The sequence below is a fragment of the Sinohyriopsis cumingii genome, chromosome 14, assembly GCF_028554795.1.
Source record: "Sinohyriopsis cumingii isolate HCF-2022 chromosome 14, ASM2855479v2, whole genome shotgun sequence".
In the NCBI taxonomy this organism is placed as follows: domain Eukaryota; kingdom Metazoa; phylum Mollusca; class Bivalvia; order Unionida; family Unionidae; genus Sinohyriopsis; species Sinohyriopsis cumingii.
In genome coordinates this window covers 46,070,569-46,208,413 of record NC_142974.1, presented here as the reverse complement: position 1 = coordinate 46,208,413, position 137,845 = coordinate 46,070,569, and the positions used below count along the sequence as shown (strand labels likewise).

Genomic DNA, 137,845 nt, shown 5'->3' with positions numbered 1-137,845 from the left:
TGTGGGTTTATTGTACTAGCAGCTGCCTCGCTTAGCGCTCAGCAGTAAGAGGTTAGTGTTAGGACTGGTCGGCCTGGTGTCAGGATAATGTGACTGGGTGGGACATCATGTTACATGTCTGCAGCATGATGCCCCAGTCCTAGACTTCACTATAAAACTGTCACACTGCAGACATCGTAGTGATATGACTGAAAAATTGTTAAAGCTACGTTAAAAATCCAAAACACACATACACACATTATTATTATTATTATTATTATTATTATTATTATTATTTATATAGTATGAGAGATCATGTAAATATAGCAATTTGAAGAGTAAAACATGTTGAAGTTTGATGGAGGTTTAAACATACCTTGCTCGTTAAAATCTTAAGACCTACACAAGGTGATTTAAGGTGTTATTCTAAAGATTAATTTATTTCTTGAACTACCTTTCCTCATTGTTGCAGAATGACACTTCAAATTATACTAACGGATATAGTCTGTTTGATGCGCCTTGACTGCCCATAACAAAATTTAAAAATGAGAAAAATGCTTTATATATCTACAAATAATTATGTGAATTCAACGATTTTAAAACTGCATTTATGGCTTTGTTCTGTGATACATGGTGGCATATTTTTTTTACAGCAACTACGTACCATTTATACATTTAAGTAATCCCACTAATTCTCTTATATTTACCGACATAAGTACATATAAGTGTGATGAGAAACAATTCGATAAAATTAACAATTTACTCATGAAGGTAATTTTATATGCCATGATGATATCCGCCTTAACTACTTTGGTGTATTAGTTTTTACTACACCACCACCGCATTTAATTGTTACCATTTTCACAAGATATATTTCAGCCCAATACGTATTTAAATGCATTCATTTCTTCTGGTATTTTTATATAACCTTAAATATATAATTACTCTGGGATTTAAATAGTTCTCGTGAGACAATTATTCATTACATGAGATTTATAAATAAACATGTGTTGCTCTATTTACACTTTAATGCATGATATTAATCTTGCGCACAACCTATGACTTACGTGTTGGGAAACCAGCTAATAATAGAAACAGTCCATCGCCAAAGTCCAACAAGAGCAAAAAAGATAAAGATCACACTAGATAGTTTGGGTCACGGATGGATTAACATGTCTTTTCTCTTGACTGTTCTTTGTGCTAATCCATTATGCCCCACACTTTTCATTCGTGGAAAATGTTGAACTCATGGCAAGAAGTGTATATAGCCCATAAAAACGATAAAACCCCATTTCATAATCTTATTTATTTATCATTTGACTCGTATAACATGTAACACCCTTCGACTCTTCATTTATTTCTTAATTTCTTTCTCACAGTAGTCATCTTTATAATGCTAACGAAACAATAAAAATAAATATAAAATGAAGTGTAAAATTTCAACCGCACATGTGAATGAAACAGTTGTGCAGTGGATGATATTCTTTAATTTGTTCTTTTAATTTTCCAAATTATTTTCCAGCATACATTGGATCGAAAGGAAATGTATGAATAGCATACATTATAATACTGAATGTAGTAATTGTTTTGTCTGCTTTAGTAGTTATTTCTTGTTGTTAATTATAAATGCAATCTTTGAAAACAAGGAAACAAGCGTCAAAATATAACGATCTTCACCTAATCACAAATTTCAATGAACGTAAAATCACTGAAATAAGTGGGGCCCCGAGTGGTCGAGTGGTCTAAAGCGCTCTCCGTTACGGAACGCTGCCAGCTCACCTCTGTCTGCGTGCTTTCGAGTCCAAGGCTCGGCTAGCGTGGGTATGTGGGAAAGCCTGCCAGTAGCTTCTCGTGGGTCGGTGGTTCTTGCCTGGGTTTTCCAGGGTTCTTCCTCCACCAGTTATACTGGCCGCCATATATAACCTATCTTGTGCTGAAAAATGGTCTTAAACCCTAGAACAACAACAACAACTGAAATAAGTATCCATCAGATCATTTAGAAGCAAAAAGAGACGCAATGGTACCATTACTTGAGAAGGTACAAATGAATGAGGGACCTGGTTATTGGATTCTAATATGGATTACCGAAATAAATTATTTTCCTTTCAGTAAATAGTTATTTTGCGCCATCTAATAAGGATTGGAGGGTATACTTGTAACAAAATATGTGACTGAAATTCATTGAAATAGGTTCACTAAAACCATAATATAGTAAACGTAATTTCATCTGTTCCGTTAAATGTGAGGGTTCCGTTTGCGGTATGGGCGACATAACGCTTTTCGTTATAAACATAACAAACAAGATGTCAACGATATAAAATACCAAGGGTAATATACACATTTCAAATATATTGCTTTATTGTCAATTTAGATGGTTTATCCAGATTGCAAATATGCAACTTTGAACAGCCTTTAATCGTTCTTATAGCAGTGCTTCTTCGTGCCAGTAACTCCATTATCTTTTTAAAGAATGTTGGCACGGTTTTAAATTTTTTCCTGGAACAATAAAACTAAATAATCACGCGGCAGGACACGGGGACAGGTAAAATACATTTCTACATAACTCAGTAGTTCGTCTTTCTGCAACAAAATTGGCAATTTCAAATCTAAAGAAGTAATTCTGCTCATTCGTATCATTTTGTTCCACTGAAGCAGATCACAACAGAGAGAATCAAGTACTTGCTAGAGCCAAGCATGTTGTCCATCGCGTTCCTTATTTCCATAAACAATTAAGCCAACAGTCGTTGTGAACTGAAGGCTATTAGCACCCGCAAATACTGCAAATTATTTTCTTCTAATAATATATTATTTTTATTGATGTTTTCTTTGAGATTGTCATTAATTAATTTATATGATCCCAACATTGTTCTATCTGACCCTTAACTCCGTTACGGATCACTGCCATCTCACCTCTGTCTGCGTCGGTTCGAGTCTCGGATTCGGCTAATGTGGTTATGTGAGAAAGCTTGCCAGTAGCTTCTCGTGGGTTGGTGGTTCTTTCCGGGGGTTTTCCGGGTTCTTCCTCCACCATTAATACTGGCCGCCATGTATGGCCTATCTTGTGCTGAAAAATGGCGTTAAGCCCTACAACAACAACAACAACAACTGACCCTTAACGACATTCTATTTCAGTGCATACGATTGTCCTTTAATGCGATAATTTTGAAGCGTTCCTTAGAGACATCCAATCTGGTTTGGTCCGTTGCCAGAGGATATTACAGCTATTTCGGCATGGAGTGATCTGTGGTATTCAACAGATGTAAATCACTACCTCGTAGAAGAGACAACTGTCTGCCGTACTGGCTTCAAGCTTCCAGGACATGTGGACCACGCATTAACAGTTTCCGGACAGGACATGGTCATTGTGCGGTCAACCTTGTCAGATGGGGCAAGGCCACTGACTCTTCCCGTAGCTGCGGTGTTTTACAGACCATGTCAAACATTGTGAACAACTGTCCACTGACAATGTTCCCTGATGTACTGCAGGCTATGCACATTGCTGATGATGACGCTGTTAAATGGCTGGGCATGCACTTCACACGATAAATAATAACATATTGACAACACGCCATGCAACACTAGTTTCACGCTTGAATGGCTTTTCTTGCTATATATTTGTATGACCGATTCAAACGACTTTTTAAGCCTTAGAGTAGTATTTAGCACCATACCCCACAAACCACTACCCAAACAACTAATACAAAGAATCCGTCCTTTCTTAATTTGCTAAATATTCATATTCTGGAATATCCCAAGAGTCTCATAAGTTAGGAACTTAGTAGGGGTCCATTTAACGAAACTAACCAATGCAACATAAAGTCTACATCTGTTGTATTTAATTATGCTGCTTCAAGCCCTGCTGTATGTGCCAATATGTGACATCTTGTTAAAGCTTTGCATGTACTCGCGGAAAACCGAACCCTTAAGTACTTATTGAGGATACCTTATCACATGGAAAGTACACTGAATAGTATCCAGAATGAAAATTATTAGCGTTACGGAAGTTAATCTGCCAGAAGCTGCGCTGATGTGAATATGGGTATATTTACCACCAAGGTGGTATTTATCTGAGGTATTGTCACTGAGTTTACCAGAGTGATTGTTGTTGACGTCGGCCCGGGCGAGCTTGTGTTTTTCCAAATCAAACTGGAAATCTTGAATCATCCAACCTGGACATTCAAATTGTTGTTTTGAGAGACGCTATCGCACAGAAATAAACGAAAACGGGGAAACAGAGATGCTGGTGTGTCGGAAGTCGCTATCAAAGATTATGTCAACGTATATTCGAAATCATAATGTAAGAAATGGTGATGAAATTAGTAGAGGCATTATGAATGGAAACCGAATTCAAATGATACAGAAGCCAATCAATGGTGATAGGGATGTAAGGAAGCAATACGTAGACATAAAACTTAATGATACCAATGTCCTGGTTGTAACGCTAAATTATTTTTTTAAAAATCATCTATCAGCGAGTGAGTCACCAAACCTAGGAGTTAACACATCTATTTTTTCAGATGAAATTAGGAATGAGTCTTATCCGGTCGGGTTTTCTTCGACACGCTATTGATAGATGCAGATATTCTTGCTGTATAGTGTACACGTCTGCTGTCATCTGAGGGTCTATTGGTATGAAATTAGTAGCAAAACGACTCTAATTGGAAGAAGAACTTAATAATCTTGAATTTAAAGTATTAAAATCTTTGGATTCTTTATTCAGCTCAAATCCTAATGACAAATCACTTAAACCATATTTGGTTGCATGCTCGTTTAACATCAATATGTACGAAAAAAAATGGAGATACATGGGTTTACTAGGGTGGATGAAGCGGGATTTAACCGTCTTGGCTCTTTGTTTTAAGATTAGGTATTATCATACATATAAGTGATGTATTCTGACCACGGTGATGAAATTTAGCAGCGTGTTGTTTAACTACGTGACCACTGATGCAAACTTTGATGGCAATTTCATTTAATATCTTGACGAATATTTGCTTCAAAATTATCGCATTAAAGGACAATCGTATGCACTGAAATAGAATGTCGTTAAGGGTCAGATAGAACAATGATGGGATCATATAAATTAATTAATGATAATCTCAAAGCCAGCTTTGTATCACTGAATTAGCACGCGGAAAGGCTCCACCTTTGACTGAACAGCCAGACATAAAATGCCCGTGAATAGTTGCTACAACCATGATGTGGAGTTTACGGACAAATCGATCCAGGTTGCATTTTCAGTTAATTATGTTAATCAAATACTGACTAAACGAAGAAGACAAAGAAACTTCGCAGCTGATATTCAAGAATGACACACTTGTCCGTGAAGCTATTCTTGTGCAAAAACGAGTATATCTCTCGAGAAATGGAAACCTTCAGCTCAATCGAACTCGTCCCAGAATACACAATTGCCAGAGACTTAGATATTCTTCAAGTATATATCTTATATCATTTATTTGACAGGTATAGAAGTTAAAAGTGGTCATTGGGTGAGTGCATGTGCGTTTTACAAGTGAACAAGGCAAGCGTGTCGAGCAATTATACTTCACAATCATATAATTAATATTAGAGTTATGATAGAGTTACCAACCTGAGAAAATAATCGAAGTGGACCGACAAATGAAAAATGAAATGACCAAAAGAACTGTGATACTCATGAAATACATGTGTAAGTTGAACGTGGTAAATCTATTTGTGGACTTGTTTCCACAATAGGATCAGTGCGATTAATAAACTCTACTCGATGACTACTGGAGATAAAATAATTATGGCGGAGTTTAAGACTGTATTGGTGAAAATGAAACACCATCAACGTCTCCGCGCACAGATACGAAACCTAAGCTTCATTGATGACAAAGGGTAGTCGATTTATAGACATTATAATAGAGTAATTGCTTTCTTGCATATTTTACTAAGCAAAATTGTTCACGCATCTAATGGCAAAAATCAAATCGCTATAAAAAATGGTACTGTGCAAAAATAGTTCAAGCGAGCGTATATGGTCCAGAGTGATTGCAAAGAGTATCTTTTAAAAATATAAACTGGAGAAACATTACACGGTATATGTCGTTTTCGCCGTTTATGCGACCAAAAAGTGTCGTAATTTTATTTCTAGAATATTTTCTATCTCCAAGTTATAAATAGCAGTTGCATTGTTATAGCGTTAGAACTATTTGTTTGCCCAAAGACGCGTAAACTCGTGCGTGACGATCGGGATTTAAGTAGTAATATCATATGATAAAATGTGTTGGTCTATTGTGGCTAACACAGTCTAAACTACGTGTTATGTTTCCACAACCTAGCACTGTTGCCGGAAGTACTAATCCTACTGCTCGCACCGCAGAGCTACATGTAGGGTACAGTGTGTTTGTGGTGTCGAAAGTAGCAGTCAGGTAAACTGGAACAAAGTAAATAATACCATGCCCTTGAGCCTGGACATGTAGCCTACCGGCAGTGGTTTCTGTCTAAACGTTGGCGGCTTGGAAAAGAGAACCATGTTGTGGCTCATCAAAGACAACCTAGTTGATGACGCGTTGTCCATGCAAACTGCCAGCGACGACCAGCTTCTGACCGAATGTGCAACAATTTAGAGTAAAATTCTTACAAACTAACATTAAAAGAGCGCTGCAGAGTTTGACAAAGACAGAGCGAGTACGACTGCCTGAATGCCTCTCTGGACGATGACAAGGAAATGAAAGGAAGTTGTACAGTCCGCAGGATTTTAAGGCCAAATTTTTGTGCCAACTTTGCGAAAAGAATCAGAAGAGAAAGGAGTCAGAAGTTGAAACCACCGCCCATTCTCACCTACAGGAGCAAATAGACAGGTGTAAGTTTATTCAACACCTGCTTTAGACCACTAAAGGCCGGCGCTTTGCTTGGCCAAAAAGTCACTTTTGACGAGTATGATTTTACACACTGCATATCGGTGTTCTTTTCTGCGCAGCCAAACTGGTATTGTAAATTGTTGGCGGTGGCCTAAATGATCAGACACATGAGTATTATTTTGCTTCGTCGTACTTGACTCTTGCTCTTAGTAACGGCCGTGTCACAAGCACGAGAAACAATAGGTGCAGTGTCCCGCTTGGTACCGCCGAACGCGACGTTAGCTTTTAAGATCTGGTGCTATCACAATAGATGTTTCAGTATTCAGAAGCTAATACAGATCAACACAGTCTATATCCCACTCCTACTTTTATATCGTTCCTTAAACACTAATGTCTGCGCTATAGGGCACAAAAAATAATTATAACACTAGCGTGAATTATTTTCACTGTTATTAATTTTTGGAAATACACACCTTAAATTTTGGAAATACAATTTGTGGCATAAAAGTCTAATAAATGGAAACAGAGTCTAAACAACCAAAACCGTTGACAATGGAGAGTCAAACGATTCCGTCTTTTATGTTTACGGGGTCATTGATATCGGCGCTTATATTTCTAAAACGATACTCTTGCAAACACACTGAAAACTAATCGGTAGTATAAATATTTGCTCGGTACAAATCAGCTGGGGATTGGATTGTACCCATTAGTCACGTGTAAGTTATCACGAAGCATAGTCTACTTCCCAACAATTGGCTGACTAACAATTACTCGATTTTCACTGTATTCACATCCATTATTTGGTTTGGGTCACGAAAACTTTGGTTCCCTAATTGTTGGTTACTTTATCCTCGTTCTGGAACAATTGTGTGCTGCCTAAGAAGTTCCAACTAAACGCGCATTTATTAAAGCAATTGAAAACGAATATGGTTCCTATTGATACACATCTAACAACAAAATATGATTGGCCTACAGATGATAGTAGCTGCAGCTGCAATTGCAGCAACATAATGGCGATCAGTGAGTACGGCCGCAAGTTCACAAATAGCATAAACAATATTACATATACGCTTGTATTTTACGAGTAGTACAGTTTTTATTTTGCAGCTGCGGCTCCGCTGCAATTATATTCGCAGGTCGGTGAAAATTATGGTCTGTCATAGTTGTTTTATTAATAGTGTTAGCGCAAAGTATAATTGCTCGGCAGAAAATATGTACATGGAGAATGTTTAAGTCTCCGGCAATTGTGCGTTCTGTGCACCACGTTCACCTTGAATGATATTAATTGCGTCCCTGGCTTTTGTGTCTGAAACGACTGTCTCGATCTCGCCCAATAACTGCTACACGAAAGAGCGCGTCTTGTTGAATAACAATTGTGATCTTTCTTTTCTCGGCTGAGTAAACATTCATTTAACATAATGAATGGGGAACCACCTGGGTGGCTTTGTTTATCAACCCCACCTCATCGTTTAGAAAGAAACCTTGAAAGCTTATGCATATTTATGCAGACAACGATTGAGCCATTTCGCGTGGTTTTGCTGGCCGTCGCAAGTTGGCATTTACATTACGTTGTTCCCTAATCTTATATTTAATTGTATACGACGGAATTTCAATGGCAACATTTTGAAGCAAATATTCGTCAAAAAGTGGAATCTTAATGCTTGCAACAATAGTCACACGATTCATCACCTCGTCGGCTATTCTCAAACTTCATCACCGCAGTCCGAATCCAATCCATTTATGCAAGTGCCAAAGACGGCTAATACTCCTTCATCCACAATATTAAACGCATATATGTATTGTTTCGTATATATTGATCTTAAACGAGGCAACAACCAATAAAGGTTTAAGTGACTTGTCATTGGAATTTGATCTGAATATAAAGAATCCTTACCTAATAATATTTTCCTTATTATAATATGCTTCCAATGATTGACTTTGCGCTACTAATCCAATATCAACAGACCCCATGTAATAGAAGACACGTACACTATCACAAAATAATATTTAGATCTATAAGTAGCAAGTCAAAGGAGACCAATTAAATAAAGCCCATTCATATTTATATCAGACAAACTAAATATGTTAACTACTGGGTTTGATTACCCAATTGTCGTTATATGGCTCGTGAAATTTATGGTTACCAACCACGACCTCAATTCTACTGACTTTTATATTAACATGTTGCTTCGTTGAAGCATCAATACCGTTGGTTGACTCCGCTAGGAATTGATATAGTATCTCGCTTTTGCGTCACAAATGACTTTGGCAATTTTAATGTCACAGAGGAATCCAAGGAAAAGTAATAAATTGGGTACAACGTACAAAAATCATACTGTAAAATATGTTCACCTGTGTTAACCTTTATGAACCCGGACCACAGTTTACGGTATACGTGTTCAAAAATAATTGTTTATAATGTCCGGGGGGGGGGATCTAGGGCGTGTTCTTGAGAGCTATTAATTACAAAAAAACTTCAAAAATTACTAGCCGGTCGAAAATAATTTACGTAATAATATGTCTACCGCACCCGATCTACAGTCTAAACGCCTCGAACACTTGGTTCGCTGATACCTTTTCGGGTAGTTATTTGCTATGATACTTGCTAAACGTTTCCGTAATGAACGTCTGTGGTAAGCGTATGAAATGATTGCTGCGATGGGCTTCTAAACTCATCAACGCAAGCAAAGATAATTTTGTTACCACGGAGGTGATTATCCAAGCCATCCACAATACTAATTTCAACAATAAAACGTGCCATTAAAACCTCCAATACGCCAGATTTCAGTTTTTAATATAATGTTATCCCGTGTTTGGCTTCAAAAATATTTGCAAACCTAGAATATGTGACCTAGACATTGCTTACAATAACGACAATAAGGTTCCGTGAAGTCGTTATAGACGCTAAACTAAATGGTCTTAAATTATGTAATAGAAAGAAAATGAAACCATCGATTTAAGTAAGAAAGGGAAAATTTTAAAGACACTTACAGTGATGTAACACACTGATATAATCCAGAATGACATGTAATTAGTTCTCAATTCCCACAAGAAGTGTTGTAGCTCAGAAAGTCAACTAGCACTTTGTAATTCCGCTGAATAATTTCAATACGTAATTCATTTCAAATTATATCTTAACACAACTATAAGCGATTCCATAAATAGGTCATAAACAATGAATGAATATTTGTTTCCCCTGGCTTATGATATACAAACCACACATAACTCAAGACGCATTAGATTTCCCAAGGAAAAACGTTAAATCATGCACAAGGTCACGTCCTGAATCCAGCTGCAAGTACTGGGACCATTTATACACATGGCCAAGATCAAGTATGCATCACCCTCACTCGCGGACAAACGTTAGCACACATATAGATATACATAACTCCTTCCGTCCTAAAAGGGAAGGATTTATACAATAAAGCTTTCTTTTACATATTAGTCAAATGTATATATGATACAATAATAAGTGCAATGACATAGGAAGAGTGTGTGTGATTTGGACTTTTTAACGTAGCTTTAACAATTTTTCAGTCATATCGCTACGATGTCTGCAGTGTGGCAGTTTATAGTGATGCCTAGCACCGGGGCATCATGCCGCAGACATGTAGCACGATGTCCCACCCAGTCAAATTATCCTGACACCAGGCCGAACAGTCCTAACACTAACCACTTAATGCTGAGCGCCAAGCGAGGCAGCTGTTAGTGCCATTTGTGTAAGTCTTTGGTATGACTCGGCCGGGGATCGAACCCACGACCTCCCGCATCCGAGGCGGACGCTCTATCCTCTAGGCCACCGGAGCGGTAGGAAGATGTCTTCTGAATGATTCAAAATATGCTAAAAAAAATAATATGATATTTCTATTGTGAGGGCATCTGATATCACGTTACCGTTTCTTAGGATGTACTTGATATCCATCCTCCATCTATCCATCCATCTATCCATCCAACCATGTATCCATCCAACCATACATCCATCCAAACATACATACATACATACATACATACATACATACATACATACATACAGTACGAAGGTAAATGATTAATAGGTTATTTTACATAGATGATTTACGGTTTTGTTAAATGATACATTAAGTTTAAATGCTATTTTCTAAACCAAACTCGTATACTAACTAGCCTTTACGCACAATTTAGGAAAATGATAAAATATAGGAGGATCGCAGTTTTAAGAACCTATGTGTGACAAGAAAATACTTTTGTTCATATTTCTTAGCAGCTCGGCTAACAATATAATAAAGAATTTAAAACAATACCAGGGTTGAGCAAGTTAAATATATCTCACGTTACAACCCGAATTTTTCTTCCCTATGTAACAATAGCGAGCCTGCAATAAGAGGACTTCACTTTGAATTAATGGTGTCTTTATTTGAACAGAAAATGTAATATATACTCAACGACTTACATTTGCGCCAGGCTACATTATTGTATTCATTGTATGCACGTACGTGTTCCAGCGAGGCTTTTGTCAGGGTTTCGCATTTATGTTTTTCCAGGATACACATATGGTACTTTACTTTAATTCCTCCGCTTTCCTTGTGTCTTAGTCGACCTGTCTAAATAGTTTAGATGGCTCTATCGATGATTTTGTTATATTATCTTTCGTAATTTTTTCTTTCTTTCTTACATGATTTTGTTATTTTCTCTATTCTACCCCACCTTCTTTCCTTGTTTGCATATATATATATATATATATATATATATATATATATATATATATATATATATATATATATATATAGCGATATTTGGGAATATATATCGATATTTGAAAGTATACATGAATACATACCGTGTTATAACAACATAGATTATTCTCTCCACCAGAGGGCCCTGAGAGGCCGAATGGTCTTAAAGCGCTCACCGTTACGGATCGCTGCCATCTCACCTCTTTCTGCGTGGCTTCCAGTCTCGGATTCGGCTAACGTGGTTATGCGAAAAAGCGTGCTAATAGCTTCTCGTGAGTCGGTGGTTCTTTCCTAGGTTTTCCCGTGTTCTTCCTCCACCATTTATTCTGGCCGCCATGTACATCCTATCTTGTGCTGAACAATGGTGTTAAACCCTATAACAACAACAACAAACATCTCTCCACTAGAACATACATGCAAATGTATTTTCATAACATTCAGAGAGAATATAATTTTGACTACATGCAACTCGTGCAATTTCAGGCAGGACGGTAAATTATTCGTGACACAGTTTAAACAAACGTGTACTTCTTTATAGCAAACTATTATCTCCTCTGAACGAACTATAACCACAAAAAAATGATTGCACTATCCCGTTACTATAGCTAGCTGGTACGTTAACTATAAAACTCGCCTTGATTTAAAACTACAAATTGCATGCAAACATTTAATTCAGCTGTCAGCAGCCGCCATTAGCACATCCGCTTCAGCCCCTTGTAGACATGGTCGAGATATAAACCCTGTTGTAAAATTTGTTTTCAACTCCAATGGGTTACCTTTAAGGACTGTTTAGGACCCCTCTGTCCTGGATAGTAAATCTACATTCACTGCTGCATTAATTTCTACCATTAGTTTATGAAGGAGACGTCCATATAAACCCGTAAAGAAAGGATAATGTAATAACTAAAAGATATGTCACACCTGAGAATTTTTAAAGTACGTATTAATTAGTCTGATAATGACCCTAAGATTCTTATAAACGTAATTCACTTACCATTAAAGGTATCTTCCATATCACAAGCTAACTTATCAATCCATTATCAAAAATAGCTAACTTTATTTAGGTCATTGATGTATGGAGGTTCAGTCTCGTGGATAATAGTACGATTCTGATATTATTTTGTACGAGACCAGAATACAACTACATAAAAAACAATTAATATAGTACAAGTATTACTTCATATAACCTTTAGGGAAAATATTATCATTCTGCTAAGGTTTAGACCGTAATGAAGAAAAGAACGTTTATGTTTTGCTCGCTTCGATTTGGGAAATAGGTAGTGATCATGCCTATTTATCAAGCACTTTAGGTACAGACGTTGCATGGCAAGTATCGGTAATACTACTTTTGGCGGATCAAACATTGATACGACGTGTTAAAGCAATTCATGACTAAAACGCTGGAGATGGTCCAGTAATAACAGAGTGACCATGGAGCTTCAAGACTGCCCCCTGGCGTATCCATCTTATGATGGTATTCTTCACTTTGGGTTGAATCAACTTTACTGACTAATTATCCATAACATTCTGCCAGAGTGTGTTTCACACCTTTTAAAAATCATTTGTCCCTAATTTAGGAACCGCTAAATCACGCGCTAACAGAATAAACTAACAGTCTTTAGTAGAAGCAAAACATACCTGTTTTAAATGAGATACTAATTTGATTTAGTTTTTGTTGTGCATGCTTCTTTAAATATGTAGCTTTTGAGAATATATTGCTATTCTGAATGTCCTACTTCAATAAATTGCTATTGTGAATGTCCTACTTCAATAAATTGCTATTGTGAATGTCCTACTTCAATAAATTGCTATTGTGAATGTCCTACTTCAATAAATTGCTATTGTGAATGTCCTACTTCAATATATTGCTATTGTGAATGTCCTACTTCAATATATTGCTATTGTGAATGTGTGAATGTCCTACTCCAATAAATTGCTATTGTGAATGTGCTACTTCAATAAATTGCTATTGTGAATGTGCTACTTCAATAAATTGCTATTGTGAATGTCCTACTTCAATAAATTGCTATTGTGAATGTCCTACTTCAGTAAATTGCTATTGTGAATGTCCTACTTCAATAAATTGCTAAACGTTCTGTTAATTTTATTTGAAGAAAGAAAATATATATTTCGTAAAGTGTTGTGCCATTTTTATCATTTTAGTTACTATCGTACTGAACAGAAAACAGTGTATCGTTTCCGAAATCTCTGTATCTACTTCAAAACAAAGGATTAAATGAATTACTCCAAAAGTTATATCTTCCATGCCTCGATGTGCATAATATAGTTTTACCTCTAGTCAGTGAGTATTTTCACATATATCAATTGAAATACCAAAAGACAATAGCAAAAGCAAAACAAACAAAATAGCAGAATGTCTGTGATAGTGACAAAAGAATTAAGGCGCTTCTTAAGAATATCAATTACACTCCGACCCCTGTATTGATAGTTATCTCACTTGACAGATTCTCATATCTAAAATAGATGTTGATTTACGAATGGCTCCATCTATAAACAATGTGCAAATGTTATATCTTTCATTTTTGAAATGGACTTGAACACATCATTTTTTCTATTCTAGCAGGCATGGGTTACCGGTTTGAAACCAGACAATGGTTTTACTCAGAGTTTTGATTGATCCCAAAACCTCTTGTCTGTTCTCCACCAAATCTTTCGGAAAGCTATCTTGGTCTTTCTTTGCAAAACAAATATATAACTAGACAAATTTGGGATAGATCCCAAAAATATCATTAGGAAAACTTGTCATCGATCCCTAAAATCTCCTGAGAGACAGGCTTGCAATTCATCCCAAATGTATCTTACCAAAAAGGGTTGGGTTTGATTAGAAAACGTTGGCTGAATCCCCACAAAAATGTTACTAAACTAGGGGTCGATTCCAAAGCTCTTTTATATGGCAAACATGGAATCAGTTCCAAAGATCGCGTTCATGCTGACTGAGATCGATCCTAAATACCTCACTGAAGTAAACTCTGGATCAATCCAGTTTAATCAACCCTGTACCTGGTATAGTTCCAAATATTAGCTTCAGGCGAACTACATTTATAAAAGCAAACTTTGGATAGATTCCAAACTTCTCTACGCATGCAAAGTTATAATAAATTCAACAAACGATTTCGGGAAAATTTGGGATTGAACTTACTGGCAAAAGTTGGGATTGATCAGTTATTTTTGAACACGCTTATTATTGTGAGAAATAGCAAAACGTGAGTGCAGATGGCTCGTATATTTTTCAAAAGCCGCAAACTTGTATCGCCAAATTTGATTAAACACTGGAATTTTTCTGGGAAGTGTTCATTCAAAAGAGGAATTACCAATTTCTTCCCCAAATGATATAGTGTGGGATAATAATAATAATAGTAATAATAATAATTAGTAGTAGTAGTAGTAGTAGTAGTCCACACTAATTATTATTATATTCATTATTATTATTATTATTATCATTATTATTATTTTCAGTGTTGAATGAAATATTTGATTTAATTGGTTAGAAAATTGTATGCGTTGCCATCAAAGCATCAGAATTAAATCCGCCTTTATTCTCATGAAGCGTTTAAATATCCGTCAGTCAGATATTCTTAAATAAGCAAGGAGAGAGAGACAGAGAGAATTGTTCATTATCGACACGAGTAGACATACAATATACACTTTCAAAGTCTTAAAATTTATAAAATACATGATTTAAACGAAAGGCGTTGTTACTTTAATGCTAATTTCAATTCATTATTCTGGTATTGGAACAAGTAGCAATATATAAAGAAAGACTGAGAAATATCAAACTCGTAAAATGTTAATACAGTACACAGTGCATGGTAATGAAAAGGCTTTCAATAGATGGATAATCAGAAATATAGAAACATATCGCTACTGTCTACTATATGTATGCATATATATATATATATATATATATATATATATATATATATATATATATATATATATATATATATATATATATATACACGGAAGGTCGTGTGTTCGATCTCCGGCCGAGTCATACCAAAAACTTATAAAAATGGTACTAACAGCTGCCTCGCTTGGCGCTCAGCATTAAGAGGTTATTGTTAGGACTGTTCGGCCTGGTGTCAGGATAATGTGACTGGGTCGGACATCATGCTACATACTCTTAAGTCTTAAACATATCTTTGAACAGTGAGGATGCTCGTTTAGCTCGAGGAGATATTCCTAATTACAGAGCCATTGCGGTTATACTGTCGGACAAAACAATGCTTCTTGAAGGGGTTGGTGGACGAATGAGAGTCATTGATGCCCAAGTGGAAACCATGAAATTGGATCGCAAACTATTCAGAGTGTAAACACTCCATCTTCAGCGAAATCCGATCATTTTATGATCAGTATTTAATTCGACTTTGCTATTTATAATGTCATATCATCCCGTGAATGTTACTCTGACTCCTGGTCAGATTAAAAAGATACAATCGGCAACCCCCAAAAAATTCTGGAATAAAAATAACGTTGAACTCATCGGCGTTACACGGCCCAAATAAATTTTTACTGACCGAATGTCAACTCAAACACTTTAATGATGCCAAATGATCAGCGACTGGTGTACGACTCGATCTTTCTGCGTCGGCTATTAAAGACTCGGAACGAACTTGGGCACATTTCCATTTCTTGCAGCTTTACCAGCAATAATATTCATCGATGTGATACCTGAAGATTTCCCAAACAATTATTAAGTTTATTCGAAACAATATGATCAACCACCAACTATCACTGATCACGCCATTGTAACATTCATAAATAAATCTGTGGAAGTGATATTTATTTATTTCCTGAACCGAGCATAAGATAAACAGTATTAATAACAAAACTGACCGGGGTTTTTTATTCGACAATTTCCAATCACACCTTCTCGTAATGTTTCATAATTGCGAATGACAGGATGCGATCAGTACGTTTGAGTTCCAAATGTATAGTCATCGTTTCCTTGCTCCATTTGTATAGTAAATATCATGTGTAGAAATTATAATCGATCGAAGAAAATAAATAACAAACAAGCTTTTTTGTGGCGCTGGATCCGCTATAGCCGTTCGGACATAAGTGGTCTGCCAACCCTACGCAGGGTCCGTGATGTCTAATATCAATGATGCTGGGGTCCATGACACAATCATCATCGAAGATGCTGTTATCAATGCAGGTCGCAGTGTATGATCCCGAAAATCTAGCAAGATTGTCACTAGCATCCCCGATTGGAGTTTGTATTGTTGGAGTCATTAATGACTCGTCCATCATTTTTCCAATCGTAATTCGGTTTTAACGCTCTGTAATTTTTTACCTCTACAATCCACGCAAAACATCGTCGCACCCCGGACCCCCTTGTTACATTTCAAACACGGTTTTGGTCCTACACGCCCCTGTCGCACACCTATCAAATGATACGCACAATAGGTATCGTAACACGCCTTTGCACACGAGGATGTGGATCTATTCGACAACTATTTGCAACTATTATTTGCTCGAGCCGTTTGTATATTAATTAAATAAGGTTGCATTTAAAGATACATATTTTCCTTAATTATATAATGGCATAATTTATAATTATATGCGATCTCGGAACGGGCGATTCGGTCTTGACATACTGACGACGACACCCCCAACAGCGGGTCCAGAAGACGTTGACCGTAGCTAGCTATCACGCCAAGTTCTAGCAGCTGAAAGCCATCGAAAATTACTTGATCGTAACCGCGAGGCCAAGAGTGAATCTAGACGTGATGGGGCAGCGCATATCTGGTCAACGTTGAGAGCCAGACCCATGTCGTGGGACAAGGACAATATTTATGGTACTAATCACCAGATTGATGCTACCAGGAATGATCTACGTGTACCAAAAATCGTGGATTATTTACAGGAAGGACAAATATATTTTTCAGAATAATATTTTTCGTTGCTGTGGATGACACCTTGTCCAAGGACGAGGACAATGTAACTTGGATTGTCCGTAAAAACATGACCCCGTTCGTGTATCACGGTTTCTTTCGGGTAAATATTCAATTTAACAACAAAACGGGTAAAATTCAATATATTTACACAAACAGCTGAACAAATCTGGATATTATTCTTCCCTTACTTTTAATAACTTTTTTCTTTGTTTTTAAAAAACGGATTTTTAACAAGACAAATTTACACCCGTATTCAGGTCTAATATACCGGAAATACAGAAACAATGGGACACTTGGCAGCCATAAAAACATTACATCCATATTTATTTTTTTTGGGGGGGGGGGGGTAATTAGCTAACTCTCTCTCTCTCTCTCTCTATATATATATATATATATATATATATATATATATATGAACTCTTCTATTGTATCGGGAGCTTTACAAGAATTCATACACCATGTACATATTAATAATTTTGTAAAATTCCGACACAAATGTCATGGATAACTATAGCACCTTAAATAACGAGGAATACATTTCACTATAATTAGGTAGATCAATAACATTCAAATTCTACTGATACCAAAAATGAATCAATTTGATTTCTCAGGTACATTTTATGGAAAAAATGTACAGACAGCAAGCCAATTAAAATACAAATTTCATTTCCTTTTTACTTTTGACCCTTTGTAAATTTCCCTTTTTTTCATGTAGACAAAGAAATAAATCTTATACAGAGTACAAAAATAATACAACATAACTTTAATTCAGCTTGATTTAAATATTGTATTGATATTTTTAAATATGAAAGAGGAGACAAGTAACGGAAGTAATGAGTATTGAAAGATTTACCCATGTGGAGAACCAGCGAGCTGCTTTAGACTCAACAATACTTATTTTAGTAAGATTTCTCACATCGCACCTGGAAAAGAAATGTTCCAAAGAGCAGCTGATCATGCTATTGATAAGTGTTTGGTGAAATAACCGACATGCTTTGCAATTTGATATAATTTACATCTGTTTACAAATCATTTTGTAAAGAAAATAATCTGTAACTATATTCATGCTGTTTCGACGTCTTGTGTTATCATTTCTTCTGTCAACCCTTATTCCATGCACTGTAAAGAAAAAAAAAAGAAAAAAAATATGAACTATCATGACAGTCAGTTTAAGCACGGATATTAATCTATATTATTAGCTTTCACACACAGTACAAAATAAAATTTAAGTATTAGAACGGATGCAAAAAGATTAGGCAGTAATTCATATATTAGCATATATATATATATATATATTCACACACACACACACACACTGTGACACCGCTATAGCACAGCCTGTTATGACAAGAATTCGGATATAACGCGGTCTTGGTGTGGCTCCTGAAATTTCATACTCATGCATTATTCTTGTACCAAAAAAATTCTTTCTTAAATGTACGAAGAAAAATATAAAAGATTTATTATCATTTTGGGGGAGAAATCCCGTATGTATTAAACAAGATGATCGTGGAGTGCCACCTGAAATGTTTTATGTATTTTTCTCGTACACAACAAGATAGTTTTGTATTCTTAAAAGTATCCAAAAAAAACGTGAAAAGTTTATCCAGGTCTCACGCAGGGATTCACCAATGTCGCAAACTGCCATTTCGTTTTCCTTATAGGCGGCAAAACATACCATCTGGCGATTTTATTTTATTTCTGGCGACATTGTTGGCTATTTAAACTTGCATTTACAACTATTGGTTTGGAGTGTCGAAATTCAGAGGCCCCATAAGAGGAAACCACAAATTTGATATAAATTGTACTGAAATGTATCTATTGTTACATAAACAAATTCTTTCTCCATATAAACAAACTATCTTAACAGGGCATTGTTACATCATAATCCGCTTATGTTGACATCTAGCATGAGTATTGTATGTTGTGAGATATCTGCTTTACTTTTGTATTGACATTTCTGGTAGTGGAGATCAACCAGACGAGGCATTATCTCATAAACTATCTTTGCTCAGATTGTCGATAGCTCGATAGTAATAAATATATTTACAAAGACTGACATTTGTATGTGAATGGTAAGTAAAATTCATCTTCTTTTCATTCAGAATTAAATCCTTCAGAACACTAACATTTTGTTTAGTAATCCCTCTCATCAGACATGAACACCTGCATCTATATCATCTGTTGAACAATTTATGATGCATGCGCGGAAGGCAGCATCACTCCACTATCACAATTGTTAAAAACAAACAAGATCTTGTTGAACTATTTAATAGGCAGAGAGAAATAGTTACTACAACTGACCAAACAACGGCCAATTCCTGTTTAAAAAATGTACCTAGACAGACATGAAGACATGATTCAGCACACACAAAAAATGTGTATAATTTTCATCCCTAGAACTTCGTCAATATTCTATGATGGAATATACACATCAATTTTTAATATTGTAAATTAGTATTAACATTGTCAATTAGTGATGTAGTAGTAACATTAGTAAATTGTTATTATTTATGCATGTTTCACAAGAAACATTTTAATAAAAAGATAATTCGAGAAGGTATGGCAATGATATAAGTATTGATATGCCGAGCGTACAGAAACTCCTCATGCTCTCTTTTTTAACTTAGAAAAGATGAAGTTTCAACCTAGCTTAAGTGGGAATATGTGGCTTGCTTGAAAAGTTACCTGAAACAGATTCCTTTACCTTTCATTTTATATGTCATTTTATAAACTGTTACATATTTATCTTTCATCCTGGAGGATTAAATGTTACCATTATTATTAGAGAGTTTATCTTCAAATATTTTGTTCCAATACATCTTTACTTTTTAAATACAATTATATCTTTACATTTTGAACACTGAACATTTGATCTATCCTATTTAATGTTGAGTTTGTTTGAAAAGTCAAAAGCATGTTTTCACGTGTGTGTTTTAAAAATTGAATTGCATGAAAAGCAATTGCATTATTTTAATAAGTGGTCCAAATCTTTGAAACAAATATTTTGCTAAAAAGCTACTAAAACAGTTTTATATCAGTAATACTAGGATATATTTGAAGCTTAAGGAAGTCAAATGATAATGAGCATATGAATGACATACAGTAGTGTTTATTCAATGCTTTCTGAAACTGGGCCTTACTGTAATCCATTTATGACAGTAAGCGATTTTGTAGCAGACTGGTCAAATAAAAATTAGACAATAAAAAACAAACTATAAATAATCCTAACATATTATGAATGGCTAGCTTCAGAGATGCTGTGCATGTTTAAATGAAGTAATATTCTTCTATAAATTACAAAATTTTAGTGGAGTTAAATAAAGATTATAATGGCAGTCCACTCTACTATAATGTGTTTTTATCAGTGGATGCTTGAAATGTATGCACTCTATTTTAAGTTAACTTTAGGAGAAGTGAATCATTGAGGCATGTGCATGCTGCCTGTGAAGGACATCACATTTCTTAACGGGCGGCAATAGCTCAGTTGGTAATGCATCGGACTTAGTGTGTCCTTGAAAAAGTATCAAATAGCAAATAATGTGCTAAAAGTGTCAGTTGTCTCTGCCATTTGTTCTCCATTATTAAATATGTCAATGTTCAATTTAGGTTTGATGTTCCATATCCATTTTGTAAAGTTTTCATCTCATATAATTTGCCAAGTATACAGAAGGTGCTTAGTTATATAATTATTTTAAACAGGCTTTGAACAATGCTGGAAACATGGCATAGTCAAAGGTTAATGTTGGTTAAAATCTAATTGCAAATATGGCAAATGTTGATTTGTTTCACTTCAGAGATATTCAAAGTTCTGAGATTGTCATGCATATCGGTATCACTGCAGCCGCCTCTATCCTTATATCACACAACACTACCAAAGATGTTAAAAGACTTGTGTGGAGATACCTTGATAGGTATCTCCACAAACGGTGCACTTATGATATCACAAATGACAAGAGTTTAATCAGCTTCTAACTCTCATCAGTTGAATCAGCAATGACAAATCAAGATGAATTTCCTTGCCTGGAAGCAGTTGTCTCTCCCAATGCACTCTTGAATTATTTCTGATCCTTTGGATACAGGTCTCTTTCTCTTAATTGTTGCTTTTCTGAATTGTTTTCCAAAATGAAACACGCTTTCGTAGTCACTCTCGTTTCCCACCCATCTTGGAGTGCAGTAAGACAACAGATATAACACTGATAATTTTCTCATTTTAATATTAACCAGTGCAGTATAATCCTTGATTGACTAATTTTGTGGCCCTTTGAATATGTCCTGTTATGGATCAGATCAAGAATAGTTTGGAGAATTGCTAAATAGACAGCAGATTTACATCGCAACTTTTTGGTTTAATCCTTCTCATTTATACATCGTTCTTTTTGCACACACCTCACCCCCTAATCACAAGGAAGCTCTCTAACGATAAAAAACTATAAATTTCCAACATAAAAATATGCTAGTTTAAAGTGCAAGGAAGTGTATTAGCCTTGTTAACTGAATTACAAGGGTTATCTCCCTTATAATATCCATAGTGCTTGGACATTAATGACCTATAATCATAACAACCAATGCCCTAAATCAGTAAATTGATATATGACCTCGTAATAAGTGACAAATGTGGGAAATGACATAAAAATGAAGTAATTATTTATAGTGAAACTGAAAACAGTAGACTTACATTATTTTATATAAAGGTGCCAATATTGCCAACCGACACAAAGGACAGAACAAAACACGGACTCTTTCAATAAGAATGGAAAGTATGACATGAGGTTTGTTTAAATTCACCATATATGTGTCAGACCCAGAGATTATACAAAATTGTGTACACAGTTTTCTCAACTTTTGAAGCAAGTGTAAGGCATTTGCCATTCAGGAAGGAAATCATGAAAATATTAGCAAATATCGGCTGAAAGCATATCGCTGCCAAAGAAATATATAAAATGCATATAATACCAAATGAACTAATACGTGTACAGAAAACACAAAAAACAATTCTTTCAAAAAGCAAGAGATGAAGCAAATAAGAAAACATATCTACATGAAGGATCTAAACGTATCTGCAAGGTATGAAAACTTGTTTCATCCTGAGCAATTTAAAGTATACATACCATAACATCAATCCGGCTCAGTCTGCACTGATAGATGATGACTACCACTGCCACGAGTATTAAGGCTGATGTCGCAATTATGTCCTGAAGTTTAGAAGTATTCTGACTGTCACTGGAGTTTGAGAGTCTGAAGAAAGGACATTCATTTGAGGCCAAACAGCTATACCACATAAACTATTCATTCAATGGCCTGCTATGCCAGTTACAATGAAAATTACCCCGTTCTAAACAGAGAGTGAATAAACGGACTACAACAGTTATGAACCCAATTTTAAATGTGTTCAAAACAAAAACATATGACTAATAACAAACAAAAACATGTCTACTATCTCGAAAGGCAGTTTTCATTCTAAACATTGAAATACGTGCAAGCCAATTTATTTTGTTTTTACATTTCATATGCACTTTGTGCTTTTATCTTTAATATGTTTAAGCATGTTTTATTATTATTATTATTATTATTAGTAGTAGTAGTAGTAGTAATATTCTCTTATTTTCATTTTCTTCTCTTTCTCTCACCTGTATTTGCAATAGTTTATTCATCATGAGGGCCTCAAAGGAGAAGGTAGTATTATTATCATTATTATTATTATTATTATTATTATTGTATATGAACATTTAAATATTCAGTTTACACTTTTCAGTTCCAACTTTCATATAAAACAAAATCAGATAGACTCTTTCTACTATTTAAGTTTTGACCCTGCACCCGCTGTACCTGCTTTTCTTTTAATTTATAAAATTCTTATTTGTTTATATAATTCTGGAGATAATTAATAATAATGATGATCATTATCATGATAATAACCATGTCTTTTTGAAAAAAGGATTCATTCAAATGAAAGTCGGCCAAAATTATTCACCAAGGTTGTTTTTTCTTTAATGTTAATGAATTTGTCTTCCACATAATAGATACAAAGTTTGATTACCATAACTTGCTTTATATTTAGAAACCCCAAAATAATGCATATTAACTATATAAGCATGACATCCTTAAACAGAGGTTCCTATGCTAAATGGGAAATGATTATGCAATTAACCAATCAGATTCTAAAGACGTTTAAGTACAATTCTTTATCCTGCTCAGTTGATTCCAGTTACTGAGTTGTTTAACATATTTTCAGCCGGAATGTGAAAATCCTTTACACATGTTATTCTAAATGCCAAATTATTATATCAGTTTCTTGGGATAAAAAAACGACGTTCTAAATGAAGCATTCAATGTCACTTAATTTAAAACTGAACAGTCCTGAAATTTAACAACACTAATTCTTATCTCAAATGAAACGTACTAAAATGTAAACACATCTCATAAAATTTAAACTGTAGACATACGAGACATTCCTTTTCTCAGTTATGATAGAGAAGACATTCCTTTTATCAGTTGTGATAGAGAAGACCAGTTGTGATAGAGAAGACATTCCTTTTATCAGTTGTGATAGAGAAGACATTCCTTTTATCAGTTGTGATAGAGAACGTTTAGATCAGTTGATATAGCTCATCAATATATTCTGGATGCGTGATTTTATACCAAGTAAAATAAAATTATGATTCCAGCCTAACAAATTGACAGCACGACAGCTTTAGTCCAGGTAGTAAGTCTATTTTTTGTATCAAGAATCCAAGTCTCTCTTGTTCTTTTTACCATCTGAATATCCTCTCCTTAAAATCAAATTATCGATCTTTCTTTATATCATTAGAATTGGGCACAGTCATAGAAATACTACAATGTTGGGTCCCGTCTTTCCTTTTTTGTGATCAAGAAAAGTGTTTCTTTACATACTTGTAAATTTAAAAGAGTAAGCCTGATAGACAAAAGTTTTGCCATTAAATCATGGATCCAAACTATAACTTTCAAAACGATGATTGCATTCAGTGTTGACACTCAAATTTAAAAGTTTGACATACATTACATCAATTTGAATTTGTCCAGAAAAATTAAAGATAATATACAAAATATTTGTTAACTGAACAAAATTTCTGAAATGTCATGCAATATTCACAAGTGAACAAATAAGATCTGACACACTGATGATCCGCAACATGCAGTATAGGTGACATACCAAAGTTCAGTAGTGAACAAATGCCATTTGAGTCCGATCATAAAATGATGAAATACTTGGTGATAAAAGAAAGAACCAATAAACATACATGCCCTTGCAGCATACTTCATTACGACTACTGTTCTTTCCTCCACAGCATCCGTTTTGACAATACTGACTCCTGTTGAAATCATAGTCACAGCGATTTCCATTTTCCACTACCACAACTGAAAAACACAGAAAATCAAACAAGGTCTAAATAATAAACAAGAGGACAATTTAAACATGTGCATACAAAAAGTCTCCAATTATACCCATATATGGTTCTTCGGGGGGGGGGGGGCTTTACTGCAGTAGTTGTTCTGTATCATCCTCCTGCCAGTACATTCAACAAATCAATACAGGAAAAAATATTTGCCCTCTTTGATTGTTCCAAATTACTGAGACAGTTCAAGGAATTTTAAATATGTTAATAAAGTGGAATAAATACAAAAGTGACAGTTTCAGATCGAGGATTGACTTTTACCATTTCCAGATTCCATGAGGGGAGTAACACCAAGTCGAACCTAGCAAAGTAACAGCTGGAGAAACATATCTCAATTAGCAAGTAATTTTGAGATGTTACTATAAAAATAAATATGACTAATGTGTGCTAACAAGATATTTCTAAACTAGAAAGTCCATCAGTTCAAAAGTGTCAAGCAAAGGTTGTGAAAATCGCCCTAAAATCCCGAAATCAAATTTAGATGATATACATATTAATACTAATAACGTTTGCCTGTTTATTTGACAATCCTTAGTGATTTAGTTCTTAATGATCTTTACAAGGTCTTGTCAAGTCCAGAAAGTTAAAAAACATGTTCATAAATAAATAACGTGGTACAGATTAAAAGAAACTAGACATCAGAGACTTGAGGCTTATTGGTCCACAGTGCAAAGACTTTGCTGGTCTGCGCAGCCTTTGAACAACCAATTTCTGCAAGCCTTCTTTACCACCATAAGAACAATAACGAACACAAACTGGTAGCCTTGTTATATTGATCGAGTGCTTGATTTCTGAAATAGAGCCAGGATACCAAACAAGCAGCGTTCTTATATCAAGTATCTGCTGAGAATTAACTTTTTGACAAATACAAGAAGCTGGAAAATAATAAAGGTCGTATATTGCAAACACAGATAAACAATGAAGGTCCATTTGCCAAAAAAACTGAAGAGCTTTATGTTATCGTTCATGAGGATACTATGACATTAATGACCATTTCAGATGACAAGGATCTGAGGGAATTTCAAAGGTGTGTTGAGAGAAGATAAAGAACTTGCTGAGAAGACGAATATCAGGCCAAAAGGAAGCCGTCACAAAACAAATGGCCAGACGTGAAAATGTCAGATGAAACAAAAATTGCATCTGCAGAATACCTTTCTTCATCAGATGATTCTAGCTTTGCTGATGATGAGGGGATCAATGAGGACACAGACATGTTGACACCAGACAAAAAAATCTAAAGTTATAGAAGTAGATGGTAAATAAAGCAGTAATTACTCCTGCAGTTTGTTCAGCTTTTTATCTGATAAAGGTTCCTAATTGTTCTGGCTCCCTTTTATTGTGTACCATGGCCCAGTGGGTTTCTTTTGATGTTGAACAGAGCTCTATTTTTACAAACATCTCTCAAAATTGTATTGAAAATCGAAATAAAGTTGCTAGAATCATTGTGACAATTTTCACACCGTGTGTACTGCTCACTGGATACTGGGATGGGAAATTACTCTCAGATTTCACTGGTTGAGATGAAATGGATCATCAAAGTAGCTCGCTGTTTACAAAGAGTATCAAGCAACATTGGTATAAATTATGAAGCATGCACTTTACTAGAAAATCGGCTAAACATATGATTCCGGGTACCATATCCATGACGTGATTGTGTCCCATGTGTGTACAAAATAGGGATTACAATGTTTCAGCGCTACCATGATCAATGGAGCAAAATCTGGCAAGTTTCTTGGCTTGACAAGATATCGACTAGACAGTATGCATCAAAATGATAACTGCAGCTGCAAAGATCTTGGCTGAAAAGACACGAAAGAGCAGACCAACCATGAGACCACAGAGAAGTTCATCAGCTCGCTTTCGTCTCTAATTGGAGAAGTGCCATCTGGAAGAGTTACAGTTTATGCTTTAGCGTTACGCCATAATGCCATCTGGATGGCAATGGCTCTCTCTGTCATAATTCACAGATTTCACCATCAGTCTCAATTGATGCTACACAAACATAATAATCTTTAACGTTTTGCATTCTCTGCAGTTTGATTTACATGAAACGCTATTCCAGATTACAATGTTCTTAATCTGCACTTCCTCAAGATATGGGATTAATCAAGAATCTTGAAACGTTCAGCAAAATTGATACCAAAATTGTGGGTTCTGCTCTGAAGACCACTGCAGGATGCCTGTAATACCTCACAGACGATCTTGCCAGTCTATACTTTTCAACAGTGTATAACACTTGACAGAAAGCAAAGTGATGCCACTTCAAAGACCAGCCAAGGCGTAAGCTCTGAAGACACTTAACTCATTCGGCCCTGGAGACTTTTGTCACTTTCACATGAAATGGGGGTAGGAAACACAATATTTGAAGGCAAATTCTGAATATATCCAAATGCATCTGCTTCCAAGAGTTTTTCGTTTAGAGAGATGCCTAGTTGTGCTACAAACATTGTTTTCCATTGGCTATTTGCTCGTTCATGTGCAGAAGGGTAAAAGTTGGAGTTCTCTTTTTTGTGCTTATTGTACCCATCATTTTCGATTCCTGGCCACATCTTACGCCCAATGCCCAACTTATCCTATCGTTTGCATAGGTTCACCTGTCTGTGTACAGTTCAGACTGGTCTGCTTTAGATCACGGGTCAAAAGGTTTAAAACCAGACACAAAATCCGAGTCGAACAACAGGCACATTTCTGTAGTAGAAAAATAATTGGATCTCAAGATATACGTTTTCCCCTCTGCTATTTGTAATGCGAGTAGAAAGTCAAGATTTTTTTTTTTTGGTGTCATTGTAGAGTTTCACCTGTCTGCTTTATTGTAAACCACCAAATTTGGTGTAAATTAAATGACCTTGACGCTACAGAGTTCGAACGTAGGGTACACGATAACATGGGGGATTGGGGCCGAATGAGTTAATAAAAAAGTAATCTAGGTTAAAATTGTTGAGATGGAGCTTCATAATCTGGTGAGTGAGAGGTCATGGGGCTTCTCAGTATGCTTTAAATGGATGTAAGTTTTGTGCAAGAGGATGGGAGTGGACTGACGTGCAGAACAGAAAACTGCTTTTTGGGGGTTGCAAATAACACAGCTGAAAGAAGAGTAAAATGAGACTCTACTTCAGTTTATGTTGCAAACTGAAGAGTGCACTTCAGAGCACTTCCAGATGCGTAGAAAAGTTCTTCTTAAGGGGATTCTGTCAAGTGGTTCTAGAGAACAATGACATAAAGGTATTACTTTTGAGACAGTTGTATGATCTAGTAAGCAGAAACAATTTAAAATAGATTTCATTTTCATCATGAAAAGGTTTTAGCCAAGCAAATAGCATTACACCTTACTATACACTGTTTGCCTACATTTATACACTTGGTGTTCATTCAGCACCAACTAAATCTTAAATAATCTGGACGCAGATGATGTCTTTAACCTTTATCCAAAAGGAATGCAACAAGAGGTTGAGAGTATATCTCTAACAACTTTTACTTTTTGCATCACCCTTGTATATATATATATATATATATATATATATATATATATATATATATATATATATATATATATATATATATATATATATATATATATATATATATAACACCACAGCAGAAATTATAGGTGTGTAATGTGCATAATTAATTAATTATATCATTGAAAAGTGGTAGCTGTAAACAAACGATTTTATTTGCGTGTGGTTGTCCTTTTGGAGTCTTGTTGGTTTAAGCTGCCTGGTTGCAGTGTCCTAAGGTGGTGTTTTCCAGTAAGATTCCTTTTTTTCCCCTGGTTTTGGAATTCCATTTGGCGTTATGTGCAACTGCCATTAGTGTTTTATCAATCAAAGTTGTTGTTGTTGTTGTAGGGTTTAACGCATTTTTCAGCACACGATAGGCTATAAATGACGGCCAGTATTAGTTGTTGAGGAAGAACCCGGGGAAACCCCGGAAAGAACCACTAACCCACGAGAAGCTACTGGCAAGCTTTCTCACATACCCACATTATCCGAATCCGAGACTAGAACCCATGCAGAAAGAGGTGAGATGGCAGTGATCCGTAACGAAGAGCGCTTTAGACAACTCGGCCACTCGGGCCCCTTATCAATGAAAGTGTGGTCAGGGAAATAGAAGTGTTCTGCAACTGGATCTCTGTTGATCATCCAGTCAAGTCTTTGAAGACTGTCATTTTGTGAGATCCCCAGTATTTCCTGCATACAAGATCCCCAGTATTTCCTACATACATAAGGCCCAAGGTTTCATACATTATTGTGATGAGATAATTTCTCTGTTTTGCAAGCTTTGTTTTGACCATGCTTGTTGAATTTGCGCTCATCGCACTGCCAGTCTCTATCATATGTCAAGAGATGTTGCACCTTTCATCACCTCAGGGACCAGATTAGCTCAAATTGCTGGGATTTACACCCCTGAGAGAACAAATTCACGCCTTCATGAACATTCATGAACTGTTCATCATTAGAGTTCATGAACAAATGTTGACGAAAGTCCCACAAATAAATTTATGAAGACTTCATGAATTTTGATGCATCATACGTGAAGTTCATGAACACGCTGATCAACTTTTATGAACCTTTATAATATCTTAAAAGTTTCTGAAATTTCATGAACTTATTTCATGAACAGTTCAAGCACTTTGTTGCATCAGTGAGATATTTATTGAAAATGTTTTTTACATTTCTATACCATTATATTCATAAATGTTTCGTGAAAATACATTATACAAACCTACCTCTCATATTTGTGAAATAAATAAAAGGTGAATGAATTTTTGTAAATGATATGAATACTGTATAAATGTTCATATAGATCTTTTATTCAATAATTGTGTACTTAACCTGAGTAGGTTTTGATTAATATAGTGAAATAATTTCTGGCCAGCATGATTAAAATGTAATTGCCATAAAAGTTTTGTTCTAATGTTTTCGTCCATTACTGTCATAAACTACCAATCTGGTGGCCACGTGGTTAGAGCATCCGCCTCAGATGAGGGAGGTAGAGGGTTCGAACCGCAGCTGACTCATACCAAACACTATAGAAATGGTACTAAAACCTGCCTCGCTAGCCTCTCAGTATTAAGAGGCTAGTGTTAGGACTGGTCTGCCTGGTGTGGAGATAATGTGCTGGGTGGGACATGATGCTACATGTCTGCGGCATGATGCCTCAATGCTAGACATCGCTATAAACTGCCATACTGCAGACATCGTAACGATATGACTGAAATATTGTTCAAGTAAAATCCAGATCTCACACACAGTCGAAGACCACATACTCTGTCGAATTTTAACAATCACCGGTTGCCAATTAGCCAATTAAACCAAAATATGTATTGAATTATCCTGACTGGATCATAATGAAAAAAGACATAACATGATTGGTTAACATAAGCGTGCGATTTCAGCAGCTGAGCCTCCTTTTACCCTCAGATAAAAGAGCACGCAAAAGGCTCTGCAACGAGTGAATACCTCGAACAAAACACGTGGAATCCCGTGGAATGGACAGATGAGAATAGTTTCAATCTCATTTCTCTTAAGTCAGTAGTAGTGCTGGGAAGATATTATGAAGGATCTGAAGGAAATGATTTGGTGAGAGAAACATTAGGAGGAAAAGCGTACCCAGCCAGGATCATCAAAATTCTGGTCAGTATTCTGGTCATTCCTGATGATTTCAGTGGGAGTTATATAAATATTTTATTAGTTTTTATGTCATCATATTAGTTTAACCAAACTAATGAGTGATTTGTTTCAGACCCAATTTATAGTTGCTCTTCGACTTTTTGAAAATTGTTAAACACTACTCCGCTTCATTATTCCAAATCATACCCTCCCTTTTTATCTCAATATATGATGCTGTACTGAATCTACTATAGGAATTTAGATGTTTGATATCGTTTCTCTGTTTTGGAAACATCACTATTTCTATGGTAAATTTAAAAATAAATAAACTAGTTAATGTGTTAAATTGTACACATGAATAGAGATGCAAATAGCAACGCGATGAAACCGGACGCGATGTGCAATATGCGGAGTCAGAGTAGATGCATTAGCGACATTGGGACCAATACTTTTTACAAATCCTCTTAAAAGGTGCTTATTATTAATGTCATTTGGAAAAAGTGCTTAAAAAGTGCTTGAAAAAGATAAAAATTTCTTAAAAGTTCTTAAATTCCTAAGAAAATAAAAGAAAACACTTTCGGTGGAAAAACTGAAAAAAGTGTCAGATCGATATGACTTAAACTTCTGTGGCTTGGCCATGGCTGAAGAATGGGATATTTGTCCATATTTCCTTGTAGCAGCTTTGTGGGAATGGTAGATTTCTCTTGCTTATCTCACATCTCGTTACCTTATTTTTAAGACAAGCATATGAAGGAACGGAATGGTGACTGATTTCTACACAAAAATGTTGCCAGGTAAGTGTTTTTAATCATGAATGGATAGGCTGCCATAAATGGATTAAGGAGATCCAGGACTAGAGATGCCAAAATGTAAAAAACATCTATTTGGTACCCGTCGATCCTAAAGATCAGTTACCGGGGTACCCGATCAAATGGAAATCGTATTAAATGTGCATCTGAATTGTTTTGTTGTAGGTTCACGCAAGTAACCCCCAAGAGAGGTTTAAGTGTAATTATTACAAATATAAGTGGCAAAAAACCGTAATCTTGGCATACAAGGAGCAATCTATACATTTCATGCCATAATTACAGAAAACTGTGGGGCCCCGAGTGGCCAAGTGGTCTAAAGCGCTCACGGTTATGGATCACTGCCATCTCACCTCTGTCTGCGTGAGTTCAAGTCTTGGGTTCGGCCAGTGTGGGTATGTGAGAAAGCTTGCCAGTAGCTTCTCGTCGGTCGGTGGTTCTTTCTGGAGTTTTCACGGGTTCTTCCTCCACCATTTATACTAGCCGCCATGTATAGCATATCTTGTGCTGAAAAATAGCGTAAAACCATACAACAACAGATCTGTGTGAACCCTGTTTAATCAAGATTGCAGACTCAACAGGAAACTGCCATTCCCCAAGTGTAATATAACCATAAAGTCATTACAAATGAGGTGAGAGAAACATGAGAAAAGTGGCTTTAACATATGGAACCCAAAAAGGACATGTTCAGCTCAATTACCTTCGACCATTCAACTCAGGTAGGTACCTTAATCGATGTATCGACAACCCATTAAGTTTGATCAAAATGAGATCCAGGAAGGATGAATTGTCTAATGAAACTAACAAAGGAACAATGTCAACTCCACTGAACAGATCGTGTGCGGACAAATAGATACTCTTCGCATCATAGTCGAGCGGAATACTTCGCTCTACTGCAACTTTGTCGATTATGAGAAGGCATTCCAGAGCGTGGACCGAAAGACACTCTGGAAACTTCTTTGCTACTACGGCATCCCAATCAAGCTGGTGAACCTGATCCAGAACGCTTATTACGGAATGTCCTGCAGAGTCATTCATGCAGGACAACACACATACGGATTCCTAGTGCGGACTGGCGTGAGGCAATGCTGCTTTATCTTGCTTTTTCTCTTCCTTCTCGCCATCAACTGGATTATGAAGACGTCCACCAATGGGCGGAGAAATTGGATCCAGTGGAAATTTTGGAGTCAACTTGAGGACCTGGACTTTGATGATGACCTAGAACTCTTGTCTCAGTCAGCAGCAAATGCAGGACAAGACCGACGGCAGTAAGTCAACCATATCACCACAGGATGGCCTCAACATCCACAAAGAGCAGACCAAGATCCTCAAGATCAATTATGTAAGTAACAACCCAGTCACACTGCAGGGAAGTTCCCTGGAAGAGGTGAAGTCCTTCACGTGCCTGGGCAGCATTATCATCCAGCAGGGTGGCACAGACGCAAACGTCAAGGCAAGGATCGGAAAGGTGAGAGCAGCTTTCATACAGCTCAAGAACATCTTGAGCTCCAAAGAAATTTCCTTGACTAACAAGATAAGACTGTTCAATTCCAACGTGAAGTCAGTCCTACTGTATGGAGCAGAGACCATAAAGAGTTTTCATGTTCAGACCTTCATCAACAGCTGCCTAAGAAGAATTCTCCAGATCTGCAGGCCATACACCATCAGCAACGCCAACCTGTGGCAGAGAACCTCCCAACTTCAAGAAGAGAAGGTGGGGTGGATAGGATACACCCTACGTAAGCCGCCAGCCAACATTACCAGACAGGCATTGAGATGGAGCCCTCAAGGCAAGCGGAGAAGGGGCCGATCAATAAACACCTGGATAAGTGACCTTGAGGCGGACATCAGTAAACTGGGTCACACCTGGAGCCAGCTAGAGAGAATGGAACATGACAGAAGTCTCTTGCGATCTTTTGTGGGCGGCCTATACCACGGCAAGGTTAATGGGAAAAACTAACTAACTGTAAATCGTAGTCACTGATGAGAGGTCACCTCAAAAAATTCACTTGTACGCGCAATTTCAATTATTTTCCGTCCCCTCCCCCATCTAAATATCCACATATGTTGACAATATTACATTGGTCCCGATGGTACTAAGATAAACGGCTAGTACTGAATTATAAAAATGGCGACAGGTTTTGAAAACTGGCGACAAAATATTACGGTTGGCGATTTTAATGCTACAACTTTTTTAAAGCCAGCGCCAAGCCTGTATTAACTGCTATATATAAGCTTCACTACACATACTTACATGTCTGATTGGTAAATGGAGCTAACTGCAGGTCTACAGATGCTGATGTGTTATTACCTACGTAGAAAAACGAAACAAGATATGAACAAAATATCTTGCAAAAGACCATAACAAAAGATTAGGTCTGTTTTTGTGATTAAAATCGGCTCTATATAAGATTTTAGCGATACTGTTTTACATGTATCTACGTGTACTAAATGGGTACAGCATAGAATAGTTTTGTCTTCAGCATGGGTTTACTATATCAACAAACCCCTGCAGCTTACCCTGTACATGTGGTGTTATCTCTTAAACAACAATGTCTTTAACAGTGAACTCTCAAAAGACTTGATTTTTTGAAATTACCAAATTCTATGCTGGCATCCTACAGTGTGATTGAATTTTGTAAAATATGATGTAACTGAATTATCAGTTCTCAAGTGGATTGTATAACTGCTTGGTGTAACGGGCACGTGTTTTCACTACAGAACACATCAAACAACAAAAATGGCATCCAGTAAGCTAATTTTAAAAGTTGGACATACGAAATAATCCTTTAAATGTGAAAACCTGTCATTTTTATATAATTAATCGAAATGATTATAGAGTTTGGTGCTTTTTATGTATAATCATGAGTTGGTTTATTAGATTTTTGTTTCATATTGGATTTAGAACATTTAATTCTCTTTTCGGTTTTGTTTTATATATTATATCTGTCTTTATAATATTCTGTAACTTAGTTGTCTGGAATGAATAGCAATGTAATTTGTCAACTTATTTTAGCTCTTGTAAGATCTAGAAATTCTAAATTTTATCTATATCTATTAAGGAAATAAAGGCAAACTAAAATTACTGCGACCAAGCCAGGCCAAAGGAGGAGACTGCGTTCAAAAGTTATAATATGTATTTATATTTTACATATTTAACCATATAATGTTTACTCAATATGTTTGTTTTAAACGTGTTAAAATTAGCCAGGTCTAGCCACCCAACTGAAGTTGATGCTACCATCCAAGGTGTAGAGAGGTGCATTTCTGATGTGAAATCATGGATGACATGTAACAAACTGCAAATGAATCATGATAAAACTGAGGCCATTCTGATCACAACACAAAGACTGAGAAATTCACATCCTTTACCTCAAACAAAAAATATCAACGACGCCAACAGTAAATTCACACAATCATTACGAAACCTATGTGTTACTCTGGACAGTACTCTCACATTGCACCAACATGTCATGAACATATGCAAGGCTGCATATCTTGAGCTGAGACGCATCAGCTCAATTCGCAAATATCTTTCAGCTGATGCCATTAAAAACTTGTGTTTTCATTAGTACTTTCAATACTGGACTATTGTAACTCAATTATGTCTGGTTCATCTCAATATCTCAATATCTACATTTGACCTGTGATGGTGATACCATAATAACTTGCTCTTTGGTATTACACAGGGTACAACAGGGGCCTCAACACTGCCAACATTGTTTCCCCATGGGCAGCAAACAATGAGAGCGGGTACTCAAGCAAAAAAACTGCATTGCGGAGACGTGCGGGGCCTAAGGCGATTATCTCGTTGGCCTTGCCCTAGGGACGGGTCTGCCCAAGTCAACAATCTCCTTGGAGTCAAAACTAGACTGAGTAAAAACCAAATTTTGGTATCAAAATTGGGAGTCAAATTAAAAATTGGTGGATCTCTGAAGTGCAAATGAGTGTAAAGGGAAACAATGGCCAATGATTTTATCATCTTAGTTGTTTTCATTTTTCATTTTTGATAATAATGGTGAACAGAAAGAAATGTATTTATAAAGAAAGAATATGTGATTTATTATTCATTGCACTGACATTTACAAACTTCTAGAACTGCAAGTTGTATGGAACTGTGAGGGGCATAACACTGACCAAAATTAATCTCTTATTTATTTATTTATTTTTTTATTTATTTATTTTTTTATTTATTGTTTTATATATTTATTTCACAATATTGCACACAGCTGTATATTAAACATATTTAGCTTCATTGAAAATGTCCAGATGCACTTTCACGTATATTGTGTGGTATTTGGAGGCAATGATGTATCAATTCCAAATACAAATTGAATAATAATAATAATAATAATAATAATAATAATAATAATATTATGAGGACTTTGTATAGCGCCTAATCTTTAGAAGCTCTAAGCACTTTACTACATTAGACAACACCTATAAGATAAAAAACATATAATGATTACAAAAACAAACACCGTGAAATTAGAAAACATTAATAAAACATGCTGGGAATATTTAAGGTAGGAAAAATTATTAGGTCTTTAAGTTTGTTCTTGCAGTCGAAATAAATGCGTTTTGAGAGACCTCTTGAATGTGATCACATTGTCTTTGTGTCTAAGTTCAGTGGGCAATTTATTCCACGTTGCTGGGCCCTGGTATGCAAAAGAACGCTGTCCATATGACTTTGTTTTCATAGTGGGAATAATGAGTATACGACTGTTTATATTTTTATATTGAAGCAACTAAACAAGAAATTTTAAATAGCAGTCCTAAAAGAAAACATTTTACAAACATATCTAAAGAAGAACTAAATTCTTTACGTAGCTTATCGCAAGATGAAAGTATTATTATTAAAACAGCGGATAAGTCTAGCACCATAGTAATAACGAATAAGGAGGATTATATTAAAGAAGTAGAAAGACAATTAAATGATGAAGAATATTACGCAAAACTTTCCTATAATCCTTCTGAAGAAACGAAAGAAAAACTAAGCCAATGTATTAATCAGATCTCTGTATACAATTGTTCCACATATGATGAGCTAGATATCTTCCCAAATAAAATACGCACACCTCAGTTTTATATTTTACCAAAAATACATAAAACGGTTGATAAGTCACTACCTTTAGGATATCCAGGTAGACCCATTATTTCTACACACAACTCAGTTACAAATAATATATCACAATATATTGATCACATTTTACAACCACTAATGAAATCACTACCTTCATATGTCAAAGACACTTTTGATTTCATTATCAAATTGAAATCTTTACCGAAACTAACTGAAAATTCATTCCTGTTTTATTAACACCCCTGCCTACTTCTGGAGTTATTGCCCTTTACTTCGACTCCTAAGGTTAGGGCTTTCTCAACTTCTTGATCAATACTACCGATCAAAACTCGATTACTACGTTTGTGCTTGTGACTCACTTTGTGAGTTAGTGAACACTCAGTGAGGACTAATAACAACTGTTACCAACACATGTCCAAGTATAACAAAATATCACCTTGAGTGCTAATACTCTCTCTCTCTCTCTCTCTCTCTCTTGTTCATAATTCTTTAAAATGTGGCAACACTTATTTGGTAAATGGCCAATAATGCTGCAGGGAAGAATCAGGGGAAGGTTTGGTTTCAGGTCCAGACCGGACCCCGCATCATGCCCCTGAACTTGATCATAATCCGGCTCTGGGCTACACCAGAAAGAATATGTCCTTTGAAACAGTACATGTTCCCCTGAGAAAATCTACCATACGGTAATCAAAGCAAAGTATTCTGACTTTAATATCAGATCAGTGAAATATTATTTTAAGTAATCTTATCTTTTAACTGCATGATTTATTGCAGTATTTCCCGAATGGCACCAAGCCAAGCGTTATGTAAAAGGAGATATATACATGATTTTATAATTCTTTGGAAAGAGAATCATTACGAAAATATTATGACATTCCTATTACCAGGCCCGGCTCTAGGTCACGGCAAACGAGACAACCGCCTTGGGCCCCGCGCTTTCAGGTAATGCAATGTTTTTGCTTGGGGCCCCGCGCTTTTCGCTTGCTGCCTTAGGCTCCGCGTGCTGCCTTGCGCCCTGCACATCCTAGGGCTGGGCTTTACTATTATGGAACATTTTAACGTAGAAAATCCCTCTTAAAAAAACATCGGAATCCATTATTAAAATAATTTTACTAATAAACGTGTAAGAAAATTGATTTACCCCTTGTTGACAGAAATTACTGACTGTCCCTCTTACTGCATTAGCATGACTACATGTGTACCAATAATAATTTACAAAATTAATTTCCTATTCGAAAACTCAAAGAAACTTTAAATTCATATGTTTGCCATAACTAATGTCCATCTGTCTATCTTGCATTACATCACTGTTACGCAGATTATGTACGATGTCATTTATGTGGTGTCAGAATCTTCTGCTATTTTTGTACTCTCATTTCAGCAACGAGCGGGGATCTCGTGGGTCAATCTGTCAGCCTGTCCCTCAACGACAAGTTTGTTATATCTTTCCTCTCCCCCTACCAATTGTAGGATTTCTGTTAAAAATTGTAGATTATGTGTTGCTCATGAAGATGCGCAATAGCTTTTTTTTTCCTCCTCTAGCCCATTTGAAGAAAATGTGTTGATAAATTATGAGAAAGAATTAATATGGAAATTGACCTCTGTTTGGGGAGTTATAATGAAATTGTCTGGATTTTATATGAGGTTAGTGTAGATTCGTATAAAAGTTTTTTTGTTTCATCTGTCCGAATTGTTTGAAGAAATCTCCACAGAAAATAGTCAAGAAAAGTATTCTGAATTTGTCTTCCCTTCTCCTCCCCATCACTTCAAAAAGTGTCAAGCATTTTGAAACTTTAGCTAGTAAAGCTAATTAAAGCTAGATTTGGGACTGGGTGTTAGGGTTATGCGTGTTTAGGCTCGAATAAACTGTAACACAGAAAGAGTGAAAACAGTAAGCTTTTTAAAATTTAACAAAAAATTATTTTCCTGGAAAATTCTCTACAAATAATAAAGGAGAAGAACTTACGGTTTCATGAATCAAATCCAAAAATAATCTAAGAATAATCCACGAATTAAATTGCAAAAGTCCTAGTAATAAATGTTCTAATAATTTCAAATTCGAATCCTGATGTAAAATCCAAGATGGATGATGATGACGTATGCTGTAGTCAGTACTATGTTTATCTACAGTTCCTTGTAGAAATGCAAATAATGGCACTCCGGTGTTAGAAATCCAAATTAAATTTGTAAGCAATGTCTTTCCAGAATTTCTGTGTGAGTACTCCTCAAAATATTTCCAGAGAATAAAGAATTAATCCTTTTGAAATCCAAATGATCTGAAGAATTATTATAGCTCAAGATCTTGCAACAACAAATTAACTTGACATCAGTATGAAAAGCCCAAAGCTGAGAAGTCTCTCTCAAAACAGAGATTATATTGTATCATAAGACGCAGTTTCGAAATTCCCCCAAGTTGGGAAATCAGAAGGGGGGGGGAGGGGGTCACATGATCATGTTTATATCACATACACATAAATGGCCTTGATTAGACCAATGATTTTATTCGCAGAATAATAAAAGAAGTGTTTACTTCGTAACCCACGTAGTCCCATCATGCCCTTGACAACAATCAATCATTTTAAAATAAAATAGAACATTTTTTTTAACTAATTTTGAATCCAGGTCAGAACTTAGATCAACACAAGTGCTTATAAACTAACAGTCAAGGTCAGAAATGTTTCTGAAAAGGTATTATCTCTAGTGAAACAATTTACATTATAATAGAATAAAAAATGTAAAACTGACAAACAATTAAATTAAAAATAAACATGATTAAATCAGATATACGTTTCACTGGGGTAAAAGCATTAAAGAATTTACTATTTTTCACCTGGCCCATTATTGGGTATATTTTCATTTTAAAGGAATGTTATCCTGTATAATCAAGTGATGTTGTAACGCAAGTGGACTAACTCGTACTTACTTCTGGCAGCAGTAGGCTTACCGGTCTGCGAGGAGATAATCATTTGGCTATTTCTAGAGGTCTGGTTCAGTGGAGATGACATTACAAGGTTAATTGCAGATACTGGAAAAGTAAAAGAAATGCTTGAACTGACTTATTAAACAAGAGGCACAACACGGAAATCGCTCATCTAGCTGACATCTGCCTATTTATCTCTATTGCATATTTAATGGTAACTAAGTCGGATTTACCCAATACTGAAGCACCTCTACGTCAATGTTCTTGACGTCAAATTTAGTCAAATTATGTAATGCGGTTTATTTTAGATAAAGTTATTATACCTGATTCTAAAATTGCTTATACATCTTTATGTCTTGTTAACGCGTCTTTATTTGATGGGCGAATCAATCTCGTTCGTATAAACTTAAGTGTGCTTTATGTAAGAATGATTTAAATCTGATTTAGTAAAGTTTTGTTCAATTGTTTTTAAGAAGAAGCCAATGCAAAGACTTTTCTATTGTTAGCAACGGTAGCCATTATTGATGGCGGATCTGCATGATTTGTACAAATTTAAAAGTATCTAAGGCAAGATGCTTTATGTCAAAACATGACCAGTACCTCTTTTTTGGTTTCTGATCTTTTTTAAATACTAATTTCATATTTAGCAACGGCTGACATATTTGACACTACGTTTTTGAGCTGAGTTCTTAATGATCAATAAACAATATTCTTCTTTTAATCGCTTCTAGAGAAATCACGTCTGAAGCGAGCCAGCAAATGTTCTAATGGGAACCAAAGACTGGCCTAATCAAGAAAATACAGACACATATTGTCCACACACCATCGAATCCGTTCAATGTAATCCCATATTACTGAATTTAGTGGATACAGCATTACTTCTCAGTGAGTCTATGGTATCATACTCGAAAGGAGGTAATCCAAATGAATCAAAATCGTCAATACTGTGGTGGTCGTTGCATATTTATACAATTGAAGTCTTTCATACTACTTGTTCAAAAGCTTCTCATATGGGATGAGTGTCCATATTTTTTTCCAGAAACTCTTCCAACTTTTCATCTTGCCTGATTATCACGTATGTGTCGTGTTGCCCGACTAGGATGATCGATTTGATCAGCATTACGTCTTGGGGGCTCATTTTTCAAACATGTTCTATTTTCTGAAATATCCGTACAGCACAGATTAACCTTTTAATATATCTAGCTGCTAGAGATGTGAACTACCCAGTTGAAGATTCTCTCTCTCTCTCTCTCTCTCTCTCTCTCTTGCACTCATAAATAAACAAACACACTAAATAACGAAATGGGTGCAAGGGGAAATATAATTCTTTGAAAATCTGACTCATTCTTGGTTTTCTCCTATGATTCTGTCGGTAATACTGCTATATATCCATATCGACCAAACCTTAATTGCCTCTTTACTCTTGCCATTTCTCCTGACAGACATACCCATTATAACGACTTATAAATAGAAAAACGCATGTTACTATATTACACTTTGACACATGAGATTAGGCATGTACAAAGCCCGTTACTTCCTTTATAGGAAACCAGCTAACGATATATAACCAGTACTTTCACCTACCTTCAACGCACTTACTTTTATAAGCAAAGTCACTGGATCAATAAAAAGAGTTTTACAGCGTTTTGTTGTGCAGTAGTAGGTAGAACTTGTTGTTGTTGTTGTTATTGTTGTTGTAGCAACAGCACCAGAGATATTCAAAGTTGGATTGATGGCAGTGATTGTTATAGTGGTAACATAATTATTATTAGCGGTAAGGAATTAAGGAAGGATGGGATTTTATTTTCGAAGCACATAAGATAACAAAGAGTTAACCCACTTAAGATCACGAATGGTCTAAAATGAAGGGTGCATAAAAAATTAAACAACCTCTGTACTAATTTTCAAATGACCATGGGATTCTACCATTTAAGAACAATAAAACAACACCAAATTACCAACGCAACTCCTGCACAAATGCAGACACATATGTAAGCGTTCAAGATACTCTTCATACGCATTTTTTTTTAAACATTTCTAAATTATATACAAATGCATAAATCCTCATTTTAAATGCTCGAAAGGATAAACCACAATCTATTACAGCTTTGAATACGGTTTACCATTGCATGTAGTAAATCAACGCAAGTTAACTTGGCTTATTAGCAAGCTGAAACCCTATCACGTTTTAGAAGAGAAAACGGGAAACAAGCAGCCGACATTATCACCATGAAAATAGTTATTTCGATATCTCTCTTTGCAGTCATCAAGTATTGTTAAGCCTAGGTACTTTGGGTGAATGTAGAGAGCGGATATGATCAAATATAATGATTTCCACCAACTGTCGAAGAAGACATCAATTCAAAATCACATTCAGATCTTTGAAACACGTATCCATCCGAACAAATAGATTCCACAACAGTGTGTATGTGATTTTGTTTGTTTGTTTGTTGTTGTTTTTTGGGGGGAGAGGGGGTGTTAACAATTTTAGTCATATCGCTACGATGTCTGCAGTGGGGTGTTTATAGTGACGTCTAGCACTGTGGCATCATGCCGCAGACATGTAGCATGCTGTTCCACCCAGTCACATTATCCTGACACCAGGCCGACCAGCCCTAACACTAACTTCTTAATGCTGAGCGCCTAGCGAGCAGCTGTTAGCAACATTTTAGAAGTCATTGGTATGATTCGGATGGTGTTCGAACCAGCGAGCCCTTGCATCTGAGTCAGACGCTCTAACCGCTTAGGCAACGACAGCGGTCAAAATCTACAATATATACGAGCTAGTCATTACATTGAGAAGTACGAATAAATTAAGATATAGCAAAATGCTTCTACTCGACAGTACATATAGATTCCATGAACAATATTTCGTGCTATGTACTGCGGGGAGTGGGGAGGGGGAGTGTGAAAAGGGGATATCAAAAGAACTGATATCAACATACTGTGAACAGTATTTTTTATGTTTGTTCTGCTAGTTATCAGTTGATGTTAATTGTATGAACTTCGGAACATTAGTTGAAAAGGGAGAAATAAAAGATCAAATATATAAAGATTTCCGGATAAATGTCGAAGCCAACACACGTTTAAAGTCACATAAAAATCTTCAAAATACTTACCCATCTGAACACTTAGAAGCAGCAAGAGTTTCAGGCTTGTCATGACTTGGAAAAAAGCAAGTGAACGAGAGAGCTGGTCCGCTGATCAATAATCAATAATGGGTTCTCTTGTTGCGTATACTCATCAGCTGTTTATTGCGTGTTCCAAGAATTAGGAGTATAACTAGTATGAAATATAACACTCAAAATCTGATTGAAATAGGTCCATTCAAACTTAGTGATATTTATTTGTGACTCTACCTTAAGAAAATAATATGTCAAAGATATTATACGGTCAGCTCTAAAGCATACGTTAACACGTTTATACAAAGTATGTGTCAGTCAGAATTAAATATCTTAACTATAGTAGAATGAATAGTCTTACTTTTAACAGTTTTACAACACCTGTCCATAAGTTCAGTGATCACCGGGTCCAATTACAGAACTTTGTATGTAATAAGTAACACCAATATAGCTCCGTTCATTATATTAGTAAATACTAATTGATTTTAATGATTTTGTGATATTGTCCAGTACAGAATTATATTTTATGCATTTTAATCCTTAATCGTCTATTTTACATTTTCTTTGTAATCCCAGCCCCTTACCAATGGCAGAAAATATAATAAAGTAGGAGGGAAAAAAATAGTATTAATTTTTTCTGGATATTTGTGCATGCATATTTCCACCTTTTCACGCCTATGTGTATATAACTTTAAACAAACGACTAACGTTTTGCATGTGCTGGTACCCATAAGAAATGGAACCAACAAAAAGAAAAAAAAACTGTTGAATCGTCTTGTCTGAAATTTGCATAGAATAGGCATAGGTCTATTTTCCCTATATTCGACGTTCAGTTCATTAAAAGTGTAACTAGATGAGTTTCATGTGGCCTTTTGTTTATTAAAAAGTGCTATTCAATTATCTACTGTTTCAGTCGTCAATAAAAAATATACTGTTGACAATGACAATCATACAATGTATTTATGTTCCATGGATACATTTTCAGTCAATAGTTAAACAATGTAAAATTGTGACCTTTCAGTCAGTGCCAGCTCTAATACAGAACGTATTAGAACGTGGAGGAAACAATTAACAAGTACTGGTTTTGGTGAGTACTTCATGTAACTATTGGAAGACTTGCCAAGAGATGTTTGAAATTAAATTTCAGACAGAAAAACAATTTATCAATTATTCTACGATGTATTATATATAAAAGTATTTTTTAGAAGGATTTTGCTTTAATTCTCATATAAAATTGATGTATTTTTCTTTATTTTAAAAAATCTGATTAAAGTAAAGAAAAGAATGAAACTGTAGAACTCAGACAAAACTCGGGGCCTGTTTTTACTGGCATTCTTGGATCATGACCTTCTTCAGTGGGAATTAATGAAAATACTGTTATGTTAATCTCTCATCTAAATACGGATCCTTCACTCTCAAATGGAATTGTCACTCCTCGGAGGTAATATCTCCTTTTCCGGATGTAATTAGATTCCAAGATTAATACACCTATCGAGTTCACTATTGTACATGCAAAGGTGTCAAAAGTCTGAGCTAAATACATAAACATAATATTGACCTCCATGACAACAACAACATCAATAACAATAAAGTTGGAAAAGTGATCCCCAAATGTCGTATGCGTATTGCTGGAATTAAATAAAATATGCTGACGGTAAGTTTGTGGTAGTTACGGGGAGCATGACATTATGTTCACTGGATATCTGACTTCATATATATATATATATATACATATATAGATATACATTGATATAAATATATATATACATATATATAGATATACATAGATATACATATATATACATATAAATAGATATACATAGATATACATATATATATACAATGATAAATATATATCTATTCATAGATATACATATATATACACATACATAGATATACATAGATATACATATATATACACATACATAGATATACATAGATATACATATATATAGATACATAGATATACATAAATATACATATATATACATATACATAGATATACATATATATCCATATACATAGATATACATAGATATACATATATATACATATACAAAGATATACATAGATATACATATATATACATATACATAGATACACATATATATACATATACATAGATATACATAGATATACATATATATACATATACATAGATACACATATATATACATATACATAGATATACATAGATATACATATATATACATATAGATGGATATACATATATATACATATACATAGATATACATAGATATACATATATATACATATACATAGATACACATATATATACATATACATAGATATACATATATATACATATACATAGATATACATATATATACATATACAAAGATATAGATAGATATACATATACATACATATACATAGATATACATGCATATACATACATATACATATATATACATACATATACATATATATACATAGATACACATACAAATACATACATATACATACATATACATACATATACATAGATATACATACATATACATACTTATACATAGATCTACATAGATATCCATAGATTGCATACATATGCATACATATGCATACATATGCATACATATATATACATATGCATACATATACATACATATACATACACATACATACATATACATACATATACATACACATACATACATATACATACATATACATACATATACATAGATATACATAGATATCCATAGATTGCATACATATGCATACATATGCATACATATACATACATATGCATACATATACATACATATACATACACATACATACATATGCATACATATACATACATATACATACACATACATACATATACATACACATACTACATATACATACATATACACACATATACATACACATACATATACATAATTATACATACAGATGCATACATACACATACATATACATACATACACATACATATACATACACATACATATACATGCATACACATACATATACATACACATACATATACATACATACACATACACAGACATACACAGACATACACATACACAGACATACACATACATACACATACATACACAGACATACACATACATAGACATACACGGACAGATACATACACAGACAGATACATACACAGACATAGACATATATATATATATATATATATATATATATATATATATATATATATATATATATATATATATATATATATATATATATATATATATATTGTTGACTTTTGCCTGGATGTGAAAAAGTGCCCGGATTCCCGATACGACCACTGTAAACTTTGCACAGTGCAATTTACATATTTCAAGTTGTCAAATCGCTGTGATTTTGTTACTATATAGAAATGATACAAAATACACAAGAAAATCATTGACTTGAAACCCGGAGGGGAGAGTTCAACATTTAGCAACATTTGCAAGATAAATGTATACTGTTTTATTACTCTAAATTGAACATAATAGAGTTGATGCCCCTTCTGTTGTTTCTTTGTTTTTTTTGTGATGTTTGATTCTGAATTTTCACATATTAAGAGGGAGAGAGTGATTTATGCAGGTCTTTGTACAAATGTTTGAGACAAGCATTTTTCAACCTGGGGCCACAATCGTGATTATTAAATAGGTTATGTCCGCATAAAGAATGTAAAAGAGTAAACAAATTCCCCTAAAATACATATAGTTATATAGACAACATATAATAATAGTCCACATTCGGTTGGATTATCTTCTAAATAAAGATTTTTTTGTTGTTGTTGTTGTAGGGTTTAACGCCATTTTTCAGCACACGATAGGCTATACATGGCAGCCAGTATTAATGGTGGAGGAAGAACCCGGGAAAACCCCGAAAAGAACCACCGACCCACGAGAAGCTACTGGCAAGCTTTCTCACATACCCACATTGGCTGAATCCGAGACTCGAACCCACGCAGACAGAGGTGAGATGGCAGCGATCCGTAACGGAGAGCGCTTTAGACCACTCGGCCACTCGGGGCCCCCTAAATAAAGATAAAAAGAATCTTAAATTATCAATGTTGTATAACTTTAGTATTTACGTAACAATTCATTATATATATATATATATATATATATATATATATATATATATATATATATATATATATATATATATATATAGAGAGAGAGAGAGAGAGAGAGAGAGAGAGAGAGAGAGAGACAGACAGACAGACAGACAGAGAAAGAGAGAAACAGTTCTAATAATAATATTATTATATGTAATGCACATTTAAAAATAAATAAGAAAAATTATTATTAAAAAAAGTCACAAAAAGAAAGTAATATATTATATCTTGATATATTATTGACGAATGTTCAATATTTCATCACAACTCAATTTATGTAATGAAACACTATGGTGTGCATAATACTTATAATCAAGTATTTTATAAATAATCATAATATATTGAGAATTAATTTAAACATGCCCTTTCATTTTTAAAGAATTAGTATTTTTTTTTAAAATTATGATGTTACTTTATCCTTTCACTAATTAAATTATTCTGTCAATTAGAATAATATAAAAATATGCTTAACTAATTGTAAACAGGGGACATTATTTATAAAAAGAAAGAAGATTACTGAATGTCGTATAGTGTTTTTGAATTTAGACCGTTTGGATATACCGTATTAAGACGGTGAATCCAATAGGTTTCCTTTAGCAGACATTATATCTCAGAATCAGCTATAACAATAGGTTGAAATGAGAAATCTAGCAAAGTATTGGAACTCTTGTTAAAATTCACTTTTTACCCTACTGGGATGCCAGTATGGCCATATACAAGAGTGGCCACTTGCTAGGGGTACAAAATATTGCTTATAAACTATTGTGGTGCAATATTATATATCCTCTTAAAAACCCTAAAAAGAAATACTTGCTTACTTAAGAGCTAGATTCTCAAAAGGAAAGCACGCTAACCACGTGCAATGACTTCACCATTACACCGATTACTCATTGTTGCTGACATTTGGGCGGATAATGCCAAAGTGAGGATTTTTCTCCGATCCGAAACTGACAATTGCTACGTCTTTCTATTCCCCCATCACTGTTGTTGTGAATGTTTATGTGCTAGCTAATATTTTTTGAGCGCTTAGAGCTGCAAAATATATTCGCTGTACTAAGTCCACATTATCATTATTATAATTAAAATATGCCAGAAAATGAGCTTAGAGAGAATTCGTCCGAAAATGGTATGCATGTCTTCATTTGCATGTACTTATCGGTTGCACTTCTTTCTGCCACTTAGTTTAAGACCATATAGTCGTACTACAATCTCTCTCTCCCTCTCTCTCTCTCTCTCTCTCTCTCTCTCTCTCTCTCTCTCTCTCCTGGTTTGGAGAAATTTCTGCCTGACATTTTCTTAGACTACAAAATGCCTTCGTGTTAACACGAAGATTGAAAACTATTAGCAAAAAGAATGTACAGTCGATGAATTTTCGAGTCTTTATCACTCGATATCAGATGCATAATGCAGACGAGTATATACATAGAGCAACATAAAATGTTCAAAGAAATCGTTCCACCTGTGGGTTTGGGAATGTATAATAGAACCAATGCTTCCTCCTTCAAGTCGTAATAGCAGCTTGAACGCACGCAATCTTGTTAAAGTAGATAATCCATGCATTTGAGTGGCGGAGAGATCGATGTTTGCCACTCCGATGCAACACATTAGTTTGGTCTTAACTTGAGTTAGACATGTGGTCAGAAGTGCACGAACTGATCAAAGAAGATTCAGGGGCTATGCTAAAATGCATCCAATTTCACTGATTTACATACTTTAAAGAGGTCATATTAGTCTTTATAGCATCATAGTGTTGTTCTTGAAACCTTACAAAGAGCATAGTCTCTGGTAGCAGTGATAGTAAAGTTTCTTCTTTACTCGCGTATATCGTGCATCCATGACATAAGAAACGCAAGAAATGAGTCTAAATCTCTGTCCTTTTCTTGTGCTCTGAGTCGTGTGGGGAGATCAGGCGACAAGAAGTCTTACGTTATGACAACACCAATAAAAACTTCAACTAGTTCCGTGAGACCTGGTCTCAGTAGGAAAAGGGGCAATTCAATCAGCGACTCGGATGAGGAAACTCGTCCAAGTCCATGAAATTGGTCAGGATTTCTGATCACTGGACCCGGTCATCAGAACCCAAACTAATCCAGTTATCACTTTCTGTGATAGCTACTTCAGGGATGTAAGAAATGTACAAATAACATAGTTCGGGACAACTACTTGTAGAGTGTAGAAACAAAGGTTATTCTGACAATATGCTTTGCAAAGTGTGATTTGTGGTAATACTCACTAAGGTATTTCAACGCAAATATCTCAACTCTTCCTGAGGTTTTGATAGATCTAGATATTTTGATGGATGTGGTGAGATTGATATGCTCGAAAATCTCAGCTTTCAGAACGTGCCTCGAGTGAAACTAATCAGCATTCTCCTTAGCAGCAACTTGATCTTACAAACACTTGCAACATAAAGTTCAACTGCAGTACCTTGCCTACATCGATAAAAGCAGAGTTCATTAATATCCCTGTCAGTCTATTCGTGCTTAAATCTTTGCGATAATATAACTGCCAGACACAATGCCAACACAAAGATGGATGCAAAGAGAAACCAGTGTGTCACATGTACGAGTAGGATGATGGACCTGCACAGAGAAAATTTCTTGTTCGAGTTGCCAGACGTACCGGTAACATTTCTCCTACTTCAGAGACTAACCTAAGTGGAAACACAAAACACCCAGCTTGTGAAACAGGAGAAAAGCATACATTTTCCTCAGAACAGGTAATCGGTTGAAGCTACAACTTCGCTTATAATCATGCAACAACTACGTTGGCGAGGGTAAAGTGGAGAACAGTTCTTCCGTTATAATACATGCTCCCATAGAGATATTACATACCCAGAACGTCAATTAAATTCACATATTTAACATCACAAAAGTCTGTGCTAGCAGCCGCCATTCCATACATTAAAGCAGAACAATATCCTTAAAAAGTATAATTCCCAAAACCTCAAGAAGTAGAGCAGAGATGGAAATTAAACACGAGAGATTTGGAAACGTTTCATTACTTCTGCGAATCAAATCTGACAACTGATCTACTTGACAACGTAATGGATCCAATGAAATTTTCAAAGATTCTCTAAAACCTTTCTAGGAACACAATACCAAATCCTTCGACGATGCATAAATGTGTCAGCAAACCATGGTTTGATGCATTCAATGACGTCATAGAGAAAGGTTAAAGGACCTTGAACATTTTAATGTCAATACCCAACAACTTAATAAATACCATATATACCAAATTAAATACATGTACTCATATTATCATTGGAGACTTCAACAGGAAAATATGGAAATCATGTCTCTTTCTTTAACTCTCTCTCCTATATTTAACTGGTGAGTAATATGGTACAAAATGTAATAAAATGATTACATCCTTCCCAGAAATCTTAAATACATTGGCCCAAAATGTCTCAAAAGAAAAGTTTCCTCTAAACTTCTGAAATCAATCTATAATTTACTTCTATTTTCTGTATGAATAGCTTAAAGTACATCTTGCTGCTTACTTCAAATACTATATGCTGCAGCGTGGTGAATATCTGAAAACAAACAATTAAAATCAAGGACACAAAAAAATTTAACCATTGGAAGACACTTCAAGTCATTACTAAAAAATCTCTCTCGAGTGATAAAATATTCAGCCAATGAATTACAAGATTACCTAAATTTTATAAATCTAGATGATATAAGCTTATGTTACAAGTGTGATCAAAACCAGATCAGAAATATGACCCCCCACAGTGATAACAGGTTCAGCAAATAAGATGCATGATCACCTCATTAATATATACCTGTGTGTGAATCTCATTCATTATCAAACTTGCATGAGAACGTAAGATCGCAAGTATATATTCCATCTTTGATCAAAATAGGATCAAAAACATAGTCTGCAGTGTTGTTGGACAAGTGGGTAAAGGACATAGCTCAATTCAAAAAGCTTTCTTGGCCTTAATGTGACATGAGCTAAAATACTGGCATGCCCTGTTTAAACCGATATGAGACAATAATTTAGTGCTGCATCAATAACTCAGTGTGTCACTTCAGCCAGTAATGTCTCTTTGCTTATATGGATTCTGGATACATATGCCTCAAAATAGCTAACATATCTCCTGAAATTAATACACTCCGCTCTCTTATGAGGAGCAATAACGGAAAATACTTATGCTAAAAATATTTCAAGTGGAAAAGAAGAATTATTGGTGTGTCAGTAGTTTTACTAGTACGTTATTTATTTCCTTTATCTATTCACCTATGTACACTCACAAAGGTATTACGATAGACTGTCAGAAAAATGAGTGAGATAACTTGACATAATGATAGATAGATAGATATCAAGAATGCCTTACTTATTCCTCTTTGGAAAATGCAAAAATAAAATAAAGCAAAGTTGGTATATCTGAACCACTTTTATTTACTATGCTTTACAAGGGTATTTTACAAAGTGTTCATTTAATGAAGCATGTCAATGTACACTGTGACTAATGTACTAAAACGCTCATCTCAAAACATGGAAATATATCGAACTAGCAAATAAAATTTTCTAAATCAAATAGATAAATAAACAAATCTGTTATTAGCAAGTGTATTGATCAAATAATTACAGTACTTCTTCATTATAATGGTATCAATTATATCCATGGAGTGTATTACAGTACTCCCACATTATAAATGTATCCATGGAGTGTATAAGAGTACTCCCTCATTATCACAGTATCCATGAAGTGTATTACAATACTCCCTCATTATCACAGTGTCCATGGTAGCTACAGTGTGAATGACAGAACTCCCTCATTATAACAGTATCTATTTTATTCATGGAGTGTATTACAGTACTCCCTCACTGTAACAATATATATGGTATCCATGGAGTGTATTAAAGTACTCCCTCACCGTAACAGTATATATGGTATCCATGGTGTGAATTACAGTATTCCCTCATTATAACTCTATCCATGGTAGCCATGGAGTGTATTATAATACTCCCTCATTATCACAGTATCAGTGGTAGCCATATAGTGCATTACCTTATACTGAGACCACCTTATAATTAAATACATGTATATTAAGCTACTAATAATATTAAACTAAATCCATGTCAATACTCACCTTGTAAAATTAACTACATTTTAATGAAGTGCCTTATAATAAGAAGGTGCAGTAAAATTTATCAATTTATTATAATAATTAATCTTTTATCACAGCACTTGTGAAATTATCTCCGAAATTAACACTTCCTGTGTCAAAAAAGGACTCTTAAGAATGAGCGTTAAAATTCATACAGTATTCACAGCTATTCTATAATAAATCAACTAATTAACATCACGATGAATTTAATAATTTATGATTTACCACATTAATATTACCATATTTACCGTGTCACAGTAGGATTGCCAACTGCTTGTAATAAAAAAACTTCATTGATGAAGTAAACAGCACGATGAAATTATACTGTCACCAGTTTTTACAAGAATAAGAAACACAGGTCATAAACACATTAAAAAAAAATCATGGATTATGAACTCAAAATTTGTTAGAGAAGTATTATCATGTCCAGACAAAACCTCTTCCCAACAGGCACTGCAGTGAGAGTTATTGCCCTTTCTTGAGTGCTCTTACAAATCAATTTCATTAACAAAGAATATTATACAGAAAATATTTTATCATTGTATGCAAATCTATGCATAAAACACCAGTGTAATGTTTGTGGCTGGCAACAAAAAGGAATATTCCCTTGTTTTTAATATGGTATGAACCTCTAGGTCTTGGTAAACTATGCATTAAAAATACTGGGTTACTTCCCATTTAAACACATATATACATGAATACATATCACTACAAGGATACTTCACACTGCAGTTGAAACTAGTGCTGTAACAAGTATTCAAGTCCCCAAGTACAAACTGGGTACAGTTTTGTATGTCCAAGACTCAAGTCCCACATTTCAGACAAAAGCACTCAATACAAAGAGGAGACAATTCCTCCTGACAATTTGGAAGATGTACTACTTACGATTTTCTTCTAATACAAATTAAACATGCCTCATGGCATCCACTCAGGCGTGTATTCTTTTTTGTGTATATGAGAGGCCTATATTACAACAATGTTTTAGAGACAACGGTAGATACTTCTGCATGACCTATTTATAGTCAACTCATTTTGAAAGCTATACCTTGCATATCCTAATTAACTCTGTATCAATGTTTAGCTCAAAAATTAGACTTATCATGCCTTAATGTTTGCTTACTTTTCTGCCATTAAAACAACCAACCCATTTTCCTACATTAAATCAACTCAAAGTCATAGCACAGTAATATTTTTCATTAATTACTTTATCATTTAACTGAGCTCTGCACCATTTCCAAGCAATTTCCCCTTTCTGACACAGTATTCCCAAGGTATATTTTACTTAGATAGCCTTTAGGTGTTCTGACTTATGCAAGCCCTTATTTAATTCAGTCTGTTGAAACAGGAAGTGTTAAATTAGTTATCCAAATCATAAACATGTATGATAGCCTTCAAGGACTATTAATACACCTTTCAATTACAATGCATTACACATTCTCAGCCTGATCATTATTTACAAAAATACAACTCGACTAGCAAAAATAGTCTATTATTACATAAATACTTATACCATGAAAGAAATTCTCACTATGAAAAAGTCTTATATTTGACTTGTCCAAATATTCATCCCATTGTGGATTCAATTCATGTATTGTCACAATTAATGAACGTGCTCAAAAGTATGCAAATTTTTCATACCAGAAATGATAACATTTAAAGAACTGATATAAAAAATAAAGATTATATTAAAATTCTTATACTTCTTTAAATATATGCATTCAACCTAATTTGCATGTATACACATCAATACAAAATATTTTATCACAATTGAGTCAGGTGCTCTAAAGTAGGAGGGTTTCTAAACATTGTAGCTCCATGAGTTTACTTGTTAAAACACATAAAAAAGATCAAAATTAAATCTATGTATTACAACCAACCCCAACAAAAAATGTACAAATGTGACAGTAAAATGACGGGAACAGTTTTTGTTCCAGTACAAATGCATTATATCATATATCTGCCTAAAAATATTCATTTTATTGAAAAGAATAATTTTTGACAGTACACTATACAAATGATTAAAAACATGTCCATATCAAAGCACAAGGTATCATATATAATTAATATAAAAAAAAATTTTAATGTTGAGACAGAATATTTCATTCAAGATATGGAGGGATAGGTAGTACATATTTCAAATATTTTTGCAATCAATTCAATTGTTACATTTTTTTTTAAATCTTACTCTCTAATCTTTATTACAAAAAAATCAGTTTTGAAATTCTGTGTGAACAGTGGCCAATAAAATATCCTTTGTCTTTTGCCTTGTAAGAAAAATATATTTGCATTGCTTTGTCATAACAGTGGACCACCGTGTTCAAATAGGACTTACTGAAGTGAATCAGTCGTAGCCTAATTCAAACAATTATCCTTGCTGGCAAAACTGAGGAAAGAAATAATTTTACAAATGTGTGCCAACATTTCAAAAAATAATAAACCAAACATGTCTTTCTTTAGAGACTATGTAATGAGGGAAAACATTTGATTTAAAATATATTTAAATTATGACAGATATGATGTAACATAGCATGTCGTACAAAAATACTGTTAAAATAGACCTTACTGTTTACAGAAAGATGTATTTCATTTCATTTACACACAGGATGTATACAATTTCCAAAAGTCTTAAGCAAACACATAAAGTTGTATAATTTGTTAAAAATCGACTCGACAGGTCAGATAATGTAAGGGTATCTTATACTAAGGAAATAATATCAATCATTTGGCCACATGCATAATGAAGACACGATATTGATAAGTGAATTATCATTTAATTAGTATTCAAACAATATGTGTTGAGATCATCAAATTAGCATTGTATATTTCTTACAACTCATTTTAATACAATAAATTCATAAAACGTGTTGGTTACAATTTGAATAATGTCAATCAGTTTCTGGGATAATCTGACTAACAGGATCATACTAGTAAAATGATTTTCATAAAACTGATTGGTTACAATCTGAATATCATTGGTCTGGCTTCTGGGATAATTTGATTAATGAATTTTATTGTTGTTTTTCATAAACTAGTGCCTGCCAGAATTCAGTGCAAGGTACTTCTTGATTCCATTCTGAATGGATTCAGATACAGTATTTCCAGGCTTAATTGTCAATGTGGCTATTGTTGAATTTTCTGTTAACAAGGACAGCAGTGCCTTACCACCTCTATCACTCATACCTACATGTTCTAACTCAAGAGATGTAAGAGTCGTGTTCTGTCTCAACCCATCAGCAATTTTTTGGATACCATCATCTCCTACTGGATTGTTACCTAAGTTCAACTTTTTCAAGGTCGAATTTGTTTCAAGGGCTCGCCCCAGTCGGCTCCATCCAGCCAAACTTATTGCTGTATTTTGATTCAAATTTAACTCTTCAACACCTCCTTCCTTCTCTAGCATGTTAGCTATGGCTTCAATGCCTACATCTGTCATTCCAGTTTTTCCCAGATCAAGAGTCTTCAATTTAATTTCCGGTCCTTTTCGTTTTGATGCTTGTTTAGCACGTTCTTCAGACGGAGTCACATACCCACTTGGTTCAATCCACATTTCCTCTTCTGTCAAGGTTCGACTCAGTGTTAGCCTACCCTTTGTGGAGGTATCAGCAATCATTCCATCAGCCAGTTTCTTGCAGCCATCATCTCCAAGAGGGTTGCTTTGGAGCCTGAAACACAGAAGTAAATGGCATCCAATATCTGATTTTATAATTTGATAAGGCCCAAAATCAAATTGAATTTTGAATTGTTTTAATCATGAACATTTAACAATGTGAACACAGTTTGGAAAACCAAGTACCTAATATATTAATTCAGATTCAATTAAACACCTCCATTTGAAGACTTTATTTACAATGACTAATAACTGATTAATTAATAATTAATTAAGTGATAAATAATTGTGTACATAAAAGCTTACTTCTAGACCCCGCAATGCAGAGTTTAAATCTGAAAAATAAACATATTATTAGTTTCTTAAATTGATGACCTTGCTTCCGAACAAAGAATTTCAAGCCTCACTTCAGGAAGAGAATTACACCTTTTCCTCGATAACTAGTGCACCAAGGAAACCAAAACCACAGACTACAACGTGAAGGAGAATGTTACTGAGGGACCTCTGAAAACTGAAGATGGTTTGCCATCCTGGCTAGAAATAGAGAAGACCACTGAAGTGGGGTAGTGACACTTGTAATGGCTGAATACTCAGTCCATAATTGTACTGGGAATGGGTGTCAATAAACAAGCTTTTTCCCATTAAAGTGTTTGGCATAAATTACCTTAATTTTCAAGATAACCAATCCCTAAAAGGTCGTGACAAACATTACCCCGAAAAGGTTTCAACACATCAGACACATATTCCTTGCTGTGTATCTGGAAAACATCGTGTATTATGCCACTGATTTTTGCACAGCAAAACAAGATTTCTATTTGTTCAAAGTATACATTTAATTCATGCAAAAAGTGTCAATGTGGCAACTTGATGTTTAAAAATTGTTTTATTAGTAAAATACTGACACCATCTTTGATGAAACTTCTGCTCATCCATGAGAGACTCTCTGAATGCCAACTCAGTAATGTTAAATTCACTATAAACTTTGGAACTCCCTTATCCATTATAAAATGTATCCATCAAACAAACATTTGAATTCTTTGGGTACTCCTTTCATTTGGTTGCCTTGCTATCTTTGATCACATTTGTGAAAGACTAGGATAATTAAAGGTAGTTTAGTAACTGACAAAATAATATTTAAATTTGATTGGTCAAATGAAATGAATTGACCTGGCAAACAAGCATGACCATTAGCTTTTATACAGGCGGGATATGCATGCCTTTTAATTTTATTTATTTCATTCAATTTATTTGATTTGATACAAAGGACAAAATTAGCATGATAATACAAAGCAGGCCTGCTTTCAAACGAGTTTAACAATCCAACAAATATGTCTACAAACTGGAGATCAAAACATAGTAGGTAATTAATCATACTTTCACTGAAATGCCTGAAAACATAGCTGTGATGCTAGATTGACATTTTTCTTGTTGGAGTACAAGACAGCATATTGTGTTTATGATGACTACACTAAAAATGAATTAAAATATAAAATACAAATTTCACTTGACGAAACTAATTTCATTGCTATTTGCTTATTAAAGTGCTGCCACCAGTATGCATTAGTAACATTTTCAATTTTATAAAAGACTGTTATTTACAGTGTACTGTGAATTAATTTTTGTAAAGACAACAAAATACAGGACTTCTTATTATAAGCTGAGAATTTCATTATGTTGATTTAAATGTCTTGATACAAACCTCGGTTTTCAATGATAAAATAAGCAACATATCAAGGTTTTGTTTCCCAATTTTAATCATGATTTTCTTCATGCTTGACAAATAAAGGTCAATTCTTTTAGAATTTTCTATTAAAAAAGACAAGAGATCCATACATACCCCAGTGTTATAAGTGGTTACATGAGTTATCCAGGTACGAATTATCAACAGATTGGTGTATGAAAAATGATAGGGTAACTATATATATTAATAAGTCTTATCTATGAGACAACTCTGTTGTTGTTGTTGTTGTTGTTATAGGGTTTAATGCCATTTTTCAGCACAAGATAGGCTATATATGGCGGCCAGTATTAATGGTGGAGGAAGAACCCAGGAAAACCCCGGAAAGAACCACCGACCCACGAAAAGCTACCGGCAAGCTTTCTCACATATCCACATTGACCAAGCCCGAGACTCGAACCCACGCAGACAGAGGTGAGATGGCAGTGATCCGTGACGGAGAGCGCTTTAGACCACTCGGCCACTTGGGGCCTCTGAGACAACTCTGTGTGTGTGTGTGTGTGTGTGTGTGTGTGTGTGTTTGAGAGAGAGAGAGAGAGACAGGGACAGAGAGCACTTACAGGACAGTTTTCACAGATGGTTTTGTTCGAAGTATTTCAAGGAGAGCAGGCATGGATGCCTCTCCCAGATTGTTCTTCATGAAGTTGAGTAACTGAAAGAAGGATATGTTCATGTGAAACATTAATAATCCACAAATTTACATTAGAAATACATTACATTAAATTGCCTGTTTATGAAGTTTACTGAACAAAATGCACATAAGCTAATGTCTTGAAATCTGGCTCAAGATCGATTGATTTCGAATTTTAAGACAGTGCGTTTCCCGGTCCAATTTTTATGTAAAAACTCCTTCTGAAAGAATTGTATGGTCCATCACAAACAATTTTCATACTACTTATTCTAGTAAACTCACATCTTGCATTTTCAATGTATGCAACTACTTATGCTAAACCTTTGCTTCCATGGTAAAACAAAACTTGCATATAGAAAATTAGACATATCAAGGAGCATCTCTGCTTTTGGGTTAATTGACTTGTTTTAGGTTAATTGACTTGTCTTCTGGGTTACTTGACTTGTTTTTGGATAACTGACATAGTGTTTTAATGAGAAAAGAATGGTGACATACCTCTGGTCTGCATGCAGACACCTTTAAGCCAAGAGCTATCCTTTGGAAACTGTCATCTGATAATCCAGCATTGTGTACCACTAGAGAATGAAGCTCACCTTCCTCTGATATGTAATTAGCCAGCTCAGCAACCTGAGTAAAATAATAACAAATCTTACCATACCAAATAGCAAAGTGCATTTCAAAATAATTACAATCTTATAATAACATGTAATAAATATGAATTGTAAAATAACATAGAGCAAACTATATTGCAAAATAATAACATTCTTATTAAACCATGCAATAAATAAGTATTGTATAATGCCATAGAGCAAACTATATTGTAAAATAATAACAATCTTATATCATATAGCAAACTATATTGTAAAATAATAACAATCTTATATCATATAGCAAACTATATTGTAAAATAATAACAATCTTATATCATATAGCAAACTATATTGTAAAATAATAATCTTATATCATATAGCAAACTATATTGTAAAATAATAAAAATCTTATATCATATAGCAAACTATATTGTAAAATAATAACAATCTTATATCATATAGCAAACTATATTGTAAAATAATAACAATCTTATATCATATAGCAAACTATATTGTAAAATAACAATCTTATAATACAATATAGCAAGCTATATTGCTCACTCTAGATAAATCAGAATATGACAGTTAGTGAAGTTACCTGTGCTATAAATAGGAAGTCTTTTAATGACGGACATTCTAATAAGACTATCAACAACATAAATGTACAATTGACACCATTTTCATTTGGTACTAACCAGATATCATATGAATTTGGTTAAAAGTCCATGTCAATATATTTCTCTATTCAGGAGGAGTTGTGATAACAAGAATTTCAACATGACCACCATGGTGGTCATGTGCGATGTTAGATAGCACCATTTTTCATTCAGGATCTAGCAGACACTGTAAAACTTTTTCTGGTGAAAGCCACATGTCGATAAAACTTTCTATTTAACAGGAGTAGTGATAACAAGATTTTCAAGATGGTTGCAATGGTGACCATAGTGGATGTCAGATCTGCACTATTTTCATTTAGGACCAACTAGACATAAGAAGTCTTTTGGATGAATCCCCATCTTAATATGAGCATCCATCCAGAAGTAGTAGTAATAACACAAGCTTGAAGATGATTGTTTTGGTGCCCATGCTGGAAGCAAAATCAGCAGTTACTGTAGTTTATCTCCACAGTAACCTCATTTACTAGTTTACACAAAATCTTCTCTCTAAATCTGTAAACATTTTTAATGTAACACATATACTCATAAATCAGGATCAACAACAAATAACCTATACTTATCTGCCATTGACAAATGCACTGGCAGATCAAGGTCTGTGTTGTTTGTTTTATTGATTAATCCTAAGAAAAACTGCATAGACCCAGATCTTCCAGTGCATTATGCTGTTGGTTCCAACTTATGGGTATATATGGTACATCTTGCCCTCTTTATGAGGATATATAGTACATCTTGCCCTCTTTATGGGTATTTATGGTACATCTTGCCCTCTTTATGGGTATTTATGGTACATCTTGCCCTCTTTATGAGCATATATAGTACATCTTGCCCTCTTTATGGGTATTTATGGTATCTCTTGCCCTCTTTATGGGTATTTATGGTATCTCTTGCCCTCTTTATGGGTATTTATGGTACATCTTGCCCTCTTTATGGGTATATATGGTACATCTTGCCCTCTTTATGGGTATATATGGTATCTCTTGCCCTCTTTATGTGTATTTATGGTATCTCTTGCCCTCTTTATTGTTATATATGGTACATCTTGCCCTTTTTATGGGTATTTATGGTATCTCTTGCCCTCTTTATGGGTATTTATGGTACATCTTGCCCTCTTTATTGGTGTATATGGTACATCTTGCCCTCTTTATGGGTGTATATGGTACATCTTGCCCTCTTTATGGGTGTATATGGTACATCTTGCCCTCTTTATGGGTATTTATGGTATCTCTTGCCCTCTTTATGGGTATTTATGGTATCTCTTGCCCTCTTTATGGGTATTTATGGTACATCTTGTTCTCTTTATGGGTGTATATGGTACATCTTGCCCTCTTTATGGGTATATATGGTACATCTTGCCCTCTTTATGGGTATTTATGGTATCTCTTGCCCTCTTTATGGGTATTTATGGTACATCTTGCCCTCTTTATGGGTATTTATGGTATCTCTTGCCCTCTTTATGGGTATTTATGGTACATCTTGCCCTCTTTATGGGTGTATATGGTACATCTTGCCCTCTTTATGGGTGTATATGGTACATCTTACCCTCTTTATGGGTATTTATGGTATATCTTGCCCTCTTTATGGGTATTTATGGTATCTCTTGCCCTCTTTATGGGTATTTATGGTACATCTTGCTCTCTTTATGGGTGTATATGGTACATCTTGCCCTCTTTATGGGTATATATGGTACATCTTGCCCTCTTTATGAGTATTTATGGTATCTCTTGCCCTCTTTATGGGTATTTATGGTACATCTTGCCCTCTTTATGAGCATATATAGTACATCTTGCCCTCTTTATGGGTATTTATGGTATCTCTTGCCCTCTTTATGGGTGCATATGGTACATCTTGCCCTCTTTATGGGTATATATGGTATCTCTTGCCCTCTTTATGGGTATTTATGGTATCTCTTGCCCTCTTTATGGGTATATATGGTACATCTTGCCCTTTTTATGGGCATTTATGGTATCTCTTGCCCTCTTTATGGATATTTATGGTACATCTTGCCCTCTTTATGGGTGTATATGGTACATCTTGCCCTCTTTATGGGTGTATATGGTACATCTTGCCCTCTTTATGGGTATATACGGTACATCTTGCCCTCTTTATGGGTGTATATGGTACATCTTGCCCTCTTTATGAGTATTTATGGTATATCTTGCCCTCTTTATGCTTAGTGTACAAAATGAAAGCCATTTTGTTTTCAAAATATGCTCTGTAGCAAAGAATTTGAGAAAAATAATTGCTCATTATACATCATTGTTTGAGAAAAATTTCCATCTGGATCAAAATTCTGACTCGGCAAAATTCTTATTCTTGACTTGAATTCTCCTACACGATGCATACGAAGAAATATGTAAATTTTGACCAGGCCAATAAAATTCATACTTAGGCCCAAAAACTTAAAGCGCAGATCAATAGAAAAGTGATCTATATAACATTTCTTAAGAATCATCAGGATTTTCTGCAGTTCGTTTTTAGCATTAGCATACTTGGTAACAAATAATTTATAAATAGTAACAAGGCAGCATTCAAGTTAATCATAATTTGCAAAGAATGGTGCCAATTTGTAAAATCTCCATCCTACATAAAATATTCTGTAGTAAAAATTTAATAATCATTGTACGGACAAACTGAAAACAAAGTATGTAATTATCAATTTGGATGCTAATCATGACCAGAAGATTCGTAAGATGTCCAAGCATGAAAAGATGTCGAAGTACAACAGGATGTCCAAGATCGATAATATGTCCAAGTACAACAGGATGTCCAAGACTGATAATATGTCCAAGTACAACAGGATGTCCAAGCATGATAATATGTCCAAGTACAGCAGGATGTCCAAGCATGATAAGATTTCAAAGTACAACAGGATGTCGAAGCATGAGAATATCTCCAAGCACAACAGGATGTCCAAGCACGAAAAGATGTCAAAGTACAACAGGATGTCCAAGCATGAAAAGATGTCCAAGTATAACATGATGTCCAAGCATGATAAAATGTCCAAGTATAACATGATGTCCAAGCATGATAAAATGTCAAAGTACAATAGGATGTCCAAGCATGATAAGATATTAAAGTACAACATGATGTCCAAGCATGATAAGATGTCAAAGTACAACAGGATGACCTAGCATGAAAAGATGTCAAAGTACAACAGGATGTCCAAGCATGATAAGATGTCCAAGTACAACAGGATGTCCAAGCATGATAATACTTCAAAGTACAACATGATGTCCAAGCATGATAAGATGTTCAAGTATAACAGGATGTCCAAGCATGATAAGATGTTCAAGTACAACAGGATGTCCAAGCATGATAATATGTCCAAGTACAACAGGATGTCCAAGCATGATAAGATCTCAAAGTACAACAGGATGTCCAAGCATGATAAGATGTCCAAGTACAACAGGATGTCCAAGCATGATAATACTTCAAAGTACAACATGATGTCCAAGCATGATAAGATGTTCAAGTATAACAGGATGTCCAAGCATGATAAGATGTCCAATTACAACAGGATGTCCAAGCATGATAATATGTCCAAGTACAACAGGATGTCCAAGCATGATAAGATGTCAAAGTACAACAGGATGTCCAAGCATGATAAGATGTCAAAGTACAACAGGATGTCCAAGCATGATAAGATATCAAAGTACAACAGGATGTCCAAGCATGATAAGATGTTCAAGTACAACAGGATGTCCAAGCATGATAAGATGTTCAAGTACAACAGGATGGCCAAGCATGATAAGATATCAAAGTACAACAGGATGTCCAAGCATGATAATATGTCCAAGTACAACAGGATGGCCAAGCATGATAAGATGTCAAAGTACAACAGGATGTCCAAGCATGATAAGATTTCAAAGTACAACAGGATGGCCAAGCATGATAATATGTCCAAGTACAACAGGATGGCCAAGCATGATAAGATGTCAAAGTACAACAGGATGTCCAAGCATGATAAGATTTCAAAGTACAACAGGATGGCCAAGCATGATAAGATATCAAAGTACAACAGGATGTCCAAGCATGATAATATGTCCATGTACAACAGGATGTCCAAGCATGATAAGATGTCCAAGTACAACAGGATGGCCAAGCACGAAAAGATGTCAAAGTACAACAGGATGTCCAAGACTGATAAGATGTCAAAGTACAACAGGGTGGCCAAGCATGATACAATGTCAAAGTACAACAGGATGTCCAAGCATGATAATATGTCCAAGTACAACAGGATTTCCAAGCATGATAAGATATCAAAGTACAACAGGATGTCCAAGCATGATAAGATGTCAAAGTACAACAGGATGTCCAAGCATGATAATATGTCCAAGTACAACAGGATGGCCAAGCATGATAAGATGTCAAAGTACAACAGGATGTCCAAGCATGATAAGATTTCAAAGTACAACAGGATGGCCAAGCATGACAAGATGTCAAAGTACAACAGGATGTCCAAGCATGATAAGATTTCAAAGTACAACAGGATGGCCAAGCATGATAATATGTCCAAGTACAACAGGATGGCCAAGCATGATAAGATGTCAAAGTACAACAGGATGGCCAAGCACGAAAAGATGTCAAAGTACAACAGGATGTCCAAGACTGATGAGATGTCAAAGTACAACAGGATGTCCAAGCATGATAAGATGTCAAAGTACAACAGGATGTCCAAGCATGATAAGATGTCCAAGTACAACAGGATGGCCAAGCACGAAAAGATGTCAAAGTACAACAGGATGTCCAAGACTGATAAGATGTCAAAGTACAACAGGATGTCCAAGCATGATAAGATGTCAAAGTACAACAGGATGTCCAAGCATGATAAGATGTCCAAGTACAACAGGATTTCCAAGCATGATAAGATATCAAAGTACAACAGGGTGGCCAAGCATGATACAATGTCAAAGTACAACAGGATGACCTAGCATGAAAAGATGTCAAAGTACAACAGGATGTCCAAGCATGAAAAGATGTCCAAGTATAACATGATGTCCAAGCATGACAAGATGTCAAAGTACAACATGATGTCCAAGCATGATAAAATGTCAAAGTACAACAGGATGTCCAAGCATGAAAAGATGTCCAAGTACAACAGGATGTCCAAGCATGATAAGATGTCAAAGTACAACAGGATGTCCAAGCATGATAAGATGTCAAAGTACAACAGGATGTCCAAGCATGATAAAATGTCAAAGTACAACAGGAATTCCAAGCATGATAATATGTCCAAGTACAACAGGATGTCCAAGCATGATAAGATGTCAAAGTACAACAGGATGTTCAAGCATGAAAAGATGTCCAAGTACAACAGGATGTCCAAGCATGATAAGATGTCAAAGTACAACAGGATGTCCAAGCATGAAAAGATGTCCAAGTACAACAGGATGTCCAAGCATGATAAGATGTCAAAGTACAACATGATGTCCAAGCATGATAAAATGTCAAAGTACAACAGGAATTCCAAGCATGATAAGATGTCAAAGTAGAACAGGATGACCAAGCATGAAGAGATGTCAAAGGACAACAGGATGGCCAAGCATGATAAGATGTCCAATTACAACAGGATGACCAAGCATGAAAAGATTTCAAAGTACAACAGGATTTCCAAGCATGATAAGATGTTCAAGTACAACAGGATGTCCAAGCATGATAAGATTTCAAAGTACAACAGGATGTCCAAGCATGATAAGATGTCAAAGTACAACAGGATGTCCAAGCATGAAAAGATGTCCAAGTACAACAGGATGTCCAAGCATGATAAGATGTCAAAGTACAACAGGATGTCCAAGCATGATAAAATGTCAAAGTACAACAGGAATTCCAAGCATGATAAGATGTCAAAGGACAACAGGATGTCCAAGCATGAAAAGATGTCCAAGTACAACAGGATGTCCAAGCATGATAAGATGTCAAAGTACAACAGGATTTCCAAGCATGATAAGATGTCCAAGTACAACAGGATGTCCAAGCATGAAAAGATGTCCAAGTACAACAGGATGTCCAAGCATGAAAAGATGTCAAAGTACAACAGGATTTCCAAGCATGATAAGATGTTCAAGTACAACAGGATGTCCAAGCATGATAAGATTTCAAAGTACAACAGGATGTCCAAGCATGATAAGATGTCAAAGTACAACAGGATGTCCAAGCATGAAAAGATGTCCAAGTACAACAGGATGTCCAAGCATGATAAGATGTCAAAGTACAACAGGATGTCCAAGCATGATAAAATGTCAAAGTACAACAGGAATTCCAAGCATGATAAGATTTCAAAGTACAACAGGATGTCCAAGCATGATAAGATGTCAAAGTACAACAGGATGTCCAAGCATGAAAAGATGTCCAAGTACAACAGGATGTCCAAGCATGATAAGATGTCAAAGTACAACAGGATGTCCAAGCATGATAAAATGTCAAAGTACAACAGGAATTCCAAGCATGATAAGATGTCAAAGGACAACAGGATGTCCAAGCATGAAAAGATGTCCAAGTACAACAGGATGTCCAAGCATGATAAGATGTCAAAGTACAACAGGATGTCCAAGCATGATAAAATGTCAAAGTACAACAGGAATTCCAAGCATGATAAGATGTCAAAGGACAACAGGATGTCCAAGCATGAAAAGATGTCCAAGTACAACAGGATGTCCAAGCATGAAAAGATGTCCAAGTACAACAGGATGTCCAAGCATGAAAAGATGTCAAAGTACAACAGGATTTCCAAGCATGATAAGATGTTCAAGTACAACAGGATGTCCAAGCATGATAAGATTTCAAAGTACAACAGGATGTCCAAGCATGATAAGATGTCAAAGTACAACAGGATGTCCAAGCATGAAAAGATGTCCAAGTACAACAGGATGTCCAAGCATGATAAGATGTCAAAGTACAACAGGATGTCCAAGCATGATAAAATGTCAAAGTACAACAGGAATTCCAAGCATGATAAGATGTCAAAGGACAACAGGATGTCCAAGCATGAAAAGATGTCAAAGGACAACAGGATGTCCAAGCATGAAAAGATGTCCAAGTACAACAGGATGCCCAAGCATGATAAGATGTCAAAGGACAACAGGATGTCCAAGCATGATAAGATGTCAAAGGACAACAGGATGTCCAAGCATGATAAGATGTCAAAGTACAACAGGATGTCCAAGCATGAAAAGATGTCCAAGGACAACAGGATGTCCAAGCATGAAAAGATGTCCAAGTACAACAGGATGCCCAAGCATGAAAAGATGTCAAAGGACAACAGGATGTCCAAGCATGATAAGATGTTCAAGTACAACAGGATGCCCAAGCATGATAAGATGTCCATGTACAACAGGATGTCCAAGCATGAAAAGATGTCCAAGTACAACAGGATGCCCAAGCATGAAAAGATGTCAAAGGACAACAGGATGTCCAAGCATGATAAGATGTTCAAGTACAACAGGATGCCCAAGCATGATAATATGTCCATGTACAACAGGATGTCCAAGCATGAAAAGATGTCCAAGTACAACAGGATGTCCAAGCATGATAAGATGTCAAAGTACAACAGGATGTCCAAGCATGATAAGATGTCAAAGTACAACAGGATGTCCAAGCATGATAAGATGTTCAAGACTGATCTCTTTAACAGTAATAAAATAAACCTGGAACTTTCTGGACCCACCTGCCCTGAACTAAGGAGAATGCTGCTAAGGTTTACATTAGCCCCTTGTTTCAAAAGCAATGGCATGAGGCTCCCTGTAACTAACTGAGACTTCCCTGAAGACAGACCTTTGGCTGCGCCATGTGGATCTTGGCCTGGAAAAAATATTATACATGCAATCAAGATAAATGCCTGATGGGATTGATGTAAAAAAATTCATGATCTTCCTATCAAAGGTCACACAATTTAATATCATAAAACACTGATCACTTTTGTAGTGGCCAAATAGAATATTGGGTGTTGTATATATATATATATATATATATATATATATATATATATATATATATATATATATATAGAGAGAGAGAGAGAGAGAGAGAGAGAGAGAGAGAGAGAGTGAGAGAGAATTATAAATATACAACAAACAGAATGGAAAGTGCTATCCCTGGATTCCACTGGAGAATGCTTGATATACAAGGCAGAATTAATATTTAATACAAATAATAATATCATACAGGTTTGAGAACTTTTATTTATACTCAGTGAAGATTCAAGCCCAGATCCACAGGTAAATAGTACCTATCATGCACCAGCCCTAATTCTATCATGACTAAACATCACCAAAAATTGATGTTACTGACTCGGTGTTATATGCAGTGTATGATATTATTATTTGTATTACAGTGGAACCCTGCTATAATGTGATAATTGGTGTTTAAAAAATGGATTGCATTAATAGCGGGGTTGCATTAATGTAGGGTTTTACAGTATTTTGCTTTTTTTCAGAGAACAACTCATTGGCACATATACGTGTATTCATGTCTGATGTATATGATGAATAAGGTATCAACACCGTTTACTATCGTGCCATCATGGAATGCAGTTCATCCATAATGCATGTAATTCCATTGAAAAATTGCATACAGATTTAAAATATTCAATAATTTTGTCCCAGATCATTGTGTCTTAATTCAACATCTAATATATAGCACAAACAGATTATTAACACCGTTTACTTGCCATCTGTAATTGTACCATCGGGGCTTGCAATAAATCCATATTACATATAATTCCATTGCAAAAACTGCATACATATTTAAACTATTCAATAATTTCTTCACAGATCATTATGTGTCTTAATTCATTGGAAAAATTGGATGCGGGAAGTCATGGGTTCGATCCCTGGCAAAGTCATACCAAAAACTTACAAAAATGGTACTAACAGCTGCCATGCTTGGCGCTCATGCTTTAAAGGTTAGTGTTAGGACTGGTCGGCCTGATGTCAGAATAATGTGACTGGGTGGGACATGATGCTACATAACTGCGGCATGATGCCCCAGTGCTAGACATCACTATAAACTGCCACACTGCAGACATTGTTGGCGGCTTTCATTTTTTTATGTTTGTTAAATTGTGAGAATCTTTTATCAACCACCGCATTGTCTGCTGCTTTGTTGTGTATGCAGTTAAAGAAGAAACACGATTTCTATTGTTTGAGCAACGACTTGTATACAGAATTAATTGAAGACAATCAAAAAGACAACCTAATGGCTTTACTCTTGGATCAGTAATAAATAACATTTCCAATAATGTTTATTTTGGCATAACACTTCAAGAACATGGTGAAATTGTTAAATTTCAGAAGCTGCACCACGATCGTATTATATTAAAACTGATATTCAAATTCTTCTCCAAAATGATAATAAACATTTTACACACTATTTATTGTACTTAAAAAAGTATTTTTCTCGGTACAATAAAAATACATGTACATGTATTTAAAATTCTAGGAACCACACCATATTCGTATTATATTCAAATTCATCTGCACCAAAATGATACATTTTTTATACACTATTTCACATACTTTGAACAAAAAAATGTTTTTTCATGTGCGAATGTATATATGCAATTTTGGAAGCCATGTCATAACCACATTATATCTGAATTTGCGTTATCCCGGGATCATTATCGTGGGTTCGCACTGTATATATTAATTCTGCATAGTATTACCAAACACTCTCCTGTAGAATCCAGTGATAGCACTTTCCATTCGATTTGGTGTATATTTTTAGTTCTCTGTATTAATCCTATATACCTTAATTTCTTTCATAGGAATCCAGAATGACTGTGTAGATAGATTAGAATTAAAAACTAGGTCACCATGTGAGTGTGTGTGCTACACACTAGTGTATATAACACATATTCAGTATTCAAAGAAAGAGACAGAAAGAGTACATGCATGATTAATTATTCAGGACTGTAGTATAATGTGACATCATGAACTGAGTGTGATACTGATCAGTAGAATTTTGGAATTTCCAAGCCTAAATATTCTGTTCCAGTTTTTAGTCATTTCAATATTTTCAAGGTTAATCACAAAAGAACACCTGACTGTGGAACCAAGCAAAATTATGCACATGCCGATTATCCAATTAATCAACATCTTAGTTCTCCAAGTTTTACTGTTAGTCATAATTCATGCTACATCCATAATTCATGTTACATCCATAATTCATGCTAGTTATAATTCATTTATAGCCATAATTCATGTTACAATCATAATTCATGTTACATTAGGTTAGTCATAATTCATGTTACATTCATAATTAATGTTACATTCATAACTAATGTTACAGTCATAATTCATGTTACATCCATAATTCATCTTACATCCATAATTCATGTTACATCCATAATTCATTTTACATCCATAATTCATGTTACATTCATAATTCATCTTACATCCATAATTCATGTTACATTCATAATTCATCTTACATCCATAATTCATGTTACATCCATAATTCATGTTACATTCATAATTAACATTACAGTCATAATTCATGTTATAGTTATAATTACTATGTTAAATTTATGTAGACTTTTTAATGGCAGTACTTTTACGGACCAACACTAACCATTACAGCAATAAATGGAGACTATCTTATAAGTGAGGCTGTCTTATACTGAGTTTTTTTTATACAAAATATTACAATTAATAATGAAATCCAATCCATGACCATATTTGCCTCATGAAGGGGCTGCATTTTATTAAGCTATTTTATACATATTATTACAGATATAAATTATGACTATTAATATTGAAATGAAACCCATGACCATATATGGTATGCCTTATAAAAGGATGGCATAATATGGAGATATTTTATTAACCAAATAATGTATTCTGTCTGAAATCTTATGAGGGTGTATTGTTTTGGCACAACCAACTTTCCAATTTATCGTCCTCATGCCAAAAGTTAACCAACCAAGAGTACAGTATACATAAAAACAAGAGTCCCTGAAATTGACTGATGCTATCCTGGCTCAAAAGAACTTCCAGGAATTCAAGATAAAGTCATTTTATTCAGTTAACTGCTGAATTTTCCAACCAACTCTGACAATTTTCAGCAATGAGATTTTTAAATTAACTGCTTTTGTGGAATATTAAATGTCAGATAGTTGCCATTTTCATTTAGGACCAGCTAGACATCCTTAGTAGTTTATTTTATAGTGAAAACCATATGTTGATATGACCTTTTCTTTGGCAGGAGTAGTGATAACAAGATTTTCAAGATGGCAACAGTGGTAGGCAAACTGGATGCATAAGTGGCACCATTTTAAGATGAATTTCTGGTTGACTTTTCATTCCTGATAAGTGGCACCAATTTAAGATGACTTTCTGCTGACTTTTCATTCCTGATAAGTGGCACCATTTTAAGATGACTTTCTGGTGACTTTTCATTCCTGAGTAGCAGCAATTGCAAGAGCATTGACAAGACTTTCAAAATGGCCACTGTGGTGGCCATACTGGATTTGTGAGAAGCACCATTTCAACTAGACATAATAAGAATTTATTTGGTGAAAACTTCATGACAATGTGACTTTTTGTTTAGGAGGTGCAGTGATAAAAATGTTTTCAAGATGGCTGCAGTGGTGACCATATCAGGTGTCCAATTCGCACCCTTTTTAGTCTGGACCAATCAGACATCACAATAAGTTGTTTAGTCCATTCAGAAGGAGTGGTGGAAACATAATTTTTTAAGATGGCTGCAGCCATATTGGCCATCAGATTGGCACCATTTTCATTTAGGGCCAACTAGACATCATAAGGAGTCTTTTAGTAAATTGCCAATATCAGTAGAAGTCTCCCAATAAAAACCAAATGTCAATATGACTTTCCATCTAGCAGAAATAGTAAGCAGCACCATTTTCATTCAGTAGTGATAACATAATTTTCACGCTGGCTGCCATATTGGATGTCAGATCAACACCATTGCCACTGAGGACCAGCGGGACATCATAAGAAGTTTGTAATTGAAAGCCCTATATTCATATGACTATCCATTCTGGAGAAGCAGCAATCATAACAAATTTTTTTCAAGAGGTGGCATATTCAAGTCTGAGCAGTACCATTTATGACCAACCAGACCATAGTTCTTTTTTAGATCATTTTAAATAGTGTATATACTATACATAAAGAGATTGTAGAGAAAATAAAATGTGTACTAGTTGACTTATAAAAATATAGGTTTATTATTATTATTATTATGATTATTATTATTATTATTATTATAAAATATACCTACATTTTAGCTGTGTACCTGTATACAACACATGCAATCACTATTATGATGCTGATTGAAAAGAAATCGGATAATAAACTTAAGTCTTCAAAATAAAAATAATATATATATATATATATATATATATATATATATATATATATATATATATATATATATATATATATATATATATATCTGTTTAAAATTGCAGTTCTATTTCTTTTAATAATCTGTGATTTTAAATTTTTAATAAAGATCTTTTAATAATCTTGTATAATTTCAAATTTGTAAAAATATTTTTTTAAATAATCTTGTATGATTTTAAATGTTTAAAATGACTTTTTAATAATCTTGTATGATTTTAAATTTTTAAAAAGATTTTTTTAATAATCTTGTATGATTTTAAATCTGTAAAAAGATTATTTTTTATAACCAGTTATATACATTCAGCAACTTTTAATGATTTGAAATCAAACTTCAAAAATTCAGACATTGAAAATTAGTGTCATGTATAAATTTGATTAAGATCTATTTGGAAACACGAGCCATACTTAGTGAAGTAGGTTCTGACTGAACATTATAGTTTTTACCAAAGACAATACTATACCCTCTCACCATATAGAACTTCAGTATAAGGCAGTCCCTTTATAAGGTATGTATGATAATGATGTAACACCCACTTGTACATGGACATAGTTCCCATTTCCTTAAAGCATTATAGTAAGGGAGTACTGTACTACAAATCTAAATGAAGGGCAACATTTTTAGAAATTTAACTTTATTGACTTTCAAGACTTGATCTGAACTAAAACTCAAGTACAAAAGTTTACCGAGACAAAACAAGTACATATTTTTAACAGACACAAAGTAAGTATGCTGTAATTCTCCAATAATAAGTCCAAATGTAATGAAATTACAAGCCCTGTTTTAATTTTATTGTCAGCAAACTTTAAATTAAGAAAAGTTAGTCTGGTGTTAATATGCCCCACCCCCCTTCCAAAATTTTCAAGAAAAAGATCTGGATTTATACAGCAAAAATACAATTATAATTACATATACCTTTTGTGAGGACAGTGTCGACTTATATATCATCCGCTGACAAGAATAAGCTCAAGTTACCAGGCAACCAGGCAGGCAGTAGGAATGCACAGAGTTTTCATGAAGACGTGGGACAAATGAAATCAAGTGCCTATGTTTCTTACAGAATGAAGGTTACTGTAGTTTGAATATTTCATGGCAAAAGAATAAAGACAGGCTTGGTGATAAGTACGAGTGAAAAAAAGTATTAAAGTGATTGCGAGACAGACAGAAACATGTGATGGAGGTGCTTTCCATTTTGAAAATATATCTACCCAAAAGACTGAAGAAAGAGTTTGCTCAAAAGATTATTTATCTAAAGGCAAGAAATATGGCATATTATTCCATATATTTTGTTAATTTATTTGTGCTGTTAAAAGTAAAATCAAAGTGTCTGAAGCTATAAAAATAGGTTTGCCAATCAACTGGCAGCAATATTCAATTAAGAATTGGTAGAAATAACACTGATTTTCTTTCAAATAATGGTTAACTATGGATTTTTAGTTAAAATTTGTCCAAAACTATCTACATTTTAATTATGTAAACTGAAATATATGATAGAAATAAACTTCGTTCTCCTCAAAAGACATGAAGTGTTCATGGAAATTTACAACACATACTCCGGTTTTGATGTCTTCAAAATGAAAAAAGTTTCAAATTCAGTAAATGCTTTTTCAAAGACAAATTAATTACTAATTATCCAAACTCTGTCAAGTAGCTTTGAAAACCACAATGAAATAAATGCATAGGAGTTTCTCAGTGTAATGAATAATGTGGAATGCACGTTACTTTTATCTTGACAAAGAATTTTAAACTTAAGTATCATGGTGTCAAAATTAAGGCATTTAATATATTCAGTAATTCATAATAATAAGATTGGTTTGCATTTCCAATCAAAAATGTAACCAGTTTGCATTTCCAATCAATCATGTAATCAGTTGGCATTTCCAATCAATCATATAATTAGTTTGCATTTCCAATCAATCATGTGATCAGTTTGCATTTCCAATCAATCATGTAATCAGTTTGCATTTCCAATTAATCATGTAATCAGTTTACATTTCCAATCAATCATGTAATCAGTTGGCATTTCCAATCAATCATGTAATCAGTTGGTATTTCCAATCAATCATGTAATCAGTTGGCATTTCCAATCAATCAGGCAGTCAGTTTGCATTTCCAATCACTCACATAATCAATTAAATGAATGATGAAATTATTGTTAAAATATAACAAAAAATATTTTATTGCTAGTATTATTATTATCAAAGTGTATGATAAACTCTAAATAATTTTTTTCTCACAGTTTACCATTTTGTTGCACCCTGTCTCCATTACTGTGCTGAGTAATGTAAAATGTTACTAGATAAAAACATTTTTAACAAATGTAGTCATATGTTCACCCCAACCATCATGAAAGAAGCACAAAACATGTCCAAAGTACTTCATGACAACAATTTACAACAAAGGGAATAGGCAGGAAAAGTCAGATGGGAAAAAACAAAAGTGTAGCTGATAAAAAGAAGAAATCCTTTATAAATAGAAACCAAAAAAAATATTTGTTTAACTATGTGTTAGAGGTTATTTTAACATCTTTCAAACATTTATAAAAATGTCAACAAAGGTAAGAAAACAGAAAAAGTTATCATACTACATACAAATGTATTTATTATTATTTGAAAGATTTTTTTTTCATATATAAAGAACTAATTCCAAGTTTTATCAAATGAATGTATAAAATATTGTACAGATAAAGGGTCATAGCAAGAAGTCTGGGATCAATCACAATGAAGTACAGATAGCACTAAGCAACAAAAACATAAAGAACTAAATCAAACTCCCAAGCGATGTGGATGTATAAATGAATGAATGGAGGAAGTATCCTAGCAACAAGTCTGATCAATCACAATGAACTACAGATGGCGCTAAGCAACAAAGAAATTTACAAGAGCACCAGTCCTTATAACAGCAATACATTCATTCACAGTATAAATGGTAGCATGTATATTCCAATTTAAATCAGTTCTTATTGCAAGCAACATAGACCCCAATCTGCTGTTGCATAATGCAGTGGTAGGTCAGGGTTTGTGTTCTTTGTTTTACTGATCACTCCGAACAAACTGCATTCCTTACAACAGTACCATGTAATTTAGAACAAGTTTGATTACTGCGTACTAAAGCAATGTAAATTTTGTTGTTATAAAAATAATGTCAAATGCTCAAGGTACTGTACAACTTGGCATGTTGTCCACCAAGCAATAAAGAAAACAGAGTTATGTCTGCGTGTTTATATTCTGCAGGTAGATCAAGGTATTTCTAATGACATAATAGAAGTAATACAACAAACCATAATCTGCTAGCATAATGCAACAATTGACATGGTCTATACTGTGAGACACCAGAAAATTTTCTAATGAAATCTGAAGAAGAAAAAAACTGTAAAATAAAACAAAAATGTAAAATATTCTTCTTTTTTCAATGATTCTAGGTTGATCTGATTTTGCAAACTATATTTATATCATCGTTTACTAAATATTTCTAATTCTGAATATATTGCTGCTAAAAGACGTGAAAGAAGTAGTTTTGAGGACTATGATTGTTATTAATCAGGGGAATAGTTGGAACTCCTTGGTCAATATGGTTCCTGACTGCCCTGCCCTGAAGCAAAAGAAAAACAATGAGAATTTAAGTCAATAAAAAAGAAATATATAAATTAAGTCAAATAAAAAGTGCTTGGATTGGAATTTAATTTTAGCACAGAGAATAATGCTCATTTTTACCCAAAAAATGTTGAGGATATAAATTGATTTTAATGGTCATCATGTGGACAAGTACTGTGTATACTCCCTTATGTCTAATCCATCTGCAAACAACAGACCCTGATTTGTGGTCACATAATTCACCAGCAGATCTTGGTCCATGTTGTTTGTTCATAGATACTACTAACTGCATTGACCTAGTTCCGCCAGTGCATTATGCCCCCGTAGATCGGTGTCTATGCAGTTTGCAGTTGGTCTCGACTTACAAATGAGTATATATGGTACATGTTTTGCACAAAATTCACATGTCTAAGCGACTGTAAATCTTTTTACTCAGCTCTATTGGCTGTGTGGCATTTAATGGACTAATGCATATCATAGTACACGGATGCTAAACCCATCTAACACTCTTGCAAACTTGTCAGCAAATTTTTGCTTCTGCCAGTTTTCAAGAAAATTACAAGGAGACCTCATGAACTTGTTATAGGAAAAATACTGTATAGGAGTATGCTATCTGAATTTCCTTTATGGATTAAAGATACGAAGCTTTCATACCTAAAATAAATGAGCCCTAAAATGATATAATTTTGGTCAGTGAAGACAGCCTAGCCAATTGCAATGGACATGAACTGTTACCACAATCAGATTCAATGAAATCCTAAAAGCATTACCAATCTACTTGGAAAGGATCTCATTGTAGTAGATCAAATACAGCATAGTAGATCAAATACATTGTAGTAGATCAAATACAGTGTAATAGATCAAATGCAGTGTAATAGATCAAATAAAGTGTAATAGATCAAATACAGTATAATAGTTCAAATACAGCATAGTAGATCAAATACAGTGTAATAGATCAAATACAGTGTAATAGATCAAATACAGCAAAGTAGATCAAATACAGTGTAATAGATCAAATACAATGTAGTAGATCAAATACTCTGTAGTAGATCAAATACAATGTAGTAGATCAAATACAATGTAGTCGATCAAATACAGTGTAATAGATCAAATACAATGTAGTAGATCAAATACAGTGTATTAGATCAAATACAATGTAGTCAATCAAATACAGTGTAGTAGATCAAATACAATGTAGTCAATCAAATACAGTGTAATAGATCAAATACAGTGTAATAGATCAAATACAGTGTAATAGATCAAATACAATGTAGTCAATCAAATACAGTGTAACAGATCAAATACAATGTAGTAGATCAAATACAGTGTAGTAGATCAAATAAAATGTAGTCAATCAAATACAGTGTAGTAGATCAAATACAGCGCAATAGATCAAGTACAGTGTAGTAGATCATATACAGTCTATTAGATCAAATACAGTGTAGTATATCAAATACAGTGTAGTAGATCAAATACAATGTAGTAGATCAAATACAATGTAGTCAATCAAATACAAAGTAGGCGATCAAATACAGTGTAGTAGATCAAATACAGTGTAGTAGATCAAATACAATGTAGTCAATCAAATATAGTGTAGTAGATCATATACAGTGTAATAGATCAAATACAGTCTAGTAGATCAAATACAGTGTAGTAGATCAAATAAAGTCTAGTAGATCAAATACAGTGTAGTAGATCATATACAGTCTATTAGATCAAATACAGTGTAGTAGATCAAATACAGTGTAGTAGATCGAATACAATGTAGTCAATCAAATACAATGTAGTCGATCAAATACATTGTAGTAGATCAAATACAGTGTAGTAGATCAAATACAGTGTAGTAGATCATAATCAGTCTATTAGATCAAATACAGTCTAGTAGATCACATACAGTCTAGTAGATCACATACAGTCTAGTAGATTTCATAGTGTAGTAACTTGAAGTTATGTTTATCTTCTAGAAAGTGTGATTTCTTAAGCCATATAATCATATTGTTATGATGAATCTCAAATGAATTGCAAATGCAATAGTGTCATTCAGATGACCATGCATCTGCTTTTTACATCACCATGGAAACCATAGTTTTATACAATTAACTCAGCAAGAAATGTAAATTCTGCAACATATCCAGTGGTTTACAATATAAAACGAAGCAAATCTTACTCTATAAAACAATTCACACCTGAAAATCACAACTTCTGGAAAATTTGCACTTGTTTACAACATGGTGGTTCTCAAACAGCTGAATCAAAGATCATGCATGTATTAGCAGGGATTTTTCTAAAGCAAATGGGAATGGGGTTTAGGTCCAAAAGTTTGCTAAAGAATAACACCAACTGGGTGTATCGATCCATCACTCTGGGAAAGAATAAGACCAACTGGGGATCTGTGTTCATCATTATGGGATATTATAAGACTAATGGGTGGCATATGTCCAACATTCTGGGAAAGTTTAAGACCAAGGTGGGGTCTATGTCCATCATTTATGGCTAGAATAAGACAAATTGGGGGTCCAGATCCATCATTTTGGGAAAGAAAAAGGCCAACTTGGGGTCTAGGTTAATCAGTTTGGAAAAGGAAAAGACCAGCTTGGGGTCTAGGTTAATCAATTTGGATAAGAAAAAGGCCAGCTTGGGGTCTAGGTTAATCAGTTTGGATAAGAAAAAGGCCAGCTTGGGGTCCAGATCCATCATTTTGGGAAAGAAAAAGGCCAGCTTGGGGTCTAGGTTAATCAATTTAGAAAAGAAAAAGACCAGCTTGGGGTCTAGGTTAATCAATTTGGATAAGAAAAAGGCCAGCTTGGGGTCCAGGTGCATCATTTTGGGAAAGAAGAAGGCCAGCTTAGGGTCTAGGTTAATCAGTTTGGAAAAGAAAAAGGCCAGCTTGGGGTCTAGGTTAATCAATTTGGATAAGAAAAAGGCCAGCTTGGGGTCTAGGTTAATCAATTTGGATAAGAAAAAGGCCAGCTTGGGGTCTAGGTTAATCAATTTGGAAAAGAAAAAACGCCAGCTTGGGGTCTAGGTTAATCAATTTGGAAAAGAAAAAGACCAGCTTGGGGTCTAGGTTAATCAATTTGGATAAGAAAAAGGCCAGCTTGGGGTCTAGGTTAATCAATTTGGAAAAGAAAAAGGCCAGCTTGGGGTCTAGGTTAATCAATATGGAAAAGAACAAGACCATGTGGGGATCCATGTCCACCATTTTGTAAATAAACAAGACCAACTGGGGACATAATTTCCTGGAGCAAATGAACAAAATTAGGAAAATATGGAATTCTCCATTGTATGTACTTTTAAATATTTTTTAATTGGGGTAACAATCTATTTTTATCACTGAGGACTTATAGAAGAAACTTCTGTTTCACATCTTGTCCATCCAATCAAAAGCTTATTCACATCTTGTGCATCCATTCAAAATTTCCATCTTATTTTGAGCTCTTTTGTTTTGTTTATTTGAATCTCTTCCAAAAGATCGAAAGCAACTGATTTACTGTGGAAACGTTTAAAGTAACATTTTTAATGGTCATAAGTATTTTAAGACAACATAGTTGAACTTCCTGAATAACCTAGTCTTGATCAACCAGACTCTCACTTGGATGCACATGATCTTTACCACACAAGGGTCGGGTAAAAATGAGGTGAGTCATGTGATCTCTACCACACAAGGGTTGGGTAAAAATGAGGTGAGTCATGTGATCTCTACCACACAAGGGTTGGGTAAAAATGAGTTGAGTCATGTGATCTCTACCACACAAGGGTTGGGTAAAAATGAGAACTGTGAAGATGAGATGTCATGTTTTATTTACATGTTAACATTCTTAGCAGCTGACTGAAACACACCTCCTGCATCAGCATCTGCACTCATTTCTATTGTGTAAATGCTTTCGTATGACTCCAGAAAATATTACAGAAAGAGACTGAAACAGGGTGAAATGTCTTTGTAGTTTCACATCTACAAAGTTTTACTAAAGTTCCTGCTATTAGTAACAATGATGAATCCAGCTATCAGACCCTCATATGGTGAAGATCCAGTAAGGCCATGCAAGAGTCTGGTTGACTGAGACTATGAATAACCTGTCACATCAGGGTGGCACTCTACAGTTTCGTATTTTGCATAGGGTTAGGATTTTAAAGAAAAATAATTTCCCTGGCTTTCCTCACTGGTTATACTGGCTATTTAAAAAAGACCTTGTATATCTTAGATATAATGCAAAGAACATTTAATTCCCTTTATTTTGGTGTATGATTGATGGGTGTACTATGGGTTAAAGAGTATACAGCTTGGCCTTACTTCAGATGTGCACCTTTCAAAAACAGTGCTAGCTCTAGCTGGTCATTTTCACTTCCTGAACTTCAGAGGTAAATTGTATAAAAAAGAGCTGATAACTTTTTTTTACATTTTATATGTTTGGTAATTCATTCATTACACTTTCAGAAGCTGGTATTGTCTAGTCCGTCAAAATTCATTTTCCCTATTTTAATAGCTGCTATGTATAGTGTACTTTAGACTAATTCAGGCTGATTTTTTTAACACAAGGGAGTAGTCATTTTAGTTAGCAGTGTGATTAAATCATGTAAAATTTCCAAAAGTACAATATCCAAAAGAAATATCATCCACATTACATTAATGTAGCATAGAGGTATGCCAACATTCTCTCCACTGTGCATGTTTTAAATGCAAACTACTTCACCTTACATATGTCACTCTCTCAAAAGTACATATTATCTGGTGAACGCCCCCCAGATCAATGTGCAAGACCTTATATGACTCTGATTAAGACTTTTGTTGACTAAGACTTTCTGTGACTTGATTAAAACGTTCCATGACTATGTGATACTCATCTTCAAGAAAGCCTAATTAATGATAGTAAACAATGTTTCTATGCTTTATCAAAAGCATGTTTTGGACACACTAACATTTATAGAGTGCATGGTCATTCAGTCAATAAAAATTGAATGAACAAGATTTTATAAATCTTAGCCACAGGATATTCCTAAGAAAATATTTTAGAACAAATTCTAAAATATAAAATTAAGTGACCAGTCTAATTGAACAAAAGTAAAAATATGAAATTAAGTGCCCATTTTCACCCACTGTAACAAGCAGTAGGATGTTTTCCTTTAAAATAATGAGCAAAAGACTACTGAAGTAATTTATACATACTCATGTAATTTACCAATAATCAGCTCAGACCCAACTATTCTAAATATTTACAAGGCTGAAATTTAACTTTCAAGCTTAAAATAGGTACTGTCATTGAAGTCTGGGGACGCTAGGTTTGATTTATCAACAAATCAAACACTAGTTCAACACAGCTTTTCAAATTACTTACAATGCTGACACTTGGCTTTCAAATACTTTCAAGTCTAAAATAGCCACTGTTGTGGAAGTCTGGAGACACTAGGTTTGATTGGTCAATAAACCAATCACTAGTTCAACCCAACTTTTAAAATACTTACAAAGCTGGAACTGGCTTTCATGAAAGAAATACTGTCTATGCTAAAGTAGCTACCAACACAGAAGTCTAGGGACAATTGGTTTGATTGGTCAACACACCAAACACAAACTCAACACTGTAAGGTAATAATACTGCTAATGATGTCTGAGGAAATGCATCCCTCATCAAGGCGCCTCATTGCATTCAGGACCAAAAAGAGCAACAACAAGTCAATGGTTTACAGGCCACAATCTCAGCCAGCTGGTTGCAAGGTGCAATCTTGCCCGGAGCAGATCAGATCAGCAGCCATGGTATGTCTGGATGAGGTGCTTTACATGCGATGCCTTGCCACATCACAGTACTTTATTGTGCTGAGGTATTGCAAAACACAAATCAATCCATGAATCCTCATTAACTGAGAATTATTATGAAACTGAAAGTTGTGTGCTCTGGGCTTCACTGGCAAATTGTGTGACACCAATGTTGTGCATGCTGACAAATCAGACCTATTGTAAAATCAAGCCATAATGGATAATGATGAAATTTGTCTCTTTTTCTTAACTAATAAGCATTAACTACATGTACTACAACTGTTTACAAAATACATCTCTAGAATATACTTTGTCATGGGAGATAACTCTGACATACCTAAGACTGGTTTCTTATTCACATCTCTCTCTGAAGTAGTTTCAGTATCAGAGTCCGAATCAGAACTAGAGCTGTCCTCACTACTGTCCTCACTGCCAGATGAGGAAGATTTCTTGGCTAGAAGAACAAATATAGTTAGTTACATTCCTTTTATTATTGGGTGAAGACACACACACACACACACATATCTCTCTCTCTCTCCCTCTCTCTCTCTCTCTCTCTCTCTCTCTCTCTCTCTCTCTCTATATATATATATATATATATATATATATATATGATTGAAGAAAATATTGCTTGAATCTTAACACAAAACAAACATGAACACATGAACACCAGTGACCTTTTATGTGGTCAACCACTCAGTGTCACATACCCAAGATGAAACATTAGTCTCATATGAGGACGGCTTTCTTTTTATTCAACATGGATAATATAGTAGAAAATAAACTACTTGGGTAAAGGAGGTTAGCACTTACCTTGTGAAGGCAGAAGTGGAATCCAAGCATTGATATCTAGAGTTTAAACTCATGTAATAAACTTATTTCTTTTCTTTACTTTTAAAAGTTATACATACCTTTAGAACCCTCTGTAGCAACAGGTTTAGGTGGTTCCTGGCCAGTGACTGGTGTAGGACCTCTCATTTTTCTGTCAGTATCTGTCTCTGTAACTGTCTCTGTCTCACTTTCAGACTCACTGCTGGATGAACCATGAGACTTCCTTTTTTCCTCTGGAGTTGGTGATAGTCTAGGTTTGGCTGAATGAAGTTTTCTCTTCTTCTCATCTTCAGTTTCTGTCTCTGTTGTAGTCTCTGTTTCAGATTCACTGCTAGATGTGCTGGTATATTTTTTTCTTTCTTCAGGTGTGGGTGACAGTGTTGGTTTTATTGGCTGAAACTTTTTCTTCTTATCATCTTCAGTTTCAGTAGTTTCTGTTTCTGTTGTTTCAGTCTCAGATTCACTACTGGATGAGTCACTGCTTGATTTCTTCTTTTCCTCAGGTGTTGGTGACAGTCTTGGTTTTACTGGTTGAAACTTTTTCTTCTTATCATCTTCAGTTTCAGTAGTTTCTGTTTCCGTTGTTTCAGTCTCAGATTCACTGCTGGCTGAGTCACTGCTTGATTTCTTCTTTTCCTCAGGTGTTGGTGACAGTCTTGGTTTTACTGGTTCAAACCTTTTCTTTTTATCATCTTCAGTTTCAGTAGTTTCTGTTTCTGTTGTTTCGGTCTCAGACTCACTGCTGGATGACTCACTACCAGATCTCTTCCTTTCCTCAGGTGTCGGTGACAGTCTTGGTTTTGCCGGTTCAAACCTTTTCTTTTTATCATCTTCAGTTTCAGTAGTTTCTGTTTCTGTTGTTTCAGTCTCAGATTCACTGCTGGATGAGTCACTGCTTGATTTCTTCTTTTCCTCAGGTGATGGTGACAGTCTTGGTTTTACTGGTTCAAACCTTTTCTTTTTATCATCTTCAGTTTCAGTAGTTTCTGTTTCTGTTGTTTCAGTCTCAGATTCACTGCTGGATGAGTCACTGCTTGATTTCTTCTTTTCCTCAGGTGTTGGTGACAGTCTTGGTTTTACTGGTTCAAACCTTTTCTTTTTATCATCTTCAGTTTCAGTAGTTTCTGTTTCTGTTGTTTCGGTCTCAGACTCACTGCTGGATGACTCACTACCAGATCTCTTCCTTTCCTCGGGTGTGGGTGACAGTCTTGGTTTTGAAGGTTCTACCTTTCGATTTTCGTCTTCTGTCTCAGTTGTTGTTTCTGTCTCAGTGTTACTTGTTGTAGTATTGCCTGAAGTGGAAGTGCTGGAAGTAATGGCTGCATTGCCAACAGGTAATATTCTGGTTTTTTCTGAGCTAGATTTATTCTCTCTTTCTGTCTCAACTTCAGTTTCACTGTCTGAAGAACTACTGCTACTACTAGACTTAGGTGGAGATCTTCTGAAAAGATTTTCTTCCTTTTTCTCATCTTCTTTCTCTGTTTCACTCTCTGAAGAAGATGACTCAGAGCTGGTGGTAGTAGTAGTTGTAGTAGTAGTTGTTGTTGTAGAAGCATAACCCTTGTCCTTTTTCTCTTCAGGGATGGGTGGCATTGATGCAAAACCTTGTCCCTTCTCTGGTTCTTTTTCACTTTCAGAAGTCTCAGTCATAGAGTATGAAGTTGTTGATGAATCTACTGTCTTTTTCCGGATATCCTCTGGAACTTCTTCCTTTATTTTCTTCTGTTCTTCTTCAACCTCTGTCTCACTTTCAGATGAAGAGCTGCTAGAGGAAGAGCTTGATATGCTTCGTTGTCGTTTTCTTCTCTCAGGTGATTCTGAGACTGGTGGCAAAGTCCCAACAGCCTTTTTCTCCTGTTCATCAGTTTCACTGTCCGTTGTGAGGCTACTACTTGTAGTACTAGTGGTGGTGGTGGTGCTTCGATCTGTACGTGGGGTCTCATCCCATTTGTAATTTTTCTGTACATTTGCCACTTCCACAATTGGTCTGCTAGTTTGTTCCATTGGTTTGGGCTTGATTTCACGTACCTCTGCCTCAACTGGAATGATTTTTTGAGGGGGTGGAGATTTCCTTGGTGTGGATTCATCTGATGAACTTGAGCTTGAAGATGAAGAGGAAGAAGACGGACATCGGCGATCACTTGTAGTCTGTTTGGTATCTACAAATAAACATAAAGAGAATGCTATTTTAGCTCTGATTACAATCATTACTGCTAAGTTTGTACAGAATTTAGATGATGTATTCAACCAATAATGTATTATAATCAAAGATAATATCCGCAGTTATTTGTTAATGTATATTGATGGATATGCTTTAACAAAATTAAGTTTTGTTGTGTCATGTTAAAAGAGCTGGTAAAATATAAAGTTTGTTACCGACATATAGTAAAACATACCCTGTATACTCGCCTATAAGTTGAGTCAAACTGAAACTCGGCACAGACCCAGATCTGCCACCACATACTGTGCTAGCAGATCTGGGTCTCTGCATTTTAGAAGGAGTAATTAGTAGAACAAACAACAGAGATGCTGATCTCATGGCAGATTATGCAATTCCAGAGATCAAAGTCTATACGGTTTACAGTGGGACTTATAAACTTATAATCAAGTACATGTATATACGGTAATCAAATTTTCAGTTCTAGCACAGCTTTTAGAATCATGTTGAAACATAATCAAAATTATAATATTATGATCATACAACTGGCTGTGTTTAAGCATACTGCAGAACATGAAAAAATGAAAAATGTGTTTGTGCTCAAGGGTTTACAATCTTTCCATAATGTTTTGAGAAAAGTTTGAACACAAGCAAACCATGCATGCTTGTTATTCTATTACTATAAACAAAACCCGTGTGACAAACCCTACAAAAAAGGAATATTTACACAAGAAAAACCAGTACTCAAAAAGAATGCAACATTCTGATATTTGAGTACAAGTCACAATTAGGTCTGATCATGTAAGAATTATTTGATGTTTGAGTACACCTGAAAATTAGGACCAATCATGTAAAATGATTTGATGTTTGAGTACATCTCACAATTAGGTCTAACCATGTAAAATTATTTGATGTTTGAGTACATCTCACATGTAGGTCTGATCATGTAAGAATTATCTGTGGAACTATACAGCAGGAACAATCATGGGATCGTAAAGGTATCAAAGTTCCAGTCTGATGATTGTGGATTTTATTCTGGAAATCTTGTGCTTTCAACTAATCAAAAGGTGTGTTACATTTGCAAATGTGTCTGAATCTTAGCAGCAAGAAACTCAAATTTGAAATTCAGAGACTTTACACAGTTTCCATCCTCAATTTTTGTGCCTTGTGAGCATTTTTCTATAAATGTAAAAATGTCAGTACAAAAAAACAAACTTCTTACAAACAACTTTACATTTAACTCATCCATTTATTCCTTCAAATGATTCATTTTAGAAGCTAATACCACTCCAAAGAAACCCTCATATACCAGTATCCAAATAATATTATACAATCTTTTTAGGGACGTTATTCCTAGAATGCTTGCAATTGTCACTTCAACCTGGTTCAGCCATTACTAGATTGGCTCAGATTGCTTTATGAAGAAAAACAAAAGAATATTAAGAAACTGTCATAAAATCCTGTCATCATTACCACTTCATACATTACCTGTCATCATTACCACTTCATATATTGCCTGTCATCATTACCACTTCATACATTGCCTGTCATCATTACCACTTCATACATTACCTGTCATCATTACCCCTTCATACATTGCCTGTCATCATTACCACCTCATACATTACCTGTCATCATTAACACTTCATAGATTACCTGTCATCATTACCACTTCATACATTACCTGTCATCATTACCACTTCATACATTGCCTGTCATCATGTTGTTGTTGTTGTGGGGTTTAACGTCATTTTTCAGCACGATAGGCTATACATGGCGGCCAGTATTAATGGTGGAGGAAGAACCCGGACAACCCCGGAAAGAACCACCAATCCACGAGTAGCTACTGGCAAGCTTTCTCACATGCCCACATTGGCTGAATCTTAGACTCGAACTGCCGCAGACATAGGTGAGATGGCAGTGATTCGTAACGAAGAGCGCTTTAGACCACTCGGCCACTCGGGGCCCCTCCTGTCATCATTACCACTTCATACATTGCATGTCATCATTACCACTTCATACATTACCTGTCATCATTACCACTTTATACATTACCTGTCATCATTACCACTTCATACATTACCTGTCATCATTACCACTTCATACATTGCCTGTCATCATTACCACTTCATACATTACCTGTCATCATTACTGCTTCATACATTACCTGTCATCATTACCACTTCATACATTACCTGTCATCGTTACCAATTTATACATTACCTGTCATCATTACCACTTCATGCATTACCTGTCATCATTACCACTTCATAGATTACCTGTCATCATTACCACTTTATACATTACCTGTCATCATTACGACTTCATACATTACCTGTCATCATTACCACTTCATATATTACCTGTCATTGTTACCACTTTATACATTGCCTGTCATCATTACCACTTCATACATTACCTGTCATCATTACCACTTCATACATTGCCTGTCATCATTACCACTTCATACATTACCTGTTATCATTACCGCTTCATACATTACCTGTCATCATTACCACTTCATGCATTACCTGTCATCGTTACCAATTTATACATTACCTGTCATCATTACCACTTCATGCATTACCTGTCATCATTACCACTTCACAGATTACCTGTCATCATTACCACTTTATACATTACCTGTCATCATTACGACTTCATACATTACCTGTCATCATTACCACTTCATATATTACCTGTCATCGTTACCACTTTATACATTACCTGTCATCATTACCACTTTATACATTACCTTTGGCATTTGAATATACATCAACTGGAACATTAATCTTTGATCCAGGGTGAGGCAAACCTTCATCATCATCTGAAAAACCTTCAATCTGCAAAATTACCAAAGAGTAATTACTTCTTTAAGAATTCTTAATGGTAATAGACAATAAGTAATTTTTCACTTCTACTAATTGTAAGTTTACATTTTGAATTCTTTTGAACAGGTTAAAAAATCAAATTAAAATGTTTACTTGTACTATTACACATGTTTACATGGTCCAGTCCTCATAAAAAAACACTTACAAATTTCATCCAATCTTTATGTAACTGAATAACAATTTGCCCAGTACTTTTAATCTTAAAATTTTTCTATTAAATAAATGATGTTGTGAACAAGCATAACTAATGTCATCTCTCACATTTATAACATGTTAAAAATAATTAGATGCACTTTGTGAACTGTCTGGATAATTTGTGTGCTAATTATATCATTTGCCTGAATATCATGTTCAGATAAGTACTGACAATATATCTATTGTATATTGATGCATGAATCAAATTTAGCATCTGTCAGGTATACCTTACATTATATCCTTTCTATCAAATAAATAAGTCTTATATGATACTATTTTGAAATACAAGTACCCATACGCCTTTTTTAAAAATAAAATTCTGCAATTTGCATAATTTCCATTCATGGGTTTACTTCTAATTCAAAATGCAGGTGAAAAATTAATTTTAATCACAGATATCTTCAAACTTTATCTTAAGTCATTTTTTCATCTAGTACAATTTAACTACACAGAGGATAGGAGGCAACTCCATGGATTACAGTACAGCTGGAGTCGGCCTCACTGAACAGAAAAACTTAGGCTAAATGTAGTTAATATCAACCAAATGACTGACAAGTAATTCAAGTCCATCAAAACTTGTGATGCCTGTCATGTTGTGTATACCTGTAAACACTTCCCACCATGTATTTGTTGTTAGATGTACAAAATGGTCATCCTTTTATGTTCTTCGTCCATTTGGCGTAGTATTACTTGAAAAGTTTGAACAATTAAATATCGTAAGTGGAATAGTGAATACTATAATGGTCCATCCACTCGTAGATTAAAATTATGCAATTAACAATTACATGTCTGTGAACAACAGTAAACATTGTCGAGTCAAACAAAGTGAAAATTTAATAAAGACCAAGTAAGTACAATTTTGACTATCTGCAACACAATACACGTTTCTTTACCTTAACTAAATATGATGTCCCTGCCTGTTAGAAATGAGCAGTATCTGAAAAGGATTTAAAGATATAAATAGGATGTAGTAAGAATTCACCATGATCCTGTTCCTGGGCCTAATATCAACCATGACACACTGACAGTAATCAATAAATAGGAAGAATTAACAATGATCTTGATACCCAGCCTATTATTGAACATGACAAACTGATAGTAATTTTGTTATATTTATTTATTGTGTGCAGTGCATGCGCAGCCATTTAACAGCACCATCATCAGCAAAGTAAAGAGCCTGCAATCCACCAGGAAACTTTGTCAGTGGATAGTTGTTCACAGTGTGTGACATGGTCTGCAGAGCTCCACAGCTACAGGAAGAGTCAGTGGCCTGGCCCCATCATACAAGGTTGATTGCACAATGCCCCTGTTCTGTCCAGACATGGTTCAGCATAGTCCACAAATTGTCATGGAAGGTTGAAGCCAGGAGGACAGACAGAATGGCTCAGCTACAAGGGGATGATTTACAACATCTACTGAAGACCACTCATCACTCCATGCCATATCCTCTGACAAACAGACCTAGCCAGATTGGATGTCTCAAAGCCAAACAGACTCCTGGATGTGAAGTGATTTCCACATACACTGAAAGTTTCTCACTGGCATAGACTTTAGTCAGCAATTTTGTTTTTGCTTCCTGGTGATGGAGATGTGGAGGAGGTATATTGCTGAGTACCAGCAGCCATGGTAAAGGAGTAGGACATAGTGTTCCAGAGATTATGTGCATTGTTGTGTAGAGCTGAATGTCAATTAACTTAGTATGGAACGATCGAGCCCATACAGGAGCGCAATACTTGGCTGTCGAATAACAGGGGTCCAGTGCAAATATCTTGAGTGTCTGAGCACTAGCGCCCCAGGATGAGCCAGCCTATTTGCGGAGTAGGTTGTTTTGAGTGCTCAGTTTTGCCTCAGTTTTCTTCTAGTGGTTGTAGAATGTCGATGATCTGTCCAAAGTCACATCAAGGTATGTTGGTATCGGGTTGTGTTTTATGTACTGCCTATTGAGGAGGATGAAAAGCACATGGTTCACATTTGCATTGTTATGGTGGAAGATGCTGGATATTTCCAACAACAATCTTACATACCAGACCATGTCATATGCATCTGTTAGATCAAGGAAAACAACTCCAGTTTTAAGGTTCCTCTAAAAACAGCTTTCAACAAGCCTGCCTGCTCAACAGATATGATGTTCTCCAAGTCCGGACCAATTCTTTGGAGAATCCGGTACCTTAAAACAGACTGAAAGCAAGGAGACTGGCCATTAATTCACCGCATTATGGGGATCTTTGCCAGGCTTTGCTATTGCAATAATCTTTTCCTGGTGCCACAATGTCAGCATGCACTTTTCCCTAACATCCCACCTGTATGTAGCAGTGAGCCATACCTTTGCCTTTGGGCCAAAATGCTTCAGGAACTCAAGCAGGATACTGGCATATCATAAAACTTTGCCTGATTTGATGTTGCAGAGCACCATTTCAAGTTCTGTAAGTGATGTAAATGCCTCTGGAGTATTTTGATCTATTTCATCTCACTTCCAATGGCAATATTGCTGCCAATCGTATTGTACTTGATGTTGGTGCTGTTTGTCCAGCGGTGCTTTTGTCACTTGTAGTAAGTGGCTAGCAACATCATTTGGTTTGACAACAGAGTAGACTTGAACTGGTGGTTGCTGAGCAAAGCCAAGTCAGTGAATCAAGCTCCAGCATTTTCGGTTGGAGCACGTGAAGTTAAGTGACCCTGTAGCTTCCTAACATCAAGTGCACCTGTCAGTTACAGGGATTTAATCAGTTGATCTACTATGTCTGCTATGACAAGTCTCTTCTTCCAAAAAGAGTGTATAGACTGGATGTTGGCCATGAGGGACAAACTGAGTGGCTGCCTTGAGTATGGCTCTTTGGAAACGGTGATAACACTGGTCAACAGTGAAATCATTACTGACTTGAAAAGGCCCTAATCTGTAGTATTTTGGTGTGCCGAACACGAATATAACCGTGAAAAATTTGTATTGGCTCTCGTTTTGAAGATATTCATATACCTCATTTTCTATGTTTCACTGTGTAAATTTCTCCAGTAGGACTGCAGCAACATCCGGAATAATGATGTAACATTGCATAATACCATCATGCTCACATCATCCACAGTTGATTGCATCATTTTCTGATGCAATGCAATACTAATGCCATGCGGCTGCTGAAGTAAGTTGACGTCAGCAGTGTACTATACATGTGTAGGCCTATTATACTAATGCCAGGCGGCTGCTGAAGCTGACGTAAGCAGTGTACTATATAAAGCCCAATCAGATAGGTTCAGCATTTAAAATATTTTAGACGTTGTGCGAGACAGTTCAAGCTACTGTTACATAAAACGTATTATTTTATCCATTTACGTACAATAAAGAACAGTAATGCCTCGAAAGTGTGTTAATACCGCGGACAATTTTTGCTATATTTGTGGGGAAGTGACATTTGCCAACCAGAAGAAAAGTATCAATTCTCAAGTGAAGAAGGCATATCATCTTTACTTCGGATGCAAGGTTGGTGACCAAGACAAGCCTTGGGCTCCGCATATATGCTGTGCTACATGTACAACACAGCTTTCACAGTGGTTGAATTGCAAAAGGTCATCAATGCCGTTTGCAGTCCCAATGGTGTGGAGAGAGCCAAGCAACCACCTAAATGACTGTTACTTCTGCTTGGTTCCTCCTCTTTCCGGCGGAATAACGAAGCGAAAGAAGTCGAGAATAGTCTACCCAAACATTCCGTCTGCATTGAGACCAGTTCCACATGGTGAGGGACTTCCTATTCCAGAACCTCCAGCAGAATATTCTCTTGATTCATCTGACGAAGACAAAGGTGAGTCGACCTGTTCTTCTCCTGGTCCATCAGCATGCAGTGATCCAGATTTTCACTGTGATGCATCATCAACCCCACACAGAATAACACAGGAAGAACTAAATGACCTGATTCGTGATTTGGACTTATCAAAGAACAAGGCAGAATTGCTAGGATCAAGACTCCAACAATGGAATCTTCTAGAAGAAGATGTCACAATTACTGCATATCGAAAGCGCCACCAGCAATTGGAGCCTTTCTTCAGAAAGGAAAGTAATCTGATATTCTGTTCCGATATTGAGGGCCTCATGAATGCTTTAAAAATCACTCATGACCCACAAGAATGGAGACTATTTGTGGACTCTTCGAAACTGAGTCTCAAGGCTGTGCTTTTGCACAATGGAAACATTCTTCCATCTATTCCAGTAGCGTATGCTGTCCACATGAAAGAGACATACGATAACTTAAGGCAGCTACTGAATTCCATTGAGTATAACAAGTACAGCTGGCACCTCTGTGGTGATTTGAAGGTAGTTGCCCTTTTAATGGGACTGCAGCAAGGATATACAAAATACATGTGTTTCTTATGCGAGTGGGATAGCCGAGCAAGGGAAATGCACTACATGAGGAAGGAATGGACTCACAGGCAGAATGTAGCCATTGGAGAGAAGAATATCCAACACCCAGCTCTGGTTGAGGCTCAGAAAATCTTGCTACCACCCCTTCACATCAAACTAGGTTTGATGAAGAACTTCGTGAAAGCCATTGACCGGACTTTGCCAGCATTCCGATACCTGCATGAAAAATTCCCTCGACTCAGCGAAGCAAAGATTAAAGAGGGGGTTTTTGTGGGTCCTCAGATTCGAGAGCTTTTCAAAGATGACCGGTTCAACAACTTGCTGGAAGGTGACGCGAAACAAGCATGGAATGCTTTTCGCCTAGTTTCTACAAACTTCCTCGGAAATGTTAGGGCAGAAAACTATAAGGAACTAGTAAAAGACATGTTGATGAAGTATAAGAAACTTGGCTACAATATGTCTCTAAAGATTCACTTCCTTCATTCCCATTTGGATTTCTTTCCTAGCAACTATGGTATTGTTAGTGATGAACACGGCGAACGTTTTCATCAAGATATCGCAACAATGGAACAAAGATACCAGGGAAAATGGTCCACTACAATGCTGGCTGACTACTGCTGGACACTCCTCAGAGATGCTCCCGAACAGCTGTACAAGAGACAGGCGAAGAAATCTAAGATGTAGTCAATGACTTGATTTTTTATAGGTAGGCTATTAAAGTTGACCTTTTACTATTGGAATGCATTTCGTTATGTAAACATTAATTTCTTGCAGATTACAAAAAAACTAGAGCCAATTTTGCAATTTGACTGTCATATTTGTGTTCAGCACATAAAAATTGATAAGAATTGACTAATTTTATTTCAGTAACATGACTTTTGTAAAAATTTGTTGTCCAGTGTAAGCTTTCTTAATCGGGATGCAGTGAGATGGTATAGTGACTATGCTTCGATCCAATATGTCACTGTATTTCATCCAATTTGCTTTGCAGAGGTTCCAACGTCGCGGTGGAGAGCTGTGCATGGTTGGAAGTTGAAGCCCAACATGGGTATGTATTTGTTTGTGCTGACTGTATAGGAAGTTGTCTAGAACTGTTTGGCTCACTGGCTGAGGTTAGTCAGCAATGGAATTGACCCCAAAAAGGTCCATTGAGTAGTCCTTTTGCCATCTTGCAGAGTGAAAGGTTCCATGCTGCTTGGAGTCATGGGTCAGAAGGAAGTCATTGTTCATTTGTCACTCTACCAAGTGTTCCCCATCTTCATCGGGACTGATAGTAATCATTAAATAGGAACACTTCACAATGATCTCAATCCACAGCCTATTATCGACCATGAGACACTGGTAGCAATCAATAAATAGGAAGAATTCACCACCAACTTGATTCCCAGCCTATTATCAAACATTACACAATGAAAACACTAAAAAAATAGGAAGAAACTGAGAACAAAGACAAATTAAAAGTAGAATTAGTTTTTCATTAAACTTTTATTATGCTTAAATATAGCAGAATCATCATTTTCCAATCCAAATAAAACATTCCTTAGTTGATGTTCGAATTTGGCATTTTTTCCATAGGATTTTGAAAATGCAATTGATTTATGGAAGTTTTAACCCTTCAGCTCACAGAGTGTATGGCATTTTAGCCTTTTGATATACATGTAGCAAAGTTATCAAGTGCAGTGTATTATAAATAGAACACCTGTTACCTATTTGAATCAATACACATGAACCTGCCTGTTAAATGTTAAGCAGTGTAGTATATATTACGTTTAGCATCAAATTTAACCATTTTACATTTTTGGTACACATATATTACGTATAGAAAGACTTAAGAGTAAAATCTGATTGTTATAGCTGTATAATTATTTTTCACAGATGAATTTTTTATGTGTTTTTAACTCTTGAGAGAACTTGCTCACCATCAAGTCAGTGAAGCCGCGTGACCAACTGTAGCTGCCATTTCTCATACTTGAAATTTACAAGTTCTTTGCATCTGCATCACTAAATCATCTGATTTTAATAACTTATAAAAACTAATTGCTGCCACCATCAATATCAGAGCCATTACTTTTTGTTATTGAAGCTTTCATAGTATTGATTCTAATCGTAAAAACTCATGAAAGTACTGAGAACAAAAATATGTGGCCTCCATTTTGAAGAGATACAACCCAGTTACTTTAAATAGCAGATTTCAACCAGATCTTAAACAGCGAGCATGTGATCTGATATGAATGTAGTATCTAACAGGGGATTTTCCCTGAAGGTCGCGCTATGAAAACCCACTCAGAATGGCTGATGTTTACAACAGACGTCGAAAGGCACTTTAATGAAAATGGTGTAGAAGCATCAAAAAGGCGTTTCAATGTGAATTGGATAGGGGTGTCCAAAGACGCTTCCATGAGAATGGAGTAGAGGCGTCCGATGGCACTTGCATGAGGTAAAGGGTTAAACACTGGAATTACACATTACTGAATACACCCTGTACAGCTACAGTATGCACTGGAATTACATATCATAGAATACACATTGTACAGCTACCATTTGCACCAGAATTGCACATCACAGGATACATATTGTATAGGTACAGTATTCACTGGAGTGACATATCATAAAATACACCTTGTATAGCTACAGTATGCACTGTAATTACACATTGTAAAGTACACCTTGTATAGCTACAGTATGCACTGTAATTACACATTGTAGAGTACACCTTGTATAGCTACAGTATGCACTGTAATTGCCCAGTTAAAGTAGATGACACATTCATTCTTACAGGTCAAATTATATTGCAGCAATAACCAAAAGATAAAGATCATCATCACTAAATTATTCCTCTTTTACACTGTTTTGTTTCTCCTACCAACATTATTAGAGGTTATAACCTTTTCAAATTGTCACAATTTTACAATCCTAAAAAAAAACTGAATTTTCGTATATATGGGGCTTATTTTTCTACATGGTTAAATAATTTTATTTTTTAAACTTTGATACGCCAGTAAAAAAAATCAAACTCAGTAAACATTTTCCCTTTAACTATAACGGTTAAATTGCTAAATGTAATTTTAGGTACATTCTCTTTTACAGTGACCATCTGTGGTTTCCACATTAAAACTTGCCACACGATGTTCATCCTCATCACTAGATTCCTCTTCCAGAACTTCAACGTTTTCAAGTGGCTTGTCATCTTCAGTGGGATATCCTTTAATATCGTTCTTTTCTCCCTTCTTATCATCTGAATGAAAGGAGTCATCCTCATACTTTGTTTCCTCTGCGAACAAAAGCATTCTCATTAAAGAACCATGGTAATTAGTTGAATATTTATTAAACTTCCACTTTTTCCTTAATTTTGTGCCCATTATTATTATCGAAAAAATCTCTAAATATAGTTGAACATTTGGAAAAACCCCACACCAAATGGTAAATTTTGTATCTACCACCTAAATGTATCAATAAGCGATAATTTTGACATCCGTATTTGACTTAATACATCTACTGCAGATTTGTTTTTTGATTACCATTTGAGTACATTTCATCAGACTTAAATTGCCATTTGGGTACATTTCATCACACTTTAAATAACCATTTTGGAACATTTCATCAGACTGAAATTACCATTTGGGTACATTTCATCAGATTTAAATCATCATTCTAGTACATTTTATCAGATTTAAATTACCATTTGGGTACTTTTCATATGACTGAAATTACCATTTCGAAACATTTCATCAGACTGAAATTACCATTAGGGTACATTTCATAAGACTTAAATTGCCATTCTGGTACATTTCAGACTGAAATTACCATGTATATATATATATATATATATATATATATATATATATATATATATATATATATATATATATATATATATATATATATATGTGTGTGTGTGTGTGTGTGTGTGTGTGTGTGTGTTGTTGAATTTTATAAGAACTCCGTCAGGTACAGCAGAAGACATCAAGGGTTAAGAAGGTAATAGCGCGTGGACGCCATGTCTGAGTCGACAGTTCTGAGATAGCCTGACTAATATAGGAAAAGTAAGATTATCAAAAGAGCTAGATTATTTGTCGCATGTCTCAGAAGGTTACTTTTACCAGGCATTTTTATACACCGTTTGAAGCATTTTAACACATTTACCTTTCATCTTGTAGGACTACATGCTACCATTCTTATCGGAGGGTGTATCTTAATATATATATATTCTTCAAATACAATTAGATACAATTAGATATTTAAACTGAACTTTTATCGGCAATATATCACGTGGAGTGAGCCTAAGCCACTCAAATGCATACATAAATACACGTATATATTTCATGCTCTATAAGCATATTTCTACCAAGCTTGATCACTATTATTGGCGAAGATTGTTATAAAGGCCAGAGGTTTTTACAATGTTTCTACCATAACTCAAGAGAAATAATTGTATTATTGCAATAGGGACTCAAAATCATTGAGGCGACTATTGTGCTAAAATCAATTTAAAAAACGGAAACAGTTTTATATCGGTACCACTGGGGTATAGGAGACGTTACTAAGCTGTAGATGGAAAATTATAGCGAGCATTACTATTGACAGTTATTCAACACATTCTGAAACTGGACATTACCATACTCCGTTTTGGCAGCAAGGATATTGTTGCAAATAGTAGTAGGACGTCAGTAAGCGGTTCAAAACATATTGAAACATGTTTATGTTGACTTTGTTTAATAAGGTTAACTTTGGCTTTGCCTAGTAAAAACCAAAGCGATATCCAGCACCGGTTACTTAACAGTTAGTCGTGTGCATAAGTTTAAAAAGATGTTCTTCGGTGATGCATCACATGCTGTGTTTTATGATGAGGTCTCTATCGTAGGTGATATGACGCGTGCCGTGAACGTATAAATCTTTTGTTGCTGAGCTGTAAACAAGACCTGCTCGAGCCCGCGTGCTAGCTCCTTGGCGAGCATTACTTCACCCGTGATGTCAGTGTTGAGTAGTTACGTGTTGATGATGGCATCTTCGAGATCCTTGCGGGTTTTGTTATAACGTAGTGAGGTACCTGGTGTCCATGACGTCCCTCTGTTCATAAAGATTGCGATATTTTTAACACATCTAAAATACTCCGTTTCCATGTACAATACAGACTGCTACCTGATGAGGTCTGAATCGTAGGTGATTAAAATGATGTCATAATCCGATAATTCTTGTCGCTGCTATCGCGTTAAAAACATTTGCCTGCACGCTTTACTTATTGCTTTTGTCGTAAAGAGTTATGAAGTTACAGGCACGTCATTTCTGATAACCGTAGTGGCAGCTTCGTCCAGCGAATCCAAGTTTCGCAGGAACACATATGTAATGAATGCGTCCTCTGACATATTTGTATATTAGAGATTACATTTTGACTAGCGCAAATACGACCTGAATTTTATTGCGAACTTTCTGGTAGTCTCAAAGCGCCTACCGGGCACTATTGTTTTTTGCTTTCAATTTTGATTTTATCCTTTTTAGCATCGTTTGCAAGCTCATCCAGATAAAATTAACATAAACGGGCTGGCCTTAGCGCCCGTGGACACGATGTATGTCGCAGTCACCGCGATGGCTACCACTATCGTAATAGTCGAAACAAATTTATAACACCTATACTTGTGTTTGTACACGTAGACTATACGGTAGTAATAGCAGTAATAGGCTTCCGGTTTATGGTCGCATATGTTTTTCTCTGTGATTAAAATCGATCACAGTTCTCACCATCTTATACTTTTTCATCGACTAAACTAACTCTTCCAGTTGCAGCAGATGTTCCATCATTAACATGTACTTTTTCACGTTAAACTTTCGATTGCCGATATTAGTTTGTAGTACGATTTTGTCTGATGAATCATGTACACGAAAATATAACCCTGCGTTTTATTTTAACTGACTGAGCTTGACAAGATCGTCCATCGTATACGGAGTTACCTGCAGATTAATAGTCTCTAAATAGCTGTAAGCGGCCAAATTATTTATACAATGTGCTGTGGTATCAAGTTTATGGTGATACACACAGAGATAATAAACCGCCACGGCGATTCTTCCCATTCATACATACATACATACATACATACATACATACATACATACATACATGACTATATGCATGCATATATATATATATATATATATATATATATATATATATATATATATATATATATATATATATATATATATATTTGCTTGTAACTCGGGTCCAACTACAAACAGTATTGATGCTTATCTACAATCACGTGACGTGGCGCAGATCAAGTCTATATTGTTGTTCTACTGAATTATCGCAACAAAATGCATATATCTAGATTTGAATGAACATTATGCTACGGCAGATATGGATCTGTGCAGGCGGCAGTTTTATCCGACTTGTACGTGTGTATCGACGGTAGCATTTTTGTTTTGTTTACTAATTGTGTGGGTATCGAAAGTTCACCCCAGGAATCACTTATTCTTCCCTGCATTTGTTAAAATAGACCAATCCGAATAAATATTCTTACATATATTGCTGTAGATAATCATTTTGGTTTCATGTATTCCTAATTATATGTATTGGTGTTGTATTTGTATTTTGTAATATATCACGAATATTTACAAGCAAACTTCATAAAGTTAGGTATTTAAACACGTGTATAATTATTATTAATGAACAAAGTTTCATTTATAAATTGATACTTTGTCTCGAGGATTTTCATGTTCTTTTGAAAAGTTTTCAAGATTTAGGTTTGTAAAACCCGTTTTATTTTAATGTTTCTTTCTTCTTGTTTGTTGATGTTAATGGTACTTTAAACACATTATTGGCTATATCATGGGTGTAGATGGGAGCTATGTCCCTGTCCCAAAGACACATCGAAACAGCTAACCATAGATGTCCCGGGCGGGTATCGAATTTGCTACCCTTAGGTTACTTTAAATGTGCATTAGTGCATTTCTCATACAAGAGTGTGTTCCTCTTCAATTGGAAGTGACACCGGTTATATATAACTATTTCTTGGAAATCCTGCTCATGAAAACGTATAATGTACCGTTAGTTACATGCCTGCTTATATCGATATGCAGCAGGCTTAGTTTTATTAGCAGACTGCGCTTTTGTCTAATAGATCATTGTGTGCTCTTTTCTTTTAATTCTCCAAGTTTTGGCTGTATTAGATTAATTCAAAGGAAGCTTCAAAAGCACATTAGAGAGGCTGTTTCGAAGGACGACAATTTTAAAAAATATTCACAGATGCCATGCATTACTGCGCTCAACATTTTTTTTATAGTAAAACACCGTCTGCAGCTAGACGTAAAGTCTTGTCTTCTGACCATCTCTGTAATCTTGTGATAGAGTGAAATTTAAACGACAATGAAATTGTCCACAACAAAAACATGTAATAGGTATTCAATCCACCCCCACCATCCACTACCCAATTGTAACCAGACCCTAAGTCAAATTTATTGTTGGTCCAAATCATAGTTTTAATGCCTTGTCTGAATTTACTCAGAAAATTGTAATATTACAAATTCAGCCTACTTTTTAAAACAAACCAAAGAAATAATTTCTCTGTTTCTATTTCCAACTGACTTATATATACATTAAATGCAAGGTCGATATGCTATTTTGCCTAAAATGATGGGTTTAAGCACTGTTCCTTTGATTTTGGAAGACCTATTGTAGTCACAGAAGAAAAAGGATTTGACATATTCCACCAATATTGCGACCGTTACAAAAATTATGTTTAAAGAACAATAGTAATAAAATAAGTGCAAATTTATCAAGTCGATTCAGCGTTCTTTAATTTTGAACACAATAATGCTTTACAGATACTTACATTATCAGATTGGAAACGAATGAAATATACTCTCCGGGTTAAACATGTGAGTTGACTGGTAGAAGAAGCAAATTACAGCTATAAATATGTTATCACAATAAAAGGGAAAAGTGTTTTCTCCTCGTTGAGGCAATTGCTCTAGATGTGGATTTTAGTGGCCTTTTTCATTATATGTGAATGGACACCAAATTAAGAGTTATATAACATTAGTCATGTATTGTAAACATTTGGTATCAACTTATCTGGCATAAAACCTCTGCCATTTTGTGCATTTGGTTGCTAGTTGTGTTGAAAAAATAAGCATTAGATGGGTGTTCAATAACTTTAAGCTAACATTGTATTGTCATTGATACATTTCATAACACATCGTAAATATTCAGTTTGCTATTAACAATGATACTATTTTCATTGCTTTCATTGTGATGCATCATCTATATGCATAGAGACTAAAAAACGTTTCAAGCACTAGCGTGTATATACAATACGAAAAAAGAGGACCTAAACTTTATCGGTGTGAGACTCCAATGGAAATTTTAAATGCATACAAGACAGTATCGACATATATATCTTATACAGGAACAGACATGTCAGATATTGTTTCTATGGCATAAAATATCCTTGCAATGTATACGCCTATATGGAGCGGAAATGGTTCCACTGGTGTTTGGATATATTTATGCAAATAGAACGCTACTTAATAGTAGGCAAAATGATTTGGATTTTCATCATTTACAGTAAGTTTTAGTTGACAGGTTCTTTACTTCTGTTCAACTGAGTATTTTGGACTGAAAGTTTTGTATTCGATTTCTACTCTATACAATATTTGCCTTCTACCTTTGCAGACAAAACACTAAACGTCCAGAAAGAATGGAAACATCATACAATCCTAATAAGAACATTCAATGGCATAACAGTCTAATCATGATATCTACATGAGCACATGACTACCAAACACCATTTTCGACATGGTATTTTTGAATAATCGTGTTGTTAAAACCTCATAATAAAACTTATCATTTATAGGATATTTTAAAATAAAACATCACTGAAATATCTTCAAAATAAGAAAATATTATTTTTGCGTGCATAGAAAAGCTCTACTGAATTTGATATGCCTAGGAAGTAGATTTTAACAAACTATGTTGACTTCACCGAAAAGCCCGCAAATGAATATAACTTGACCACTAAGTTCCATGTGCCCGGTATTCAAAAGAACAAACAACAGAAAAATCTAATCAGATCAGCTGCCTATCGAATAAATGCTTAATTCCACCCTGTGAGACGCCAGTATTTTTTCGTGATTTTATGAAGATTCTGTATCATGATGAAATACGAGAGAAAATACATGATTTTTTGTTTGTTTTATTTTTTGAAGAGGAGATTGCAGTTAATATAAGACATATCTACTCTATATGTTAACTTTATCTTTTTAAAATTCTCTTTTCCAGCATTTCAACACATTTACGTTTTGTAATTGATCTTCGTGTACATCATATTTATATTTATTTCGAAGGGCTTTTCTTCCACATTGATTGTGCATTTTATGTTTGCATTATTTAAATGTATCTTTAATTGGCAACATATCGTCATTATTGTGCTGATATACCGTAACAGCTGATACATACCTGTATAAAGACATTTTTTGATATCCATTAAAACGTGAACAAATGTAGTCCATTATGAGACAGTTATTGTTGTGTTATTACCAACAGGATATCATTTCGAGCTAGAAATGAAATATATTTTAATAGGCGACATTTGGATTTTCTTATTATAATTGAGTTACACGTTAGCAGACACGGGCAAATTGAAGTGCATTTTAAACCAGATAAAAATAATGATATTTAATGTTTTCGTATGGTTAAATTACAAGCATGCTAATGATATTAATATATAACAAGTTGCTTCCCAATCAGGAGCTATGATTATACAGTGTCTTCGATCGGCAAAAGAAGAACATTCTAAAGTCTTTCTAACTTACCCCCTCCCCCTTTCCTGTTTACACTAAAGGTTGGATATGCTCTAAAATAGTTGACAGGAAAAATTATTCAGACAGACATTGGTAGTCATTCATGTCGTAACAGAAAAAAAAAAGATTGAAGGACTCAAGTTATTACTTATACAGATAAATGGACACCAGTCTAGAAATGGGTAAATATACTCGATCATATATTAGTATGGATGGCCACGACTGATTATCAATAAAATGTAAAAGGTTATAAAAAGAATAACATCAGAGATTATCCTATTTGTAAAAGAAATAGAGGCATTGTGTTTTATTAATATAATTACAGTTTTTTTTACAGACTTGACTTTGTACTGAAAATAGAACCTGATTCTTTAAGTGCGGATTGAAATATCATGTTTCGAAGACGGATAGACCAAACAAACACCTCGCTTTACATCATTAACGATAGTTCTATATTAAAAATTATAAGTTTGACCATGAGCATTCAGAAATTTAATGTTACTGAATTTTCAGTATCATGATGTTTCCATTGGTTTACTATGAAATTTCAATAATTATCGTAAGCCTTAAAGAGAACAACAGCCTTACAGTGGGTTCCACATATGCATAGACAATAAAGTAACAATATTAGCAAAATATATGATCTATATACTTACGTCTAAGTTTGTATTTTTTGTATAAAAAAAAAATATTATAAGGCATCGGTGTTGGTAATAATTTTGTTTTGAAACTGAGTAGTTAGCCAGTCTATAGACGCATAAGTCATAATGTACTCTACTATTTTCTATGGAAGTTCTGAATTGGACTGAAATGGGTGTTGGGGTTTCCTGATATCGGTGTGGTGCCACACTAGTATTAATCAAAAGTGGTTCCATGTTCTATCACCATCACCAGCATGCGAAAAAAGTTATTTGACCACACATCAAAAGAGGACATTTTTCTTTGGGATCAAAGGCGACGTCAACAACAAAGGCACCTACATGCCTACAACTGTGCCATTGAAACAAAACTGAAAAGAAAAGATTCAGCAAATCAATAGTTTACAGAGTGACAACAAGCTAGCCTAACATGTCTTAGTAACTGAGAAGACAAACATCAACAGACCCGTAATTTGCAGAGTGATAATGACACAGTACTGGAACATTCTGACTTAAATAATTTTATTTTCTGTAGATTTGTACAACATTTTGCCAGTGTTAATAAAAAGCTGCATGAAAAGAAAGCATAACACGTCACAAGGTGTACTTCCTACCGAAATCAAACAAGGTCAGCAGCACTGATTAATGCCAGCTGAACATTCACGAAAACCAGATACAGGCGCAAAGGTTTGGATACAGCAAAGAAGATATGAGTAAACACAAACGTATGGGCGCACTTTTATATATTATTTCTTTTCTTCAAGGTTATCTATGCAAGCAATGCTTATCATAAAAAGATGTCAAACGAGATTATGTGAAATTGGTGAAACAAAACAGGTAAACATATATAATGACCTCCAGGTATCAGAGAGACGTTTGCATATTTGTTAGACCAAGTCAGAGAGTTTTAACATGGCAGAGAGCAGTACATTAAACTATTATCTTGATGCAGCATGCAAAGACCTAGTAAAACGCCGAATAGTATGTAAAGATTTAATTACACATAAACTCTTTTCACCATGAAACACAATATTCGTGACGGCAATGAATAGCTTTACGTTGTATCGATACTCCTGATATCGACCTTCTCTTTCTTTTTCTCCAGTTTAATTTGATCAGATCTCTAGACCAGTAAATCGAATCTTTTCGCAGCAACAAATCCAAAATACCTTGCAATAACATAAACCGATTCAGCTTTTACGCAGAGGAAATAAAGTTCCATATAATTTCAGACTTTAATAAATCAATGAAATATTGCTTTCCTGTACCAATACAATCTTCATCCTAGTTTTCTTGCAGGAAATAATACTGAAAATTTCCAACCTGTTTAGAAGAATGTTATTTTAGCTAAATGAATAAAATACACACAATACCCAGTTTTCTTTCATACTGTATATACATTCTATGCAAGACACTTGAATTGTTTTTACCCAGTAACAGTTTCGTTTTTTACAACTTTTACTCAGCATCCTTGTCGAGGTTTGTTTAAATGCATGATCTCGGTTGGGAAGGTTAGTTAAGCTGAGTTATTGGGAGGAATATATCATGTCATTACTGTGCATGCAAACTAACATTATAAATTAAATGTAATATTCATAGAAACCATACAAATCCAAAGTATGCTTGTATTCCAAGTAAATCTAAAATTATGGTTGACTACTTGCGAGATCTTTTTGACAGTCATGGAATATTTGTCTCCTTTGGCATACCATCAGTTCTAAAACCTGATAATGGTATTGCCCCGATAACTAATTACTCATATTTCACAAATGGAACTACTAAAAGAAAAGTGAAGTTAACGTAATACTAAGCTTATACCTCAGCAAAACATGAAACAAGTATCAGCGAACTAAAAAGGAAAGGCAATCATGCTATATAATCGTATCAAATCTTTTATATGGATATCATTTTGTTTAGATATTTATGTTATATTTTTTAGCATTAAATGTCTTTTTGGACAAAGTAAAAAGCCAAACAGTGATCTCTTTTCAGCGAATGGTCCTGTATCTAAATAAAAAAAATACAAAGACTGAAAACTATCCTGATAAAGCTAGATGCAATAGCAATGAGAAACGAATGGGACCCAGACCAGACCCTTGCAAACAAAGGGGCCATATCTAACCAGGCTTTTCCTTACAAGCTGCAAAACCTGGGCATTTTTAGACCGGAAGCGGACCGTGTATTGTGTCAATATCTACAGAATAACTGCAGTGAATGTTACAGGACTATGCTGGTGTAAGCCTGAAACAATTCCTATTTCAGCATTTTTCCCACTTCCAATTATATAAAATTATAATCCAGGAAAGAAAAGGAATCTTACTGGATAAGCCGCCTTAGAACATTAAAACCAAGCGGTTTAAACCAAGAGGACTAGAAAAATACAACCATGCACAAATAAAATTATATTTTGCAGCAGACACATTTTCTTTTAAATAATTCTCTAAATTTGCTTAATAGCCTATGACTACTATAGCAATGAATTATCCGGGATAGAACCTGCACTTACATAAATTTACATCAAATAACGGATGTCGTTATAGCTCACCAATTTCTAGGTCAATACAAATATTTGCCAGAGCAGCAACAAGCTGAAACAAACTAGTTTACACATAATTTAGTTTAAAGGTTGAATTCCTGTAGAAACAGCCATGTAAGGTTTCGCAAACATATCCGTTTTTCTGTTGTATTTGTTTGTATTCTCTATGTTTTGTATTTTCTCTATGTTTTGTATTTGCCTTTGAAAAAGCCTCAGAAAAGAGTCGAAAGCGCTCAGGCTAGCTAGATACTAGTTTCGCACTGTTCGTTGTCAGTTTATTGCATTGTCTAATCAATCCTTGCCTTGATCTAATCAACCCGTGACACACGTGATCCCTTGCTGGATCCAGTGCACTTGAAAGGATTGTTATTCGCCATATGATTTGTAATCTTTATATATATATATATATATATATATATATATATATATATATATATATATATATATATATATATATATATATATATATATAATATTATTCCGTTAATTTTTTTGCATACTCAGATCAGCTGGTTTTAATCAAATCCCGTTGTTATAATACAAAGCAGCCATTCTGAGATATTGCCCCGTACATCAAAATATATTGTACAACAATAGAAAATTATTAGATTATTAAATTAAATGACCTCATCAGAATCTTATATTGTGTTTTGGATCCTTGGGTTAAAATCTCTCTCTAGTTCGTGTCTCTCGTGTCCGCCATCTACAATGGGCTAGTGGTATACTTTTTGTAGTTGGGATTGCGCCAGCGTCCCTGGGCATCTTCAGCTGCTTGTCGACCATCCTAAGCTCTCGCAGTAATCTATCATAGTCTATGATGTTGTCAACTTATAGCGATTGTGTCTTTTCAGGAGTCTACTCCTCAGTAAATTCAAAGGTTCCTAAATATGGCTTAACGCTCAAATTTCGGAACACAAATTTTAAGTTAGGAAATTAAAGCTTCTTATTTCAAACAAAATAATTTACCCACATGATATTTTTGCAGACAGGCTTAGTGTTAGGAATTTGTTAAATTACTTAAATGATCTAGACAAGCACACTATTACATATATATTTCTGCATTTATAATTTAAAATGCAAACTGTCATGAATATAATTTTTTTTTCTTTACACGACGAGTATCAGAAGATATTGAATAAATCTGTCAAGAATTGTATGTGCTCTTTATTGTTGTTTGTTAAACCTATCGCTAGAGTCAGTCTAATCCCTTGTAGCTTCTATATCTGGAATATCTAAAATCCTGAGTAATTTTCTAGATCCCGGATTTTACAATATCGATTATATATATATATATATATATATATATATATATATATATATATATATATATATATATATATATATATATATATATATATATATACTGGGCCAGACATGAAGATGTATAGATATATAGATAAATTAATGTGTTTACCTCACAAGGTAATCAGTTCTTTTTCTTTTTAATGGTATTACTTAAAAGATGCATATTCTTATATTATTGTAACCCTGGTGCGTGTTTGTCATTAGTGAGCGCGCTAGTGAGTGAATGAGTGATCGATCAGTGGACGAAGCGCATGATGGGGATGTTAACGTTGAGCACCTACCTAATAAAAGCCAACAGCACTCGTCATATCGGTTCGGGACGAATAATTTTCTCGTTTTGTATAGGACTAAGGTGGCAATCGCAATTCGAGAGAATTGTAACATTTTAATATTTACGGTCTTCGTGTCTGGTAGGTTATCATATACGAGTCATCGTGTTGATATATTGAAAAACCGTCGTGTGGGTTTACTATCGTTGTGTAACGTATTTGTTCTGTTCTGTTTAAGTATTGTATGTTTAAGTATTTGTTCGGTTCTGTTTCAGTATTAAATATTTAATTATTCGTTCTGTTTCGTTGTAGGTTTTTTCTTTTATCTCGTATCTTTTCCTGACTAATAAAAAACCCCACGAACTGCGAGTGTTGTATTTGCTTCATTTTATGCAAGTTCCAGCTCACAATTATATTATCTTTTGTTTTCTTTGTACATTTATTCAGTCCATATGCATACTAATGCATATCACCTGCAACTTGCTATCCTCGTTCATTAACTTATTTCCACATATATCGATTTAACGTGTTTTAAATTTAAAAGCACAATAGTGCAACTGAGAGTAAGCTTTTTAGGAGCTTATTTGGACATTTTTCATACTATTTGATTAAGTACAATATAAGCAACAATATTTGGTTAATGTCAATTTTGGTGGTGAAGGGTAACCAAGTAATGTTTGCCTGGGATAGGAAAGGAGTTGAGATATTAAAATCTACGACTGTTGTAGGATATACAGGTTATTGGGTGTGATAATTTATGACTCTCCAGTATGAGATATTCACGAATGCTTGAAAAGTAATATAAAAATCACGAAATAACGAAGCCGCTTGTGTGAAAATTATAACATACCTTTGCTTATTACAATTAATTAACGAGACAAGTGTCCCACATTAGCAAAAAACTGTATAATAGAGAAGATACACAACCCGATACTTGTGTTATTACAAGGACTGAAGAAATCAGTTTGCATTCGAGCTCAGTATTTAGCAACAATTAAGAGAGAGAAAGAGAGAGGGATGGAGAGATAGAGCAAGGGTAAGACGTAGAAAATGAACCTGAGAGGAGAGAATAGACAGACGTGCCGTGGAACCTTAAGATAACAGAGCTGACCAAATACTGTACGTAGTTCAGACAATGCAGTCAAAAATGAGGGTAACTCTTATGTTACTAGTTTAGGCCCGAATAAACAGTAGCACAAGAAAGAGTGAAAACAACAAGCTTTAAAAAATACAACAAATTATTTCCCTGTAAAGAAAAATATGTAAAAATACAGAAAATATGAACTTACGGTTTATAGAATCTAATCCAAAATAATCCACGATAAAATTTTAGTAGTCCTAATAACAAAGTGTTCTATTGTTTTCAAGTTCGAATCCCGACGAAGAAGCCAAGATCGAAGACGATGGCGTATGCTGAAATATGTAGTGCTGAAGTCTACAGTTCTTTTTAGAAACAAGAATTATCACTCCTGTTTCTGGTAACTGAAAAAGGTTTTTATAAAAACCGTCCTTGTTCAAAATTTGACATGAGCACACGTATTTCCAGAAAAATAACAGCATTAATCCTTTTGAACTAAGTAATTTGAAATAATTCCAATCCAAGTAATGTGAAATAATTTCAAACAGAACAACATACAACTTCCAGTGTAACAGCCCAGTTTCTACTGAGAATAATTCTCTAAAACATAGGTTATAACGTCTTCTAAACGTAAATAAGGGGTCACATGATCATCTTCTCGAAGCTTATATAAACCATGTACCTAATAAAGGTCACATACACCAGAGTGACCCTGACGAAAACCAATCATTTTACTCTAAGTAATAAAACGTATAAAAAAATTGTTAACATCTTAAGAACGATGTCCTGTCATGACTTCGAGAACAACCAATCATTTTAAAATAACAACTGAACTTGTTTACGTGATTGCCACAAATTTTGAAACAAGGTCAGGATTTAGATCAACACATGGTTTATATAAACTAACAGGTTAAATTATTTTCTGGAAAAGTATCATCCCTAGGAACAAATGTACATTGCAATATCATGTAATGAAAAATAAAATTGAAATTGACAAGCAATTAAATTGAAATAAATATGTATTAAATCAGATATAATTAAATCAAATCCATAACAGTAACAGCTTATTAATATTATGCAAAACATGTATTCATCCATAGTGATAATGTTTAATAATTAGGACAGATTCTAATATGAGGTAAGTACTGTTTTGCAGTTGTTAGTAAAAATATATTCCCACTGAACAGTTGATGGACTGTTTATTCTACAACAAAAGTGTGTTTAAGCTATATAAATAAATAATACATACAGAAAGTTATTCAATAATTGCAGATACTACCTTCTATTTTGTCTTCAACAGCTGATATGTACGGATTATCATATAACGTGTAACCAGCCTCAGCAGAAATCTCCATGTATCAGGCAACTTTTATAGTATTCGTAGCTAAATGTTAAATGTGAAAGATCATCTTCTTAAAACAAATGTCAGCTGATGGAGGTTCTTCATACGCCAGGTGTCTACTGATTCTCATTCGATCATTCTCATCTAGTTCTATCCCCCGCCTCATACACTGATTGTTTCCACGGCGATACATAAGAACTTTCTTTAAAGGCTCCTGACGTGGTTATGTGTTTTCTTCGCTTTGCAAAGGAAATAGGCACCTTCTACCACAATTCTTGTTCTAGCAGCTATTATATTTGTTTAAGAAGAATTGGGAATTTCTAAATTGTGAGACAAACATCCTCATCGCATATTGACATTACACCCAATATAACAGCCTCGTCTGCAATTCACTACAGGCCGCGTTGTTGTTGGGAGATACTTTTACAAATCTTTCTTTATCCAGATAATTACTCGTCACATGATGTTACTTACCGATCTCTTAATAAGGCAAAATATTTTCGTGAATGAGCATTAAACAGTAATCATCATAATGATACCATTTTCCCTAATCGGTATCAGTAAGTCAGTGAAGTTCAAATCATCGTGAGTATCGGTCTAAAAAAGCGAACCCGTTTTGTAACAAAAGCGATTTGGTACATTTGCATGCAGTTCAATTTGTACTACCCATTTCGTTTACTACTGATACTGTTACTACAAATCACCATCATCAGTGTCATCATCGTCGTTGCATCAGCAATCGACGTCAATATCATTGACACCAGCAGTGACTACAATAATATAATAACCATATTTTTTTAAAACGAGCATAAGAATACATTTTCTACAGATTAATCAAGCAAATAGTTATGATTACAGATCTTGTCCTCCACTTCACAGCGTCAGAGGTAAATCTGAAAAGTCAAACGTGAACTAATTGGAAAAATAATTTTTTGTATTATCTTGCTCATGGTAAAAGATGAAGCAATTTTCAGAATTATATTAGTGTTTCTGAACGTATTTTCAATGAACAAGCAAGCTGCAGTATAAATAATGTAGATAAAAATATTTATGATTTTTTACTGATTCTTAAGTTAAATCGTCGAAGGTTACTTTTCTGTATGTTTTCTCTTCCTTTCAGATCATAATGTTTATATTCTTTAAATTTGTAACTCTACTGGTCTTTGATAAGACTAGGTTATTGGATCGTCCGTCGAACATTGTCCTTCCGTCGTCGTTCTAACATTGTCCTTCCGTCGTCTTCCGTTAGCTCAGGTTTGTTATCTCTGTCCCCCTTTTAAACTACTCGGAGTGTTGCCTTGGAACTTTGCACGTACATTCACCCCGTAACTTCTTTATTCCTTAATAAGAATGTACATCCAGTATAACCACCGCAGCTTCCATATTGAAAATCATATCGAAACCTCTCCTGAATAGTCATACCAGCATGCGGTTTTTATTAAAGACATTTTATGATGTCTAGCTGGCCCCAAATTAATATGTTTACAATATAATCTTCTGTGCTCCCAAAGTGACTGTCTTGAGAGTTTATTTTGTCTATTCGTGCTGAATAAGATTGTGGTATCCAAGTGTGGGTTTCACTTCTTGTTACATCTAGCTCGTTCTGAATGAAAATATTGCTGATCTGTGTTTAATAATGGCCACCACGGCAACGATCTTTAAAATAGTGTTATTGCTACTGTTTGGATCGTCATAACTAATATGGGGTTTTCGCTATAAGACTTCTACTGATGTATAGATGGACCAAGTCAAAACGATACCAGTTAGATATCTGATATGGGCCCCACAGCAGCCATCTTGAAAACTTTGTATTGCTAGTCCTCCTAAACGGATCGTCATAACACCCATTGATTTCAGTAAAAGACTTCTCATGATGTCTAGTTGGTTCAAAATAACGATGGTTGCCAATCTGACATGCAATGAGGCTGCAATCTTAAATATGTTATCGCTACGTATCCTAAGTGGATAATTGCATCAGCATGCGACTTTAACTGAAAGTCGTTGACATCCAATATTGCCACCTTAGCAGTCATTTTAAAAATCTTTATATTGCAACTCAGCTTGAACACAAAGTCACTTTGATGATGTCCATTTGGTCTAAAATAAACGTGGTGTTGTTCCGACTTCCAATCAAGCTGCAACAGCAGACATCTTGATAGTATTTAAATCGCTAGGTCTCCTGAATGGAAAGAATTATATTGAAAATTTTGTTATCTTGACTCCCTTTGTATGGATATATTTATCACTATGTGGGTTTCACTGAGAGAATTCCTATGATATCTAGTTAGTCATAAATGAAAATGGCGCCAGTCTTGAATCGAATACGGATGCCACGACGAATGTCATCACTCCTGAATGGGTGCTCATTATGACATGAAGTTTTCACCAAAAGACTTTAAAGGATGTATGCTTTATCCTAAATAGTAATGGTGGCAAGCTGACATCCAATATGCGTATTACAGTAGCTAATTCGAATATATTGTTATCGCTGAATGTCAGAGATGGTTTCAAAACTAGATAGTTAAAGTAAGAAATAGTTTTGTCTTGAATTCCTAGAAATATTTTTATCCCAGTAGAGCACCAGTCCCATCGATGGAGTTTTGTTCTTAATTTAATTTATTCTTTCTTTCTTTCAAGATTAATTATCTTTTATTCTTTTTAAGAACTCTAGAGACTACATGCACACGGCATTGAAAGATCTGAGCACAATTTAAATATTTGTTTTTCAAAACTTCATTACTGTGATTCCACAAGTAATTTATCATGCACTTATAATACATTAAATTTTAACTATAAGAGCGTAAACTGAATACATATTTTTGCTCTCTCCATCATTTTTGAATGCATGAAAATTGTTAACAAAGACATACTTTCTCTGTTCAAAAGGGAATGTCTCTGATTAAAATATTGATTGAGAAAACTATTTAGATCAGAAGAATTGTGCGATCTATTGGCATGGTAACCATAACAGAACATGAAACTTTTGTTGGTGACCGTAACACTACATTTAAATGGATTATATATCTAGATATAAAAGGTAGATGCGGAAGTTCAGTTGCCAGAATTTGAACTCGTTATATGATATCGCGAGTTCTATACCCACGTAGGCTAGCTCCGGTCGATTACCTCCGTCTGTCCTTTTTTTGAAAATGCCCTCCTCTTCCATTTCCGCAACATGATAATAGCTAATACTGCTGCTATATATAGTATTATATACATTAGGAAAATACAACAAACACTTACACTATTCATTTCAGTATGTCCTAATATTAATATATAATGTTCGTACCAAATATATCTGGTGAATATTGGAATTACGTCCACATATATTAGGACCTCTGTATAAAAAAAAGTACTTTTGAGATAAGTTTAAAATCGTACTTATTAATTATGGATCTAAAACCAATTCGGATCCTAAACGTATTTGTCACAATAGTATGTAAGGTATCAGATAGCATATTTTATACACAGTAATCACACTATATTTTAATCTGATTTGTCGTGTAGTCTGCATTAAACTCAAAGGTGTTGTTCGCTTTTGTACCATGTCTCAAAGTATTTGTAGTTATTTGCTTCAACTGTAGTCTGGCCGGAGTTGGAATCAATCATTTAAACTAGGAAAGCACAAAACGCCTAAACTCTTAGGGAAAATCGTTGCAAAGTTGGTTATAAGAGAAAGGCCAGATGTATACAATGACACATTGCCTCAGTGTATCTGCGATATCCCCTTTAATAAATGAACCCTGGCTAGTTCTAAATAGGCGAAGAGCAGAATAGCGATGTATTTTATATATTTATTCATACGGCCGGCTGAAGTCTTTTCGGTCATCAACGTCTGCTGAAATGATAATAAACATGAGTGAAGGATAAGCTATTTCTACTGGATTATTTAAATATTTATCTTTAAGCCCCTACGATCAGACGATTTGTCTTTCTAATTTCTTAAACCGTTCGACATTAGAGAAAATAAAATCGCATAGAGCAGTTTCTGTATTTTGTTAACAAAGTCTGATTCAACATGATGAATATCTCTATGGATCAAATTCTTGCAATTATTTAACTTTTGGAACGTTCAAGCTGACATCAGAGCTGAACATAATTCTGATAGTGCTACGGATATGCAATCACACCTGAATGGCGTGGAATGGATTGATATTTTGGATCGACTAAAATGTTTATTACACTTAAATGATGCTGATGCCACATGGTGATGTGGATCGGTGATATTGATTTCTTTGGCTTAGAAATCATTGAATAAGACAATCAAAGGAAGTGTTATTAAAACGTGCACTATTTTCTCATCTCACTCTTTATTTTTATATTACTAACTTCACATTTCTCTTATTGTTTTAGCAATGTTTTGGAGACGTCAATTTTCTTGACTACAGATACAAGAATTGTATAGATCTCTAAGCTTTGATGATTCTATACAACGTCTAAGTGAACGAAAGTCATGCCTAACTATTTTCATGTACCGGTTGGTGGGATCAGTAAGTTCATATGACACAGAGACGTAAGAACAGCTAAAATCACGTTACAAGGTGATTTGATTTTACTCATAGTTAACTACAAGATTGGTAAATAGGGTCAATATTGTTCTATTAGATTTTTAAATAACAACTGTAAGTTTGCTGTGAGTTTAAAACAAACTAGAGCAAAGGACTGAGTAATGTTTAGTTGATGCATTATTGTATTATTGATCATAGTACCATGTCTTTCAAATATTTTTATATATGGTTAAGGAAATATTTAGCGAAGGCATATCATGAGGATAATCCTACGAAGCTATTATAGCCTACTTCTGGACTTCTGCCAAGATTTACACCTCTGAATTCGCCTGAAGAGTTATGTTGACGGGCAAGAAGAAGTCAATGTATCGCTACGAATTAAAATAATGGCGAGAGCTTTATTTCACTGTAGCTTTATGCGACTAAACACGATTATGTTAGGTGCTTAAGTAGCCCAGCAACGACAAACTGCGGATAAATACATGGAGCGAAACCCTCCAGCTGTAGCCAGTTGCAGTGCAGAAAGCCGTAAAACCGCTCCCTGCTACCACCCTCAACTCAATTTTGTCACAATAATGGTATCATATGAAGTGAATCAATTCCAATCAGACTGCGGCGAGAATATTGCCGGTTGCAACCAAGAACACACCAGCAGTATAGTTGGAGGTTGCCAGAACGGGGATTCAAGTGTCAGAAACTGTGTCGCCACTCATCATGACACTGGTTCGGCTCATGAATTCACGTGTTATCATGACAAGATGTAAATAAACATTAGGTATTTTACCCTAAATTCGGGGCTGCCATCCAGCCGGGACTGACCCATGTGTGTGACATCATCATGGACTATCACGAACACAACATATGCGGCTGTTTGGAAGAGAAGGATTCATATGGAGAGGCAAGGCTGTATGAAGAGAGTCATGATGTACAGTCCCACTGTCAGACGAAGCATGAAAAAGAGATCATTGCGATGTTCCGTATGTCAACTGTCTTTAATTAACAAAGCCCAAAGCCCCAATGCAATGCCACTCTCTTGCCTCCGAAAGATAAACATGGGTCACCAATTCAAAGGCAAGTTACGAAACATTCAGTCACAGCGCGATGTCTCTCTTCCAGTAAATCGATGCGACACAGTTTGAGAATGGCTGAAACTTAGAAGACGATGTATTGTGATGCGAGGTGTGATAGCATGGATGCAAAACAACAACGGGTATACTTCCAGAAGAGAATGATTTTGATTGGGATTTGATGATTTTTTTCTCCTCTTTGCAAGAATTTGTACAGGTAGCAGTGACTTCTCCTTCTCCTTCTTTATCTCGGACATTTGATTTTAGACAAAGGCAGAAAGAACAATTGGATAAATGTTACCGTAACAGAAGGAAGCAGAACAAGCCTTTCTCATTCAACAGCACAACAAGAAAAGAAAAGAAAAAAGAAATGAGAGGAAAAAGAGAAGAGAGTGCGAAGCGGAGAAAGACGGCGAAAGTCAAACTGTGACGGTGCTACGAGACAAATTGTCAGGGTTAGTACATCTGAGACAAATGTATCTTTCTGTAAATCGACCTAGAAGGAAAAGACGTTTCTCGAGCCAAACATTCCAAACAAGTCATCGCACCTCTACGATGACTACCCTTGAAAGGCCATAAGCAGCAGTGATCACAACCAAGTCATCGACAGAAGCACCTGAAGACGTAGGACTGGTCGGTGCAAGGGTATAAGGCAGTTAAAGTGCATTGCGTCCAGTTCCTGAATTTATTAGAAAAACAATCACTCAAACGATCGTTTTAGGGCCACATACCTCTCTAGAAAGAGATGAAGCCTAATAGATTGCCAAATCAAGTTAAAAAAATTTAAAAACTTTGCCCACAAAGTTTGAATTATGTAAGTGTGTGAGTGCGTTCGTAATTATAAAATTCAAGGCCATGAGATACTTATCTTTCATTATGATATACTTTCTCTTTTGAAAATCACAATGCAATTGCAGAACACAACATTAAATGTCCCTTCCTGAGATCCAAGAAAAACCCGCAAGACGTCTACACCCACGCTACAGTTTGATTATATACCCTCAAGAGGTACATGTTTAGTTACGACGATTTACCGGATGGGAAATACCTTCATCTATATCGTCATGAAGAACATTTCAATGCCATTACCAGCATCATAGGATTTTTTGGATATAATTGTTATTGTGAAAACTGTGATCTTTGATTTGCCAATCGGGATCAACACAGTCATAGTGGAGAGAAATGTCAGCGTTGTTTAGTTTCTAAACCCGTGTTGCCGAAGGGCAAGATCAAATCCATTGCTCAGTTTGTCTGTGAAATTTTGTCCGCCCTACGTATTACCAACATCTCATGACACATCCATGATAATGTACATAAAATTCCGACTCTTATTATTTATAGGATTTTATTAAAACTCATTTGATTCGGCTAATTGCATAGGTGGCTTACACATTATTGGGATTCTGTATTGTCCATTAGTAACAACTGGAGTTAATTTAAAATAAGTCCGTCCTGGCGTTTTGGGGAGTACACGACATCCATGTCCGGCTTGCTGAATTCTTTGCCTCTCTCGGACATCGTACATTGACGGAGATGTGGAACCATTTCCACCCGTCAAAAAAGAAGGTGTCCTGATGTGACGTCATCGCTGCCGACCAATCATAGCGGATGTTACATACAGCTTGGGTTGACACCTGGTGCGTTCAATCGCAGATGAATACCAACTTTTTATCATGAGTGCGTTTTGGGTTCATTCCCACTCATGACGGCCCTACATTTAGGTCGTTAGTGACTAATTAGTCCCACGACCTGAGGCCAAATTAATTAATGTTCTGTGAACACATAAATGCCTGGGGGATGAGGCAATAATTCCGTGAACGCAATTAAAGGCTTAGGCCATTTATTTGCCTTCGGCTGCAGTTTAAGAGCTCAGCAAAGTAGAACTACGCTACTCTTAATTTGTAAGAACAAAGACGACAAAAGAATAACCCAGGAGTCGCCGTGGTGGAGGAAAAATGCAGCAGCAGAGGCAGCAATCAGTAAAGACCCAGCCATTATGCAGCCCACCTAGCACAACTCAACGTACAATTAGCAACCAACAGCCGACAGCGCCAAGAATAAAAACTACTCCGGAAAGAATGTTACAACAACATTGGGCCCGGACTAATGTCGCGGCTGTACTAAACAAATATTACAGTAATCATTTGTAGCACATACTCCTGTAACACAGGCAATTTCGCCAAGGCAAGGAACCATGTGTGAAACAGCGGACATAGCTGCAGCCGACATGGATATGTCTTCATCTTCCAACAAAAGTCCAGACGAATTTGACACCGCAAACTTTGAGAGTGAAGAGGAAAAAATAAAAGCGGAGGAAGAGGAAGAGGAAACTGCCCCCCTAATCAAAATGTACAAAGAAATGGGCCTAGCACCAGCGTTAGAACATGTTATGAAAACAGGAGATTTCATTAACGATGTGAAATACATAGCCTACCGATCTTTGGAAACCAGCGAACCAAGACCTGCACAATGGTTTTACGGGGCCAAGATACTCTCGCAATTCTGCCACCGTGCATATATCGAATGTCCTCTCTGGCAACTAGTTGAAGCTGCAGAATACATGTCATCCTTACACGGCAACGCATTCCCGGAAGTTAAAGGACAAGATTCACGAAGTGTGAAAAGGTCAAGAATGCAGAGGGCCGCCGTGGCACTTTCTAGCCACAAAAACAGCTCTTCAAAGGACTCCAAAATTGCCTTATTATTTTAGGGATTTCATTTTGGCTTGAAATCCCAATTTGATAAAACCATGCAACTGACTTGATCTTTTCATCCACCGCTCAAAATTACGATCTTATTTGACCTAATAGTGATCAAGCTTTTTTCTGTCGCTTAGACATATTAGTTAAATAGGACAATTTAGGGAATGTGGTTATGTACACCATGTACTAGAATTATATATAATTGTTAAGAAGTTGGACATCTGCTGGGCCTGACGAAATACATTACTAGTTTTTAAACACCTTCCAGAATCATCATGAACATCTCTTTTGAAAATCTTCAATGATTTATGGATTAATGGTAATGTACCTAACATTTGGAAAGAAGCAACAGTAAACCAGTTCCCAAACCAGGTAAAGATAGCGCAGATCCTGCCAACTATCGACCTATTGCACTCACAAGCTGTATGGTACCTGAACATTAACAATTTAATATCTCCTTCTGAAAAAGGTTTTATATATGACCGGAGCACCAACGATCATCTGGTTAGACTGGAAACATTTATTCGCGATGCAGTTATCAAGATGGAACATTTAGTAGCTTTTTGCTTTGATTTAGGAAATACCTATGACACAACATGGAAGTACGTGATACTAAATGAACTGAACGATCTGGGTCTAAAAGGGCGTCTGCCCTCTTTCATATATCAAACTTTCTCTCAGACAGAGAAGTCAAGGTACGAGTGGACTCTACCCTCTCAGATCTGCACTAGCAAGAGATGGGTGTGTCCCAGGGCAGTATTATATCTGTGACGCTTTTCAACATCAAAATCAATAGCATCACCATGTGTTTGGCTCCTGGTATGGACTGCTCGTTATACGTTGATGATTTTGTAATATTTTATCGATCAACGCGCATGCATACAATTGAAAGGTAACTACAGCAAAATATAAACAAGATTCAAAATTGGGCTAGTACTAACGGATTCAAATTCTCGAAATCAAATACGATTTGTATGCATTTCTGTCAGTTACGAAGACATCACGATGAACCTAAACTCACCGTGGGCGTAACACCTATTCCAGTTGTTGAGGAAACAAAGATTTTAGGTATTATCTTCGACAGAAAACGGACTTTTATTCAACATCTAAGTAGTAGCACCCACTGACTGGGGTGATGATAGCAAAGTCCTCATCAATCTATATAGAACGTTTATTCGCTCCAAACTGGACTATGGTTGCGTTGTTTATGGTTCAGCTAGAAAGTCATATTTGAAATGATTTATCCAATCCATCATCAAAGAATAAGATTCACTCTGGGAGCATTTAAAGCATCCCCGTGTGAAAGCCTCCTTGCTGAAGCGAACGAACCACCTCTATCACATCGTAGGGAAATGCTTTCCGTACAGTATGCTCTCAAATTAAGATCAAACCCACTGAACCCTGATATTTTGGTTGTTTTTCAAACCAAACACAAAGCCTTATACGAAAATAAACCAAATCCCATACCTTCCATTGGCATTAGAATAGCATCAAGCCTTGACAGTACGTAAATTGACCTTTGTAAAATTCAGAAAACGTCCATCTCCGAAACACCTCCCTGGCTACTCAAACAACCAAAGTACTTTTTACGCTACACGATAGAAAAAAATCAGAGACAAACCCTTCCACCTTCCACAACTCTTATCATGAACTCCTCTCCGAATTTAAAAACTACACACGAATTTATACTGACGAATCAAAGGATGAGGAAAAGGCTGATGCAGCCTTCGTTAGTAGAAAACACACAGCGCAAGTTCGCTTACCAAATGGCACATCAATTGTTTCTGCCAAAATCAGTGTAATAGACCTTGCTCTGCAATATATCGAAAATAAACGCATCTTCAACAGCATCATCTTCTCTGATTCCCTATCAGTACTTCAGTCACTGTTCAATAGAAAACTGGAGAACCCATTGTTGACCAATGTTCTCGTCGAACATAGTAAGATGAGTACCGCGCATAATATCGTATAATTTTGGTTACCTAGCCATGTTGGTATTACAGTAATGAAAAAGCAGATCGCGCTGCTAAAATTGCCCTATCCCAAGAACCATCTGATTTTAAAATACCATATACTGATTTTAAACCTAGTATCAAAGAGACTTCACGTCAGAAGTGGCAGGCGTCATGGAATGATGCAGTGAACAATAAACTTCATGCCATCAAACCAACTCTACGAGAATGGATTCGTCCCTACAGAAATATGAGTAGGGAGGAGGTAGTCGTTACAAGAATTCAAACTGGTCATACGCATATAACCCACTCCCACATACTAAAAGGCAGACACCCACCAGAGTGCGTTTCTTGCAATGAACCATTTACTGTTAAGCACTTTATGATAAAGTGTTTCGACCTCCAACATACGCGCGATCAGTATTACAATGTACATGACATGAAGGAACGTTTTGATACAATAAACCTCAGTTGTATTATAGAATTCCTGAAAGAAGTGAACATTTACTCTAAGCTATATACTGTACGTCATCAACTTGAGCAATTTTATGTAATGTATTTACCGTCCATTATCCTCAATAACTTTTCATCTGCCTTTATTAACATATACCATTTACATTCCCCGTAGATCGGGAAGACTTATTTATTACCGTTACCATCTAATCGTTTTATTTGGTTTTCGTATAGCTGGTCGATATAAAACCTTTTATCATTTTCTACATAATCATACATATGACTTTTTCTATGGCGCTAAATAGCCTAACAGTGCTGGCGCGCCGTTAAAAACAAAAAAACAAACGAACAAACATAAGACGAAGGAAAATATTTAGACTTGTTTTCTTTGATCTAATTGCACAGGTGGCTTACACATTAGAAAACTGGACTAGATTTGAAATAAGTACGGCCTGGCTTTTCTAGGATTACACAACATCCATGGCCGGCTTGCCGAGTTCCTTGCCTCTCCTGCCTCTCTTGGACTCCCTGTGCCTTCCTTGACGGAGATGTGGAATCATTTCCACCGGTCAAATCTAGGTGTTTCGATGTGACGTCATGGAGGCGACCAATCGCAACGGGCGTCACATACTGCTAGGGTCGATACCTGGAGTAGTTGATAGCTGTCTGAATTCCAACTCTTATACCATGAATGCGTGTTTGGTTCATTCCCACGCATGATAGCCCTTCATTCAGGTCGTTAGGGACTTAACTAGTCCTACGATCTGACGTCTCAATCAAACAGTGTTCTGAGAACTCATAAATGGACTGGGGATGAGGCACTTATTCATTCCCCCAGGATTAATCAAACAGCCAATCAAACCGTGCTGGCATAAATCGTGATGCATGCACGACAGTGCAAAAAAATCAATCACGTTAATTTAAATAGTCAAGTCAAGTCATTTATTTGAGTCGACTAACACAGCAGTGAGAAGAACGAGCAGTATTAAGAATGTCAGATGGAAGAATATTTCCCTCAACAAGCGTTGAATGCGATAAGGGGGTTAAACCTCCAAATCGCCACAGAATGAAACCTTCGCGCTCAAGCCAAGCATACTTCGCTGCTGCTAATATCTGAAGAAGATAGCAGAAATAACTAGAGAGGTGCCATTAGAAGAAATTGGAGAAATGCGCCCCCATGAAGACCGACACAAAAAAAGACCGACATAAAAAGGACCAAATGAGGCACCGCAGAGGGAGGAATATTTACACTTGCGAACTACAGCTACTCAACAAGTGACACCCAGTGTCGGCATTACAACGACTCCCGCCCATGGAATGACGTTAACAACTATTAAATCACCTCCAACGTTTCAACTCAACATAGAAAGAGCAGTTGAAATCTCACACAGAAATAGAAAAGAGGCTAAAGAGAGGGGCATTGAGGTGAGTACATGTCATCAACTAAGTGGAACGGAGTCTTTGGCAATGGAAGACACCCATAAAGGGGAAATATATCCTTCATTAATATCAGTACCGCAGGGAATTAATACTTAAACCAATTTAAGAAGATCGGAAGCAGCAGCATTGTCATTCATAACCCAGCAAGTGAACACGAGTTCATTATCAACTCTTGTAGTAACAGTAATGATACCTTCCACGGCAGCGTACCTAAATCACCAAGTGAGATAATTGCTGGAAGTAAGCATACCAATCCTGGGAAACTCACAACAACAACAACTAAAGCTAGTGTGCCTACCAAAAATACCAGATTCACTTACAACAGATGTAACTACATGTCGTTAGCAATGGGTACTAGACCAAAAACCGGAACATCGCCAGATAAAACTAAACAGCAGATACCAACTTCAAGAAAGACACCAACAGAAAAAATAATTGAACCCAAAACAAGAAACGGCCAAACCAAGACAGATCAAGTCACACATCAGCAAAAATACGTGATCAAATATGTGGCCGACCAATTTGATGAATGGGGTCTTACATATCTACTACAAAATGCTGGCACAACCGCATACTTTACCGATGCACTCCGAATAATTATAGAGGCCCACCAAAAAACTACTACGATGGAACAATTGTGAGGAAAAACATGGATAAATATGAAGATGCAAAAGAATCTATCGTAGACATCAGCACGCCAGGAGAACAGTTTTACGACCGCTTTATACCAATCCTGGCAATGCTGATAAACGAGCTTCTGAAATTCCACGGAGTGCAGTCTAAACCAATTCCAAAACACCACCAAAGGAAACTCTTACTCCTGGGAGACTTAACAGTATTAAGGGATACAAGGGACGGAAAAAGGAAAGCTTCAGCCCTCCACAAAACATCCAGCCGTTCCTGTGTCCATTTTCTGAGATGTAACCTGAGCTCTTCTCAGAGCTACCATATATTGCTATTTAACAAGAAATTTCAATTTGGCTCGAAATCTCGATTTGATACTACTACTGATAACCTGCTATGATACTTTGACTGCCGTTTTAAATCAAAATCATAATTCCTAACTGGATAATCAAAACAAAACTGAATGGTCTCTCAGACCTATTTCATTGGTTTGAATAACATGTATGCACAATATGTGCTTTTGAAATTAATCTAAAATAGGAAAAATCAAAACCTAATTACGTGACTCTAATTGGAATTGTGGCTAACACAAATTTAGTAATAGGGAATACCCACTTTATAGACAACTGGGTTGAATTTGACAATATAAATTCTGGTTTTTCAGGTGCGTTCCGGTTGACGTTTTGCGTATCCTTCAGGGTCCCTCTCCTCCCTGCCTACTCGGACATGAAAAGAAGAGTGTGTGGGACGATTCCCACTCGTCTATAAATCAGGTGCACCAACCATAGTGTAAACATGGAACCGAGGTGACATCATAAGATCAGTGTCCAATCCTTCAAGACGTCTTATCCTGCGGTAAACAGACATTTATCTATTTACAATTCCCACTCATGGTATCCTTACACACAGGTCGAATGGGACTTATTGTCCCTCGTCATGTTGGCTGAATTAAATAGCACTCTGTGAGTGCATTAATACCCTGGGGGAAGAGGCACTATTTTCTTCCCCGGCGAATAATTAACTAACCCCTGTATGGGAGGTAATAGCTGGTCACTCATGCCTTATAGGCGCATGCGACCTTAATCCAATAGTCAGTCAGTCATTTATTTCATTCAGTCAGCAGCGAAACGAGCAACAGGCAAGTCATGCAAACAGCAATGGAGCTAGCGAAAGACGATCATTCTCGTCCAGGCGTTGAGTGCACTAAGAGGCGATTGGAGCTTAAGAGCACAGGAAAGCAGAACAACATTGCTCTTAATATGGAACAACAAACAAAAAGAAGTGCGAAAACGGCCCAGGAATCTTACAGGTGGCAAATTGCAACAACAGCGGGAGCAACCCATGCAGACCCAGTTTGTGAGCAGCCCACCGACTACGCCCCAACAAGAAAACAAAATTCAGCAACCGACCAAGCCATATGGAATAACTTCCCCAACTAAAGAATGGAAGTACATTTAGGGGCCCCGCCAATGGTCTTGACTGCCCAGGAAAACCTGACCACGCTCTGGAAAAAGCACCACCACCACAACAACAATAGGATACCTTTGCGATGGTAGTAGCATAAACTTCTAAAACCAAAACACCACCAAAATAGCAGAATACAAACCGTACGTTTCAAACGGACATTAGTGTTATTACCATCAGCAAACATTCCCGTTGAACCGCAACCACAGTTGAATCAGATTTAGAAATCTCGTCTTCTTCCAACGATAAAAGTCAGGGAGAACAAGTGACCGAGGAGATAGAAGACGAAAAGGAGGACGAAATAGATCAGAAGATGGTGGAATGGGAAGAGGAGTTTGACACAGTGAGGCAAAAGCTGTTAGTTTTGGGACTAGGCGAAGCGGTAGAGGATGTAAAAAAGGCAGGACATTACATCAACGATATTAAATACCTTGTCTGGAGAAGAATAAAAACCAGGAAGCCAAGAACCCAGCATTGGCAGTATGGAGTTGGAATCCTCTCTCAGTTCTACAATCAGGCTTGGCAACAACATCCTCTTTCCATTCTGCTGGAAGCTGCTGACTATTTGATATGAGACATTCCCTGAACAGATCAGCGAAGAACCGAGAAGCGCAGCAGAGTGCAGAAAAGAAGAAAACCACCACGAACCTTCAATCTGCCATCGTTAAAACAGCCCATCATAGGGCTTGTAAAATGCCTTATCATTATAAGGATTCCATTTTAGCTTGGAATTCCAATTCGATCAAACAATGACACTGATCTGATCATTTATTCACCGTTCAAAACTTAAATCTGATACCTGATATTGACAAAACTAATTATGTCGCTTAGACAATTTAGATTAGCAGGTTTAAGGTATTAAACACTATGTACTCGGTACTTTGGTTAGTTAGGAAATATGAAAATTGTATACTACATTTATATTGCGTGACTAATAATAAACGTGGCTAACACATAATTGGTTATAGGGAATTCCAATAATTACACAACTGGAAAATGTGATATATATATAGTAGGTTTGGCGTTGCATGTACGTTCCGGTCGACGTTTGGCGTATTCCTCCGAGTCCCTTCCTTTCCACTACGGACTTTTTAAAAGATGAGTCTACGGGCCGATTCCCTCTCATCTATAAATCAGGTGCCCCGATGAGCGTGTAAGCACGGAACCAGGATGACTTCATAAGAGCAATGCCCAATCCAACAATACGTCTTATCCTGCAGTAAACAGACATTTATTTACGTTGAGTGCGTGGCTAAATTAAACAGCACACTTTGTGTGCAATAACGCGCTGCGATGATGTAGTTTTTCCTTCCGCGCGAACAATTAATTAACCCCCACATGGAGCATTAACCGGTCGCGCATGCTTGATAGGTGCTTGCGGCCTTAATTTAATGTCATCATCATCAGTAATTTATTTCATTTTTCAATCATTCATTCGATTCACTTGCACTCGATGATAACACAATGTAACACATAGCTAAAGGTTGTAGCATATTCGCATTCAGGGACAATAACACCAACAACCACTGAGTTATAATATCAGCCATTGCAAGCGGACCAGCAAATAGGCCAGCAGACGAGGCTCATCAACCCCATGTCCAGTACCGACCAGCGCAGACCCCAAGCAGTCCGCCATAATGTCTCTACCAGAGCAGATATCACTATTCATAAAACACCATTCCAGTACAGTAAGGACTAAATCATTTGCATTTTTTATTTCTCTCAATGATTATATTTCCATATTATATCATTAATTGTACATTGTCTCTTAATGTACCGTGGCATTTGGCAATTAATCATTCAGTTTCTTCTTTTTTGGCGCCTTTTTCCGTCTTTTAGCGCCTTATTTCTACAAATCCTAATTTGCGCACTAAACGTTTTGGTATTGGAAGGATTCATCATCGACCTAAAACAGGAGTTGGATTTCATACTATCAAAGTCCTGGACAGAATCCTCGGTGATCATTAATTGATGAATTGATGCGATTTTCTGCCAAGCAGAAAGTGTTGAAGCAAGCTCTCAACGCATTCCTACTAAAGACAAATTCAATTAAATTAAATATCAAGAAAGTTCCAAACCAAGATACTATCCTAGATCAACAATGTCACAAGGAACTAGAAGTAAGGTGTCCGTAATATCCAGACAGCCTGAAATCAACAAAAATAGCAAACTCAGTAGGAGAATGAAGAGGTCCAAACCAGTCCTTAATAATCCAGAATCGAAGCAAATCATGGAATGTGGATCCCTAACTTCCAGCTTCATTTCCATCCCCACACCACCCATATTAACCCAGAAGAGCCCTCCAAGGGATTTTCTATAGTAGCCCTACAGCTAGGGAAAATTGTTGACTCTCTCTCAACCTCTCTCTGTCTCTCTCTCTCTCTCTCTCTCTCTCTACATGTTTTGTGGAAGGACTAGCGCTGCACTTGTTTCTTCTTAGATGAAATTATATGTATGATATTATATAAGAAATATACATATAGTATTATATGAGCATGTTGGTGTCTATAGTTGCAGGTACTCTTACTCTCTTAGTATTTTGTGATATTATTATATGAGTGTATTTGTGTGTATAGTGTGAGAATTCCAAAACTTTCCAGAGATGTTTGTATGTGTTAGCACTCCTGTAGTTTTCATTTCTTGGTAAGAGTGATGTTGGCCAGTAAATCAGGACGAGTTGGTTAGTGGGTGTGGGTGTTGGTAATAAAATGAATACATGTTGGTCAATCAAAAAAAAAATATATATATATATATATCGTGTTCTCATTATTGACGATAGAAGTTCAATGTTAACTTATTCATTTTAATTCCCATTGCTGCATGAATCCTGTTTACTAATAGTAAATATTCTACTACTTAAAGTATCTCGATTTCGTTTCCTGTCTCTCTGTATATAGGTTTTTTTTTCCATCTCTGTCTGTATGTAGGCCTCCCTGAATCTCTAGTGATGAGAACAGAAGATTAATTTCTAAGCCACTAAATTCTTGTATCCGCTTTCTGATGCTTCACCATGGAATCTCTCTCTCTCTCTCTCTCTCTCTCTCTCTAACTTACTTTCCTTCCTGGATCAAGATTATAATAGCATGAATTATCCACCACGTATTCACGTGCATTGCAGAATAAATGAATCTGTTACTTACTCGTAGATATAGCGAAGGTTAGTAGTTACATGACAAGAATACGCTCTATGACCTGGCAATGCGCATGCTTTATTTGCCCAGGAAATTGTCTTGTCAAAAACACAATTGTCATAATCAATGGTCGGTACACAAATAATGTTTCAGATATCAAGCTGACGAAAGACGGTGTTCAAGTGATCTTAGTAGTTTATAACTCCGCTAGCTGCACACTTGTTTTTTAGCTCTCTTGTTACAGCAGTACTGTGAATTTATTTTCGTGGTTATTAAATTTTTATTTTCCACAAAACGTATTATGAAACAATACGATTAAGATTTGTGTTTTAGAGATAGATCATTAAGCGCTGACTCTTTAAATTCGTAGATGAAGCAATATCTGGTAAAGTTTTTATTCAAGAAGTCCGTGCGAATTCGTAGCCAACAAATAACTGTCAATCAAAATAATGCATTTTAGAGTCAAGACTTATAACGGTTGTGATCGCTCACTCTAGGCTAGTAATGTGTTTCTTCAAGACTTTCCACTTTCTCGTATCGAAAAACACATGGAGTCTATTTTTCTTAATGTAATCTTAATTTTATTACTTCTCATGGTGTGAAAAATTATTATTAAACATAGCTGATTGGAAAAATGTTGACTCTCTCTCTCTCTCTCTCTCCCTCTCTCTCTCTCTCTGATAGTCCACATGTTTTGTGGATGTACTAGCGCTGCACCTGATTGTTTTCAGATACAAGTGATGTTGGCCAGCAAAACTGGACGAGTTGGCCAGTAGGTGTGGGTGTTGTTCATAAAATGAGTACATGTTGGTCAGTCAAAACGACGAAATGATTTGCATTGACTTTTTAATTTTCTCTATAACATTACCTCGATGGTTATTTGACATATAGATATTTCATTATTACGTTTCCCCAGGTCAACAGATTGGCAAGGTAATGAAAAATGTTAGATTCATCGTGTTATCAATTATTGTTATTGGCGATAGAGGGGCAATGTTAATTTCTATTTTTAGACGGTGTCATTTTGTATCCAGAATGCCATGTATCCGTAATGTTAATCCCATTGCTGCATGTATCCTATTTATCAAAAGGGTATTGCAATACACTACTTAAAGCATCTCGATTAATATTTCTATCTCTCTGTATCGATGCTAGTTACAAGATGACCGCTATCGCTTAATTGGCTTGATGCAGCTATTCCGTTTTTGTGCCGTTTTCATGATATTTGTGCCTGTTGCCTCTCTTCGTCTACGTTTTGGTGTTTATTATTTATTGGCTGTTCAGTTTGTATGTTTCTTCATCTTCTTGTTTTGGAAACAAGAACAATTAGACTTGTTATCAGCTGTCTTGCTCCACTGCTACAACTTACATTTGAACAAACTTCCATCACGTGATACTCGCCAGTACACCCATTTATGCTAAGATGGACCCTCATTAATTCCTTTAAATGACCACTCCTTGGCTCTCCACACTACATTGTGCTCTAGACTATACGAAATGGGACTACATTCATCATTACCTAAATGTAAACAGAAGCGGGAAAAAAAACGTTGTTTCAAAACTGGCCGGTGTAGAAATCCAGTTATCTCCCTTATGACCTTTCCGGCTCGACAATTTAAAAATTCGACCGTTAATTTAGATAACCTAATTCAAATCCCTATTAATTCGCCAACCTTCGTGTCAACTATCCAAGGGATACATATGCGTATTGCATTATTCAATGCCCAATCAGTAGGACCACCGGATAAGCGCACAGAAATAGTTAATTTCATCAACGACCAGAATACTGACGCCCTTTCTCCTGACAGAATGATGGCTAAAAACATCAAGTAATGAGCCCAAGTGTGCAGATCTAAGACCCACTGGTTACTCCATCAAGTCGTTCCCCCGTAACTCTCTCGGACGTGGAATTGTTGTCGTCACAAAGAACTCTATGATGAAACGTCTTAACCACACTACAATATTCAATTTCGACCACACATCTTTTGAACTAGTCCAAACCACACTCACATTGGAGCAAAGGTCAGTCCATATTTTCTGCCTATACCAAACTCCTCCTAGTAGAAAGAATAAGCTGACTGAATCTCTCTTTTTGGAGCAGTTTCCGAAACTCCTGGAGTATGGAAATTCGATAGGTGGCAACCTGATTATTCTTGGAGATTTCAACTTTCACTTTGACTGTGCCGGAAACCCAAACACATCAAAACCCATATATTTCATTAATGTTTTCAACCTCAGTCAGTTAACCAACCCATCCATAAACATGGCCACATTTTAGACTGGATTTTTCAAAGACCTGATGATAATAGTCTACGGTCCTCCCTGGTATCCCATGAACTTGCATCAGATCACCTCTGCATTATATGCCATCTTGACGTATCAGTCCCTAACCCTCCACCTTTATCTGCTACTAAGAGAAACCTCTGTATAATACATAAAACCAAACTAATGCATAACATCCAAGAAAAACTAACAACTTGCTTACCTCCTACAGCAGAACAACTCGATAACTGTCTGCGTTCATTGCTCGACAAACATGCCCCAGCTACGAAGTGCAGAATATCAATTCAAACGTGTTCCCCATGGTATAGCAGTGTTAGAGACCAGCTTCGCACTGCTAAAAGAGACCGCTGTAAAGCTGAAAGGCTTTTGCTTTCCACCAGACTCACTATTCATAAGCAAATTTATGAAGCCGCTAAGAAGAATGTCACAAATATAGTCCATGAAGCGAAATCAGCCCACTACGCTACTAAAATCATGGAAAGTTCTAGCTGCAAAGAGCTCTTTGAGATTACTAACAAGCTAATGTCAAGGAACAAATCTACACCACTTCCAACTACCTTCAATCCAGTCGACCTTCCGGAAATGTTCTCAAATTTCTTCCGTGACAAAGTACACACCATTAAAGATAAGCTTGACACCACAATTTCAATTGACTCGTTGTCACCACACAGTTTGGATACAGAATTTGAGCGGCAACCATTAGAAGCATTTGAACCTGTCTCAATGGATTTCGTGCGTACAATCCTGATGAAGAGTGCACCAAAAACATGTAAACGTGATCCAATTCCAGCATCACTGCTGAATGAGTGCTTGGATCCAGTATTGCCTTCACAAACTGATGGTAATACCTCGCTCTCATCAGGGGAATTCACATCATTTTTCAAAACTGCCATTGTAAAGCCTCTGCTGGAGAAACAAACACTAAACCATAACGATTTAAAGAACAACCTTCCAGTTTCTAATCTTCCATTGATATAAAAATTATTAGAAAAGGTTGTTCTGTCCCAGTTTGTATCTCATCTGAATTCAAACAATCTTTTTAGCAATGTACAATATGCGTGTCGCCCTTGCCACAGTACTGAAACTACTTTTCTAGCAGTAGTTAATGACATTCTGTATACATTGGACAGCGAAAAGAGTACAGTCCTCACCCTCCTTGATTTGTCGGCAGCATTTGACACAATAGACCATAAAATATTACTTCACCGTCTGCAGCATGTAGTTAGCATGATACAGCCTTACTGTGGTTCAAGTCCTACTTGGTCAACCGGACATAAATTGTGTCTGCAAATGGAATACACTTCAGCCTAGTTGACCTGTGTTGTAGTGTTCCACTGGGGTCTGTTCTTGGACCTGTTCTCTTCATTATATATACTCATCCGCTCTCAGTTGTCATAGATCATCATCCAGTGTCTCACTAATCGTACGCTGATGACACCCAAATATAAAATGTCTATCCACCCAACTGAAGTTGATGCTACCATCCAAGGTGTAGAGATGTGCATTTCTGATGTGAAATCATGGATGACATGTAACAAGGTGCAGATAAATGATCATAAAACCGAGGCCATTCTGATTACAACACAAAGACTTTCTCATTTGCATCCTTTACCTCAAACATTACATATCGGCAACGCCAACATTAAATTCACACATTCAGTACGAAACCGAGGTGTTACTCTGGACAGTACTCTCACATTGCACCAACATGTCATGAACATATACAAGGCTGCATATCTTGAGCTGAAACGCATCAGCTCCATTGGCAGATATATTTCAGTTGATGCCACTAAAACACCTGTGTGTTCATTAGTACTTTCAAGACTGGACTATTGTAACTCAATTATGTCTGGTGCTTCTTAAAATCTACTCCAAAATCTTCGAAAAGTTCAAAACACAGCTGCTCGGATCATACTTAGAGTACCACGATCAGAGCACACCTCCCCGCTGTTCTGTACCCTATACTGGCTACACATTCGATCCAGAATCAAACACATAATGTGTTCTCTGTGTTACTTTTCAATGACGGACTCTAGTCCAACATATATATCAGACCTCACCCGTGTGTACACATCAGCAGGATACTTACGCTCCTCTTCTGACATCCATATACTCGATATTCCCACTATAAAACAAAGTCATAATGGAATGAATTGCCCACTGAACTTAGACACAACAACACAGTGATCATATTCAAGAGGGCTCTCAAAACTCACTTATTTTGACTGCAAGAACAAACTTAAAGACCTAATAATGTTTCCTACCTTAAATATTCTCAACATATTTGTTCCGATGTTTTCTAATCATGGTGGTTGTGTTTGTAATCATATCATTATATGTTTTTTATCTTATAGGTGTTGTGTTGTAAAGCGCTTAGAGCATTTAAAGAGTAGACGCTATACAAAGTCCTCATTATTAATATTAGTATTATATATAGGTATTGTTCTGTCTCTGTCTGTATGTAGGTCTCTCTGAATCTCTTCTAATGAGAACAGAAGATTTAATATCTTAGCCACCAAGTTCTTGCATCCGCTTTCTTATTAGTCGCCATGTAATCTGTCTCTCTCTCCAGGTAGCTAAGTATTATGGTATATTATCGATCTCTAAGTCACACTACTCCCTGGATCAAGATTTCGAATATCTGAACTATGCTCCACGTATTCACTTGTATTGCAGAATAAATGAAACTGTTACTTGCTCGTAGATATAGCGAAGGTTAGTAGGTATGTGATAAGACTACTTTCTATGATTCGGCAGTGCGCATACTTTATTTGCCCAGGACAATATGTCTTGTCAATAAAACAACCGACATAATCAATGGTCGATACAAAAAATATAGTTTCCGATATGAAGCTGACGAAAGGCAGAGTTCGAGTGATCTTACTAGTTTATAACTCCGCTAGCTGCACACTTGAGTTGCATTTCTCGTGTTAGAGTACTGTGAATATATTTTCGTAGTTATCAATTTTTTTTATTTTCGACAGTACTTATATTATTGTTTGTGCTTCCATTAGTGTATATCTTTTGAAGCAGGACGATTAAGATTTGGGTTTTAGAGATAAATCATCACGCGCTGACTCTTTAAATTCGTGTAGCAATAACTTGTAAAATATTTATCCAAGATGTCCGAGTGAATTCGCAACCAACAAATAACTGTCAGCCACAATAATTCATCTTAGAATCAAGACTAATAACGGTTCTGATTGCCTACTCTAGCCTAGTAACGTGTTTCTTCTAGACGTTCCAATTTCTCGCATTCAAGAACACAAGCAGGCTATTTTTCTTAGTGCAATAATACTTTAATAACTTCTCATGGCATGAGAAATCTGAGAAATCACTATCAATCAGAGTTGACTGTAAAGATGTTGACTCTCTCTCTCTCTCTCTCTCTCTCTCTCTCTGATAGTCTACATGTTTTCTTCAAAGTCACATCACTTCAAATTATAGCCCCAATACCCGGGGCCAAACTTAAAGGTGAAAAGGAACAACAGTCATGGAGTGAGCTATGGTTGGAGGTGGAAGAAAAATGCCAAACAATAGATCCTATATATAGTACTGTCTCTTGACAAAAGGTCACTTATTACTGAAATGCCCTCTCTAACACTACACCCATCTGCAATACAGCTATCTGCAACCGAATGTTCGAATTGCTGCTACAACTATATTGAGCTCTTACTATTTCCTTTCCTTGACACAAATTACCCTACCAATAAACCCTCCACAAGGCAAATGAAATCTCCACTGCAAGGGACGTTTGAATGACGGAATAATTAAAATACCAATGTAACAATACAACGACTAATGCAAGGTTGTATACTAAAGTATGCAATAAATGAGCGAAAAGATACGGTTAAACTATATGTTAATATTTGAAAATATTAACTTTCTTGGGTTTGATTTTTATTTATTTTATCTCCATTAACGTCATCATGCTGGAAATCAGATTTTCGATTTTATATATCCACTTTCTTTTTCGATATTCTTATATTCGGGAACATGTTACTCAAAATTGTTAATTTACCGTTTTGATCAACAATGACCCATTTTAAATACATATATATTTTAATTGCTTTACAATTAGATGCAAGTCATGTAAATGTAACGAGGTTAATCAAATTAAGTTTGCCACATACATCTTTACACCATCCTGTAATCAATCCATTTGTCGCCCAATTACTTATTTTTGTCTATGTATCTCCCTGTGTGAATGTGATGTCAAAGTATTCGCAACACAGCGGAGGCGAGCGTTCCATTGGGACCAGTAATATAAACAATAGAATACTCTGAAATGATTGATCAGTATATCAGCTAATATGAAACTAAAACTCTCAGATCAAAATTACAATTTTCAAAGAATATAGTCAGATAGCAAGTTCCATAAAGCCTGCACGTCAAACAATATTATCTTTGTGATAGAATCTGACAAGAACAATACTTACTACAATATCAGAATATGTTACGCTGTATTGTCTAGTAAAGTGCATTTGAATTAAATTTTGGAAAATTTTAATGGCAAGTAATCTTTACCGAACCGATCCAGTCACTTTCATCCTACTCAAAATTCTAAATGCTGAAACCAACGAACATTTGTTTCCCTGTTGTTTAAAGTGTTAATACTGATTTCTCTAAAATGCTATTAACATTCTTTACTGGTTATTCACTAGAATAATTAGAGCAGATATTTTTCATAATTTTCATTGGGTTGCGATAAAAGCTGATTGGTCAAAATAGCGAAGTGTTACCTTCAGTTTCAAAATATGAAATGAAGATAACATCTTTATAGATATTTAATGTACGTGGCCTTTTAATAACGTCATAGTATATATATGTTCTCCTCCATCTACCTTGTATTTCTTTGTTGGGAATCCAGCTAACAAAAGGAACAGACAGTCACTAAGTTCCAGCGAGATTCAAAGAAAGGAGATGACACTTGATGTGGATTTTAGTACATTCTTCTATTCGAGTACACAGTCATTGACTTTCTTTTTGGGAAACTATGTCAAATACTGTCATAATAGAACCCTTTCTGCAACAAAATTTAATTTTCTCTGATTGTCACTGTACAAAGGTCATTTGAAAGACACTTTGTGATGGTAATGGAAGTAGTAGAAGCCGCTGTTGTTGTTTTCCTTGCAGCATCAGCAGCAGGGATAATAAAAGTAAAACTGATATTAGGGATAGTAATATAGCATAAGTAATAGTAGTGGTAAGAAAATAAAACAGGGTCGATTTTGTTTCAAATTATATAAGCAAATGCGTGATACGTATACGTTATAAAATATCCTCAGCCTTCTTAAAGCCCAATGCTGCCGTTACGTGCAAAGTTCTTGTATGCCAAACCATATGAATAATACAGAATCGTTGGGTGCCTTTAAAACTAGACGATATTTACGTTTCATCGCATTTTGAGTCATGTTTGTTCTCCTTCCAATGTAGAAACCTGGCCAATTTTCACATGCGTACGAATTGAGCCGATATTGATAGGTGACATACGTGGGTCATCAGGTTTCACTCGAAAGATAGAACACATAATTTAATGACGTCAGAATTGTAAGCAGAAGACGTCAACACCACACTATGAAGGATAAGGTAAGAGACCCTTATGTGATACTCTCATCTCATTTTGCATTTGATATGATATAGTACTCGGACTAGTATTTACGATTATTTTTTCTTTCAAGGAATAACTGACGTACGCTATTTTGTGCTTGTCATTGCAGTATGCTGGCCAAATAATAAGGAAAACTGCAACAACTGAGTTGGTCTTCAGCCCAGGTTCGCCCTTCGAGGTCTTTCAGTACTACATCTGATCATCAGCAATCACCAGAGTCTTCTTTTTATCTCAGATCCTAATAAACAAGGCTGGCCTACCTATCTTCATTTCCTCTCAAATCAAATAGTCCGCCATATACAAACGTTATTGTCATTGGATTAGCACTAACGGAATTTATCGAACTAGTTTTAAATCAATGTCGAGAAAGAAATGAATTACTGCGACAAATAAAGAGTTGGAACCTGTTAATTCTAAAGTCAGCCTCTTTTGAACCTCTCATCTTCATGATCTTAAAGAACGATCTAGGTCATATTTTGTTTCAACAAATCATTTCCTTCGTGAACTGAAGTTAGATTGGAAGAATGGTGTAATTATGGAAACAGTGCGGCATTCGGGCTTTTACCAACTCGACTGTTTGTTTTTTTTCAAAAAAAGCTTTAACTTGACGTGTATTAATTTGAAATGAATATCAAGTTCATCCATCTTAGATCAATCAAACAACACCATATTAATCACGCAGCCACTTTTACGTATGCAGACACATGAATGTGTTTGAACGAATCTTAATTTTAAAAATATCTTCACTAAATAAATATGCATAAGTATTGCCAAAACAATTTCTAAATACTAGAAAGTAGTAACAACAATATATTAATTCTTTAACTATTTCTGTACTCTGAGGTGTTAAAATGATGTGGTTCTCAACAAAGCACACTGCAACGATATATACACCCAATATCACTGCTTCATAAGACGCCATGCAAATGAACAATGATACTCAGATTTAGTCGTGTAAAAACAGCATTGATGTTGGTAATATTAGGCAGAATTAACATTTTAATACAAATAATACTATCATAGAGGTTAGAGCATTTTTAATTCGTACTCAAGGGAGATTCGAACCCAGATATGCGGGTAGACGGCACCCATCAGCTGGGTACTATATATTAGCATGTTTTTCATGCCTGTCAATGTTTGGAACGGATGCTCTTATTAGCAAATCGAAGAACCTCAAAAGTAGCATTGAGTGGCATCATGGTATAAGATAAATCTCAGAGATGATGTGGTATTGTACTATTAGGTACAGGTTTCACATAACTAGTTTAGTCATACCTTATGAAGGAGGAACCTCAAACATAGCACTATTACGACTCTGTTATCTTACAAAATGTAACAGAAAAGAGCTAAAGCCAACAAGTCTTGTAAATTCCAACGAATAATGTATTTCCCAAGAATACAAAGAGGAAAGGTAAATAGAAAATTACGGTATTGCAAATTAAATCCCAAATAATCCTAAAATCTCTAAAGCGAGTCCTAATGTTTAAAGTTCTAAATAAACTTCCAAACAAAATCCAACGCTAAAAGTGTTGATGTGCCTGTGATGGCCTGAGTTATAGTGATGTGCCAACAGTCTTTTGTTGAATTACAATAATACATTTCAAAATTATCTTTTTATTTGAATTTCATATAAATCTATTTCTCTATTTCCAGAAATGTTATTTTTGTGCACTTTTTATTTCCAGAGAAAAATAATATTAGTTAAATAGTTTGAATACAGAAATTTCAGCCCAAATGAAATACTGGACACAACAATAATGCAACTGATTATGGCTATATCTCACAGCACGAATGAATTATTACTAGATAAAAAAGATTATCCACTCCTCTTCTTGACCGCAGGTTACAATTATAATTTTCCGACTAAAATATATATTACCTAATGGAAAATTTCCTTATGGAAGGTGCCAAATGCTTACAAGATAAGATCTTGATTATAATCAGAAGGCCTGTTACTAAATTTATTATATAAAACGTGGTAAACAACAGGCACACCCGGCATTTCTTGGGGCATTTCCCATGTTCTGGACTCAGACTGAGATACACATGTTTACAAAGCCAATATACATGATTCAGGTCAGGTAGAAAATCAATATGATTTTGGACAAGGTCAAGTCCAAAACAAAAATATCCATTGCATATAATGTATTAAAAACCCTAGTAAACAATGAAATTAAATATACATAACAGCACATACAATGAGTGTAGAAGACGCTCTAATTGCATGTGATGACTTCTACCTTGTAATGCATGTGTAATGTATTGGCGTTAAAGATTTTTTTCTGATGATGTACCACCGATACAAATGTTTTATTTTTTACAAAAATGCGGTTTGTAATCAGTATATGTTTTAAGAGTGTTACACGTTTAGCCTTTGTCTTTTATTTTATACAGTTAAGTATTGTAGTCTTATGTCAATATATACGACAAGATAGGAGCAAAGGTGGGATGCCATTGCAACAGCTAATTGCACCATCGCAATCCGGTTATTGGATAAAGCTTCAAATTTTCGCTGAAGAAGTCACAGTAATGCAAATGGATTTAATGTACATTTATATCCCTCATTAAACAATTAGTCTTCTTTTCGGATTCCCTTTCTACACTGAAACTCTTGCAAAATCGTAACCCTAACAACCCGTTAACTTCCAAGATTTTACAGAAGCATCATATGCTCATATAATTTGGATAAAGAATTCTGTACTGTTTTGCTGCCTACCTCAGCCATAACTCACGAAACGTTAACCTTGTCCAGGGTGCATATCATGCTACTTGCCACTAACAGTGGAACACATTCCTCTCCAGTGTGTCGACTTCCATGCTGGGAGACAGAAGTATTTTTGCCGTGTAGTGCATGAAGAAACTATACGAAACTATATGATGATGTTCCGCCTGAAACAGTCTTGACCTTTTTAAGTGAATGTGCTTTTACAGCATATTATGATCATATGATTTAAGTATTTTCTATGTGTTACTTTAATTTTTTAATATCTTTTATACAATTTTGAAATCTTAACTTTTACATTATATATTTTTGTACTTCTTGCATGCATTATTTACAAGAGTTTATCTTCAAATATTACTGTGAAATCCGTTAGTACATTGTTTTCTAAATTAACCTTTATTTGACACCAGATGACCATCAGTTAGGTGTCATCAAAGCAAATTACGTGCATATGTAACTTTTACAGAATTTTAACATGTATTATGTATTTATATCCTGTCTTGCTTACATTTATTTGGAAGGGTTTAACTTAATAGGTTTACTCTACGCAATTCTTTTGTACATTATTCAAATTAAACTTTTAATTGGCACTATATAGCCACTGTTATGCTGTTATACCATTAAACACCATCAAATACATACGTAAATATAGCATTTCATTGATCTTTTTCGACAACAAAAAAGGTCACGTTTAGCACATAATCACAAAAGATACATCGGAACGAAAGGGAAAAGTTGATGTTTCTTTTATATCTGATATTAGCAAACTATTAAATCCTCATTGAAAATAGGAAAGTTAAAAAGGTATACATCTCTTTCCAACAATACATTGTTGTGGTTGACTTCAACTTGGCATGTAAATCAGCACAACTAAGTTTATATCTCGAGGGCAAACGTACCCATCTGAACATACTGCACGAAAGATCACCGAGAGAATCAACAGCATATCAAAATCAAATTCACGATATCTGGCAGTTCCGTGTATAGTTCCCAATCGCTGTGTTATTGTCATTGTTCCAAGTTAAATGCTGAATGAAATTTGATTCTGAATTTTGAGCAATCCTACAACCTAACAAGAACAGCGTAATTACATGTTTCTTTCACTACGCATTTCTTACATAACATCGTTTTTCTACTCACCGTTTATATAGGGATAGTAATATTTGTCTATGCTTGTTTGAAAACGGTCGATATGTACGACTCATATCCATTACGAGTTTTGCATGAATGACATTTGTAATACAATTATCTCAGCTCTACATTGTATACGCAAACGGAAGGTAGTCAGCTGCCTTCAAATCAAGCAAAATCAATAGTTGTGAGCCCATTGAGCATCGAGTGGCCTATGCCCATTATTTCCATTTTCGTTCGTAATTGAGGTATTGGACTCACGACATCACGTTTGGTATCATCGTCTGCTATACACCCGAACTGCTGAACCAATTTGTTTTAAGCCATAGAGAACATACCTCTGCAAATTCTTTCAAGCCATATCAAACCCGTCTCTTTATTTTCCTCTGGTATAACTGGGAATTCCATCCACGTTCTCTTCACTCATTCATGAGCTCTAGCTATTTGTCATCTTCTTTTGAGACCCACGATGCTTTTTGTCTCTGTTATTTCGTGTTCTCTTCTCCGTGATTCATTATGTGGCAGGCGCTAACATACACAACTAATGGGTGAACAAAATCTAAAATCAACCACATTCCACATTAGCTGCAATTTAACATTCTAGCTAAAACAAAAAATCATAAATCAATTTTTAAGGACGCAAGTGGTGTACAGTTTATGTACTGCTAGTTAATGTTTGCCTGGAAACCCTCGGTTCAACGATAAAGATGATTGGTTATGGAGAGAAAATATACATCCCTTTGCAATTCTAGTTCCTGATTTTGTGAAATATATGATAGTTGCATTCGTGCCTTATCACAGTCAGAAA

The 137,845-nt window shown here is 35.5% G+C and overlaps 2 protein-coding genes across 3 annotated transcripts; both read right to left on the bottom strand.

Annotated features, from left to right (window-relative positions):
• Positions 1-17,853: 17,853 nt before the first annotated feature.
• Positions 17,854-42,640, bottom strand: LOC149783691 (uncharacterized). Of its 2 annotated transcripts, XM_089933156.1 has the most exons (6): positions 42,395-42,607; positions 39,279-39,380; positions 33,527-33,583; positions 24,699-24,816; positions 22,548-22,674; positions 17,854-18,555 (listed from the first exon to the last, which is right to left on the bottom strand). In XM_089933156.1, the coding sequence occupies exons 1-6, from the start codon at positions 42,435-42,437 to the stop codon at positions 18,544-18,546; spliced, it is 459 nt and encodes a 152-aa protein (XP_089789282.1). In that variant the 5' UTR covers positions 42,438-42,607; the 3' UTR covers positions 17,854-18,543. The 2 variants fall into 2 exon arrangements, with proteins under 2 accessions (XP_089789282.1, XP_089789283.1); XM_089933157.1 differs by lacking the exon at positions 22,548-22,674 and having other exon boundaries at positions 42,395-42,640.
• An 8,241-nt stretch (positions 42,641-50,881) lies between these two features.
• LOC149783690 (uncharacterized) lies at positions 50,882-94,273 on the bottom strand. Its single transcript, XM_089932891.1, has 8 exons — positions 94,106-94,273; positions 86,308-86,395; positions 81,475-83,553; positions 80,901-81,017; positions 66,525-66,658; positions 58,090-58,221; positions 57,524-57,615; positions 50,882-55,280 (listed from the first exon to the last, which is right to left on the bottom strand). The coding sequence occupies exons 1-8, from the start codon at positions 94,271-94,273 to the stop codon at positions 54,647-54,649; spliced, it is 3,444 nt and encodes a 1,147-aa protein (XP_089789017.1). The 3' UTR covers positions 50,882-54,646.
• Between the last annotated feature and the right edge of the window lie 43,572 nt (positions 94,274-137,845).

What these genes read in the sequence shown, in the direction of transcription:
- LOC149783691 (XM_089933156.1), bottom strand. Translation starts at nt 42,437, where the DNA reads ATGACAAGCCTGAAACTCTTGCTGCTTCTAAGTGTTCAGATGG. An exon ending in TAAGCCTACTGCTGCCAGAA is followed by an intron (nt 33,584 to 39,278) that starts GTAAGTACGAGT and finishes TTTTCTACGTAG; the next exon opens with GTAATAACACATCAGCATCT. An exon ending in GAAGTATGCTGCAAGGGCAT is followed by an intron (nt 22,675 to 24,698) that starts GTATGTTTATTG and finishes TCCTTTCTTCAG; the next exon opens with ACTCTCAAACTCCAGTGACA.
- LOC149783690 (XM_089932891.1), bottom strand. Translation starts at nt 94,273, where the DNA reads ATGCTTTTGTTCGCAGAGGAAACAAAGTATGAGGATGACTCCTTTCAT. An exon ending in GAATAAGAAACCAGTCTTAG is followed by an intron (nt 66,659 to 80,900) that starts GTATGTCAGAGT and finishes TATTTTTTCCAG; the next exon opens with GCCAAGATCCACATGGCGCA. An exon ending in TTCTCCTTAGTTCAGGGCAG is followed by an intron (nt 58,222 to 66,524) that starts GTGGGTCCAGAA and finishes TATTTTACTCAG; the next exon opens with GTTGCTGAGCTGGCTAATTA.